At 35.9% G+C, this 144,179-nt stretch overlaps 1 protein-coding gene and 1 pseudogene across 2 annotated transcripts; one reads left to right on the top strand and one right to left on the bottom strand.

Annotated features, from left to right (window-relative positions):
- Nucleotides 1-40,224: 40,224 nt before the first annotated feature.
- On the top strand, nt 40,225-119,674 carry BCHE (butyrylcholinesterase). Of its 2 annotated transcripts, XM_086317918.1 has the most exons (4): nt 40,225-40,389; nt 46,744-48,268; nt 106,388-106,554; nt 119,071-119,674. In XM_086317918.1, exons 1-4 carry the CDS (start codon nt 40,275-40,277, stop codon nt 119,193-119,195), a joined length of 1,932 nt encoding a protein of 643 aa, XP_086174044.1. In that variant the 5' UTR covers nt 40,225-40,274; the 3' UTR covers nt 119,196-119,674. The 2 variants fall into 2 exon arrangements, with proteins under 2 accessions (XP_086174044.1, XP_086174055.1); XM_086317929.1 differs by lacking the exons at nt 106,388-106,554; nt 119,071-119,674 and adding an exon at nt 90,924-92,724 and having other exon boundaries at nt 40,239-40,389.
- A 23,326-nt stretch (nt 119,675-143,000) lies between these two features.
- Nucleotides 143,001-144,179, bottom strand: part of LOC147379471 (phosphomannomutase 2 pseudogene) — a 1,887-nt pseudogene continuing 708 nt past the window's right edge.

Raw genomic sequence — 144,179 nt, 5'->3', positions numbered from 1 at the left:
TTTTCTACTTTCTTTGGTACAAACTTCAGAATGAGGTACAAACTAAAATAAAAAAAAGTAAAAGCCTATATTTAATAAATAAACAGTTCATATGAACCCATGGCTAAAAGGAAAATCCATTCCTCAGTATGGTTCAATAAAAAAGAAAAAAAAAGAGGAAACATAAGTATGATCTCTAGGAAGGCATTCCTCTCTCTGTATACTTCTTAACACTTTTTTCCTAGATGACACCTAGAAGCCAAAACTCCCTCTTGTACTCCTTTTGTATCCAAGAAGTAACTTGTCAAATCCTTACCTTTCTGTCTTTATGGCTCACTGATCTATTCATCCAAGGAGACCACTCGTTCTGCTACTTAGTCCTGAAAGTTTATTAGGGTGGAAAAAAAGCAGTTGAACCAGTGTTTGTTAATGTGAAAACTATAAGCTAGCATACACTTTTGAGCTCAGAATGTCTATTCTACAGAATGGTTGCAGGGTGCAAACATAATTCAATATAGAGAACAAAACATTGATCACTACTACAAGATGTGGCCAATGACACTGCATGACATATTCAATGTGTTATCTTTTATTATCAATGCATAATACAACACACTGTGTAAAACTCCTGCAAACACAGTGCACTAATTCCCCTCAGTGCCTGGGTTCCCTCAGATGATTTGTGTCTCTGATTTTCATTTTTAATAATTATATATCTTTAGTAAACCACTGTAGGAATTTGACCTGTAAAAAACAAAATACAAATGATAACTATATATTCAGGCTTCATGTGTGTGTGTGTGTGTTGTGTGTGTGCACGCGCACATGTGTGTTTAGTTGCTCAGTCATGTCTGACCCCATGGAATATAGCTTGCCAGGCTCCTCTTGTCCATGCGATTTTCCAGGCAAGAACAAGCAAGTATCCTGGAGTGTGTTGCCATTCCCTTCTCCAGGGGATCTTCCCAGACCAAGAATTGAACCTTTGTCTCCTGCATTAGCAGGCAGATTCTTAACCATTGAACCACCAGGGAAGCCCTTAGGCTTTATGACTAGCTGTATAATTAATTTTGAATTGATTAAAACTTATCCTAAGCACTGAAATGCAGTTAGAGTAGGTTAGAGAGGGTGACTGTCTTCATGGAGCACATTAACTACACAGAATAAGTGTCTGTGCGGTGTACATAGAGGAACATTGTGATATAAGAGCATATATTAGGGGGAATTTAACCTAGTTTATGGATTTAGGGAAGATTTTCTGATAAAGTGATATTATGCTCAGGTTATAAGAAAAAGTAGATTACTGAAGTTAAACTACAGAATTGAAAGGGCCAGCTCAATCTAAACAGAGAATATGGCATATGAAAAACCCTGGACTTAGAATGTGGCATATTTGAAGCAGTGTTAAAAAAAAAAAGTCCATAATACCTGGATGCAGAGTATGATAAAATGTGTCTGAAAAGTTAAGACTACGTGTGGGGATGCTTATAAATCCTGTTAAATGTTTCAGGTTCTATGACAAGAGCAATAGTAATTCATTAAAAATTTTCAAGCAGAATTGACACAGTTGGATTTTATTTGAAAATAAAGATTTAGCAGGACAAGAGAAAGGATGGAAACCAAGAGAATTTTGCAGTAGTAAGGACCAGGATGCAGTGACCCATGCTACTGGCAGGATGCTGAGATACCAGTATATGTTTTAATTCTATCTGGAAGAGGTAGAATCAATCAACTGAATTTATTGATTGACAAATGTAGTGGGGACCAAAATGAAAAATCAAAGACATTTTCAAGGTTGAGTAATTGTAGATTACTTAATAAGATAGGTAAACCTGGAGAAGGGAAAAAATTGTGAGATAAATAAAATTGATAAATCCTCATTCTGAACTTGAGGTTTATGAGCTGTCCATTAGGCATATAGAGGACAGGATTAGGAAATTACCTGTTCACAGATGGTAATTGAGACTTCAGATTGGATTCATGTTTGGATTCGATGTTTGATGGCTTATTTTATACTTTAAAATGAAAGCAGTTTAAGCATGTTTAAATGTGACTAGGATAGAACCAATGTGGGGGGAAACTTTCATACAGGACTGAAAAGGAATTATTTGTAGCTGAACAAACATATTTTGGATGTTTTTACTGTCTATTCCTCCTAAGGAGGAGGTTTTAGTAAGTGGAGGGTCTTTTATCTTTTGAGTACAAGTTGTTATGGTCAATAGAATGGCTTTTCAGATAGATGAGAAGAGTTTTAAGAGATGAAGCAAGTATGCGTTTAAGAGAAATCTGACAGCTCAATTTACCCACATGGGAAAAGAAGGGGGAGATATAAATTGACACCCAATAGGAATTGCATGGAAGTGTGAAATGTAGGACAAGTACTGCTGAGCTCTATTTGTAAAAATGAAAGAAAAAGAACACAATGCCGGCAACAACCTAAAGAGACCAAGGAACAAGCAATAAACACTTTAAATTGGGTCTTTGAGTGAAATTCTACCCAAAATTTGACATAAAGCTATTCTTCCATTTCCATAAACATCCACAGTAAAATCATCATTTCTTATGTAATGATAGTTTGTTTATTATTTTAAATGTAAAGAACCATGCCAGACACTACTTAGCAACTAAACAACAACAAAGACCCACATGTCCTCTGTCAAAGACATCCTTGGGCCGGTCAACATGTACATCAGCATTTGTTACACAAGGTCTTTTATATGACGATAGATGGGAGTTTGTACACAGAGGTAAGAATAGGTGAACCACACCTTTCCACTATAACAGGTGAAAAATATTAAAAAAAAGATAGGTGAGGACAAGGAAGCCAATCTCATAGCAAGGCCCATTGCTGAAATGGATGGGTAAGATGCAATTACTGCCAGTTTAAGAATAATTCTGAGTTTCTCAAAAAGCTAAAAATAGAACTCCTATATGACCCAACAAAATTCCACTCCTGAATATATATCCAAAAACAAAATAAAAACACTAATTAGAAAAGATATATGCACACCAGTGTTCATAGCAGCATTATTTACAATTGCCAAGATATGGAAAACTGTCCATCAACAGAGGAATGAATAAAGAAGATGTGGTTAAATATATTAAATGGAATACTAATAAATCACAAAAAAGAAGAAAATTTTTTGTCACTTGCAGCAACATGATGGACTTGGAGGGCACTACGCTAAGTGAAATAAGTCAGAGAAAGACAAATACTGTATGATATCACTGATATATGAAATCTAAAAACTAAAACAACCTAGTGAATATATATATTTGAAAAAAACACACTCACAAATATAGAGAACAAACTAGTGGCTACCAGTTGGGGGGCAATATAGGGTTGGGGGAGTGGGAGGTATAAACTATTGGGCATAAGATATGCTCAAGAATATATTGTACATCATGAAGAATATAGGCAATATTTTGTAATGACTATAAATGGAAATTAACCTTTAAAAATGGGTTTCCCTGGTAGCTCAGCTAGTAAAGAATCAGCCTGCAATGCAGGAGACCCCAGTTCAAAACCTGAGTTGGGAAGATCCATTGGAGAAGGGTCACTCCAATATTCTTGGGCTTCCCTGGAGGCTCATCTGGTAAAGAATCCTCCTGCAATGCAGGAAACCTAGGTTTGACCCCTGGGTTGGGATGATCCCACAGAGAAGGGAATGGCTACCCACTCCAGTATTCTGGCCTGGAATTCTTCACGGAATTCTTTCTGACGTGTCACTAAGAGGCAGACACAACTGAGCGACTTTCACTCACAACCTTTTAATTGTATAAAATAATAATAAAACATTAAAAAAACACAAATAAAGAATAATGGGTAAACATTGACCTACTTGTAAAGGTTGAGCATGTGAGCTTACAATGAGATATCAAATGTAAAATTGACAAAAAGCATCAGTGAGTGCTAATCTGCTCTCTTCTGAGACAGGAACTATAAAACAGGGCACAGTTGTGAATCAGGAGGTTGGTTGAATCCCACCTAAAAACTGCTATTTTTCCATGATGGTGTGATGAAAGGCCAAGGAAATGAGAGCACTCACCTACTGATTTGACAATTTTTATTTCTAAGGGTACCTCACCCAGAAGACGAAATTCTTAAGATGTTTCATCTTAGGTATGTTTTAAAGTACTGTTTTCGTTATATAGAAAAGCAAATTTAAAAAACACTAGCTTTCTAATTCCTATTTTATGTGGCATCAAAACCAAACAAGTATAGATGGATCCCTATGAACATCACATATAACTCACGAAATGTACTCTTATTTACCCAGCATAACTAGCAAAAACATTTGTTTTCCAGCTTCATTTATTTGAAACAAAACAAAACATTATCTTGCTTTATTTCCTGATGTAATAGATGGTAGTCCTAAACTTGGAATGACAATTTATTTGATCATGTATTACCCATCTAAGTGTATTATCTACAAAACCTAGTAAATTTCAAATACAAACCACATATTTGGAAACAATGGCCCGTGGAAGGAACCATATACAGGTTGCAATGTCTTAAGTGTTTGTAGGTTTTTACAAAGGTCTGTTAGCAGTATAATGTTAACATTTAAATTACAATTCAAAAACCCAAGTGAACACTCTTTAGAAGGAACCTGTCCAAGAACACTCATGTCATTTTGGGCTTTCCCTTTGTCTATTTATTTAACAGGATAAGTAATAACATTTTGAGAAGCCTAGAAGGAGCACATAAAATTATAAAGCCATCTTAGAAAATACAATCCAAACATGACACTTCCATAATTATAATTCATGATATCAAAGGCCTATTTCCCTCAGGCCTCTCACCTATTAACAAACGGCTAGCCAGATACAATGTAATCAGTGTTGCCCATTTGGAAAGTTGTGATCTGGAAAGATTGCAAATCTACTGGCACTAAGAACAAAGCAAAATTTAAAAATAAATATTTGTGGAATGAAAACACATATTGTTTAAGTGACAGTTCTGTCTATGGCCTCCCCCCAAAATATTCATGCTTATGTTGTTATTGTATGACTCCAGAGCTTTCTTCTGGATGAAGTAAGAAATTCTCATGTTCTAAAATGCATAACATGGCTACTGTCCAATGAAGAATTCATTCCTAACTTAATAATTTACTGTACCAGCAATAACTATTGTGGCCAGGCAGAGAGAAGCATTATTTTCTTGCTTTTAATATAGTTCTTATTAAAATAAAATTTAATAAATAAATTTATTATTACATGTGCAAAGATGTGCATTCATATATGTATATAAATGACAGGATGTTCCATAATTTCAATGTTTAAAGTTGAACAAATATGTATATTCTCATTGACTTCCTTGTTAAAATATCTAACCAGTTAGTGCTTCACTAAGAATTTTAGTTTTAAAGTGTCCATGTTATTTAAAGATATGCACTTTATGAGCTTTTCCTGTAGAAGAATCTATCCCTAATTAAGCTTACGTTTTGTCTTATTGTCATATTTCTTCTAAACTAATGCAACATGTTGAAACGCTATAGAAAGCTACATGATAACATTGATATAAATATGACATTTTTATCCTATATTTTTAATTCATTTTCTATGAAGTCCATTCTCTATTACTTTCACTTTCACTAGTAAATAACTGAGAAGATTTGCCTAGACAAAGAATATAGCATTCAATTCTAGTTTAATTTATATGTTTAAATATGTTTTGTTAATAAAAGAGAAGCAAATTCCAAGACAAATTAAGATTTATTCTTTGCCATGGAAAATTTTATGGAACACACTGGAGAAAAATAGCCTGCTTTACAATAGACATGTTTTATATATATACATAACAAAATGTAGATTTTTGTCTACCAAATTACATTTTTTTCCCCAGAAAAGGAGCATTATTTCACATAAAGCTCTCAAATTATGACTGTCTTACTATGGAAGTCTTCAGTAATTATGTTTTTCTATTATTGTTTATTAAGAATGTGACTTTCCTCTTGTAGAACTCAAATACCAATATTGAAAGATGTATTTTATAATAGTATCCATCTCTTCTTTCTTGGCAGGAGATTCTTCCTGAAAGGGATTTAGTTACCTTGTTATGAATATTTCTTTTCAGTATTATGCTGTCATTTCATAAATAATTAATTAGGATATATTAGATGACTCTTTTTTAATGCATAGAGACTGGAAATATTTCATCAGCTTTAAAGTGAACTGGATGAGGCACTAATTTCCATAATATATCTTCAAGTAGGGAGTACACAGGGCAGGAAGTGAAGTCAGTAGTGCTCTCACTACTGCACATGAAACACTATTTTTTTTTTAATGTGATTGGTCCCTATCATGAACTTCCTTCTAGCTATCATTTAAACAATAAGAATAAACAGGCCATAAAAAAGGAAAGCTAGAGAGCAAAAAGCATTCTGAAAATAAGATATAGTGAGTCATTCGGGAGCAAATTTTTCTCCAAGTCCCTTTGTTCCTTTTTTTCAGATACCAGGTACACGGATAAGGGACTCAAAGTGAGAAATTGATAATGAGTAATAAAGAAGGACCCTAGACTTGTTGTAACATCCTCTTGATTACTCCCTTCAGCTTCTGTGTTTGTTGACTCCCGTACTCACTGGTCACTCATTCCATAAACATATAGGCATCATGCACTAAGTCTCTGTGCTTACAGCTTATTATGCACTTTTCCTTAAGGAATGATTATTTTAGTAAATTATCAAAATTTTTAACCACTTAAAGTCAAAATCTTGAGTTTCAATAAAATTGCTTGTTTACTTTGTCAAGATTAATCCAAATCAAAACAAAATTAATCACTTTTTTAATCTATCTACCTTACAAAAAATGCATTGCTTAAATTCTAATAGTATTGTAATAACCTGTGGCTACAACTAGGAATAGAACAACAAAAGCTTTTGTGAATAGCTCTGACTGTTCAAATGATTGAGTAATCAATTTTAATAATAATATGAAGGGCTGTTAGTATTTAATTAGAATTTATTAAGAATCATAATAGTAAATATTTACATGTGTCTGGCTCCCCCACTTCCTTTGGCCAACTTTTGCTCATCCTTCACACATTAGCATGAATATTAACTCCTAAGAGTGGTTTCCTATCATATAAGACTAAAGTAGAACACTGTTATTCTAACTCACTTTGCCTTCTGGTATCTACATACATACATAACTACATATAGGAATATAGTATTATATATTATATATATATATTTATATGTATATGCTTATTTTATGAATACATTTGTTTACTAAATACTTGTTTATTTATTGCTGTAGTCTCAAAAACTAGCACAGACTTTGTGTATTAATATGTGTATTAATCAACATGTAGAATATGTATATTAATCAATTAATTTTCTTTGGCATATTCTGTTCTTCCTTTAGTAACCACCTTCCACTTCATTCTTTATTTAAAGAGTTTAATCTGGTCAATCAGACTTTGACACAACTGTCCCCTTTAAGATGATTCATTATACTTCTGCTTTGATCTCGTATATTGAGTCTGCCACTTGATTCTGGGGTTTTCTAGTGGCTCAGTGGATAAAGAATCCACCAGCTATCCAAGAGATGCAAGAGATGAGGGTTTGATCCCTGGATGGGGAAGATCCCTTGGAGAAGGAAATGGCAACCCACTCCAGTATTCTTGCTTGGAGAATCCCAAGGACAGAGAAACCTCATGATCTATAGTCCATGGGGTCACAAATAGTTGGACACTACTGAGTGACTGAGCATGCATGCACAAACTTTATTAGAAGATAATTTTGTATTCAACATCCAGATTTATGTTAATAGCCATACCAGTCATTTGGAAAGTAGATACCTAATGCAAGATGATTCTATCATTTAAATTTTAAAGAGATATTTTTCAATGTGACTAAAAACCTGAATACATTTTTTTTCACTCTAGCCTTTTTGAGGTATATTGCTGTAATTCGTGGTGAATGAATACATCTATAATATAAATATTTTAAAATAGTCCAAAGCATGACTAAATCTTTATTGGGAAAATTGCCTAATTCACCACTTGAGTCACAGTGACTTTTCTCTAATGTAACCCTGCTGATTAATCCAAGATTAAAAGAATTAGGAGGTTCTGTTTAGTTCATTCTAATGCTCTATATCTGGATAAAGAGAAAGTTATAGTCAATTTCTTTTTATAGGTGGCTATTTTATTCCTAAATTCTTTGAAAATTAAAGATCATTTCAGATAATGATAATATTCAAAGCATGAGAATATTTTATCTCTCACACTTGTCCTCACACTTGCCAACTATTGGGAATTCATTTGATTAGTGTTAACAGTTATATAGTCTCTGTGAGCCCAAAATAAGTTATGTAGGAAACATGAAGGAATAAGATAGATTTTCAAATCTGACTTTTATATGCTATATCGATGATTATATTTAGGTACTAATATAGATAAGAAAAGGGGGCATATGACGATCACAGTATCACAATAGAAGGCAGAAAGTGTTAAAGTGTTGACTGCACTAAATGGGAGGGAAAAAATAAGATGAATCGTAGTTAAGATGTATGGAAACTTTAACAATGATTATTTTATTTAGCAATTCCATAGTATAACTCTCTTGTATTTGGAAAGAATGTATGTATATGATAACAGATAGAGAATACTATAGTACAGATGAGGTGAATGCCCACTTAAGAATCAGCATTAGAAAATCTTCTAAATTGTTTTTCTTAATGAAAGAAATAATCCATGTTTTTCTCTCTGGAAACATTATCTTAAAACAGAATTTTTCTTTGTTATTTCATTGAACATATTTCTAAATTCTCTCAAACTCTATTTACATCTTTGTACCTAAAAGTCAATAAAATTTATTTGAATATTATAATTCATGTTATATAAGTGTCTTAGGTTCACATTTTTGAACAACTGGTAAGGGTCACACTCTGTAATGTTTGACAGTGAAAATGTTAGTCCCTCAGTCGCGTTCAGCTCTTTACCATCCCATGAATTGTGGCTGCCAGGCTGGAATCCACGGAATTCTCCAGGCAAAAATACTGGCTTGTGTAGCCATTCCCTTCTCTAGGGGATCTTCCTGATACAGGAATCAAATCCAGGTCTCTTGCATTTAAGTTGAATTCTTTATCATCTGAGCCACCAGGGTAGAGTGGTTAAATGCAAAAGTACTCTGTAGATTGGAATTAAAAATTAGTTAGTTTCCTTGACAGCTTCTTTTGAGTGCAAAAAATAAAAGAAAAACTCGATATGACTAAATGGTCTAGCTGTTGGGGTTTAATAAATCAAAATATTAATGCTAACACAATGTAAGATATAATTTGATTCACAATTTTCAATTGATATAAGAAGATATTATTTGTGTTATCAATTATTTTCATAGAAGTATAATTTGCAATCACTAATATATAAAGTCTTAGTTTTATTTGAGTTTGATAAGTGAACTAATAAAGTTTAATACTATTTGAAGGTTTTTAGTTAATTTTGGTGATTTACTAAGTCCATCTTTGTAGTCTATATTTTTTGTCTCTGACCTAGATTTAGGGATTTGAATCCTCCCCAGATTTCCTGACTTTCACTTCGTAACCTGATTCCAGACACAGAGAAGCAGGGTCAGGTGCAATATCAGAAACTTTACTACATGAACTTCCTTTCGCTTCCCATCCCACATAACCTCAACATAAACATTAGTACTTTATCATAAAACCTCCTCTATGAGATCCTTAATTTTAAAAAATCCCATTCAGGCTTTCTTTGAAAATGTTCTAGAAGGAGAGCTGACTTCACAGCAAAATGCATGACCCACAATCTTCTGTTAACAATATACTTTCACACAATGCACTTAGAACACAGGGCAGCACAATGCACTGCCTTGCCCAGTGCAGGGTACACAATGCACTACCCTGATGGGGTACACAGAATGAGGTCCAATATTCCTGGACTCCACCTCTTCCTCCTTCTATCCTAAATTGCAATGCTTCCTTCCTACTTGGTAACCTAAGACTGAATCCTGTTTGCTGTAGTTCTGGGATGTTTATTCAGCTAGGCGTGTGGAGAGCTGAAGGGGACTTATATTTCCTTCTCAAGTTTCTTCTCCTTCTCTTAATTAATAATTATGTTAAATTATTATGACAATGTATTGGAGAAAAGACTTGGAAAATCTTATTGCAGTTATATCCACATGGAAAATGCTTTAAAATATCTTTCTGTCATTGAGATGAATGTTTATGACAACTATAATAGCCTAGTTCTGTGACAAAGGCTTGTAGAAACCACAGGGCCTGGCTCTCCCATGGTTTATGTTAAGGAAATGGAACACCTGTTTTCATAACCTCTCTACTTAGGCCTTTATGGGAATACCAGACACAGGAAAGTACATTTTTTTTTTACTCAGAATCTACCACTGTCAAGTCTCCATGCTACAAGTGGAGATGCAAAGAAGAACACCATGATTCTACCTTCAAAGAGCTTATAGTTCAGTAGGATTGATAAAAGATGCTTGCAGAGAGCTGCAATACAGACAAAATTTCAAGAGGCAATAAACTGTACAAAAATTACAAAGAAAATGATGGTTTCTGACACTCTATTGTGACAATCTTGCACTCCCATGGATATGAAGAGCTATGATTATAGAGACATGTCTACAGTGCATCCATTTGCAATAAATTCTCTTTTGTAAATTCAAAACATGCTTCAATTTGGTAAGAAAAAATAGTTTTTTCCTTCTATATCACTATTTTCTTTAGATAAAAAAGAATAGTCATTATATCAATGATGTATTTATGAACATATAAAGCTCAAGTTCCTAAGTAATGGTTCAGTCTTCCTTCACAATTATGCTTTTTTAACATATGGATCATTACTGATTTCATCTTAATTGATATGACAACTTCCTATACACTTTGTAGTAACATTTGGCATTGTGATTTTATTCATAATGAATAGCTCAAATATCTGACATTCTAATTTGGGAACATCTGTCAGTCTAAACTAGATCTGATCATTGATTTTTCAGCATCAAAATATTTAGAACTTATAGCAATGGAATTTAAAATATTCTCAGAAATAATTGAACCATTTTCTGAAAACTGAAGAGTCAGACATGACTGAGTGACTAAGCACAGCACATATCAAAAAGAATATTCTATGTCAACATGGGCAATATACTATAAATCCCTTTTGCTTATAAATATCAACTACAAACTGTATTAATCAAAATGTTGTGTTGAAAGAATATGTCTTCCCCTCATTGAATAGCAAGCAATTTTTGATTCCCCCTTTAATAAAAAAAGATTAACAGAACCCTCCTTTGACTAGTTTCTGAAAGTTTTGTGGTTCAGTTACTATAATATGTGATTTTTGATCTACAACTATTTTGTGAATATTGTCAGTAATTTATTCCATGATTTTTTTTACCAAGATTCAAAATTGCACATTATTGAGATTTGCAGTAGAAATGGTTTACAAAAATGGCATCAAGAATTCTCAAATAAACTAGAGGTTATAGCTTCTAGTTATAAAATTAAGTTGCAAGGATGTAACATACAGCATAAGAATATAATCAACAGTATTATAAGAGTTTTATATGCGACAGTTGCCAGACTTGGTGATTATTTCCTAACGTGTATAAATGTTGAGCCACTATGTAGTCCACCTAAAACCAATATTGTATGTCAAGTATATTCAACTATATTCAAAAGAAAAAAAAATAATAAGAGTTATAACAGAATGATCTGGAGAGATCATACTCCCCTACCAACAGTGTTTTGCTTTGTTTTTTCACACACTATCTTTTCATTCCTCCTTTTCAAACACTTTAGTCACCACTCTTAGTGACAGGAGCACATTTGACTACTTAGGTGTGTGAAGGGACAGCCAAATATTTGAGAACCATTTGCATATAATACATTAAAACATTTCCTGTTTAGCAAAAAAAGAAAAAAAAAATCCTCCTTTTGGATATTATGATATTTAGGCAATTTTCATAGACAATGAAAGTAGACAAAAACTGTTTCTACCTCATTCCAAGGCTTGATTTTATAGATAAAGTGGTTTCTTGTGTTTATCCTTTGTCTTTGTAGATACATTGACTGTTAGAAGACATGCACTGAAATTGTATTAAGAATTACTGTGAGCTTGGTCAATTTTAATCATTATGGTTGGACATAGGACTTAGGAGGGTTTGTGTGAAGTCAAAGACCTGGAATTTTCCACTGACACTGATGTAAATGTTTCATGGCTTATACTTGGAGAAACATTGCCATGAGAGTTGAGTTCAAGGTTTTCAGAGTCATACCATTTAATTTTGACCCTTGGATTTGCCACTTTTCAGTTAGGCCACCTCAGACATTGCTCATTTAATGTAGCTAGGTCTCCATTTATTTGCCTGCAAATGAGGGGTAATAGTGATGTCTGTTTCTTGGAACTGTGGTAAAGATGTTAACAGGTGACCCTATAGCTCAGAGGCTGACACGAGGAGACAGCAATTAAGCTCTGCAATCACCTTCATCATCATCATCATCTCATAGACACAATGTAGCACTCTAAGTATTAAAAACTTAGAGGAAGTTTCCTTTACTATTTCCTTTGATAATATATAATTTAAATGCCATTTTATTTACTTTCTTGTCATTTAACTTTTGTTTTGGTTTGGTTGATTGGATTGCAAAGTCTTAATATATTTAGAGATATTTTACTAAAGTAATTTGCATCTTTTTAAATCTTTCTTACTTTTTTTTTCCGAAAAATGAAATCGCTAAGCCATTTTAGGTGGGCAAAAATTAAAATATCAAATTATACCTAGCTGAAAAATCCAGTTGATGTCTAGAAAGAGTAATTTGTTAGTTTTAAGGAGTAAATTTTTATTTTGTTTCTTATGAAAAAAGAAAGCATTTCAACATTAGACTAAGTGACAAGTCAAGAAATGACAAATACTATGTGATATCACTTATATATGGTGTCTAAGTAAACACTAAGGATTAGATCTGATAGACAGAGTGCCTGAGGAATTAGGGATGGAGGTTTGTGGCATTGATCAGAGAAAGCAGTGATCAAGATCATGCCCAAGAAAAACAAATGCAAAAAAGCAAAATGGTTGTCTGACAAGACTTTACAAATAGCTGTGAAAAGAAGAGAAGCCAAAAGCAAAGGAGAAAAGGATAGATATACCCATTTGAAAGTAGACTCCCAAAGAACAGCAAGGAGAAATAAGAAAGCCTTCCTCCATGATCATTGCAAAGAAATAGAGGAAAACAATAGAAAGGGAAAGGGAACATTTCATGCAAAGATGGGCTCAATAAATGACAGAAATGGTATGGTCCTAACAGAAGCAGAAGATATTACGAAGAGGTGGCAAGAATACACAGAAGAACTGTGCAAAAAAGATCTTCATGACCCAGATAATCACGACGGTGTGATCATTCACCTAGAGCCAGACGTTCTGGAAGGCAAAGTCAAGTTGGCCTTAGGAACCATCACTAGGAACAAAGCTAGTGGAGGTGATGGAATTCTAGTTGAGCTATTTCAAATCCTAAAAGACGATGCTGTGAAAGGGCTGCACTCAATATGCCAGTAAATTTGGAAAACTCAGCAGTGGCCATAGGACTGGAAAAGGTCAGTTTTCATTCCAATCCCAAAGAAAGGCAATGCCAAAGAATGCTTAAACTACCACACAATGTACTCACCTCACACGTTAGCAAAGTGACACTCAAAAGTTTCCAAGCCAGGCTTCGACAGTATGTGAACTGTGAACTTCAGATGTTCAAGCTGGATTTAGAAAAGGCAGAGGAACCAGAGATCAATTTGCCAACATCTTCTGGATCATCAAAAATCAAGAGAGTTTCAGAAAAACATCTATTTCTGCTTTATTGACTATTCCAAAGCCTTTGACTGTGTGGATCACAATAAACTGTGGAAAATTCTGAAAGAGATGGGAACCACTTGATGTGCCTCCTGAGAAATCTCTATGCAACTCAATAAGCTACAGTTAGAACTGGACATGGAACAACAAACTGGGTTCCAAATTAGAAAAGGAGTACATCAAAGCTGTATATTTTCACCCTGCTTATTTAACTTCTATGCAAAGGACATCATGAGAAATGACAGACTGGAAGCAGCACAAGCTGGAATCAAGATTGCCAGGAGAAATATAAATAACCTCGGATATGCAGATGACACCACACTTATGGCAGAAAGCATAGAAGAACTAAAGAGCCTCTTGATGAAAGTGAAAGAGAAGACTGAAAAAATTGGCTTAAAACCCAACATTAAGAAAACTAAGCTCATGGCATCTGGTCCCATCACTTCATGGCAAATAAATGGGGAAACAATGGAAACAGTGACAGACTTTATTTTTGGGGTCTCCAAAATCACTGCAGATGGTGACTGCAATATGAAATTAAGATACGTTTGCTCCTTGGAAGAAAAGTTATACCCAAACTAGATAGCATATTAAAAAGCAGAGACATTACTTTGCCAATAAAAGTCCATCTAGTCAAAGTTGTGTTTTTTCCAGTGGTCATGTATGGATGTGAGAGTTGGACTATAAAGAAAGCTGAGCATCAAAGAATTCATGTTTTTGAACTGTGGTGTTGGAGAAGCCTCTTGAGAGTTCCTTGGACAGCAAAGAAATCCAAACAATCCATCCTAAAGGAAACTGGTCCTGAATATTCATTGGAAGTTCTGATGCTGAAGCTGAAGCTCAAATCCTTTGGCCACCTGTTATAAAGAACAGACTAATTGGAAAAGATTCTGATGTGGGAAAGATTGAAGGTGGGAGCAGAAGTGGATGACAGAGGATGAGATGGTTGGATGGCATCACTGATTCAATGGACATGAGTTTGAGTAAGCTCCAGGATTATTAGTACTTGGAGATAGGGAAGAGTAGAGATAAAAATCAGCCACAGGTGAGAACAGGAAAGCCTCCTTGCAGATATAACATGGGGCTAATGAAACCCCAGGGTTTTCTGGTGTCTGTCTATACTTGCCAATGGCTTCTCATTTCACTCAGGGTAAAAACCAGACCCTGTTAAAGTCCTACACAGTTCTATGTGATAAAACTCCCATGGAACCTGTCTGTCATCATCTATAACTACCTACACTTTTGCTTAGTCCACTTGAGATGCACTTTCCTCTTTGTTATTCCACAGGCACAATACATAGGATCTCATCTCAGTGTTTTTCAGTTCAGTTCAATTCAGTCATTCAGTCGTGTCTGACTCTTTGTGACCCCATGAATTGCAGCATGCCAGACCTCCCTGTCCATCACCAACTCCCAGAGTCTACCCAAACCCATGTCTGTTGAGTCATTGATGCCATCCAACCATCTCATCCTTTGTCGTCTCCTTCTTCTCCTGCCCTCAATCTTTCCCAGCATCAGGATCTTTTCAAATGAGTCAGCTCTTCTCATGAGGTGGCCAAAGGATTGGAGTTTCAGCTTCAGCATCAGTCCTTCCAAAGAATATTCAGGACTGATCTCCTTTAGGATGGACTGGTTGGATCTCCTTGCAGTCCAAGGGACTCTCAAGAGTCTTCTCCAACACCACAATTCTAAAGCATCAATTCTTCTGTGCTCGGCTTTCTTTAGAGTCCAACTCTCACATCCATACATGACCACTGGAAAAACCATAGCTTTGACTAGACAGACCTTTGTTGACAAAGTAATGTCTCTGCTTTTTAATATGCTGTCTAGGTTGGTCATAACTTTCCTTCCAAGGAGTAAGTGTCTTAATTTCATGGCTGCAGTCACCATCTGCAAAGATTTTGGAGCCCAGAAAAATAAAGTCTGACACTGTTTCCACTGTTTCCCCATCTATTTCCCATGAAGTGATGGGACTGGATGCCATGATCTTCGTTTTCTGAATGTTGAGCTTTAAGCCAATTTTTTCACTCTCCTCTTTCACTTTCATCAAGAGTCTCTTTAGTTCTTCACTTCTGTCAAAAGGGTGGTGTCATCTGCATATCTGAGGTTATTGATATTTCTTCCGGCAATCTTGATCCCAGCTTGTGCTTCATCCAGCCCAGTATTTCTCATGATGTACTCTGCATATAAGTTAAATAAGCAGGGTGACAATATACAGCCTTGACATACTCCTTTTCCTATTTGGAACCATTTTGTTGTTCCATGTCCAGTTCTAACTGTTGCTTCCTGACCTGCATACAGGTTTCTCAAGAGGCAGATCAGGTGGTCTGGTATTCCCATCTCTTTCAGAATTTTCCACAGTTTATTGTGATCCACACAGTCAAAGGCTTTGGCATAGTCAATAAAGCAGAATCAGACTGTTTAGCTTATACTTTTACTTCCTTCAAGAGTTTTTAAAATGTTACCTTGTCTCAGTTACGACTATTCAATAATTAACTCTTCTGGACCCCTTGTTTGCTTTTGGTTTTCTATGGTCCTTTTCACTTACCACTGTATAATATAAATGCTTATTATGTTAGAGTTTGGTTCCCCTGACTGGAATATAAGTCTATGAGAGAGGGTATTTTTTTCTCTTTTAGTCCCTGCTGTAGATGATGAATGAATGAGTAGCCTTACAGAAGATGACTAAAGCAAAGAAGTTTCAAGATTTCCTGATGTTGCAAGATATGTATTTCTTTCTGCCACAGTCTACTCTCCTTGTGACACAGGCTCCAGCTAGATGAGCAGCAAGGAATTATCCTTAAGTGCAACCTAGCTGTTAGGTGTTTTCCCAGAATAACATTCCGAAGGTCTTCCTGCTTAGCTGTCTCTCTGATCCTGTCTCTCTGGTCCCTGGCCTTATACCTCAAGCCTCTACCTCAGATTCTTGTCCCTTCATGTTGATGAGTGCTTTGGGCTTTGTTGAACTTCTTGCGTTTTCATCCAAGTCTCTGTATTATATTCTTGCTCACTTTCCATTCAGGATCACGTCTGTCATACTGCCCAAAGGAGAGGAAATAGCTGCCTGCTTCACTTCTACATCATTAAAATATGCAGCACTCAGGATAGTAATTTGCCACCTACAATTTGTATCTATAGCTATGGCTGTAATTTAAAAAATTCCAGATATAACATGCAAAGTGTAAGAAAGAGAGGTTTTTTGTTTGCTTGTTTGTTTTCTTTCATTTCAATCATATTATTTCCTCTGTTCTTCAGTCCATTTTCCTCTAGTCTTTATTGAGTTATTTTATTTTCTGCTTTCTTTGGGGTATCTCTTTTTAGACTACATCTTAGGGTCCTATTTCTCCTGCCTGGCCTCTGCATGTTAAATTTCAGAAGAGAGTGTGAAGTGCAGGCATCTAAAGCACATCATCTTCCAACAAGGGCCACGGTGAATACTGAGGGGAGGCACAGAGCAAAAAAAAAAATATATATATATATATATATATATATATAAATATTTCATCATATTGAGGTTTTAAATCTGAGAATAAGAAAGATTTATTTTTAAGCCTTAGCATCATCATTTTGCTAGTGGTGACTTAAGAGAAAGTTTTGTTTCTGCAGTTTTCATCTGGGACTGATAAAATCTGTCTATACTGAATAAGGCTGACAGACTCTAAGGTTCCTCTGCTGCTGTGTGGTGATCCCAGCAAACGGAGGTTAACGCCTTTGTATAGGGCTCTCCCACGTGTGTGTGAATAGGACCAGTGACTGGCTTCTAATCAATAGAATTTGGAAAAGGTGATGAATGTCATTCCTGTTGCTCTGTTACATTGAATAAATCTCCATCTTGCTGGCAGACTTGCTCTAGAGATGCTGCAGGCTTTGTCACAATGAAGTACAGTGACATGTTGGGAAAGCTAACCCTTACTAGGAGGTGCAACAGCCTCCAGGAACTTAGGCAGCCTCTAAGAGCTGAGAACGATCCTGGATTTCAAGTCAATCAGAATCTGGGGCCCTTGATCCTCCAGCTACAAAGAGATAAATTCTGCCAAAAATCCAAGTGGACTTGAAAGCAGATTGTTTCTCAATCAAGCCACCAGATAAGAGCCCCAACTCACCTTTACTGTAGCTTTAAGTTCAGTTCAGTTCAGTTGCTCAGTCGAGTTCAACTCTTTGTGACACCATGGACTGCAGCACACCAGGCTTCCCTGTCCATCACTGACTCCCAAAGCTTACTCAAATTCTTGTCCAGTGATGTCATCCAGCCATCTCATCCTCTGTCATCCCCTTCTCCTCCCACCTTCAATCTTTCCCAGCATCAGGGTCTTTTCCAGTGAGTCAGTTCTTCACATCAGGTGGACAAAGTATTGGAGTTTCAGCTTCAGCATCAGTCCTTCCAATGAATATTCAGGACTGATTTCCTTTAGAATGGACTGAAAGACCCCAATATTTTTTATTTTTATTGGAGTATGGTTGATTTACAACATTGTCCTACTTTCTGCTGTACAGCAAAGTGACCAGTCATACACACACACACACACACACATACCCACTCTTTTTTAGAGCTTCCTAAGTGACTCAAGAGGTAAAGATCTACTTGCCAATGCAGGAGCCACAGGAGACTCAGTTTTACCCCCTGGCTGGGGAAGATCCCTTGGAAGAGAAAATAACAACCCACTCCAGCATTTTTGCTGGGATAAAGAAACCCATGGGACAGAGGAACCAGGTGTGCTGCAGTCCATGGAGTGGCAAAAGAGTCAGACATGACTAAACGACTGAACAATAATGAAATGTCAAAATAGCAGTTTACAATGAATATAAACTTACTACATTCACTCCTACCAAGATGTATTGCTATTTCTATGCTCTGTATATTTAAAAAATTATTGGTAATGAATTTATTTATGTAATACAACATTCTCTCAGTTCAGTTTGGTTCAGTTCAGCCACTCAGTCGTGTCTGACTCTTTGTGGCCACATGGACTGCAGCACGCCAGGATTCCCTGTCCATCACCAACTAACAGAGCTAACTCAGGTCAGTGATGCCATCCAACCATCTCATCCTCTGTCATCCCCTTCTCCTTTCACCGTCAATCTTTCCCAGCAACAGTGTCTTTTCCAGTGAGTCAGTTCTTCGCATCAGGTGGCCAAAGTATTGGAGTTTAAGCTTCAGCATCAGTCCTTCCAATGAATATTCAGGACTAATTTCCTTTAGGATGGACTGGTTGAATCTCCTTGCAGTCCAAGGGACTCTCAAGAGTCTTCTCCAACACCACAGTTCAAAAGCATCAATTCATCTGCACTTAGCTTTCTTTCCTTCTCCAGTGTTCTTGCCTGGAGAATCCCAGGGATGGCTGAGCCTGGCAGGCTGCCATCTATGGGGTTGCACAGAGTCGGACACGACTGAAGCGACTTAGCAGCAGCAGCTTTCTTTATAGCCCAACTCTCACATCCATTGGAGAAGGCAATGGCACCCCACTCCAGTACTCTTGCCTGGAAAATCCCATGGACAGAGGAGCCTGGTAGGTGGCAGTCCATGGGGTCACTAAGAGTCGGACACGACTGAGCGACTTCACTTTCACTTTTCTCTTTCATGCATTAGAGAAGGAAATGGCAACCCACTCCAGTATTCTTGCCTGGAGAATCCTAGGGATTGGGGAGCTTGGTGGGCTGCCGTCTATGAGGTAGCACAGAGTCGGACACGACTGAAGCGACTTAGCAGCAGCAGCAGCAGCTGACATCCATACATGACTACTGGGAAAGCCATAGATTTGACTAGACAGAACTTTGTTGGCAAAGTAGTGTTTCTACTTTTTAATATGCTGTCTAGGTTGGTCGTAACTCTCTTCCAAGGAGCATGTGTGTTTTACTTTCATGGCTGCAGTCACCATCTGCAGTGATTTTGGAGCCCCCAAAAAAAGTCTGTCACTGTTTCCATTGTTTCCCCATCTATTTGCCATGAACTGATGGGATCAGATACCATGACCTTAGTTTTCTGAATGTTGAGTTTTAAGCCAATTTTTTCACTCTCCTCTTTCACTTTCACCAAGAAGCTCTTTAGTTCTTCTCTGCTTTCTGCTATAAGGGTGGTGTCACGTGCATAATGAGGTTATTTGTATTTCTCCCGGTAATCTTCATTCAAGCTTGTGTTTCATCCAGCCCAGCATTTCTCATGATGTACTCTGCATATAAGTTAAATAAGCAAGGAGACAATATACAGCCTTGATGAACTCCTTTCCCGATTTGGAACCAGTCTGTTGTTCCATGTCCAGTTCTAACTGTAGCTTATTGAGTTGTATAGAGATTTCTCTGGAGGCAGGTCAAATGGTCTGGTATTCCCACCTCTTTAAGAATTTTCCACAGTTTGTTGTGATCCACACAGTCAAAGGCTTTGGCATACTCAATAAAGCAAAAGTAGATGTTTTTCTGAAACTGTCTTGTTTTTTGATGATTCAGCGGATGTTGGCTATTTGATCTCTGCTTCCTCTGCCTTTTCTAAATCCACCTTGAGCATCTGAAGTTCATGGTTCACGAACTGTTGAAGCCTGGCTTGGAGAATTTTGAGCGTTACTTTACTAGTGTGTGAGAGGAGTATATTGTGTGATAGTTTGAACATTATTTGGGATTGTCTTTCTTGGGATTGGAATGAAAACTGACCTTTTCCAGTCCTGTGGCTACTGCTGAGTTTTGTAAATTTGCTGGCATATTGAGTGCAGCACTTTCACAGCATCATCTTTTAGAACCTGAAATAGCTTAACTGGAATTCCATCACCTCCACTAGTTTTGTTCATAGTGATGGTTCCTAAGGCCTTTTGTTGACTATGATGCCTATTCCATTTCTTCTAAGGGATTCTTGCCAAGAATAGTAGATATAATGGTCATCTGAGTTAAATTCACCCATTCCAGTCCATTTTAGTTCACTGATTCCTCAAATGTCCATATTCACTCTTGCCATTTCTTTTCTGACCACTTCCAATTTACAACATTCTCTAGTGTAAGATATTTTAATCAGAACTGTTTCTAATGGGAAGAAATAAAGACAGCATAAGGTTCCTGAATTTGTTGAAGTATAAAAAAATTGTTAATAGCAAATAAATGTTTGCAAATTGTGTTAAAAGCATAGAAAAATAACGTGCAATTTTATGAATATAATCCTAGGTAGAAATTCAAAATCAAGTTTCCATAATATAAGTCACATAGTCATGTTTTTAAAATAAGAAGTATTGGGTAATGCCTCTATTGGATGACATATACTGCTCATATAGAGGTAAATAAGACACATTAATATCTTTTATCAAACATTTTATAACTGGAAGAAAAATGTTATATAGCCCAAATGTATTTTATTCATTCCTGATAAAAATTAATGTTGAAATCAGTAGCTACATCCTTCAACTATTAAAGTGAGAAAATTTTAAAAGAGCTTTTTACATTACATCTTAAAATGTAACATTGAGCAGACATAACTTTTTTTAGTAAAGAAAGGAAATATTGACAAATATAATTGTCATAGTGAAATCTATACTTATTCTCATCAGAAAATTGAATTCCGTTTCTTTCAATTAGTGAAATTTTCAAGGATTGTCCTAAAGGGTTGAAAGGTTTTCTTTCATAGTTTCAGTTAGAATTTTGGTTAGAATATTTGTTATAGAAAATAAATATTGATTCACTTAAACTTGAAAAATATGTCACAGGAGATTGACAAGATTGAAATAGACTTTTTTTTTTCTTTTTTCTGCTCTGGGAATGAAGAAGGAACTGCCAGAAAATAATTAGAAGAGCTAGAGATGGTTTTGTTTTGGAGAATAAGCATCAGTTGAAAATCAGAAAAGGGATGGAAGAAATAAAGCCACATGAATGCAAAAGAGTAGGAGATTTGCATCTCCAAAATCACACAAGCTCAGTTCTTATAATAAATCCCCCCCCCCATTTCTTTCTTCATATATGTGCCTATCTTCTAATGGTCCTATTTCTCTGGAAAACCTTGATGTAACAACTCTCTTACCCATGAATATTTATCCATTTTGAATAATAATTTTTCCAGGCACAAAATAAAGGAACTGGATCAACTGACTTTAAATTCCTTTGTAGCCAGAATTTCTGTGAGTTACAATTTAAGGTCATTTTTTCAGAGATATGAGAGCTTGAATGAGCTGCCTTCTATTTCCATTGTTGATCACTTATGATATAATCTTTAGTAAGTGCTAAGAGGAAATAGCTGTAATTATATACTAAGTAATAACCATGTAAACACAGTCTGTTTATAAGGAAATAGGTTTTAAGCCCATATTTTACTAGCAAAATTGGGGAGAGAAAAAAATCCAGAAGTACAGATTTGTCCTCCCAAATGACCACTTTTTTTTTTTCATGAACTGACTGAAACACCTAATACTTTGTTAACATTTTAGTAAAGCTATTGCTTTGCTTGAAATTATATTTATTTTCAATGGTTAGTCCATCTTTGCAATGTTATTTTGCCTTAAAAGCTAATGATCTATGCAGAATTCACATACATATATCATCAAAAGCATTTACATAAAGACACAAAATAATTTATTTTCTTGATAATCCATCCATGTTGGCAACTATGTTTTTTAAACAGATGGCACTATGATAAATTATCCAATGCAAAGAAATTATGGTATGAATCTGGAAACTTTGCACAGATGCTTATAATGAGACATTCATGATCACATACCACTTGCACATTCAGAGAATGACAAAGCCTTCTGTTGTAAAGACATTTACATGGTGAGGTTTCCTTTAGTAATGTTTAGGAATGCTGCTTTGCTTAAGGGTGATGTATTCCCTAGGAAATAAATTTACTTATATTTATTTAAGGTAAAATATTTCTAAGAAAAATTTGGATTGGAAAGATCAAGTTAATACACTTTCATAAAAAGAGTTGAAAATAATCTGATTAAAGGTATTTGCAAAACTAGGTTTCCAGATCTCAATAAGATTTTAAATTTCAACCACAAATCTCTCCAAGCTGTCAGGAGAAAATCTTCATCTTATTATTCAAAGATAATATCGTTAAAGTAAAAAAAAAAGCTTTTATTTAGATATAGGAACTGTACTGCTATGTTAATTCTCCTTGAAATTCAGGCTATAGAGCAGCAGATAAAATGGACCATTCAGGAAAAATATTTTCTTACAAAGGCACAAAGCTAATCAACTTGAGTTGCAAAGGACTTTAAGATGATATTAATATGGAACTAGTGATTTGAAGTGTTGAGCAATGATTCCCAAGGAAGGCAGATAAACCACTTGCCTTAAAGGAAAATCCCATGGAGAGAGGAGCCTGTTGAGCTACAGTCCATGCATGGGGTCACAAAAGAGTGAGACATGACTGAAGTGACTAAACAACAACAAAAAAGAGAAAGATCAGTTTTTCCCTGTATTTTCTTAATTTTTCTCTGTGCACTCTTTACTTTTACTTTTTTTTTTTTTTAAATGTTGAGGTGCTGTAACAGCTATAACAAAACAAGGAAACTATCAAGAAACACCCAAGTCAACAGTTTTCAAAATATGAATTAGGGATCGCTGAATTTCTATGAAATCTTTTAGGGGCTCAGTAAAGTGAACATTATCTTCGTAACACAGATACCTCGTTTGTATTTTTCACACTCATTATCTCACGAGCATACAGTGGAGTTTTCCAGAGGCTACATGACATGTGATATCACAATGGATTGAATGTGCAAGCAGTTATAAGAATCCAAGTGTTTGCTATTGACAGACATTAACTTTTTTTATGTTAATATCCCTCTTCTGACTAAAACTATTTTGTGATTTCAAAAATCAAGTTATTTTGCTTAAAAATGTATTTAACTTAACATGTAGTAGATTACTATTTGGGGCTTCCCTCGTAGTTCAGTTGGTAAAGAATGTGCCTGCAGTGCAGGAAACCCAGTTTCCATCCTTGGGTCAGGAAGATCCCCTGGAGAAAGAAATGGCAATCCATTCCAGTATTCTTGCTTGGAAAATCCTATGGATAGAGAAGTCTGGGGGCTACAGTCCATGGGGTCACAAGAGTCAGACATGACTTAGTGACTAAACCACAACCAAAGATCACTATTTTAAGTAAATTAAAACAAATTCTGCTCTAAGTTCTAACACTGTAAATATTAATATATATAGCTCATTAAAAAGCTATTTGAACCTTCAATAATTTTTAAGTGTATAAAGAATTCAAAGTTTCTAAACTTTAAGATGTTCTGCCATAAATTAGGGCTTCCCTGGTGGGGAATAGCTGGGATTATTGCCACTTTCCATATAAATATAAAAACCTAAACTGACCAGGATGCCTTAATATGTACATCTCCCTCTTCTGTTAACCTATTCAATTAAAATAAAGATTTTTTTTTTCATATTCAAATCACTGTGCTAAGTGCTAGGGTTGGAATTACCAGTGAACCCCTATGTCTATCATGGAAAGATGCAGTGTTCTAGATTATCGTGTTTTTACAACTGTGAGGGAGCTATCTGCTTGGAAAATTGCACCCTATATCTGATATGGAGCTCTGTTTACCAAATACTGCTTTTGCATTTTATGCTAATTATTATGCCTTAGTTATTCTTTATCTGCAATTACAGCAATGAATTAAGTTACCTGCTTCCTATACCTAATGTGGTGGTGCCCTTTTTTTACACAAGGCTCAGAGTTTACCTGGGCTATGCACATTGCCTCAAAAGTTTTTCAGTTTACATGATAAGAATGCAAAAAATAATATCCTTACAATGTCCTTACAGTGTTCTGAGAGTCTATTTTAATGTCAAAGCACTTGATTGGTTAAAGTAAGGCTTTGTTAAGAGAATAAAATATCATGGAAAAGCAAATGTTTAAGGCACTTATAGCAAAACATAAGCTTATGTCATAACAAGAATTAGATGATAGAGTCACTTGACCCACAGAAGATGTAGTTCATCTGACAAGGAATGGAATTTAGAAGAAGATACTGAAAACTGCAGGCAGAGGTGAGATTTATGGAGGCCATGCAAGGAGAAGCAAAGACAGCATCACAAGTCTGCCCGGTCTGGGTCACGCTATCACAGAGCTATGTGGGATCCAGACCAATACATGAGTCTTATCAGTTCCCAAGTGAGCATGTGCCTCATGTGTGCTGGGCTAAAGAGTCTTGTAGGTTATACATCTCATCATTTCTAGTAAAAGTCTTCATCAACAATTTCCTACAGGTTGCTCATGAATAGTCACACAGAAGTGAGTCTCCTCAATGCTACAAGATTTTGCAGATCACCAATCAAAAGGATTAATGTGGATACTCCAATTTTTATATCAAGACCTCTTGTAAACCTTTTGAATAACATCAGAGAATTTACAAAATTATAATTGTACACAAGACATAGACCTTAGCTGCTGGGCTATAAAGGTATAAATCAGACAGATCTGTTACTCATGAAGATTTATATCCATACCACAGAGTCAATACCAGTATTTGGGGAAAAAAAAAAAAAAGAGAGAGAGAGAGAGAATTCTAGTCATTTGAACCCAAGGTCATGACTGACCCTTTAGGGAAAAAAATATACCAAGAAAGAAAGCTTTTTCAAGAAAATAAAAAGTGAAAGATACAGAAAATAACCTTTAAAGCTTCCTTCTTGGATTTTAAACTTTCAAAATATGGAAACTTTTTTCAAGTACAGAATAGGAATCTTCACAGCAAAATCCTAAATGTTATAGCCAAAAGAATATTTGAAGAGGTTAGAATTTGTAGAAAAAGACTTGTCTGTATATCTAGGACAGAAAGAATATATGTAGCTCGTAATGTGAACACTAAGTCACTTTGAAGATGCTGTGAGCAGGCAGAAAAGAGTCTTGTCATTATTTAGGGGGTGAGAATGCCTGCATCCCTCTTGAATTAGATGCAGCTGTAATGCCACTGGAGAATGATGCACAACTGCTCAAAGAAAGCCTTGCCTATGCTAGTGGCAAAATTATCAATGGAGGACACGAGCATTCTTGGACCCACTGCAGACCTTCTGAATTGAAAACTCTGGGTGCAGAGATTTAACAAGCTCCTCTGGTGATTCTGATGCAGTTATTGTGAGAATCACTATTCCAGGTTGAAGAAGGAACTGGCAACCCACTCTAATATTCCATGGGAAAATCCCATGGACAGAGGAGCTTGGTAGGCTACAGTCCATAGGCTCACAAAGAGTTGGACATGACTGATCATCTGAGCACTTTCTGGGATAAGGGGCTTCCTAGGTGGCGCTGAAGAAGTGACGTGATAGTCTCTCAGTCTCATCCTACATGCCAGTGCAGAAGACATGAGACTTGGGTTCTAGCCGTAGGTTGGGAAGATCCGTGGGAAGAGGGCATAGCAATCCACTCCAGTATTCTTGCTTGGAGAATCCCCACAGACAGAAGAGCCTGGCCACAGGGTCACAGGAGTCAGATACGACTGAAATGACGTAGCATGCAAACATTCTAGCATGCAAACCTTAAGACATAGTATCCTCTAGTACTCAATTTCTGGAGTGATGGCAAGTCATAGAAAAATCAAGTTTGAGAATATTTGGCTTTCAACTCTAGGACACAATGGCATCCTTGCCTAAGAGTAAGTGTCTTTTTCAGGAAACAGTGGTGTACTTGGATAGAATGAAATTAAGGTAATATTTTCCAGATGAAAGTAATGGAATTCCATTTCTGATAATCTCAGCTGTATGCTGGCTTCCACACCCATTAAAATAATGACATACATTGTATCAGAGGAAGTTCAAATATAGCCTAAATATTTATTGATCAATTTTGAGTTTCAAATTAGATAATCTTTTAATCTAATGAGCATAATTGACTTTGGTATTCCTTTTCCCTCACATTTTAGATGCTTCTTATCAAATATCAAGATAAAATGAAAAATCTAAGCACAGCTTTTTGCCAAAGCCAAGTGTAGGGTGAATATAGTATATAAATGACATAAGGACAGTTTTCTGTGACTTAGAAAAGATATAAACATGTGAGTATTGACCGGAACATAAATATAGAGAATAGAAGACTTGTTAAGATATTGATTAAGGCCTCAATAGGGCTTCCCCATTGGGTCAGCAGTAAAGAATCCATCTGCCATGCAGGAGACACAGGACATGCGGTTCAATCCCTGGATTGGAAAGAACCCCTGGAGGAGGGCATGGCAACCCACTTCAGTATTCTTGCCTGGGAGGATTCCATGGACTGAGGAGCCTGGCAGGTTACAGTCCATTGGGTTGCAAAGAGTTGTACATGACTGAGGTACATGCAGGGTTCTGATAAGGAACAAAAGCCACTCCACCACCACTTAGGATGGGGGCAGAGAAAATAATTGCAAGACAGGGCAAAGAGCAAACTGAAAGAAAAGACTTGCTCTCCACGGCACATTATCATCATGGAAGAGGAGAAGTAGCAGTTGGACATTCATAGACATTTCTAGTCAGAAGAAGAGCTGGAGATGGTGCACAGGGATCTAACTGAGAGCTTGCCTGAAGCAGGCATAAGCTACAGAGGGTCTTTGTCACTACTAGAGTGTGTGGCCAGGCTGAGGATCTGAGATCTGCAAGGGACCCCAAGTTAGAATAAAGGAGCAGAAGAATCCAAGAATCTTATGATCTGAGTCAGTCATCATGAATGAGGACCACGCTGATAGTCTAAAACCAGGATGGACCAGGTGTTCCTGAGAGGATCCATTCAGGAGTGACTGCCAGGGCAGTGTTTAGTGAGGACAAGAAGATGCTTATGGATGATGCCTTCCGCAGAGATTAGAAAACTTCACTTTGAACCAAAAGATCAAACTGGAAAGTCATAGTAAGACCATTTGAAGCACATAGTAGCCCTGATAATGTGCTCAAACTTTATATTGATAGAATATTTAAGTAAAAGGAACTATTGTCAACCAGAAGAAATCAAATTTTATAAACAAATGCAGAGGCCAGTCCTCTATCTCTACCATCAGCAGGTATGTGTGTTCTAAGAGGCAACGAGGTCAGCTATAGATAATCGAGTTATATTGTCAGAGTTAAAATACATATCCATCTTCATTGCAGGAGACCCAGCTTTAATTTCTGGGTTAGGAAGTTCCCCTGGAGAAGGGATCAGCTACCTACTCCAGTATTCTTGGGCTTCCCTGGTGGTTCAGATGGTAAAGAATCTGTTTGCAATTAGGGAGACCTGGATTTTATCCCTGGGTTGGGAAGACCCCCTGGAAGATGACAACCCACTCCAGCATTCTTGCCTGGAGAATCCCCACGGACAGAGGAGCCTGGGGACAATAGTCCATGGGGTCGCAAGGAGTCAGACAGGATTGAACAACTAAACACAAAATGCATAACCAAACACAGAAGGAGTCAGAATCCATGGGCTTCTCTTTTCCAGAAATCTCAGATCTTCCAAGTAAGCTGCCTCTTACAGCAAGTGAGGCACTTTTGCAACATCTTAGATAAGTAGGTCAATTTTGTGTCCAAAGAGACGTTATACTGGCACTTAAGTAAATGCAGACTATCTGAAACAACAGTTATAGGCAATCTATGTGTATATAAAAGCAGCAATAAACTGCGTTTGTTGAAGTAGGATTTTCACTATCCGACCAGCATCTCTTCAGATAAATTTGAGAGGAAGGCTACAGCAGTCAAGAAGTTTCCCAGGAAAAATTTTGAAAAATCAGTATGACTTATTTACCAAAACTAAGCTGAGTAACCTGGTTGTGTGTTTTTCAAATAGTCGCATCTATTTCCAAGGCCAATGCAGTATGTAGCCAAGGTTTGAGTGCAAACAGGTTAGGATATGCTACATAAAATTATGCCAAATGAGATAATAAATGCCTTCTATAAAAACAAACTTACTCATAAAAAACATTCTTTGTGAACAGATAACTCATGCTGACAGCTTGTGAATTCCAGAATTCTTCAGGCAGTTTTTCTATTGGTCATTCTTTCTGGCCCTAGTTTAAAATGTTCACTGATTATCACAAAAAGGTGGCTAAGGATGCATTTTAAAAAGAGAGTTTGGATAATTTTGGATTTGCAATGGCAGACAACAGAGAGCTTTAATATGTTATATATTATCTTTCTAGATGTGTAGACCAGTAAAAAGGATAAAGCACCAAAGAAAAGATCCCAGCAAAATATGCGTGGTTATATAATTAAGATTGCAGCCTTATCCTACAATGACAAACTTCCAAATTGCACACATTTTTAAAATGCAGCCAAAAATCTATTTAAAGTGCTTCTTCATTCAGGCCTGCAAACATAGCATTGTCTTTGTCAATTTGTCTGTAGCCTGTTCTGGTAGGTGACATTGTTCTTGAGCAATAATCAATTGATGTCTCCGTGCCATCTGGCATTCTGTTGCTAAGCACAGCAGCAACACTGTAAAGTGAAGTATGAGTGGCAAGTAGCAGGGTTTGTGTTCATCACGATGTCACCGTCCAGACTATACAGTCAATAAATCCTTCACATACCGGTCTTATCCTAATGGTGAAGAAATGCCTTGGCAACACATGGGAGAAAATAGGATGAAAAGTAATCACTCCAATGAGACTTTGAAGATCTTGCTTTATTTACAGAGTGATCTTGTAAAAAAAGGATACTGTTCTTTACTTGGATAGGATATATATGTCATTACTAGCTATGTCATTACATAAAATGACATTACTGAAAACTCTGAGCTCATATTTGTTCTTTCTCACTTATATATATGTGCAATGTTTCTTATGGATTCAGTTTCATCTCTCAGTGGAGCCCTCTATAACTTGTCTTCAAATTTCTGAACATAAAAGACAGCACTATTAATAATTATGCAGAGAAAGCAAGCTGATACCAAGAATGTCCCAGGCAAAGCACAAGTCTGCAATTTGAGAAACCTGTCCCAATTAAATATTGTAAGATTCAAGAAAAAAAAAAGGTTCTTACTAAAATGTTCTCAAAATACTGCTAATAGTTTACTTTCAAAATATCACAGATACTTGGCTGTTGTTAAGCTTGGATGTAGTGAAACTGTACACAATTTTCCTTGATGTAAGAATAGTAAGGTGTTGATTTCAATTATAATCACTAAAACATATGAACTATACTCATGATGTACAGCACAGGAAGTCTCTGTTACTGTGTTTCATGGTTACCACGATCAGAATAATCTGATGTGGGAATGTGTGTGATTAGTTCAAGTTACATATTCCTGAATATGACATTCCAGATTTTCTATTCCTTAGACAAAAGATATATGCCTAACTTTCAAATAAATCACTCCATTGGCTATATCTGGCTGGAAAACAACTGGTTCAGAAAATACCATGGGGAAAGGTACTGGCAAATCCCTGTAAGAGGTAACCATCAATAATCGATGAATGGCTTCAAAAATTATTCCCAAATATACAAAAAATTTCTTCTTTTTAAAGCAGTGTACTTTCTGACTGTAACAATGAAACTTTTAGAGTAACAGGCACACTGTACATTTAAAATGTTTTTTGAGAAAAAATAGTCTACATATTTTGTACATTTATACATTTAATTATACATTAAAACAACTACCAAATTTTTATAAAGTATATAATAATAATACTATGTGCCAAGGGATTTACAAAGTACTGCCAATACAAACATATACAAATGACTATGCATTTTAGAAACAAATATAGGAGGAGAGTGACACAATAAAATTAACACTGAAAGAACAAGAATAAGGTATTTACTCTAAAAGCACTCCCTCTCTTTTTTCTCTGACCACTTACCTTGGCTTATTCAGATCAATTTAACTGAAGTAATCACTGAGTATAATAGTCACTTTAAAATGACTATTTGAGTGATATAGATCAAAAGACAGAGGAATAGGAAGAGGACTAATCATCCATCCTTCCATACACATTGTCACTTCAAAAGTAATAGATTCTTGGAATACGGCCAACCTTCCTCATGACTGTTGTGATTGACCATAAATGTACTTATGTTTGCTTTTATAGTTTGATGTTTTTGAAAATCCTCCACCGATAGGCTGTGATAACAGAGATTGGGGCATTTCTTATTTCTCTCAGACCAAGTAAGAAGATCCAGACTTTGATACTGTTGGTGAGACAATGTTATTATGCTTTAGGGAACAAAGAATGAGTAAAACAGAAATCAAAATGTTTTCTGGTTATTTATATTTATAAACTATAAAATAGAGCTATGCAATGATATAATTTATTATGTGATTTCCCATACATTTCTTTATGATTTTCCCCCAAATTTAATGAAATACACAAGGCAGGAATATATAGTCTCTCTTGAAAGTTCTTACTGTCTTTACTGTATCCACCTATATGGCTTATAAAAGCTTATCAGTTCCGTTCAGTCACTCAGTCATGTCCAACTCTTTGCGACCCCATGGGCTGCATCACACCAGGCTTCCCTGTCCATCACCAACTCCTGGAGCATGCCCAGACTCATGTCCATTGAGTTGGTGATGTCATCCAACCATCTCATCCTCTGGTATAAAAGATTATACACCCACAATTTTAACAATTACTGGATAAAAATAATTTAGATGTGTGTATATATTTGTAAAAGAATACTCTGTAAGGGCTACAAACAGGTTGTCCTTTCAAGTCATGTTTCGACTTGTGTCATGTTGATTGTTTAAACAGAGTCAGAAATTTGACATTAGAATAATTATACAGAGGACTAAAGTGCTGTATGATGGATTTAAGGAGAATGCCAAAGGTAGAACCATTACTTGAAGGCAACAAATTATTTTAATATAAGCTTTCTACTGGCCAGCAAAACAACATTCTCTATACTTAGGCATATACTCTGAATAAAATTCCTTTGTATGATAAAATCATTCTGTGAATGTGATCACCAAATATGAACAGACCGAAAAGCAATATTAAGATACAGATTGTACTGATGTAGCAAGATTTATTACTAGTTGCCTGATTAAATTTAGTAACTGTAGTAATGCACTGGCAATCCAGTGCTTTGCTAATTAGTCAGACAATTTGGCATTACATTTGTTGAAAACCAGAGGTGAATGTCAGCAGTTGAAAAACAGAGGTGAATCTTAGCAGTCCAGAGATTTTGCCTTCTGGCTTTTGATTCTATTTCTCTGTAAATACAAGACGAATTTTGGCATTTGCAATGTCATCCTAGAGAAATAAGTTTCAAAAAAAAAAAAAAAAAGGCAGAAAAGGAGGTATCATAGAAGACAGAAGATTTTCAGAAAAAATACAAGACTGAGGAGAGATTACCTTGGAGATGAAGGGAAGACCATTCTGGGGAAGATGCCACTCATTTCTCTTCTTTTAACTCTTGTTGCAGAGGTCTTGGCTCCAAAATGTGCTACTAGAATGATCAAAATTGTTTAATAAAAAGCTTATTTTTATTTAAGCATGTTACATGCAGTTTAGGAAGCTTTTCAAGCTATAGAAATAGAGAAAGAGAGCAAAGTGTCACTGTTTCCAACTTCACAGATACCACAGCATAACTGTTTTATATACTATATAAATCTCTCTCTTTTGTCCTGTCTAAAGTCCAGCTCTGCATAATCTTGTAGCCAGTATTTCTCTTATTCTACACACACATATATTTGCTCCAGAATCATTAAAAAAAAATCAATGTTAGTCCCTAATAACAATTTGAGGGTTCTCAGGAGGGATTTACACTTCACAAATATCTACCTTCCTAAAAGTCTTTCCTACGTGCATAACTCCCCCACCTTTCTACTCTTTAAGGTGACTCCCAAAATCTCTCGCTTTTCTTTACCGTTCATCTGCCTCTCATCTTATTTAACCAACCTCAACATAAATCTCTTTGCTCCAGCTTCTTCAAACTACAACTTGTCTTTTTTTTATTACCCTTAACTTGTTTTTCATAAAGTTTATATCTTTTCAATATTTCAGTATCACATGGCTGGCTTTGCCTCTTCCCAGTACTCTAAAACAATTAGTACAAAATAAAGTATATTGTTAGATCACCTGAAATGAGGTGCTAAGTGAAAATTTTGACTGCTATTTATTTAAATTTGATTTTTTATTTATATATATATATATACACATGATGATAATAGGAACTACTAGTACACTTGCACTATTGAAAACTGGAAAATAGAGCAATGAAACGTTTAGAAATATCCTATACATTCACTAGGCAGTAATAACCACCATTAATATTCTAATACTTATCCTTCCAAATCTTTCTCTCTGTGTATATTTGTGTGTACACACCACAATGGAGTTGATTTTTTCATAGTATACTACTACCTACTTCTTTTAATCAAGATATTTTGCCACAGTTATTCTCATCTAATCTAATAGGCAGAATTATTTAGATTTCCAAAATTGACCCCCCAAATACCCTTTCTGATATTCAAACCCATTCCTAGCCTGAAATATGCTCTTTGCATCTGCCAATGTCCCTTATGTGTGGTCCAGTCTTACATAGAAATTTTCTTTATTATTTTCTTGAAATAATTAGGATAGACTGTCCCACTTTCAGGAGTTACTGGATTATTTATTATGATATAATTAACTTTGCTCATTTATTTTCTTTATTTCATACAAAGTTTGTCAGATCTTCAAGCTTAATGATAAAAAATGCAATTCAATTAAAAAAAATTAGATGAACTAGGTCCTGTTTTGTTCCCAATATTCCTTAAATTTGGCCCTCTGCTTAGGTCATGAAATTCTAAATGTAATGTATGTGATTTTTAAGGAATATCAAATATGTAGTTCTCCATCAATCATATACTTAATAATTTTAATAACAGTTGTTAATTCTTGGCTGACCCAATTTCACCAAAGATTGTTATATCTTTTTTTTCTAACATATTATTCCTTCTACATATATTAGTTGTCCTTCTCTAAATTGGATTTGTCCCTCAATAGCAGGGCTATTTAGTTTTGTATTATATTTATCATACTGCTGATTGAATTCACTTGTATCTACAGCAGGTGAATTTCCATATATCTTAAAGGAGTCAGTTCAGTTCAGTCACTCAGTCATGTCTGACTCTTTGCAACCCCATGAACTGCAGCACACCAGGCCTCACTGTCCACCACGAACTCCCGAAGTTCACTCAGACTCACGTCCATCGAGTCAGTGATGCCATCCAGACATCTCATCCTCTGTCGTCCCCTTCTCTTCCTGCTCCCAATCCCTCCCAGCATCAGAGTCTTTTCCAATGAGTCAGCTCTTTGCAAGAGGTGGCCAAAGTACTGGAGTTTCAGCTTTAGCATCATTCCTTCCAAAGAAATCCCAGAGCTGATCTCCTTCAGAATGGACTGGTTGGATCTCCTTGCAGTCCAAGGGACTCTCAAGAGTCTTCTCCAACTCCACAGTTCAAAAGCATCAATTCTTTGGCACTCAGCCTTCTTCACAGTCCAACTCTCACATCCATACATCACCACAGGAAAAACCATAGCCTTGACTTGACGAACCTTTGTTGGCAAAGTAATGTCTCTGCCCTTGAATATGCTATCTAGGTTGGTCATAACTTTCCTTCCAAGGAGTAAGCGTCTTTTAATTTCATGGCTGCAGTCACCATCTGTAGTGATTTTGGAGCCCAGAAAAATAGTCTGACACTGTTTCCACTGTTTCCCCATCTATTTCCCATGAAGTGATGGGACTGGATGCCATGATCTTCGTTTTCTGAATGTTGAGCTTTAAGCCAACTTTTTCACTCTCCACTTTCACTTTCATCAAGAGGCTTTTTAGTTCCTCTTCACTTTCTGCCATAAGGGTGGTGTCATCTGCATATCTGAGGTTATTGATATGTCTCCCGGCAATCTTGATTCCAGCTTGTGCTTCTTCCAGTCCAGCATTTCTCATGATGCACTCTGCATAGAAGTTAAATAATCAGGGTGACAATATACAGCCTTGACGTACTCCTTTTCCTATTTGGAACCAGTCTGTTGTTCCATGTCCAGTTCTAACTGTTGCTTCCTGGCCTGCATACAGGTTTCTCAAGAGGCAGGTCAGGTGGTCTGGTATTCCCATCTCTTTCAGAATTTTCCACAGTTTATTGTGATCCACACAATCAAAGGCTTTGGCATAGTCAATAAAGCAGAAATAGATGTTTTTCTGGAACTCTCTTGCTTTTTCCATGATCCAGCGGATGTTGGCAATTTGGTCTCTGGTTCCTCTGTCTTTCCTAAAACCAGCTTGAACAACTGGAAGTTCACGGTTCACGTATTGCTGAAGCCTGGCTTGGAGAATTTTGAGCATGACTTTACTAGCGTGTGAGATGAGTGCAATTGTGTGGTAGTTTGAGCATTCTTTGGCATTGCCTTTCTTTGGGATTGGAATGAAAACTGACCTTTTCCAGTCCTGTGGCTACTGCTGAGTTTTCCAAATTTGCTGGCATATTCAAAGATAAAGGAGCATTATGCCTGCAAATAACACTGAAATAACTTAGGAAAAATAATATTCAATATATGCACATACATATATATTTCAGATGAAGAAAGAGATCATGTTATTGAAAATATGTGAAAATAGTAGCATGCAGTGAATCTGGGGGCTTCCCAGTGGCTTTAGCGGTAAAGAACTTGCCTGCCAATTCGGCAGATGTAAGAGACAAGGATTAGATCCCACAGTCAGGAAGATCCCCTGGAGGAGGGCGTGGCAATTCACTCCAGTACTCTTGCCTGTAGAATCCTATGGACGCAGGAGCCTGGCAGGCTGCAGTTCATAAGGTCGCAGGGTGTTGGACGTGACTGAAGCGACTTAGTATGTATGCATGTGAATCTGGGTAAATGTATATGAGAGTTCTTTACAGTGTTTTGAAATTATGTCTAAATTAAAATACTATATTTCAGGAAACTGATAAACACATGATTGATCACAGTAACACCAAAATAGTTAAATATAAAGTCTAGTTTATCAAGTGAAATGGAGAAACAGGAAAATACATAATCAGTTGTCTTTTAAACATAAAGCAGATACATTAGATCGCCAGTGGAAATATAAATTGATTTTATATATTTATAAAAATATAAATATAAAAAATATAAATTTTTCTCAAGAAAAATAAGAAATGTATAAAAATATCTATAATTGTTATGCCTATTTTTATGTTACTATTTCATGATAAGTTTAAAGAAATTTAACTTTACAAGAACAAAAAAAATGAGTTAGGTAAATTATAGTACATTGTAAAAACAATACACAGGCAATGAAATTAAGGTGAAGAGTATTTATTTGATAGACTTTCAAATAGTATTTCCAATAGATATATTTCAAATAGTACTTATTTGAAAATAGACTATACAATATTACATTTGATGCTTTTCCAAATTAGCTAAAGTAAAAGATGTAATTACATATGAGTAGATAGAAAAAGATAAACCATAAATATGAGAAGATAACAATTTCCTAAGGAGTCAGGAACCTGGCCTCTGCCACTTGGTGTGGTCTTTGAACTTTCTGAGTCTGTCTCACATAGGAGGCTAGTTTAAATATCTGAACCCAGGATTTTTAAAGAGCACCAAGATTGATCCTGTGGCATGCTAATGTACGCTTTTTTTGTCTGAGCATAGAACCAAGATTAATCAAGGGCTTGGTAAGACTAAATTTAGGTCTATTCAATAAATAAGATTATAAGCCAAGAAAGGTACTGCTTTTCTCTCTTTTTTCATGTTAAAAAAATTAATTTCTCCTTTCTTTGCTCAAGCCCTGTGTAATTTAGTTTTAGAGCTTATTTCTTTACTTTGATCCTTTTTGTTTGCAAATTCCATGAAATTGGGCTTCGTATTTCCTCAGAAGCTGTGGCTTATTATTGATCTTCTAAGAGTCTAGCCTTCTAGACTGTAATCAAATTTTGGGGGCTTATAAGCCTCTTTCCATAGCATTTTACACGAACTACCCATATCCTGGGCTTCCCTGGTGGCTCAGATGGTAAAGTGTCTGTCTGCAATGCAGGAGACCTGGGTTTGATCCCTGGGTTGGGAAGATCTCCTGGAGAAGGAAATGGCAGCCCACTCCAGTATCCTGGAGTAAATAGCATAGAGCTAGTTTAGACTTCCCATTATTCACCCTCCCTTAATTCCAAGAGATCTTTGCTTTATCATTCAGGATAAAAGAGGAACTGCCTGCAGGCACTTCCAATATTAGGTGTCACCAAACTCTTAAAGAATTATATTGCTTGTAGGACTGGAAACTTTTAAAATCTGTCAAGAAATTTACCTTTAAATACCTCACCTTGCCACATCCAGAGATGAATGTCTAGTGTCCTAACTTCAGAGACTTGTTCAGACTTATTCCTATCAAGAATATTTCTCCTTTTGCCAGAATTGTTAGAAGCCTATTCTTATTCAACAGTCTATTGAGGACCTCAGAAAATTCCAAAAACAAAATAAAACAAAAAACAAAAAAAATCTAACTACATTCTACTAGTTATGTTCACTTATTCCACTTCTGGGAAAATAGATTAAGAAAATAAACAAAAGTTGCAAAAATGCCAATTGTGAGTGTTTACATTTAAAAAATTAGAAAATACTTTCATTACCTGTATAACGTTTGGTAAGTTACTAAAACGCTTTCTGACTAAATTTCTTTAACCAAAAAATAGGGATAATAATAGTATTTACTTAAAAGGGGGTTTCAAGTTTTGAATGAGTTAATATATTCAAAGTCCTTAGAACAATGTCTGCAAGTAGTAGTGCTTGCAAATTATTTTATCATCATATAAGAAACAAATGGTGCAAGAAATTGTAGTATAATCATTGATAATGTATCGCTAGGTCATTAAAACATTTTAATAAAAATTAAGATTATGAAATAAATTTTGAAAATAAGGAAAATTTTAATAACCTAATTATTGTTTTATATATGTCTGATTATAACTATGTACATAGTTTTTTTTTTTTTTAAGTAGAATGGAATATATCAAATGACCTTTTCCATCTCTGTGATACATAAAACATTGGGTATTTTTTGGTAACCCATATTTTTTTAGAGAAGGCATTGTTCTTGTAAAAAAGAAAGTATTAATGAAAGATTAGGGCATTTTCATAGCATGAGTATGCCTAATAAAGACTAATGTATAATGTGATATTACTATTTCCCACACTGTGTCAAATCTCCTTCAGAGCTGCTATCTAGAAAACAACCAGATAAGTGGTAATTAAGTAACAATAAAATCTTAAAAGTAAAAACTCTGTGTGATAGACTAACTGAAAATGTTCATTCAAGACCATAAGCCTTGCCAGACCTTTAGCATACATGGTTGTAAAACCTGAGCGGTATTAACACCATTTCAACACTCTTGTGGTATTTGAGCAGTATTACTTAGGAGGCAGTCTCAACATTTAACAATATGATCATGAACCCTCAAGGGTTCTGTCAGGTAATAGAACAACCCTTGCCAAATAAGCTTGAAACAAAATTCATTTTGTGTGACTAAGTCCTCTTGCTGGATAAGTGTGAAAAAATATTGGCATCACAGAAGTAGCTGCTATATGTTGAGCCACAAATGAATAAAACCTCCAATAAGACAGGCAAAAGAAATGCACTGAAATAATGCATTAAATAGGATGGCATGTCTGAGGAATGGTGAGGGTAAATGAAATAGAAAGAGAAAAAATTGCCAGATTTTATCAGTTGACACTGCTAGTCAGCCAGTTTAAACATGTGTTAAAGATATAAGGATAAAAGATTTTATTGTTTACTTTCCTGTTTAAAGATGAAAATGAAATATATTAATATCTGATATATTTTCATTGTGATGTGTTGATATTACATGCAGAATGTTCTCCTGCATTTGCTAACATCAAAAACATCACTCAATAACTGCAGGAGAATAAGATCAACCACATGCTAACCCAGAACAATGCAGTGCAGCTGTGTTGGAGAGAAGAAATTTGGCATTTCAATGAAAAAAAAGGCACATATATTAAACTAATGAACTCTGTTCCACATGGATTACTAGAATGACTATATTTTAAACAAAAATGCCATCACGTTACTATTCACTGTGTTGTCAGTGTACTGTTTTTGAAAAAAATCTTTTTTCCTTTAGATAAACCATTTACTCTGTAACTTTTGTGTTACTAGATTGTCATTACTTAAACTATATTCTAAATACAATATAAATCACTGTGACTGTGAAATTCATTGTCTAATAAATACCTCCTAAGGAGCAAATTTCCCAGACAAGATTATTTAAAAAGGCCAAAGTGGTTGGTATCTTGGGAACAGTTGACATGGAATGACATCAGAAAAATCTAGGTTAAAATTCTGATGCCAATTCCTACTAGTGGCAAAAAATATATATAGCCAAGTTTCTGATCTTTAAGAGCCTCAGTGTCCTCATCTGAAAATGCAATTAGTAATATTTAACATATATTTGTTGAAATAAAATAAAACAAGTTATGTAAGTTGTCAATTATAATGACTGACACAAGACAGTATTAATAACAAATGACAGTTCTTACATTTGCATTTTTGAAATCTTAAACATGTTTTAAAAACAAAACATAGGCTTATCCACAATTACATGCCTACTGGTTAGTCCATGACAAGCCCCAAAGCGAGAGACTTAAAAGTGAAAGTGATCGTTTGTGGGAGATAAAGACTATAACTGCAATGAGAAGTCAGGCATTAAATGGTTCATAAAAAAATTTTTTTTTATGTGTTTTTTCATTTGCCCGAAAAGCCAAGTCAGGGAAGATAAGGTTGAAAGATGCATATACATCCTTGAGAGTTCACGCAGTTTCAGCTGACAAGTGTGTTTTTCTATAAAGTATAGTGATGAATGTTCATTCTATTTTATTTTCCTCGTCTCAAGCAGAAATTTTGTGGCTTCTTACAACACTTGACTGACTGCAGGGTCCCCAATTAGGAAATTATCAAAGCTGATATCTGTATGATTTACCACATTCATTCATTGATAAAACTAGTCTTTTGATTTTCATAGTTTTACCAGAATAGTTTCCTATTTAATTTTTTACACTTCTTTATAACTATATGTGAAGAAGGAAATGGCAACCAACTCCAGAACTCTTGCTTGGAGAATCCCATAGACAGAGGGGCCTGGCAGCCTACAGTCCATGGGGTGGCAAAAGTGAGTGGGACGCAACTGAGGGACTAAACAATAGTAACACAGCTAAGTGCTTGACACAGATTGAAGGTACAACAATTTCAACAACATTTCTTTAAAGCAACATATATATATTTAAATCAAAATCAGCATGAGAAAAATGTAGATTCCATAAAGGAGAATAAAACCTTAAAAGTTCTGGAGGTGTTTAAAAAGAAAATGAAAACAAACGATTAAAAAAGAAAAAAAAAACCCTGTGTATTTTCTGTTCAATTTCAGTATCTGCTCTGTAGCTTTCTTTTTCTTCACTCTAGATGAGTGCCTGCAATCTTAAAACACGACTCCGGTAATACTTTTGTAAATGAATCACTACAGCATTCATACAATTAGCCTCTGAACAGATGTCAGAAAGTAAAGATTGGCTGCTTCTAGATCAAGTTGCCGCTGCCAACTCTCGCGAGCTTTGTCAGTAACTGTTGATTGTAATGTCAGTGCAGTCCAATTTACAGGCTGGAGCAGCAGCTGCATACTGCATTTCCCTGAAGTATTATATGATTTCCACTCCTTGCAAACTTTATCATCTTTGTTGCAGTGAGTCGGGTAAGTTGCTCTGAATTTACGTCTTCCTGTAGAGATGGAAGTTACCCTGAAGCTCATTCTGTAAGAGGAATGTGATCCCTTCACGTGTTTGTTATGCCCCGTTGGTGCTCTGTGGGAGGCAGTCATTGGAAATGGGACAGATGAAGGGAGCAGCCACATACATCAAACCTTCTGATTATTCAGGGAACACAGACTGAGTCCACTTAACTGCTTAGGAAACAATGAATTTGTTCAACTTTGTATAAAGGACCATAGCACTTAATGGGATCACTGCAATGTATGTTCCTAATCCACCCTCTAAGGGAAAACATTTTATGCTGTGTTTTACATTTAAATGCTCTGTTTGGTGAATGTCTCCTTAAAAGAGTAACAAAAGTGTTTATTGACCAATCTTACTGTCTATTTTTTTCTTTTTTTAAAGTGGTTTGAAATGAATAGTTCTCTTATTGTCTGGTTTTACAGAGTACTTAGCATTTTGCCATTTGAAACTTTAGCAAAATCAATTTGCAAAAGAAAGGTCTAAGTTTGTTTTGTATAAAAGGAAATATCTACTTCTTGATTTGATTTACAAACTTTTGTCTAGTTTGCCCTGTTTATTCTTTTTCTAATATGTGTATTTACAGAAAAGTGTTTTACATTTGCTGTTATTTAGAAATAATAGCAAATGCACACTTTCTGCTCATCCTATAATTTTGTAAATCTACCTTTATTTTGATATCAATTCTTATTTCACCAGAGGATTTAGCATTGAGTTTTTATAAAACAATATGAATGATTAAAAGTGAACTGAAATGTGAACAAAATTATTTCACTATTTATGATTTCTATTTGTAATTTAAAAGAAAATAAAGTTATTCCTTCCAACTTTTTATGAATATATTGAATAATAATAAACTCAGGAGTTACTGTTACTAGTCTGTATAATGCCTTCCATAATATGAGCTATCTCATAGCTATGATAAATATAATTATATGTCACTTATGTAGTTATTAAGGATAAGCATTAGGTTTTAAAGAATTATTTTTACTTTAAATGACAACCTTTGGAATTCTCTGTGTGTTTGAAATAGAGTGGTCTTTTGGATGCAAATTCAATTTCTAATTGAATTTGCAAGGTTCTGTTTTGTTCTCCTAGACATATTATTGTCCTTAGTTTTTTAATTATAAGAAAATATTTGGTGAAACTCCAACTAAAAATCTTAATATATTTATTTGAAACAAAAATTTGTAATATATAGTGGAACTATACATAACATTGTTCTGTAATTTCCAAGTCTCCTGTAAATGTGTTAGCATATTTTCAGAATTAAAAAAAATAAAAAAGAAAGCTAAAAAAAGAAAATATAGGGATCTACTCCATATTTCAGCTTTTCAAATATAAGCAAATGATATCTTATTTACAGATTTAATTTATGCTTTGATTTATTTCTTGGTAACAATGAATAATGCATGCTTAAATTATATGTCTTCATTTTAATGCTTTCTTGCCAAAATCTGCTCATTCTTATCAAAACTGAACGGTTCCAAATGGAGAATTATAAATGAATAGATGTCAACCTAAGAACAGATTGAACTTTGTAAGAAGACCCAAGATATCTAATATTAAATGTTCAAATTATTCACACAATAAAAAGTTTGTAAAATGTTTTCCTCCTTGAGGAGAGTTATAGATCTGTGTTTCATACCTAATATAGTGTCTTCTATCTATACATCCTTTTAGTGTCTATTGGGTATCTGAAGGATCCCTGGAAGACAATGCTGTAGTTTATAAACAGACTTCCTCAATTCCCCGCTTCACTTAGCCTACAACAAAACAAGCTTTTTAGGTTTGATATAAAGGCTCAGTTGTTTTAATTGGACTATCTACATTTTAGTGGCCCTTGTTCTAGATCATATTATCTAGATGGCTCTTTTCCTACCATTTTAACAGTCTTTATTTTTATATAGAAGTATACATTCTACTAAAACTTTCTTAAAAAGACAAGAAAACTACATTCAGCGAAAACTATTAACAGGTTTTGCTTGACCATTCTTTAATAAGTCCTTGACTGCCCCATTATTTAGAAAATTTGGTTGATATCCAATTATGACAAATATATGGCAAATAAACAGCTTTTTATACCAATAATTTTATTATACTCATATCTTATACCATTGAATATTTTTAAAACTAGTCAAGGAATTTTGATACTACTTTCAAAATTGAATTAAAAATGCAAAAAGAAGAAAATACATTTTTAATTTTGAAAGTTTTTTTTTTTCTTAAGTTGAGAATAATTTCCCCAAATTGCCAGTAGATTTTGATATCCTGGAGCATTTGATAAACTTGGAACACTATAGTATTCATTATTTTCCAGGTTTGTCTCCCTCCTCACTCCCATCAATTTTCTTTTGCAATTCCAAACAAAACTAATGCCTTTAATCAAGTATTAAATATTATTACAATAAATTAGTTGATTTAAACTGAGTATTTCTAAATTCATTTACTCAGTTGTCCTTGGTATGAAAATTTACCCCATTCTTTGTGATAAACATGTTATGTGTTCTCAGAATTTAAATTGTTTAATGTACCAGTAGTCAATTTGCAACAGAATTTATAGGATGAAATAAATGAAATTTTGTTGAATAATTATTAATAAACACTTAGAGATACAGAGCAATAACATTTTTTAATCTCCTTTGTCTACTTTTTGATTGCTTATCATGTGATAATGTATATTAAAAACATAAACATCTCTTAATGGTAAAACTACAGTGCAGCATTTAGACTAGAAAATACTAGATTATGAAAAAAAAATTATTCTTACTTAAATAAAGGACTGCAGTGGCTCAGCAGTAAAAAATCCTCCTGCAATGCAGGAGACCCAGAGTTCAGTCCCTGGGTTGGGAAGATCCCCTGGAGGACGGCATGGCAACCCACTCTAGTATTCTTGTCTGGAGAACCCCATGGACTGAGGAGCCTGGCAGGCTACAGTTCATAGGGTCACAAAGAGTTGGACATGACTGAAGTGACTTAGCATGCATGCAAATAAATATAAACATATTAGCCTACACTAATAATGAGTATGCAAATAGAAGCATATGTTCATGCTAAAACCTAGATTTAATAATATAGTATTTAAAATTATTCCAACAGGTTAACACCAAGGTGAATTAGAATTATATTACCATTCTTGCTACAAACACAAGCTTATATGATTGAATGTTACTAATTACATTATTTACAATTACAAGGTGTAAGTACTTATATTAGTAATACCAAGGTGGTGACTCATAGATATCACTGTTGAAAAAGAAAGATTATTACTCATATAAATCATATTATATAACATTAAGTTCTACTTAGCACAAAATATAAATAAAAGCATGCAAGTACTTATATAAATCAATTAAGTGACATGGAATGTTATTACAACCTTTTAGATGTTATAGCAGCCTTTCATAATACATGCAATGAATATTATTACATTTATTAATTACATACAAAAACAAAATATGTTGGTAGTAATTTTATATTCGCTATGGAATAAAATTAATAAACAATAGAATGAAAGTTTGAAAACTGTCAGGAACCAAAAATTATCAGGATCTGTTATATGGTTTATGTAAAACCAAACAAAAAGAATACAATCTTTATTAGACTTAGTAGAGATTGATTGAGCTAGGCCAAATGCCTACCTCCAATTTAGAAGAAATGTCTTAGGATTTATCAGAAGGGGGAAAAAATAAAACTGTAGTATGTGTTAGCAGTATCTCTAAAACTCCTAACTCTCTGAAATATAAAATTTTATTAGAGTCAAATTTGCTACTGCTGCTGCTATTTAGTCATTAAGTTGTGTCCAACTCTTTGTGACCCAATGGACTGTAGCCTCCCAGGTTCCTCTGTCCATGGGATTTCCCAGGTGATAATATTGGAATAGGTTGCCATTTCCTTCTACAGGGGATATTCCTGACCCAGGGATTGAACCAAGGCTCCTGAATTGGCGGGCAAATTCTTTACCACTGAGCCATCAGAGAAGCCTCAAGTGTCAAATTTACAGGCATCTTTATATTACCATGCTGTTGCTGCTGCTGCTGCTAAGTCGCTTCAGTCGTGTCTGACTCTGTGCGACCCCATAGATGGAGCCCACCAGGCTCCCCCATCCCTGGGATTCTCCAGGCAAGAACACTGGAGTGGATTGCCGTTTCTTTCTCCAATGCATGAAAGTGAAAAGTGAAAGTGAAGTCGCTCAGTTGTGTCCGACTCGGCGACCCCATGGACCGTAGCCTACCAGGCTCCTCTGTCCATGGTATTTTACAGGCAAAAGTATATACCATGACATTATATTTATTATTTTTATAAAAATTATATTTAATTTGATTATAATATCTAAATTTCATAATAGAATATATATAGTGTTAAAATATTATATACTTCAGAATATTTTATTGGTAATAACAGAGTCATTTATTTCAAAATTGAGAGCATAAAAAATCTCATGGCTTAATTTTTTAAAGCCTTACTATTATAGCAATCATTATGTATAAATATATATGTGTATGTAGGCATAAACATGCAGATATAAGTAGAATTAGAGATAAATATATTTATAGACATAGCCATAATCATAGACAAAGAGACAGAGATAGCAGTAGAAATGGATATACATCTATAAGTACTGTACATTGAACAAAGTAGTGTATACAGTGGATTAGTTTATTCATATATTTTGGGGGATCAAAAAATACCTGTTGGTTACTAGCTGTCCTGTGAGCAGTGGTGAATGAGGCTCATTAACTGTGAGGATCATAGATCTAAGACAGTTATCTTAATAGGTAGTGCCTAAATCACTGCCTTCTAAGACAATCTAAAATTTAAGAAAAAAAATAAAAAATCTAATACAAATTCTCAGTGCTCACAGGATTAGTTTCATGGACACATAGTTTGGATTTATTATTACACTCTCAAAACATAATGAAGAAAACATTTTGTACATGTATGGAACTTTGCTATTGTTTTATGGATGAGAATCAGTGTTTGTATTTGACAATTTTAATCAGATTTTCTTTTTTTTCTCAGTTGTATAAAGATATTAGTTCTTTCAGATGATATCTGCATTACATTTTTCTATCCTTTGTCACTTAGAGTTTCAGAATGTGATTTAAATTTTTTTATTGAAAAGAAACTCAACTGTGCATTATGAATTTTAAATAAAACTTTGATTTCCCCAAATGTTCTTTTCATATTATTAAATAAATATTATTTCATGAAATGTCAAATAGTGATGATTTGGTAGGTATCAAAGATTACTTTTGCTTCCCCCACTTTTTCCAGTAATTCCTTAATTTTAATCTTCTGATTTTACTGTCCACTACCAAAATATAAGCAAATCTGACCATGCTAACACATTTAACCTCCCTAGTTGCATATGCTTTAATAAATTAACAGATTAAGACATGTATTGAGTCATCTCTGAGTGTAAAATTTCTTCTAAATTGATTTCTTCATCCACACATTACATTATCAGTCAGTCTCTTCATTGACAATATAATTTAGGTAGAAAAACCCTTCATGGTTATTCAGTTCCAAAGGACTGGTATATATCCAGTCTTCTCTATCTATTTCTGGTAGACCTTTATAGTGGTAGAAGATTTGTTTGTTTTCACAATTTGTAGGATTAATGGCAGCTACTGCATTTTTTTTGTTACTTAACATTTTATGAATTGCTTGTCCAAATTCTCTTCTGACCTTACATTATCCTTATGCTTGTACAGAGGAAAAAACCACTAAGGCAAAAAGGACCCCAGATGGGACTGTGGAAACAGAAAAAGACAGTAATAGGTCTGAAGATCCTTAGAGTTTCTTCACCTACTTCACAGCTCTGTCAAGAGCCAGTCAGCCATGATTAGAACTGTATATATATTCCAGAGAATATGTGAGCTTGTATTTCTTCCTCTAACCAAGGTAGAAATTTAATCTACTATATCTGTCATTAATAGACTGCCACTTAATGCCTGGTAAAATTGTATATATATATATATATACACACACATATATATACACACACACACACGTATGCCTTGGATGAATTTTCTCCTTAAAATACTAAATCTCTCTTTCTTACAGAGGTTTGTAAATTAATCTCTTCAAATTGAAATCATTTCTTTTTCCATTTCCATTTCACTCATTTCTTTCCTAAATTGAAAACTGAAATATGTCCAACCATTTTCTATTGTTTGTAGCAGTAACAGATTAATTAGTTTTCATAATTTACAGGATTAATAAGAACTGCTAAATTTTAGTTAATTATCATCAATAAAATATAACATTAGATGCATGAAGCTGTTAAAACTTCCTGCTTACCTCTCTTGCAGAAACCAATATGCAGAGCCGGAGTACAGTCATATACATCAGATTTGTCTTGTGGTTCCTTCTGCTCTGGGTACTCTTTGAGAAGTCACACACTGAAGAAGACATCATAATTACCACCAAGAATGGAAAAGTCAGGGGGATGCACTTGCCAGTACTTGGTGGCACAGTAACAGCCTTTCTTGGAATCCCGTATGCACAGCCACCTCTTGGTAGACTACGATTCAAAAAGCCACAATCTTTGACCAAGTGGCCTGATATTTGGAATGCCACAAAATATGCAAATTCTTGTTATCAGAACACAGATCAAAGTTTTCCAGGCTTCCTTGGTTCAGAGATGTGGAACCCAAACACTGACCTCAGTGAAGACTGTTTATATCTAAATGTGTGGATTCCAACACCTAAACCAAAAAATGCTACTGTAATGATATGGATCTACGGTGGTAGTTTTCAGACTGGAACATCATCTTTGCATGTTTATGATGGCAAGTTTCTGGCACGGGTTGAAAGAGTTATTGTGGTTTCAATGAACTATAGAGTGGGTGCCCTCGGATTCTTAGCTTTACCAGGAAATCCTGAGGCACCAGGGAATGTTGGTCTATTTGATCAACAGTTGGCTCTTCAGTGGGTCCAAAAAAACATAGCAGCCTTTGGTGGAAATCCTAAAAGTGTAACTCTCTTTGGAGAAAGTGCAGGAGCAGCTTCAGTTAGCCTTCATTTACTTTCTCCTGAAAGCCACCCATTGTTTACCAGAGCTATTCTGCAAAGTGGATCCTCTAATGCTCCTTGGGCAGTGACATCTCGTTATGAAGCTAGGAACAGAACATTGACTTTAGCTAAATTTATTGGTTGCTCTAGAGAAAATGACACTGAGATAATCAAATGCCTTCGAAATAAAGATCCCCAGGAGATTCTTCGTCATGAAGTGTTTGTTGTCCCCTATGGTACACTCTTATCAGTAAATTTTGGTCCCACTGTGGATGGTGATTTTCTCACTGACATGCCAGACACACTACTCCAACTTGGACAGTTCAAAAAAACCCAGATCTTGGTGGGTGTTAATAAAGATGAAGGGACAGCATTTTTAGTATATGGTGCTCCTGGCTTCAGCAAAGATAACAATAGTATTATAACCAGAAAAGAATTTCAAGAAGGTTTAAAAATATTTTTTCCAGGAGTGAGTGAGTTTGGAAAGGAATCGATCCTTTTCCACTACATGGACTGGTTAGATGATCAGAGAGCTGAAAAGTACCGTGAGGCCTTGGATGATGTTGTTGGGGATTATAATATTATATGTCCTGCTTTGGAGTTCACCAAAAAGTTCTCAGATATGGGAAACAATGCCTTTTTCTACTACTTCGAGCACCGATCCTCCAAACTCCCTTGGCCAGAATGGATGGGAGTGATGCATGGTTATGAGATCGAATTTGTTTTTGGTTTGCCACTGGAAAGAAGAGTTAATTACACAAAAGCTGAGGAAATTTTTAGTAGATCCATTATGAAACGTTGGGCAAATTTTGCAAAATATGGGTAAGTGCCAATTTTTGTAATTGTTCTTGTTTGTTTTGTTTTGCTTAGCTTTGCATGTTCCCCAGTGTAGACTTCATTCAAGGTACAGAAACATTTTGATTATTTATTCTCTTCACACCTTAAGCTGGTTTTGTTTTTCATTATTTAGTACATTTCATTTCCTTGCATCAGAGTGCTTAAAAGAAATAATCAAAGGACTTTTATGAAAAATATTTTCTGATTTCATTTCCAAAGCAGCATAAAGTACTTTAACAACGTTCCCCAAAGTTTGTATGGAACTAGATGTCCACCTTGCGAACAAGATGTCCACCTTGTCAAGTGCTTTTCAGCCTAAAAGTTCACAGTGTTCACATGTTTAAGAAGGAGCAGGAATATCTCTCTTTTGCTCATGCTCTTCAGCAGTGGTACACTGTTACCTGATACACAAAGAAAGACATACCATCACAGGAAAATCAAAGGGCAGGATGGTATTAAGGTTGGTCCTCACATTACTCAAAATACAGAATTTGACATTTTATCAACGTTTTTTATTCCCTAATATGTTTGTTCAGAGGTTTTAGGTAACCTTGGTTGAACAAGAGCTGCAAGGCTCATCTTGTTTAGCTAAGCTGCTTTCCACTTGAGTAGTCACAAGGGTGACATTACATAATAAGAGATGCTACAAAAGAACATATTTTCCCTCATATGTTATAAATATTGTGATATTATCTCTTCAATAGTCAGAGAAAAAATGCTCTTTTAATATCAATATATTTTCTATTTTTTAATACTTCATGTGTATAAAAAATAAGGATTTTGTAATAATATGTAACCTCAAATTGAATTTTCTACACCGAAAATTTGTATCAGTGCGAATAACCAAAAAAATAAAAATTGGGGCATCTCTTTTTCTGAAAAATGCTTACAGAAACTCACAAACTGATTGATGCATTAATCCAATTTGTCATCCTATCTTTATAATCAAAAAGAATTTGGGGAATGATTTTCTTTCTGGTTTTATTTTCCATCCTCCATTTGGTTTGTTTTTCATGTTATTTTTTAACTTTACAATATTGTATTGGTTTTGCCATATATCAAAATGAATCCACCACAGGTATGCATGTGTTCCCCATCCTGAACCCTCCTCCCTCCTTCCTCCCCATACCATCCCTCTGGGTCGTCCCAGTGCACCAGCCCCAAGCGTCCAGTATCGTGCATCGAACCTTGGAATTTATTGTGTTGATGCTTCATGTTATTGTAGGTATCTTTCTACAAAGTATCTGTATTTTATAACTCCTCTCAAAATGTTTAGACACTTATTCACTGTATATAAGGCTAAAACTCTTCCATCTGGCATTAAGATGCTTCTCTAACCTTGCTACAACCCATTCTCCTCAGTACCTGTTTCTTTGGTAGAGGAATTATCACAAGAATATCAAAGATTTCAAGTTTAACTATACCTTAGAACCTGTTCTTGCTGTGTGCCCTGTTTAGAAAATTTACCTCTCTCCTTTTTAATGACACAAGTCCTACTATTCTGTTGTTTTGACTAATTACATGTTTCCTACAGGGTAACTTTAATTCTAAGAGTTGTAATTGCTTCAGACCTGTTTTACACTCCCAGAGAAACCATTGACAGTCATATATCTAAATGCTATCTTTCATTTTATTCTGAGCCTCCTAAACTAGACTAAGAACTAACTTCTTGATAGAGAAGTTATGGTTTTATTGAATACTTATTGAAGTACTGACATTGGTATATGTCCCACTTTACAAATATTTAGATTCAGTAAGAACAAGTTAAACTTTTTTTTAAGATATGTAAGCTATTATCTGTAGCTCTACAATATATTACACCTTCTCAACATCAGCCTAAATTTCTGCTTAACAAGGAACATCTTATTTCTAGAGCTGCTTTAGAATTATGTATATTTCATTCTGTTCTCTCCCTCAAGGCTTTAATCCACATTAAATCACTTGAATATGTTTTTAATTCTGTCTGACAATTCTAGAGATTATAAATAATTTAGGGGAACTATTAAGGTAATTTAAGGGAAACATCAACATTTCTTCAAAATATTGATGCCTATAATTTTTAAAAGACTTATATCTTACATGTTTAAATCATCAAGAAATATATATTTTCTTATTTCACAATGGAGAACACTGAGAACGAGGTGAAGTATCTATGGCAAATGAGTGCAACAGGTCAAAGAAGAGAATATTTGATAATTAATGGAATAAAAGATTGTTTAATCCTAATTTACTTCTATGATTAGCATATTTTAATAGGGAATAAATGAATATTGAAAAAATTTTATTGTAATAGTAAATTCACATGAACAAGATTAAAACCATAAAGATTAAAGTAAACTTTTTAGTGTAGTTCAGTCATAGATACCATTCAGCAAGATACCAATTTAACCAGTGAGTTTCTTTATAGTCCATGCTTGCACAATTGGACAGAGATGATAATATGTCATATGCATTGAGATTTGACTTGATGGAAAACATAATGTTAATCTCCTGGTGTGCACTATATTTTTTCAAAGTATACCTATGTAATAAATACAGAAGCTTAGAATGATTAAATAAACTCCATGGTAACAAAGTTGGTTTAAGTGTCAGGTTGGGAAATCTACTCACATTCATTTGCCCACAAACATGATGTTTGATGTTCTCTTCCCAGGGAGATGCTCCCCCTTGGTTTGCCTCCACTCCCCATACCAAGGACATTTAACAGTATCTGGAGTTACTTTTTATTTTTTTAAATTTTATTTTATTTTTAAACTTTACGTAATTGTATTAGTTTTGCCAAATATCAAAATGAATTCGCCACAGGTATACATGTGTTCCCCATCCTGAACCCTCCTCCCTCCTCCCTCCCCATACCATCCCTCTGGGTCATCCCAGTGCTCTAGCCCCAAGCATCCAGTATCGTGCATCGATCCTGGACCGGCATCTCGTTTCATACATATTTTACTTGTTTCAATGCCATTCTCCCAAATCTTCCCACCCTCTCCCTCTCCCACAGAGTCCATAAGACTGTTCTACACATCAGTGTCTCTTTTGCTGTCTCGTACACAGGGTTATTGTTACCATCTTTCTAAATTCCATATATATGCGTTAGTATACTATATTGGTGTTTTTCCTTCTGGCTTACTTCACTCTGTATAATAGGCTCCAGTTTCATCCACCTCATTAGAACTGATTCAAATGTGTTCTTTTTAATGGCTGAGTAATACTCCACTGTGTATATGTACCACTGCTTTCTTATCCATTCATCTGCTGATGGACATCTAGGTTGCTTCCATGTCCTGGCTATTATAAACAGTGCTGAGATGAACATTGGGGTACACGTGTCTCTTTCCCTTCTGGTTTCCTCAGTGTGTATGCCCAGCAGTGGGATTGCTGGATCATAAGGCAGTTCTATTTCCAGTTTTTTAAGGAATCTCCACACTGTTCTCCATAGTGGCTGTACTAGTTTGCATTCCCACCAAGAGTGTAAGAGGGTTCCATTTTCTCCACACCCTCTCCAGCATTTATTATTTGTAGACTTTTGGATCGCAGCCATTCTGACTGATGTGAAATGGAGTTATTTTTGAGTATCACTTCTGGAACTGGGGTGGGCTACTAGCTATATAGAGGCCAGGGATGCTGCTAAACTTCTTACAATGCTCAGGATAGTCCCCCAGCAACAAATTATGCATTCCAAATGTCAGTAATGCCTAGATTGGGAAACTGCAGATTTTTACTCCCATATAACCCCAAAATCACATACAAAGAAAGTAAAAAGTAGAAATAAGAGTTGTAATTATCATTCAGGAAAGTGAATTTTCAAGTACATGGTTCATAAAATGTTTTGATGCTTTTTTCTCCTTAAAGAATGTTTAGTATATGTTCTATTTCTTATTAGGACTAAGTTCAAAATAATTTTGAACTTTTCTTTGTGGTATTTTATTTTCCCAATGGGTTGTTTAGTAGTCTTTTATTTAACTTTCAGCTATTTGTATGATTTCTAGATAGTTTGTTGTGGATTTCTAATTTAATTCAGTTCTAGTTAGAGACTCTACTCAAGATTTCCGTTTTGAAATATATTGAGAATTATTTTATGACCCAGGTATGATTCATATGGGTGATTATTTTATGTGCTCTTGAAAAGAATGCCTGTTATTACTTGGTATGATTAATTAATTAGTAAATTAATTAATTCATGGTTTCTCAGGTCTTCTAATGTTTTTGTCTACTTATTTTAAATACTGAGAGAAGGGTACTAACATCTTTCACTATAATTGTGATTCTGTTTATTTCTCCACTTAATTCTACTAATTTTTCTTTTACTATTTTAAATTTATACTATTAACTCCGTGCACATTTAGGATTATGTATTCCTGATTAGTTGACTTTTATCATTTTGAAATGTCTCTGTCCTGAAATTGACTTTGCCTAATATTAAGATAGATACATCAAGTTTCTCACGCTATGTTTGCACAATATATTTTGTTCCATCCTTTTACTCTAACTCATCTAATTAAAAAAAAAAAAAGAAACCTTTCTTAGATTTAGCATGATTAACCCAATTGGCATTTAGTATAATTATCAATGTGTTTTGTTTAAATCTACCATCTTGCTATTTTTAATCCATCCTTCTTATTGCTCCTTTGCAACTCTTTCCTCTTTAATGTTTATGCTGTTGTATTTTTTATGGATGTTTAGTTTGTCTTTAATTTTTTCCCCAGTGTTTGTTTTAACACTAAAATTGTTTCACTTATAACTATCTACTTAGAGTTAATACTGACCTACTTTGCTGACATTTCCCACTTTCTAAACAATTCATGCTTCCTATTTTCCATTTCACTCTTAACTACTTCACAACTGTAAGAAATTAGCAATAAAGTTTCATGTATTCTCCTCATTTTTTATATTGTCCTATGTTTATGGAATATATAATATAAAATATCTCTTAAAATTGTATTTGTTTCTTACAAGTTATATTCATGTAAATTCATAAAATAAAAAGCATAGTCTTTTATGTTTACTTGTGTGTTTAGTGGGGTTTCCCTGGTGGCTCAGATGGTAAAGAATCTACCTGCAATTTAGAAGACCTGTATTCCATCACTGGGTTGAGGAGATTTGGAGAATGAAATGGCAGTCCACTCCAGGATTCTTGCCTGGAAATTTCTGTGGGCATATATCATTTCCAGTGTTCTTGACCCTTCCTATGGATTCTAATTGTCATCTGGAATTTTTTTCCTTTGTGCTAAAAAACATCCTTTAGAATTTCTCATTGGCAGTTTGAATAGTTACAAATTCTCTCAACATTTTTTTTTTTAATCTGAAGATACCTTTATTTTCCTTCGATTGAATGAATTTTTTTTTAAAGATAGATTTCTGGTTTAATCTTTTTTTTTTCTTTTTTTTTCCATCAGTTTAAAGATATGTCCCATTATCTTCTTGTCTCTACAGTTCTGATGTAAAGTGGACCTTTATTTGTATGATTGCCCTCTCTATACAATGTAAAAAATTTTTTTCTCTGGTTGATTTCAAAGTTTCCTCTTTATCTTTGGTTTCAATTGTTTATCCATGGTATTTCCAAGAATGATTTCTTTGTCTAGGGATTTTGTCTTGTTTTGTTTTTGTCTGATGTTTGCTAAGCTTAGTAATTTTTAATATCACATTTGAGAAACTTTGTATCAGTATTCCATCATATATTATTTCTGCCCCAGTCTCACTCTCATCTCCTTCTAGAACTCCGATTATACATGCACTAGATTATTAAATTTTGTCCCTCAGGTCACTAAGCTTCTGTTGCCTTTTCTTCAGATTTGCAAATTAGATACATTTTAAAATTTTCTTTACAAGCTCAATGACTCTTTTTGTATCATCTCCAATCTGTGATTGAAGGTAACCAATGAATTTTTTATTTCACTTATTTTAGTTTTCAGATTGAATTTTTTTCAGTAGTTTCATTATTTTGCTGAGTTCCTCCCTGTTTTCTATTTAGTTATTATTCTTTAAGTTCCTGAACATATTTAAAATAGCTGCTTTAAGTTGCTCATTCAATATCTAGTTGATGGGTTCATGTACTGTTTTCCTGTTTCTTTGCATGTCTAGAAATTTTCACATTTGTACTAGACTTTGTGGATGATGCAGCAGAAATTCTATATTATTTTAGTCTTCTCTGAAGAATATATATTTCCACTGAATGATGGTTGTTTGTTTTTAATTTTACCAGACAGTTCAATTAAGAGATGTGTATATACTTCAATTTGTCTGAAGTATGTGTAGACTTGGTTTTATATTTTGAGTGAATCCATGAAAGGTCCAAAATATTTTATAGACTCTTTAAGTTGGCAGAACTTAAACTAATGTCTTTTTTCACTGAAGATGTAATAGTTACTTGTTTTGTGTCTATTAGAGTGGAGTTAGTGCTTCCCATTGGTGCAGTGGTAAAGAATACGCCTGCCAATGCAGGAGATGCGAGATACGCAGGTTCAATCTTCTGGGTCAGGAAGATCCCTTGGAATAAGAAACGGCAACCCATTCCAGTCTTGCTGCCTGGAGAATCCCATGGACAGAGGAGCCTGGCAGGCTACAGTGCATGGGGTTGCAAAGAGCCGGACATGACTGAGCACACACATACACCATGGTAGAGATAGACTGGGTCTCCTTAATCTGAAGTTATGGCCTTCCACTCAGCTGGCCTGCATATTAATGAGATGAAAGCAAAGTGTTGACAACATTATACTAGTTATTCACTCTCCAGCTGTCCCATCTCTTCTGCTTTCAGCCATGCAGTCTCTTCTCTCTTTTCCCAGTCTCTCATGTACTTGCTCTGAATATATTCAGCCCAGGCCTCAGCCAAAGACGTGCAGGGAGACCTGTCCCACAGATTCTAGCTACTTCAATACCCCAGAATTCTTATTTCTGTTTTTTAGCCTCAGTGAAGCTACTGTACTCTGCTTAGGTTCAAGCTCCCTGCATCTTCGATAGCCAGTTATCTTCATGTGAGTAACCACAGTAAACATGGCCTCACCTTGAAGTACCTCTTCTCTCAAATAACATAGACTTGTGTTGCCTGTTATCCAGTTCCTGAAACTCGTCATTTTATTGTTTTGTTTTTTGCTTTTGGCCCAGTATATACTTGTTTATGGTGGGACAGTTAATCCAGTTTCAATTATTCCATCATGGGTGACAATGAAAGCCCAACCCGATTTGTATTTTAAGAGAATCTTAACCTTTATGTACTTCATTCAGTTCCATGAAATTCATTTTTCCAGTTACTTTAAAAACACTTGTCAATTTCCATGATATAAGTTAAAAAAACAACTTTTAAAATTTCATTTCTTTGCAAAAATAAAGAAAACGTTATCCTGTGAAAGCACTAAATAGTATTTGAATTTGGTATCTTTAGTTGCATGGTTTGAAATTCCTTATAAAATATATACAATATAACTTAAGCCTTAGCTAATTGGAATTAACTACCTATATGCATTTTGCCTGCTTTTGCTTTTCCCTCAATCCCATCTCTAAAATGAATTTAAATCTAGATCCAAATAGCAGGCATGTGCATCACACCCAGTATCCTATAATAGGAGATATTAAAATATCAATATAACATATATATATATCCATCAGTTATTCAGCTAGTCAATACCTTGATGACCAATAGATTAGATTAACCAGCACTTAATGATGTATCTTCAGCACTACCTCAGTGATACAAGAAATTGGTGAAATCAAACTTGATTTGTCAAACAGACCAGAACAGCTGAAGGAGGAAAATAAGCCAAAATACAATTAGTATAACGTCAGACAGAGGATGGTTATTCCTGGACCCCTCCAATTGCCTCCTGCTGCTGCAGAGCATCATTTGTTTACTGTGTTCTCTCTGGGTGCTATTTTCAGAATTCCTTCAGGGCACCGCCTCCAGTTGAGCTATTCACAGTGCAGTTACATAGCCTTCCCCATCATAAGTGATAGCCCTGATGTGTCCAGTGTTAATCTTACTAGGGATCCTTTGTGTATAATCTCAGCCAAGTGACTTAGCATCCCTTACTGTGTTTTCCTATCTGAAAAAATGAGGCTATAAATATACCTCCCTTACTGACATGTTGAAATAAACCTTATCATTGACAGGAAACTGCATTCCTCTATTTCATTAAAAAATTCTGTTTTTCCCCTACCAAGCATAAACTACTTCAATCTATTCTTATCTAAGTTTAAACTTGGCTTCTTCCTCCAAATGTGCAATTGTTTAACTTCCTGGCTCAGCATTAGTCAAGTTTTCAAACAAATAAAGGTAAACTACAAAATTGAGGCAATTAACTTTCTTCTGTCTCTTTGGTGAGAATTCATTTATTCAGGATCCTCTAAATTGGTTAATGTTCCCTAATACTTTTTTTTTTTTTTTTTGGCCAGAAATAAATGGTATGACACAAATACTTTTTGTCCTATTTTGATGTCATGAAACCAAAATGTTACTTAGCAAAGTATTTTTAGTAATCTCACAGCAGTATACCTGCTGTTATCCTCATGTGTCTTATTTATTTACTATTTATTCCCTTGGAGTGTGAGGAACAACTTTTTTACATAGGAATGAAACTATATTACTAAACTTTCAGTCCCCTAGTTTACTGATCTGTATAAAATAAATATGAACAGTTCATGACATTTGTCCTGGAAAGTAGGTGCTATTAAATGAATGCTGAGTCATAATTTCTTAGTGCACAAGATTATTTTGAATAATTGTCGGCATTTAAAATAGGCTTGCTTCTATGTACTAAATTGTAATTACAACCATCAGAAATTTACAGATTTGCCAGATTTCTAAAATAATGAACTTTATAGCTATATTCCAGATATATATAAGATGGGTATTACACATGTACTTCCATAACTTCATTATACTAGTAGGAATATGCTTATTTTCTAATATTTATATAAAGTTTATTTAATAATATTTAGTTTTTAATAGGTGTATTTCTCTTGTGTTTATGTATATATGACACAAGAAATAAAGTAATTGAAACAACACTTCAATTCCAGTTAATTTTCAAACAAATCTGTTTTCTTTGTATGTTCTTTTTCATCTCCTGGAATCATTTTATATTTTTAAAAGGTAATAGAAAACTGAAGAAAAGTTAAAAAGAAAATGTTAGTGGAGAACTGGTGCTCCTTTATTCTAATTCTCTGTATAGGGATGTAGCGTGCATCTGTTCTCATTTGATTGAGTTCATATCCTGTTACCAAGAAATTAATTTTAAAATTACACTTGAGTTTATTTTTATTATATTTTTCAACCTGAAATATATATTCTAGGACTTAATTACAATATACCTCTTAAGAAGCAATTTTTTAAATATACTAAAATGGTAGCAGTTGAAGATAGTTTTAAAGTGAACAGTATGATTAAACTGACAAGGTATGAAATATATGTATGGTATTATTAGACTGAAAATTTGCTGAAATGATGACACTATCTAACATTTCTGATGAGAAGAGTGTGGTCCATAGAAGAATAGTGAATTGGAGCTAAGAGGTGACAGAACAAAGATTAACTATGACTCAAGACTATTAACTTTCATTTCCTTCTATTATCCATTCACCAGGCTGCCTTCACCATGAATTATTGAAAGCAGTCATTAAATATGCTTACGAAATGCATTTGGTTACAAACTTATAATTTTAACATGTTAGCATGCTGATACTTGCCTGGATAATGTTACAGAGGTAAGGACAGAGAATAAACTAAAATTAAACATCATGACATACACAGACAAGTTTAAGTTTGTGAAAGACTCATCTGGCCATCTAATCCAATTATTGTCAGGCTTGTAATTAGATTTTTTGACAGATAATAGTTCATGTGGCTTTAAGAGTGAGACAAAAAGTCCTTGCCCTCCAATTCTATAATTATTTGTGGTGCCTTATCGTAATTAACTTAACTGAAACATTTTGATGACTTTACAAAGAGGTCAGGGTTCAGATCCTCTGGGATTTATTTTATTGTTATCATGAATGCATCAATGTTGTATCACTTCAAATACTTTTCTCCGCCTTAGGAATTAGTTGAGGAATTAGTTGGAAATAAAACAATAAATGTTGCCTGCAATATTCCTAAAAATACCTTAGTTTAACAAATATATATGTAGGTGAAATATATATACATATATATGCATTAGGTGAAGGTCGCTCAACCGTGTCTGCCTCTTTGTAACACATGGACTATGCATTCCATGTAATTCTCCAGGCCAGAATACTGGAGTGGGTAGCCTTTCCCTTCTCCAGATGATCTTCCCTACCCAGGGATTGAACCCAGGTCTGCCACATTGCAGGCAAATTCTTTACCAGCTGAGCCACAAGGGAAGCCCATTTTTGCGTTAGTGTAACCTATTTGAAAAGGAAGAATTATGTTACATGACAACTTAAAATGTACATAAGATGATTTGCAAACCGTTTCAGAGTGCAGTCATATTTTACCATCAGTGACAGTGGAATGAAAAGGAGAAACCAGATTCCCCAAAGAGCTACTACATCTACAAAAATGTTTGACTAAGGGTTTTGAAGTACTGTGGTATTAAGGGAGCTCATTAAAACATGGAAAATCATATCTATATTATAGGATCAATTTACTTAGATTAATGTGATTTGTTCTCTGAGTTTGCCCAAAATTTTTGTGTATTTGGAAAAATTATAACATTCAATCTGCCTGTAAATCCTAAATTCAATCTGAAATTAGAGTTAATCATTTTTTAAAAATCAAAGTCATATTTTCAAGAATGTACATATAAATACAGTACTTCAAAGGATGTGTCAGATAGAAAATAACAGCTTCAAAAAAAACAAAATGTGGCTTTAAATATTTTGTTGTTTAAAATACTATATTTTTCTGATTGTTCCAAAATCAGAAAATATTAAAATGTGTTTGGTTAGATTGATAAGTTCCAAGAAATTATTCTTGCTACAGTTTTTCTCCCAAGTCAATAACACTCAAGATCAGAGTTAACAAGCATAACTCCACTCTCTTAAATTTTCTGCATGTTAATATCTCTGCTGGACACTTTCACATTAGCATGATAAATACTATTAACCTGATGGGATAGTCTGTAAATTTTTTTATACATGAAATGTTAATATTAAATTTTCCACAGACCTCTGTTATGTAAAAGCAATTGAATCTTTATCTTATGCAAATTAAATTTAATTACTTTTGATGTATTATTCTTTATGAATTGATACATAATAATATCTGTCTTATGACTAGATTTTAAAATAGTAGTTATAAAAGTATATAACTACTATAAAAAAGTAGTTATAAAAGATGCTCAACATCACTCATTATCAGAGAAATGCAAATCAAAACCACTATGAGGTACCATTTCACACCAGTCAGAATGGCTGCGATCCAAAAGTCTACAAATAATAAATGCTGGAGAGGGTGTGGAGAAAATGGAACCCTCTTACACTGTTGGTGGGAATGCAAACTAGTACAGCCACTATGGAGAACAGTGTGGAGATTCCTTAAAAAACTGGAAATAGAACTGCCTTATGATCCAGCAATCCCACTGCTGGGCATACACACTGAGGAAACCAGAAGGGAAAGAGACACGTGTACCCCAATGTTCATCACAGCACTGTTTATAATAGCCAGGACATGGAAGCAACCTAGATGTCCATCAGCAGATGAATGGATAAGAAAGCAGTGGTACATATACACAGTGGAGTATTACTCAGCCATTAAAAAGAATACATTTGAATCAGTTCTAATGAGGTGGATGAAACTGGAGCCTATTATACAGAGTGAAGAAAGCCAGAAGGAAAAACATAAATACAGTATACTAACGCATATATATGGAATTTATAAAGATGGTAACAATAACCCTGTGTACAAGACAGCAAAAGAGACACTGATGTGTAGAACAGTCTTATGGACTCTGTGGGAGAGGGAGAGGGTGGGAAGATTTGGGAGAATGACATTGAAACATAAAAAAATAAATAAATAAATAAAATAAAATAGTAGTTATAAGTTATATATTATCTGATAAACCATTATAAAACAATAACACAATTATATCAAAAGTGTTAGAATTACATATTTTTCTTAAAAGCCATAATCCCAAACATGCTTTTTCTGGTTTGGTATTTATGGAAATAGGAAAAATTACACATTTTATGAAACTCCTTATAATAAAAGTTTGCATCTTTTATAGACCTACTAATCACAAGTTAATATTGTTTGTTTAGATAGGTCATTATGTTGATTGGTTTATTCATTCTTCCACTTAGTCATTCAACAAATATTAACATATTTGAAAGCTTATATGAACCAAGTATTACTTAGGTGATATGAATACAGTAGTCATCAAAATATACCCAAGGAAAGAAAGAAAGGAAAAGCAAAACATTGGAGGGGAAAAAAAAATCCCAGAGAAAGTTTCTACCTTCAGGGGCCAAACAATTTAATAGAAGGAAAAAGACAACTAACAAATATATAATAAAATTTTATATTGACCAGAGTTCTGAAAAAATACTAAGCATAATTAGGGACCTAGAGCCTGAAGTGAGTGGAATGTGACGATATTTGTAGGATTGCCATGAAAAGTCTCTCAAAAGTTATATTAGAGTGAAATGACAGAGTTAATCATGTGGATTTCCAGGAGAAAAATGTGATGTCAGTATCTTGGGAATAAGTTTTCTCCAGAGAAAAAGCAGCAAGGACATGCCCTAAGACTGAAATATTTAGGATGTTGCAGTTCCCAGGCGGTACAGTAATGAATCTGCTGGCCCACTGAAGGAGATTCCAGAGACACAGCTTCAGTCTCTGGGTTGGGAAGATCCCCTGGAGTAGGAAATGGCAACCCACTCCATATTCTTGCCTAGAAAATTCCACAGACAAAGGAGCCTGGTGGGCTACAGTCCATGGGGTCACAAAGAGACATGGCTGAATAACTGAACACAGACACAAGCTAACATACGGAAAGCTGGAAAGCAAGTGTATGTGAAGGTAAGTGGTGAAAGGCAAAGTCTGAGAAGTATAGAGGGTCAAGATATATAAGAATTGGTGCTTAGATTGATTTTCTGGAATCTACTCTGAATGAAATGATAAGCCATGGGACATTTGGGGCAATTGAGTGGCATAATTTGACTCAAACTTTATAATCATCTCTCTGACTCGTAGGTAAATAAGGGTGAAGCAGGAAGAGGAGCTAGGAGACTCCTATTTTAACAATCCAGGTGATGTCTTGAATTAAGTATTACTGGGAAGGACTGTCAGGACGTATTTTGAAAGATCTGATAGGATTTGCTGACTGGATGTGCATATGAGATAACAAGTGGAATAGAGGATGAACCAAGGTTTTTGATCTGAGTCACTAGAAGAACAGAGCTGCTGTTTTGTGAGATAGGGATGACTGCGTAGGATAGTGGTTGAGATTGTGTGATCAAAACTGCTGATTTAAACATTTTAAATTTAAGGTGCCTATTCTGTAGACAAGCTATTCTGAAACTGAAGTCTGGGATTCAGGGGAGCGGTAGAAGTTAGAGATCTAAACTTTGTATATAATAACATGAAAATGATATTTAGAGCCACAGAATTATATCATTTATGGAGGCAGATATCTGAACTCTTCAGAGATTTGGAGGAAAAGAGTAACCATCAGAGGGAATGAGTAGCCAGTGAGTCAGACTGACAACTAGGAGAACAAGATATCTCCCAAGACCAATGAAGAAAGAATTACAAGGAGGGTGTAGATACCTGCATCAAATATAGGATACGTATAAGGGAAACTATATGAAACTGTATATATAGGTTTGTGGGTTTAGAATTATGGAAGTTATTGGTGAGTGACAAAGATACCTGATGTTTTGATGAAAACATAGAAACTAAAATCTTAGTGGAAAGCCAAAAAACAATGAGAGGAAAATGATTAGACATTGCAACTCGACTCATCTTTTTTAAGAACTTTACTCTTAAGGGGAACTGAATCTGGGGATATGAGAATAAGAGCAAACAGGAGGGTTTTTGATTGTTTTTGCTTTTTTTGTGGTAGATATTGCAACATGTTTGTGTGTTGATGGCAATGGTATAGTGATTAATGTGACTAATTTTGTTTTATGTCAGCATCATAACCATCTACCTAATTTTACACTTTTACTTATTTTCTTTTGAGAAAATAATGCAGTTAAATACAACATGCACCCTTTGTATAGAAATCAGGCTGTCAGTAACTTGGATTTTGCAGAACACAAATTAAGGGACTCAAGAGATGGGAAGCAAAGGGAAAATAAAACCACAACCCAAATATTCTGAACATCCAGAAAAAAGGCTGTCATGAAATACTTCTTTGATATTTATTCCACAGAAAAGATTGTATTTCATTCTTTAGAACCTATGGACTTATAATGTGCCCTAAATTCTGGAAGAATTATTTCTTCATCTTTTAAGATGAGAGACAAATCAAAAGCAGCAGATTTCTGAGAGCTAAGGCAGGAAGCAAGCAACTTTACAACAAAACTAAGAGGTCACAGACTAAGTCAGACCAACAGCTGTCGGGGTGGGGAGCCTATAACCTCCGGTATGTAAGTGCCTGTAACTAGTGACAAAATATAAGCCTTTAGACAAAAAAAAAAAAAAAAAAAAATTGTGTAATGCTTTCATTAATGTGTCCTTTAACATCCAGGGAAGAATTATACAATATCCATTAGGAAAATTTTCTTTGTTAAAATTAATGTGGTTACAATAAAAGCAACTTAGCCCTTAAGGAATATGCCTCACACATGACCTATACATAATAATAATTTAGCCTAGTGTTGTACTCTGGATATTCTTAAGAAGATACAGTAGTTATTTGGATTAATAAATTTAAATCTATTGTAATATTTATGTTAATAACAACATTAGTTAAAAATTTATTAACTGCTAATGATAAGGACAGAGAGAAGGGACGAAGTAAGTGATTAAATAGTTAATACCACTAGGGTATTTTAAACAGAAAATATATAGGAGACCCCTGAAAGTTAATGATTACTCAAGAAAGTGGATTTGCTTAACCACAAAACCAAGCAAACATGCTTAGCAAAAAAACCATTCAACAAAAGCATGAGACATGCCCCCAGACCATAAAACAAGGTGGCATGAGACCCACGTTCTGCCCAGGGAACTCAGTTCAGTTCAGTTCAGTAACTCAGTCGTGTCCGACGCTCTGAGACTCCATGGACTGCAGCACACCAGGCCTCCCTGTCCATCACCAACTCCCGGAGTTTACTCAAACTCATGTCCATTGGGTTGCTGATGCCATCCAACCATCTCTGTCATCCCCTTCTCCTCCCACCTTTAATCTTTCCCAGCGTCAGGGTCTTTTCAAATGAGTCAGTTCTTTGCATCAAGGTGCCAAAGTATTGAGAGTTTCAGCTTCAGCATCAGTCCTCCCAATGAATATTCAGGACTAATTTTCTTTAGGAGGGACTGGTTGGATCTCCTTGCAGTCAAGGGACTCTCAAGAGTCTTCTCCAACACCACAGTTCAAAAGCGTCAATTCTTCGGCACTTAGTTTTCTTTATAGTCCAACTCTCACATCCATACATGACCACTGGAAAAAACATAGCTTTAATTAGACAGACTTTTGTTGGCAAAGTAATGTCTCTGCTTTTTAATATGCTATCTAGGTTGGTCATAACTTTTCTTCCAAGGAGCAAATGTCTTTTAATTTCATGGCTGCAGTCACCATCTGCAGTGATTTTGGAGACCCCAAAAATAAAGTCTGTCACTGTTTCCATTGTTTCCCCATCTATTTGCCATGAACTGATGGGACCAGATGCCATGATCTTAGTTTTCTGAATGTTGAGTTTTAAGCAAACTTTTTCACTCTCCTCTTTCACTTTCATCAAGAGGCTCTTTAGTTCCTCTTCACTTTCTGCCATAAGGGTGGTGTCATCTGCATATCTGAGGTTATTGATATTTCTCTTGGCAATCTTGATTCCAGCTTGTGCTTCATCCAGTCCAGCATTTCTCATGTACTTTGCACATAAGTTTAATAAGCAGAGTGACAGTATACAGCCTTGACGTACTCCTTTCCCCATGTGGAACCAGTCTGTTGTTCCATGTCCAGTTCTTACTGTTGCTTCCTGACCTGCATACAGATTTCTCAAGAGGCAGGTGAGGTCATCTGGTATTCCCATCTCTTGAAGAATTTTCCAGTTTGCTGTGATTCACACAGTCAAAGGCTTTGGCATAGTCATAAAGCAGAAATAGACGTTTTTCTGGAATGCTCTTGTTTTTATTTTGTTGATCCAACAGATGTTGGCAATTCGATCTCTGGTTCCTCTGCCTTATCTAAATCCAGCTTGAACATCTGGACGTTTCTGGTTCATATATTGCTGAAGCCTGGCTTGGAGAATTTTGAGCATTACTTTACTAGAATGTGAGATGAGTGCAATTATGCAGTAGTTTTAGCATTCTTTGGCATTACATTTCTTTGGGATTGAAATGAAAACTGACCTTTCCAGTCCTTGGCCACTGCTGAGTTTTCCAAATTTGCTGACACATTGAGCACAGCACTTTCACAGCATGATCTTTTAGATATTGAAATAGTTCAACTGCAATTCCATCACCTCCCCTAGCTTTGCTCACAGTGATGCTTCCTAAGGCCCACTCACACTCCAGATGTCTGGCTCTAGGTGAGTGATTATACCATCATGGTTATCTGGGTCATGAAGATCTTTTTTGTATACTTCTTCTGTGTTCTTGCCACCTCTTCTTAATATCTTCTTTCTGTTAGGTCCATACTATTTCTGTCCTTTATTGTGCCTATCTTTGCATGAAATGTCCCCTTGGTATCTCTAATTTTCTTGAAGAGATCTCTAGTCCTTCCCATTCTATTGTTTTCCTCTGTTTCTCTGCATTGATCACTGAGGAAGGCTTTCTTATCTCTCCTTGATATTCTTTGGAACTCTGCATTCAAATGGGTATATCTTTCCTTTTCTCCTTTGCCTTTTGCTTCTCTTCTTTTCTTAGCTATTTGTAAGGCCTTCTCAGACAACCCTTTTGGCTTTTGCATTTGTTTTTCTTGGGGATGGCCTCAATCCTTGCCTCCTGTACAATGTCACGAACCTCTGTGTATAGTTCTTCAGGCACTCTGTCTATCAGATATAATCCCTTGAATCTATTTCTCACTTCCACTGTGTAATCATAAGGGATTTGATTTAGATCATACCTGAATGGTCTAGTGGTTTTCCCTACTTTCTCAATTTAAGTCTGAATTTGGCAGTAAGGAGTTCATGATCTGAGCCATGGTCAGCTCGCAGCCTTGTTTTTGCTGACTGTGTAGTGTTTCTCCACCTTTCGCTGCAAAAAGTATAAAATATAATCAATTCGATTTTGGTGTTGAGCATCTGGTGATGTCCATGGATAGCATCTTATAGTGTGTTGTTGGAAGAGGGTGTTGGCTATGACCAGTGCATTCTCTTGGCAAATCTCTATTAGCCTTTGCCCTGCTTCGTTCTGTACTCCAAGGCCAAATTTGCCTGTTACTCCAGGTATCTCTTGGCTTCCTACTTTTGCATTCCAGTCCCCTATAGTGAAAAGGACATCTTTTTGGGTGTTAGTTCTAGAAGGTCTTATAGATCTTCATAGAACTATTCAACTTCTGCTTCTTCAGCATTACTCATTGGGGCATAGACTTGGATTACTGTGTTATTGAATGGTTTGCCTTGGAAATGAACCGAAATCATTCTGTTGTTTTTGAGATTGCATCCAAGTACTGCATTTTGGACTCTTTTATTCACTATGATGGCTACTCCATTTCTTCTAAGGGATTCTTGCCCACAATAGTAGATATAATGGTTATCTGAGTTAAATTCACCCATTCCAGTCCATTTTATTTTGCTGATTCCTAAAATGACTTCGGTGAACTAAGTAAGTTAATAATCCACCAAAAAACACATAAAAAACCATAATTTATAAACTTAGCTTGACCATGCAGAAACAGGAAAATTCTCCTGCTCATCCTGGAGGAGTAACTGATGATGGAAACATGACATCTACTTAAGAAAGACAAATAAACTCTTCTCCCCCCACCTGACTTTTCTTTGATTTTAAAACTTTTGCCCTCTAAGTTCTGTGGTATGGCATTTCTTGCCTACTTACTATTAAGCCTCACAAACATCCTATTCTAATAAATCACTTCTTACCTATCACTTGGCTCTTACTGAATTCTCTGCATTGAGACATAAAGGACTATGGTGCTGGAGCTATCCAGAACCCCCGAAATGACACCAAATTGTTTCTCTGACATGTGTCAGTTCTCTGCATGGGACTTCACTTTCATTAGGACAGACAGCTTTCTAAGAAAGTATGATCATCATCAACAGGTGGTGACAAGGATACTGAGAGTATTTAAAGAACTTAAGCTGCTCAAAATTCCACAGGTATTAGTAAAAACCAGAGCTCTAGTTTGAGCCCTGTGGTCTGATAGAAGAACCCAGGTCCATCTTTTCCACACTTTGCTTCTTTTGTATTAGAATTTTTATGGATCAGTGCGAAAGGGAAAGAGCAAATAACTGAATCTTTTCTGCCCTTAGTTTCCTTATCTTTGATATGGGAATGCTGATAATATCTCCTAGCTGTCATGGAAATCTGAGAAACTATATGTAAAATATCTAACATATTTCTAGACACATAGTAGTCTTGCCTAGAAAATCCCATGGATGGAGGAGCCTGGTAGGCTGCAGACCATGAGGTTGCTAAGAGTCGGACCCGACTGAGCGACTTCGCTTTGACTTTTCACTTTCATGCATTGGAGAGGGAAATGGCAACCCACTCCAGTGTTCTTACCTGGAGATTCCCAGGGACGGGGGTGCCTGGTGGGCTGCCGTCTGTGGGGTCGCACAGAGTCGGACACGACTGAAGCGACTTAGCAGCAGCAGTGCAAGTAGGATTAATGGATAAGAAACAGGATAACCAGTTAAGTTAGTACATATTATTTAGTTCAGCTAAACAAGAAATATTTTTTTTAAATAAGATTTCTCATAAATCCTCATGGGGCATACTTATACTAAAATAAAGTGATTACTTATTTAGCTAAAATTCACAATTAATTTGGTGTTCTGTTTTGTTTAGTTTTGTTTGTGCTGACTCTGGTAATCCTAACAGGAAGTCAGATAGCTTAACAAGAATGTGAAGTAACCGCAAGGAGCAAAGTTTGGTAAAGCTGAGAAAGGTGTCAGAAATTCAGTGAAAGTTCTGAAGCCAAATCTAGCCTCTGTATCCCGATACCAAATTGATTCTCAGAGACAGAGTTTTGGGTCAAGTGGAAAAGAATAGCTTTATTGCTTTGCCAGGCAAAAGGGGACACAATAGGCTCTAGCCCTCAAAACTGTTATCCTAACCTGGAGGGGTAGTGAGAAGTTTTATAGTAATGGTTCAAAGAGGGTATTATCAGTTTGTGGACATTCTTCTGGTTGGTTGGTGGTGAGGCAAGTAGGGTTAGCATTATCAACTTCCTGGTTCTGACAGGTCTGGAGTCTACATTCTGGTGCGCAACATACTTTAACGGGGATTTCAGCATCTGCAAACAGCTCAAAGATATTGCTATGTGTATCCCTTGAGGGGGAACCAGGACCCTGCCCCAAGACTGCTATATTGTTTCTTTTGACTATTCCCCCTCTGTTTCCACATCCCCTCCCTTCAGTAGTTAGCAACTGTTTCACCCTGCTCATTGGAACTTAGGGAAGGCCAAGGAGGCTGAGTGAAGCCTATTTCCTATAACCAAGAAATGGCGGGAAACAGAAAGGCTTTGGTGCCCAGCAGCCCCACAGGGCGTTTTACTTGGTATCAGGCCCACAGGTTGGTGAGAAGATGAACAAAATAAAAAACCAGATACTGAATTCTGTTGTGAGAATTCATTCTCACAACTGGCTCAGACTAGCAGGATTAGGGAATATGGGCTCTGAAGGGACTCATTATATTTCTGTCCTGGCTATATTTCTCAAGGTTGGCTCTGGGGTTAGAGAGGCCTCAGTCTGCATGTTTAGGGTTTCCATTATAAGTGAGCTGAGGAAAGTAAAGATCAACATCATAAAGGAAATAGTTGGTCTAAATATTAAGTTTATAATAGAAGCAAGACTTTCTTTCCCCTTAACCTAAATCTCTAAAGCTCTGAATATGCATTTGCTGCTGCTAAGTCACTTCAGTCGTTTCCGACTCTGTGTGACCCCATAGATGGCAGCCCACCAGGCTCCCCTGTCCCTGGGATTCTCCAGGCAAGAACACTGGAGTGGGTTGCCATTTCCTTCTCCAATGCATGAAAGTGAAAAATGAAAGTGAAGTCACTCAGTCGTGTCCGACTCTTCGCACCCCCACGGGTTGCAGCCCACCAGGCTCCTCTGCCCATGGGATTTTCCAGGCAAGAGTACTGGAGTGGGGTGCCATTTCCTTCTCCAGAATATGCATTTACTTGTGTTTATTTCATTGTTTATTTTTGGATTTTTGTTTTCTTTTCTTTTCTACTTTAAGAAAAGATAAACTTTGGGGAATGAATGTTTCATAAAATATATTCATAAAGACTTTTAAATAGTATTAATGAAACCTGTAATAAAGAATGAGGGGGAAATGGCATAAACTAGAAAATATGTTATTTGTAGTTTCTTCAAACTAATTCTATTTATAACACTAGACTGCAATCTCAGATTTCATTTTTATTACCTCCAGGAATTATTTACAGTGCTCTATATACTCATAAATGTGTGTTATTAGAAAATAAACTACTCAGACCTTGTAATATAAGAGGTTTTCTTACAAAGTAATCATTGTGGAAGTTAAAGAAACCCAATAATTATAAAAATAATTAAAATTCAAGGATGTAGAAGTCCAAATCTTATCTCCTCCATCAATTTGGGAGTAGAGATATTCTATTAGTTATCCAGGCTTCTACTATGTATAATGTAAGTAGATTTTTTGATCTCTACTTAAATTATAGAGCCATACTGTATGGTTTATCCCTTTCCTTTATTACATTCTTTTTCTACCATTAGTACATTGGAGATCATTATTTATATGTGCCTGCATGCTCAGTAACTCAGTTGTGTCTGACTCTTTGTGACACCATGGACAGTAGCCCACCAGGTTACTTGGTCCATGGGATTTTTCCAGGCAAAAATACTGGAGTGGATTGCCATTTCCTCCTCCAGGGGTTCCTCCAAACCCAGAGATTGAGCCTGTGTCTCCTGCATTGGTAGGCGGATTCTTTACCACTGAGCCACCTGGGAAGCCCTATTTATATGCAACGACTAAGCAACTTTAAAATGAGAAAAGTTAACTTCTAAATATGAAGTTGAACCTCATCTTTGCAGTTGCCCTTTCTTATGTGGAAACTTTTACATAAATTTTGCTTAAACCTGTTTATATTCATTTTTGTCAAATGACAAAAATAAAACAATTTAGTAATGAGTTTGGTGTTCAAGGGGAAATAATATATAGACTATATATAGATTCAAGGGGAAATAATCTATAGACTGGGGGAGTACAGTGCCTTACAAGCAGTGGAGACTTCTTTCCAAGGGATGTTTGGACAAGAGCAAGTTTTATAGACTCTAGAAGCAGTAAGGAAGGGATAGAACATGACTGACTGGGGTTACATATATAAACTTACTTAGAAAGATCAAGGATCAAGGCAATAAATATGGAGCCCAGAACTGACTTGATGTTTGGAGATTGGCTACCTGGATGTACAGTTGACACTTGAACAATGCTGGGCTTACTGGGACTCAACTTCCTGTGAAATTGAAAAGCCAGTATAATTTATCGGTATCCTCTGTATACATGGTCTACAGCCTTGGATTCAAATAATGGAGGATCTTATAGTACTGCAGTATTTATTATTAGGAAAAATTATTCCTGTAAGTGGAGCTGTGCATTTCAAACCCATGTTGTTTAAAGGTCTAAGAAATCTTTGAACAAGGATATTACAGTATATTTTTGTCTCTTCAAACAGATTATTGATAAAATTGTGTATTCCAGAGTTAGTACCAAAATGTTAAGAATGTATAAAGACTAAAAATATTTACTCATATAAATTTGTTTGTTCCTGATAGAATGATGTGGTCCTTTATCTGTTCTTGAAAGTCTCTATTCATAGAATCTTCAGGATCCACCTTGCAGATATTTTGAACTCTTGAACTGAGCTTCAATAAAAAAAAAAAAAATCTCTAGAGAATGACAGGTGAGATGAAGAGAAAAGAAAGAAAGGAAAAAAAAAATAGGAAGCTTAAGTTTATCCAGTTTCTATCTTTGGACTAATGTGTTCACATATATTAACACATTTAATTTAATTTTCATAGTAAATTCATTTAGAAGGTATTATCTCTCCTAGTTAGATGAAGAGAGATGATGAATTAAACTGGGCAAAATCAAATGCTAGATATGATATGAAGTGGGCTTCGGACAAAATTATCTCTGAAACCAAAGCTGTTTTTTCCCACCTGGTCACATGGCCAAATTGCCACTCTATATTTTACTGTTTACTATTATTTTTAAATCCCTATTGCCTATAGTGTCCAGTACTTACAGTTCTGTGTTTAAGCTGAAATTCCACGCACTAGGAAGATAACAATGGTTATTCATGTATCCTACTATATTGTTGAGGGAATAAGAATTCTAAGTTATCAGATTAAATTGTCTTTATTTCAAATTTAGAAATTGAATTTTTAATACTGAAAAGAGTAACAGAATTTTTGAAGAGCAAATCAAAATGATGTCTTTTGTGATTTGTGTTTTCTGTTTCTTGGCAGATGCAGATAATTTATTTATCCCCAGAAATTACCATTGTTTTTTCATTTTATTTTAAACCTCTCTTGTTTTTAAAATAACTTTATTACTTTTCAGTTTATCCTTTATTCATGAATTCCCTCTCCACATTTACACTCCTCTATTTACACATATGTGGGGCATTTGTTCATGAATATATAGGTGTTGTTGCTGGCCAAAAGCGTGGCTTTCTCTGCTCACTCAAGTCAAATAAAAATTATGGAGACAGAGTATGGAGGAAATAGAAAGGTGGCTTTAATTCTCAGTTTGCAGAGAGGGGAATATAGTAGGCTCATGCCTCAATAACTGTGCCTGATGAGGAGTCTAGGGATTTACATAAGATAAGAGCTCACAGTCAGGAGTCTATGAGGAAAAAGGTGTTAGGATCTTTATTTCTTCCTCCTGATTGTTTCAAAGACAGTTATAGGCTGGCATCAGTAACCCAGTAATTGAGTCTGGCAGTCCGATGGCCCTGAGGCCTTCTTTCTGATATGTAAAAAGAACTATAAGGGGAAGAGTGTTGTAAGGGTAAACACCAGATAAAGGATATATTTTGCATAGAGTCAAAGGAAAATAGGTGCAAAGTGTAGTTCCTATAGAGTTAGGGGGCAGAAAAAAGCAAACTTAGTTACAGACCCTTAACAAAAAAAAAAAAAAAAAAAGCTAGGAATGTTGAGGCCTGCTCACTGTTCTCAGGAGAAAAAAAAATACCCTTTTTTTCCCACTATCAATGTAACAGTGTGTCTTCACTTTTATCTCAGACTCATGTCCTTTGATATTAAATAAGAAGAAGAATTAGACCTCCACTGGCATGGGCAGAATAATTTCTGATGTCAATTCTTCTGTGAGGTTTGTAACTGCCTCTTAAATGGAGAGATCTAAATCCCTCCTCTTTAGATTCTTTAGCAGTTTGAGTCTTTGAGCCAGATTGTTTCATTTCTCAGTGGTTATATTATACTAGTTAAATTCAACATTGCTGCTGTTTTCATGTGTGTGCTAAGTTGCTTCAGTCCTGTCTGGCTCTTTGCAACCCCATGGATGGTAGCCCACCAGGCTCCTCTGTCTGTGGGATTCTCTAGGCATGAATACTGGAGTGGGTTGCCATTTTCTTACTCCAGGGGATCTTCCTGACACAGGGATTGAACCTGTGTCTCCATCCTGAACTCTCCTCCCTCCTCCTCCCTCCAGGATGGGGAACACATGTATACCTGTGGTGGATTCATTTTGATATTTATTAAATTAATAAAAAAAAAAAAAAAAGAACCTGTGTCTCTTATGTTTTCTGCACTGGGAGGTGAGTTCTTTACCACTAATGCCACGTTGGAAGCTGTATTGGCCCACATTGGGCTTAAATTCAAAGTGTTTTCAAGGCTGCATCCCTTCTGGAGGCCCTAAGGAAGAATCAGTTCCTTGCCTTTTCCAGATTCCAGAAGCCACACCGATTTCTTGGCCTGTGGGCCTCAGTCTATCTTCAAAGCCAGCAACATTGGGTTGAGTCTTTTTTAAAATGCCATCTCTCCAGTTCCCCACAGCCAGGATTTTGTTGTTGTTCAGTCACTAAGTCGTGTCTAACTCTTTGTGACCTCATGAACTGTAGCCCACTAGGCTCTTCTGTCCATGGAATTCTCTAGGAAACAATACTGGTGTGGGTTGCCATGCCCTCCTCCAGGGCATCCTCCCAACCCAGGGATCGAACCTGTGTTTCCTTCAATGGCAGACAGGTTCTTTATCACTAGTATCATTCATGGCTGATATTAAAAATTAAACATTTATTGTATCTACTTTGGCTATCAGTTGTGTTCAGTTCAGGTCACTCAGCTGTGTCCAACTCTGCGGCCCCATGGACTGCAGCACACCAGGCCTCCCTGTCCATCACCAACTTCCAGAGTTTTTTCAACTCATGTCCATTGAGTCAGTGATGCCATGCAACCATCTCATCCTCTGTCATCCCCTTCTCCTCCTGCCTTCATTCTTTCCCAGCATCAGGTTCTTTTCAAATTAGTCAGTTCTTTGCATCAGGGTGCCAAAGCAGTAGAGTTTCAGCTTCAGCATCAGTCCTCCCAATGAATATTCAGGACTGATTTCCTTTTAGGATGGACTGGTTGGATCTCCTTGCAGTCCAAGGGACTCTCAAGAGTCTTCTCCAACACCACAGTTCAAAAGCATCAATTCTTCAGTACTCAATTTTCTTTATAGGCCAACTCTCACATCTATACATGACCACTGGAAAAAACATAGCTTTGATTAGACGGACTTTTGTTGGCAAAGTAATGTCTCTGCTTTTTAATATGCTCTCTAGGTTGGTCATAACTTTTCTTCCAAGGAGCAAATGTCTTTTAATTTCATGGCTGCAGTCACCATCTGCAGTGATTTTGGAGACCCCAAAATAAAGTCTGTCACTGTTTCCATTGTTTCCCCATCTATTTGCCATGAACTGATGGGACTGGATGCCATGATCTTAGTTTTCTGAATGTTGAGTTTTAAGCCAATTTTTTCACTCTCCTCTTTCACTTTCATCAAGAGGCTCTTTAGTTCTTCTTCGCTTTCTGCCATAAGGGTGGTGTCATCTGCATGTCTGAGGTTATTGATATTTCTCCTGGCAATCTTGATTCCAGCTTGTGCTTCATCCAGTCCAGCGTTTCTCATGATGTACTCTGCATATAAATTAAATAAGCAGGGTGACAATATACAGCCTTGACTTACTTCTTTCCTTATTTGGAATCAGTCTGTTGTTCCATGTCCAGTTCTTACTATTGCTTCCTGACCTGCATTCAGATTTCTCAAGAGGCAGGTGAGGTGGTCTGGTATTCCTATCTCTGGAATAATTTTCCACAGTTTGTTGTGATTCACACAGTCAAAGGCTTTGGCATACCCATAAAGCAGAAGCAGATACTCTCTTGTCTTTTCGATGGTCCAGCAGATGTTGGCAGTTTGATCTCTGGTTCCTCTGCCTTTTCTAAATCCAGCTTGATCATCTGGAAATTCATGGTTCACGTACTCTTGAAGCCTGGCTTGGAGAATTTTGATCATTACTTTACTAACATGTGAGATGAGTACAATTGTGCAGTAGTTTGAACAGTCTTTGGAATTGCCTTTCTTTGGGATTGGAATGAAAACTAACTACAGCTTATTTTTATCATTGCTGTGAAATAAATTTCAGTCAATTTATCTTATAACTCTTGAGTAAAATGTAAAACAAAAAAATGCAGTTAATTCAACTGGTGTTTTAGTCAGAGGTTTAATATTAATCATGAATGAGATGTCTCTGCTTGTCCAGAAGTTTCCCTCAGTCTTATATTGACCTTGGCACAGGTTGCCCTTTGAGATGAAAGCACCATACAAGTTCTTCATTTAATGTTATACTGAAGAACAAAAAATTTGAAAGAGATAACAGCTTACATAAAAATCTGCTAAGAAAGCCAATGTCTAATAGCTTGCTCTTAATTTCAAGTGGAGAAACTTGATTCTCCAAATGGCCACCAAAACAGAGCTGATGAACATAATGCATCGTTATTCCCAATGGCATTGTGACTAGTCCTGTTTGTCCTAGTGTCACAACCTAGCTTCTAAGCCATAAACTGGTGACAAAATAATACCCCAAGGACAAAATGGGAACAAATGTTATGAAGTGATAAAGCTATGCAGATATTCAGCGAATCCCTTAAAATACAACATTAGCCCACAAATGAAGAAATATATATCCTGGAAAACCCACACTTTTCCAGGAAAAACTATATAGTGTATATCAAGATATTTTGATATGGTTTTTCCGGTAGTCAGGTACAGATGTGAGAGTTGGACCATAAAGAAGGCTGAACACTGAAGAATTGATGCTTTTGAATTGTGGGGCTGGAGAAGACTCTTGAGAATCTCTTGGACTTCAAGGAGATCAAACCAGTCAATCCTAAAGAAAATAAACCCTGAATATTCATTGAAAGGACTGATCCTGAAGCTGAATCTTCAGTACTCTGGCCACCTGAAGCGAAGAGTTGACTCATTTGAAAAGACCCTGATGCTGGGAAAGATTGAGGGCAGGATTAGAAACAAGTGATAGAGGATAAGATGGTTTGATAGCATCACCAACTCAATAGGCATGAGTTTGCACCAACTCAGAGATAGTGAAGGACAGGGAAGCCTGGCATACTGCAGTCTATGGAGTTGCAAAGAGTTGGATATGACTTAGTGACTGAACAAATAACAGCAAAGATATTTGGCATGGGCATAATCCTCCTGGTAGAGACAATATGGAAAAAATTCATAAACTTTTTGCCTATGAATTTGAATTTGCTGCTAGAAAATCACAAATTGAACATAAAAAAAGCTTATCTATAGCTCATATTGATTATAAGAATAAATAAAAAACCTAATTCTTTTCCCCCAGTTTTATTGAGGAAAAATTAACATATATCACTGTATAGGTTTAAGATATACAGCGTGATGGTTTTCTTTATATATTTTGTGAAATTTTTACCACAATAAATTTAGTCAACTTCCATCATCTCACATAGATACAATAAAAAGAAAAGAAAATATCTCATTGTAATGAGAAATCTTGGGATCTATTCTCTTCACTTTCCTATGTATAATATCATACAGCAGTTGTAATGTTTTACTAATATATCTTATAACTAGAAATTTGTTCCTTTTAACCTCTTTGCTCCAATTCTCCCTCCCCATTCTCTGCCTCTGATAACCACAAATCTGATCTCTTTTTATCTGAGTTTGGTATGTTTTTGTTTTTGGATTCCAAGTATAAGTGACCTCATACAGTATTTTTCTTTCTCTAACTTATTTTATTTTGTATAATGCATTCAAGGTCCATCCATATCATTGCATATAGTAAGATTTTCTCTTATTTTATGACTGACTGATATCTTATTGTGTATATATATGTGTGTGTATATGTAGGTGTGTGTGAGTGTGTATATATATATATATATGCATATATGTGATGGTGGTGGTTTACTTGCTAAACCATGTTTGACTCATAACCCTATGGCAAAGTAGCCCAGCAGGCTCTTCTGTCAGTGAGATTTCACAGGCAAGAATACTGGAGTGGATTGCCATTTCCTTCTCCAGGGGATCTTCCTGACCCAGGGATCTAACCTGTGTCTCCTGAATTGCAGGTGGATTCTTCTACCTACTGAGTCTCCAGTGAAGCCCGTGTGTGTGTGTGTATGTATATATGTGTGTATATATGTATACACACATATGTATATATACTTCTTTATCCATACATCCATTAATGGATATATGTTTTTAAAAATTTAGTTAGCAAGAATATAGCCTACCTAAAACTCATTATTTTTGTCTCCAAAATAAATCTCAATTTCTACAATTAGTGTGAAAGTACAGAATGAATTTAAATCACCTAATACAATGTCTATCATAGCGTAAGCATGACTAATAATGGAACATTTTAATATTACTAATAATCATAAACATTAAAAATCTTCTTAAGAACGCCCAGTACTATTGACCACTGTAAAATGCTAAACAAATAGGAGTATTTCCAATAAACTATGTTAACAACATAATTTTTATCTAGACAACACCATTTTTTTTTAAAGTTTGACTATGAAGATATTTAATTAAGGGCCAAGCTCTACTAAACATGCTAAAGTCAGATTTTACTATAATAAGTTTAATCATAAAAGCCATACCAGTTCTCTTAGGTAATTTATGTATATTTTTATATTATGTGCTTTACATTGGCAGATACTGTAAATATGAAAATATGCTACTCTTAGATTATAAAAATGCAGTTGTATAAGTGAAATTAGTTGTAGGGGAATTTACTTAACACATAATTGTCTTAAGGTATCACTGATAAACTTATGCTAAATATGAGCAATGGATTTAAACAGTTATGCATTTGCAATTGTATAGATATATACAAAACGGCAAGTGACATATTTTAATACACCTTGAATGTCAAAAAAATCTTTAAAATCTACTCATTCATCCTAATTTTTTATTGAAGAAGTGAAAGTGTTAATCAGTCAGTCACGTCCAACTCTTTTCAACTCCATGACTGTAGCCCACCAGGCTCCTCTTGTCCATGGAATTCTCCAGGCAAGAATACTGGAGCGGGTTACCATTCCCTTCTCCAAGGAATCTTCCCAACCCAGAGGTCAAAACCAGGTCTTCTGCATTGCAGGTAGATTGTTTACTGCCTGAGCCACCAGGGAAGCCCAAATTCTTATTATATAACAATAAACTAAAAGTACTATGTATTTAAGTTGTTATGTCACACAAGAGACCTACAAACATTCAAATTTGATGATAGTTTGATGTCTTGACATAAAAGTTGAAAAATTCTCATAAAATTTTTAAACTGAAACCACATGGAAATTGGTTAAGGAATTTTTTAACCTGGACGTCAGTATTTTAATTGATTGACAATTTTATCCTAGTCCACAGATAAATAAAGGATAAACATTTTTATAATACAGAAAAATTAAAGTTCATAACAGTTTTGTCTTCTAAAATCTAAATACTAAATAATATTATGGACACCCATTTATCATAATAACAAATGATTTCATTATCAACTTGAGAAAACTTGTGAATTATATGTTCTTTAATATTAAAGGTAAAAATAGTCTTTAGCTTTCTTAGTGATGAAATAATAAATAATACATGTAAAGTCGAGAGGAATAAATAACTGTAATTCACCTCTCCATAATTGATGATAGTTTTCTTTTTTTCCTACATTTTACTCTCTTAACCACAGATAAGTTTATAGTCAAGATTTTTCTGCAGTATACATGTCTGTTTTGTAGATATAAATGGCATTTTGGAAGAATATTCATAGCAGTCTAAGTGCTTTCAAAATGGCCTTCTTGAGTTGTAGCAGAAATAAACTACAATATTGTCATAGTCTTTGAAATTAAATATTTATTATGTTTATACAATAAGAAAAAATGGTATTTGTTTAATATAGAATGTATTTCCTAATGACAATCTTATCATAATGGATTGATTACATAGCATTTGTTCACAAAATATCACTGGTATATTAGAAATTCAACAAACCAAAGATTACTTTAAAAATTACAAATGTCTTTCACTGTTTCCTTATACTGTATGTAACTAGAATAGAGAGATTAGGTATATATTTGACAGTCTAAAAATTTTCTTGAAATCGATTTTTCATCAGCATTTATGAATTCTTAAAGGGCACCTGACATATCTATCATTCCTTTTCCAATAGTTGGTGTCAGAATACTTAATGTTGTTTAAAATAGGTAGGACTATATTACTTGGTAGTCAGTTTTTCTTAATGAAATACAACTCAAAAAAAACCCCTTAAATCGTAAAAATTTTTCTCTGAGTAACATACTTTTAAAAATCTAATCAAATTTAATATTGATAGGAGTCATTTTTAAAATTAATATCTCAGTGTCTTCTGCAGTGATAACTGGTTATTGAAAGCAATTGTAGCTATTTTATGAAAATATTATAATGTTCCAGTCAGGGAGAATTTCAACTCTATTTCCTAAGGAAACTTATTGGGCAAATAAGCTTCTAAAAAATATTACTTTGCTTTAAAGGTAGCCTTTATCATGAGAAATTAGAGCAAAAAATTTTTTAAAGGTCTTATATTATGTCAGAAAAGTAGACAAACATTGTAATTCAACTATAATTTACCTTAATCCATAGGACTTTCATTCTGACTTTATTTGTAAAAAAAAAAAAAAAATTACTGGAAATTTTTAATAAATTAATGTGAGGAACCTAATGAAACATTTTAGTTCCACTGTAGTATTTACCTCAAAAAATAAGTAGAAATGAAATTTATATGCTATTTGAGTTTCTGTATCCATTCCACCAACCACAAATATAGTAATGCTTTCTTCAGGAAAATATGATAGATCATAGTTGCTTAAAGTTTTGATAATATCTATTCAGAGACATAGGATCATTCTTTATTTATAAAGTGAAGTCGCTCGGTCGTTTACGACTCTTTGCGACCTGGTGGACTGTAGCCCACCAGGCTCCTCCGTCCATGGGATTCTCCAGGCAAGAATACTGGAGTGGGTTGCCATTTCCTTCTCCAGGGGATCTTCCCAACCCAGGAATCGAACCTGAGTCTCCAGCATTGCAGGCAGATGCTTTAACCGCTGAGCTACCAGAGAAGCCCATGTTCCCCAAACGTTATAGTATTCTATCAAGCTATTTTTTCTAACAACTGAATTTTTCAGAATCAATCAACACACCCAATTTGGTCATTAAAATAATCAGAACAATATTTCATGTACTTTGACTACTATTTAGGCAGATTAAAATAAATTACATAATCATTATGCTAAAGATATGATTATACCATTATTTCAGCATCTGGTTCTGGTCCCTTTTTGTTGTATCCAATGTTATGAACTTAAGTGATGATTTAAAAAAAAAATCAAATGGTTTATGTTAAATTTTATCTCACTTCTCTTTTAATATTTTATACTCTCATTCATTGAACAAATATTTATTGAGCAACAGTTACAAACCAGGCAATATGATAAATACTGTGGAGTCAGTAGGAATATAGTGTAGAAGAAATTGCAGACTTACTAGCAGGAGGTTACCACCTTCTTCTGGAAGACAGCAGCAAATAAGTAATGTACCATAAGGACTATACCATGCTTGACTGCAGACTTCTCAGACCAATCCTAGAAACCTTCCTGAAGGAGACAAACAAGCCTTTGGGAAGGATAGTGGTTTTTTGTTTGTTTGTTTGTTTTTTCCCTTTAAGGCCATGCTGTATGATATGTGGACTACCACCAACCAGGGATTGAACTTGTGCTCCTTGCATTGGGAGCACAGAGCCTCAACCACTGGGATTCCAGGGAAGTCCCTGGGAATGTTAATTTGTATTTGCAAAGATCCAGAGGTGATAGAGGGCTTCCCCTAGTGGCTCAATGGTAAAGGATCACCTGCAATGCAGGAGACACAGGTTTGATCCTGGGTGAGGAAGATACCCTGGAGAAGGAAATGGCAGCCCACTCCAATATTCTTGTCTGGGAAATCACATGGACAGAGGAGTCTAGCAGGCTACAGAGTCCATGGGCTCGCAAACTGTCAGACGCAACTGAGCGACTAAACAGTGATAGAGTGAGAGAAAGTAAGAAAATGAGAGGGTGACAGGCAGGAAGGCCAGGCATCTCCAAGTGGAGGAAATGGGCTGCAAGTGTCAGACATTTCTTTTTGTCTCTCCCTTAAGCGGCTGCTGCTGCTGCTAAGTCGCTTCAGTCGTGTCCAACTCTGTGCGACGCCATGGACGGCAGCCCACCGGGCTCCCCCGTCCCTGGGATTCTCCAGGCAAGGACACTGGAGTGGGTTGCCATTTCCTTCTACAATGCATGAAATTGAAAAGTGAAAGGAAAGTCGCTCAGTCGTGTCCGACTCTTAGCAACCCCATGGACTGCAGCCTACCAGGCTCCTCTGTCCATGGGATTTTCCAGGCAAGAGTACTGGAGTGGGGTGCCATTGCAAGGGCAGGAGGAAACAAACTCTCTATGGAAATGTTTTTCTTAAGCTATGTTCATGAAACTATATATTTGCTTTGGAATTTTCCTTTCTTTGAAATGGTTCCACCTAAGACTAACTTTTTTTTTTTTCTTTTTCAAACCTTGGGCTGATAATAACTCAACAAACCAATATTCATATCAATTGTTTTATGGCTGGGGGATGATACACCTCATGCCATCCTATCTCAAAAATACATATTGTGGGAGAGGAGCCCGGTGAAACTCCTTCAGCCTTGAGGTGTCTCTCTTATCTGATTAATAGCTTTCTAACAGACATAAAATAGCTTGCTATAACTAGGAAGAGTGGGGCACTCTCTGTCCCCCTTCTGATGTCTCTGTCAGAAGCATCTCTGTCACTGTTCTTACTTAAATAAAACTGCTACCCAAAAGGTCTTCAGTGATCAAGCCTGGTCCCTGATCCCGAAGCTAAATCTTCAGAGATCACAAATCCGACATCATTCACAGTAAGCTATCAAAAGGAGGTGCAGAAAGATATGATTCTAGAGAGGTATGGATGAACCAGGTTATACTTTTGCAAATTCCACCAGTTATGGATTATATTCTAAGATTACCATGTGGAAACATTTTGTTTGTTTAAATCAGGGAATAATGCTTATCGACTTTGAATTTTAGTAAGATCATTTTGTTTGCAAAGGAGAGAATGATCTAATGAGTCAGAAAGGTGAAAGGGAGAATAATTTGGAAACATGGAACAATCACTCAGAGCAGAGGCAGCATAGTAATGGTCTCAATTAGCAGGGTTTCATTGGAAATGAAAAGACTTGGTAGAAGATGGCTTTGAGGGCTTCAGTGGACATCAGTCAAATTGTTTGGTGATTACTTAGGTATGGAGAGAGAAGTAAAGTAAATCAAGGAATGTTACCTGGTTTTCTGACTTGACTAGCCAGGGTCTTTTACTGAATTTGAAGCATGTGGAAGATAGGGTTAGATTGATGAGTTCAGTCATTTGTACACTGAATTAGTGCTCAGGACACATCTATGGGGATATGTTGAGTAGGCACTTGGATATAAATAATAATTTAATTAATCAAACTGGATGTGATCACTAAGATATTTTATGTAGAATGAGAAGCCTATTAGGTGTAGGACCTGACAATCTCCAATGTTAGGGAGGAAGAAAAGGTAAAGATGCCTACAATTCAGAGTAAGAAGGAATGACTAGAAAATTAGAAGGAAAAAATAAGAAATTTGTGGTGTTTATAAAGGCAATGAAAATTAGTTTTCAAAGAGAAATGTGAACAATTGTTGAGCAGGGGCTAAAAATATGACCTTTATAGTTAATAATTTAGGTCATTGGGGTCATCTGTGCTGTATTTTAGATCTTCCAGAATCATATGAAGATAGAATATCTCCCATCTGCCTATATACATATGACTGTGCAAGCATCGAGTTAAATATTCAAAACACATGACAAGCCATATTATGTCACTAAGGAATGTAACCTTGTTTAATAATCTCTTTGAAAATATATTTTTGTTCCTTTAATAATCTATACTGACAAATATACTAATCATATTACTACTTTTCCCAAACCTTCAAACCCCATAAACTGTTCTTTCTGGGATTCCAAAATTCACTACCATTTCAACTTCTTGAATATTTCCTTAACTCCGGCTTTGAATGATGTCTGGCAGATTCTAAAGATTCTATTTCACCTTCAGTCTGTTCAACTGATGGCTGTTTTTATTTCACTATTCTTGTACCACAGAGTTGTATTTATATCCACCTGACTAGTAGTTACCATTTTTAAAACACTACTTCTCCCTCCTCTCTCACAATATTTCAATTTACTTGAAGCAGATTCTGTCAGACTATATTGTACTATGCTATCCACTCCCCGTTTTTGCTGTATCATCCTCTTAAATTCTGGTGAATCCTATTCATTCACTGGAGATTTTTAGCATCTAGCTTACCTTCCTTCTGTCTACTGTAAGTCATATAGGCACTTTTAATCATTTTAGTGTTCATACTAATAACCTATCCAATGTTTTGACTCCTTTATCTCAATATTTCTCATTATCAAGAATCAAAACTTTATGTCTAAATATATAATTGTGGGCTTCTCTGGTGGCTCAGTGGTAAAGAATCTGCCTACAATGCAGGAGACATGGGTTTGATCCCTTGGTCAGGAAGATCCCCTGGAGAAGGGAATGACAACCCACTCCGATATTCTTGACTGGGAAATATGTACAGAAGAGCCTTGCGGGCTACAGTTCACGGGGTCTCAAAGAGTAGAACACGACCAAGCAACTAACACTTTCACTTTCATCTCATCTCTAAACGTTAGTGATTCAAAACTCAGCTCTTGACATGTTGTCTTTTCTCTACGTATTTATTCCATAGATGATACCACGCAGTTTCGTACCCACCATCTACATGTGAATGGCTTTCAAAGTTATATCTGCAGCCCAGATCTTTGCCTGAACCCCTGGACATAATGTACCTATCCACTTAAATATATAGTATTATAAACTTTTTATAGCCATAGTTTTCTTTTAATATTTCCTTCCAAGGTTTTCCCATTTCAGGTAAAAACCACTCCATTATTCTACTTTCTTATGCCCCAAACTTCAAGAACTATGTTGCTGTCTCCCTCATCATTCCCCACATCCAGTTTGGTGAATTCTGCTAACTTGACCTTTAAAAAAGTAACCAATCACGCATTTCCCTGGTTGCCCAGGGCTTAAGAATCCACCTTGCAATGCAAGGGACACTGGTTTGATCCTTGGTCTGGGAAAATTCCACATGCTGTGGAGCAACTAAACCTGTGTGCCACAACTACTGAACCCTCACTCTAGAGCTCACGCTGTGCAACAAGAGAATCCACAGCAATGGGAAAACCTTGCACCTCAAGGAAAAGTATCCCTCGCTCACTCCAACTAGAGAAAGCCTATGCATAGCAACAAGGACCCACCACAGTCAAAAAATAAAAATAAATAAATAAATCTTTTTTTTTTAATGTAGCCAATCAGAATTCTCATCAAGAGTGCACACTGTTTACAATTACTAATGTCCATTCAGTTCAGTTCAGTTCAGTCTCTCAGTCGTGTCCGACTCTTTGTGACCCCATGAATTGCAGCACGCCAGGCCTCCCTGTCCATCACCAACTCCCGGAGTTCACTCAGACTCACGTCCATCGAGTCAGTGATGCCATCCAGCCATCTCATCCTCTGTCGTCCCCTTCTCCTCTTGCCCCCAGTCCCTCCCAGCATCAGAGTCTTTTCCAATGAGTCAACTCTTTGCATGAGGTGGCCAAAGTACTGGAGTTTCAGCTTTAGCATCATTCCTTCCAAAGAAATCCCAGGGCTGATCTCCTTCAGAATGGACTGGTTGGATTTCCTTGCAGTCCAAAGGACTCTCAAGAGTCTTCTCCAACACCACAGTTCAAAAGCATCAATTCTTCGGCGCTCAGCCTTCTTCACAGTCCAACTCTCACATCCATACATGACCACAGGAAAAACCATAGACTTAACTAGATGGACTTTTGTTGGCAAAGTAATGTCTCTGTTTTTGAATATGCTATCTAGGTTGGTCATAACTTTTCTTCCAAGGAGTAAGCGCCTTTTAATTTCATGGCTGTAGTCACCATCTGCAGTGATTTTGGAGCCCAGAAAAATAAAGTCTGACACTGTTTCCACTGTATCCCCATCTATTTCCCATGAAGTGATGGGACCAGATGCCATGATCTTCGTTTTCTAATGTTGAGCTTTAAGCCAATTTTTCACTCTCCACTTTCACTTTCATCAAGAGGCTTTTTAGTTCCTCTTTAGTTTCTGCCATAAGGGTGGTGTCATCTGCATATCTGAGGTTATTGATATGTCTTCCAGCAATCTTGATTCCAGCTTGTGTTTCTTCTAGTCCAGCGTTTCTCATGGTGTACTCTGCATATAAGTTAATGTCTATTACATATCTTTTAATCTAAAATAGTCTTAAATATAGTCTGGCATTTGTGTGTGTTAGTACTCGTCATGTCCAACTCGTTGTGACCCCCTGGACTGTGGCCCACCAATCCCTTCTGTCTATGGGATTTCCCTGGCAAGAATACTGGAGTGGGTTGCCATTTCCTTATCCTGGGGATCTTCCCAACCCAGGGATTAAACCCAGGTCTACTTCTTTGCAGGCAGATGCTCTAATGTCTGAGCTATGAGGAATAGCAGTCTGGCTGGCTATTAGGTGATTAAAAAATCGTTGTTAAATTTATTAGGTATTACAGTGTTTTGGATAAATAGAAACAATGTCTTTTTTGAGAGGAGGAAGATGCATCCTGAATTGATTAGGTAAAGAATGTGATGTCTCTACTATAGCATAAAACAAACAAATAAATAGAAAGAATTAGAATATATGCAGAAATTAACCAGTCTTGGCTACTTCCACTGCTACTACTTAGGCTCAAACCAACCTCATCCCATAGCTGTGAAAAGAAGGGAAGTGAAAAGCAAAGGAGGAAAGGAAAGATATAAGCATCTGAATGCAGAGTTCCAAAGAATAGCAAGGAGAGATAAGAAAGCCTTCCTCAGAGATCAATGCAAGAAATAGAGGAAAACAATAAAATGGGAAAGACTAGAGATCTCTTCAAGAAAATTAGAGATACCAAGGGAACATTTCATGCAAAGATGGGCTCAATAAAGGACAGAAATGGTAGGGACCTAACAGAAGCAGAAGATACTAAGAAGAGGTGGCAAGAATAAACAGAAGAACTGTACAAAGATCTTTATGACCCAGATAATCATTATGGTGTGATCACTCACCTAGAGCCAGACGTCTTGGAATGTGAAGTGAAGTGGGCCTTAGAAAGCATCACTACGAACAAAGCTAGTGGAGGTGATGGAATTCCAGTTGAGCTATTTCAAATCCTGAAAGATGACGCTGTGAAAGTGCTTCACTCAATATGCCAGCAAATTGGGAAAACTCAGCAGTGGCCACAGGACTGGAAGAGATCAGTTTTCATTCCAATCCCAAAGAAAGGCAATGCCAAAGAATGCTCGAACTACTGCACAATTGCACTCATCTCACACGCTAGTAAAGTCATGCTCAAAATTCTCCAAGCCAGGCTTCAGCAATACGTGAACCGTGAACTTCCAGATGTTCAAGCTGGTTTTAGAGAAGGCAGAAGAACCAGAGATCAAATTGCCAACATCCACCGGATCATTGAAAAAGCAAGAGAGTTCCAGAAAAACATCTATTTCTGCTTTATTGACCATGCCAAAGCCTTTGACTATGTGGATCACAATAAACTGTGGAAAATTCTGAAAGAGATGGGAATACCAGACCACCTGACCTGCCTCTTGAGAAACCTGTATGCAGGTCAGGAAGCAACAGTTAGAACTGGACATGGAACAACAGACTGATTCCAAATAGGAAAAGGAGTACGTCAAGGCTGTATATTGTCACCCTGCTTATTTAATTTATATGCAGAGTACATCATGACAAATGCTGGGCTGGAAGAAGCACAAGCTGGAATCAAGATTGCTGGGAGAAATATCAATAACCTCAGATATGCACATGACACCACCCTTATGGCAGAAAGTGAAGAAGAACTAAAGAGCCTCTTGATGAAGGTGAAAGAGGAGAGTGAAAAAGTTGGCTTAAAGCTCAACATTCAGAAAACCAAAATCATGGCATCTGGTCCCATCACTTCATGGCAAATAGATGTGGAAACAGTGGCTAACTTTATTTTTCTGGGCTCCAAAATCACGGCAGATGGTGATTGCAGCCATGAAATTAAAAGACACTTGCTCCTTTGAAAGAAAGTTATGACCAACCTACACAGCATATTAAAAAGCAGAGACATTACTTTGCCAACAAAGGTCCATCTAGTCAAGGCTATGGTTTCCAGTGGTCATGTATGGATGTGAGAGTTGGACTATAAAGAAGACTGAGTGCCAAAGAATTGATGTTATTGAACTGTGGTGTTGGAGAAAACTCTTGAGAGTCCCTTGCACTGCAAGGAGATCCAACCAGTCCATCCTAAAGGAGATCAGTCCTGGGTGTTCATTGGTAGGACTGATGTTGAAGCTGAAACTCCAATCCTTTGGCCACCTGATGTGAAGAGTTGACTCATTTGAAAAGACCCTCATGCTGGGAAAAATTGAGGACAGGAGGAGAAGGAGACGACAGAGGATGAGCTAGTTGGCATCACCAACTCGATGGACATAGGTTTGGCTGGACTCCGGGAGTTGGTGATGGACAGGGAGGCCTGGTGTGCTGTGGTTCATGGGTTTGCAAAGAGTCAGACATGACTGAGTGACTGAACTGAACTGAACTGAACATGTATTTTTGCACTAGCCTCCTGTCTGGTATCTATTTTCTGTGTTTGTTCAACTCCTATCTGTTCTCAATGTAGCAGCCAAAAGAAGCTATTATCAGGACATGTCAAGTCTTTTGTTCAAAGTGCTTCATTTATTTTCATCTTACTCAGAATAAAATGAAGTATTTTACACTGGTTTATAGGCCCCTTGAATAATCTCTTCTCCAACTTCATCTCCCCTACCTTTACCACCTCCATTCCACACCAGCCACACTGATTTCCCTTCTGTTTTGAACTTCCAGGGTAAACTCCCATTCTAGATATAGTCAGAAGATTTGCACGGAGTTTCCTTCAGTGGTCTCTTTTCCTCCTTCTCTAGAGAAGCATGTGAATATAGCTTTCATTTTCTTCAGTTCAATCCAAAATCACCTTTTCAATAGAGACTTTCCTGGTCACCTTACCATATTTTCAACTTTCTGCATACTAAATATCTCCTTCTTAGTTTCTTTTTTCCCCTTAGTTTGTACTATTTAACTGGTTGATCTTATATACCCTCTCTTTATTTCTCTCACCAAAATACTAGCTCCAGAAGAAAAAGGAGTTTTATTTATTTTGTTCAGAACTGTATAATCCAGTACCTGGAACATACTTACACACATAATAAGCAATAAATAATTGCTCAATAAGTGAATAATTGAATAATTAAGTGGATTCTTTTTATCTTCCCTATAGTTATAGCTTTCCAGAGCTTTAAATCTCTTCCTTCCTCCTTTCCTATGTGCTTCCCTAAGTAAGATTATCTTATCTCTATGATGTTAAACATCATATATACACTCTTGTGATTTTTCTTTATATCTCCGTAAATATCTCCTATATTTACAAAAGTTACTTAAAACCAAAACCTTTGCTCACTAGGAATCCTTACATTTTCCATTGCATATCAGCAAATTCTATAAGCTCAACCTTCAAAATATATCAGAAGCTAACTCAGATAATACTATTCTCAGTTAAAAACCTAATCTATGTCAGGAGTGTGACTGGGTTTCCTACAATAGCCAGCCTCCCTGGTTCCACCACTGCCTCTCTATAGTTTATTCTCCTCAATGTGGTTGCAATTATCTTTCCAAGATGTAAGTTAGATTTTATCACTGCCTAGATAATAACTCTCCAGTGACTTCTTATTTTATATAGAATAAGATCCAAATTTCTTATTGTCTAAAACAGCCTATATGACATGTTCTTTGTCTACCTTGGTTAAAATTTTCTCCCTGCTCACTATACTTGTCAATGTAGTCTCCTTGATACAAGTTATTTGTATGGATAACTAGTCTCTGAGAAGTTGAAGAATTCCATGTAAGTTTAACCCATTTTAGTAGTAGATTCTGGTCACAAAACCTGTGGTTACAAATCAAATATTATGTGTTCCCTTGGATTGTAATGTCACACTGGGACCAGGTTGAGGACATCCACTGAATTAGATAAAGCGAAAAGTATGTACTTTTGTGGAGGTTAAACATAGTGTGGCCTCACTGAGTTGAAGGGAGAGGTAGAATGCTAAATATAGGTTTATACACAGTGGCTGAGATTTCATCACTAGGGTCAAACAAAGTGCTTTGGATGAAGAATGTGGAGACAGGCAGGTGAGTTCACTACATACTGGAACAATTAAAACAGAGTGGGTAAATTTGTTAAGAAGTGAATAGAGGCAGAAAGGAAATTTAAGCTTGGAACCATGAACCTTATAAAAGGCTATACCTGGGGAACCCAGAATCTGAATGGCAATTTGATTTCTTACTTACTACAAACCTTTGAGTAGCAAGGTCTTATTTGCCTTTGGAATATTGAGTCACAGTGATAGCGCTTTTAATGATAGAGAATAGGACATCCATCTTCATCAAAGTTTCTAGATAGGTACATGCAATTTTAAAAAGTCCTGCAAATAAGTCTGGCATGATTCCAGATGGATGTGTCTCCTAATTACCACTATTTCCTTCTACCCTTATTTCCCTTTCCATTGAGAATCGCTGATTTATGTTATAAGAAGCAGAAATATTTTAAATTATTTTTCAAACTACATCAATCAGGAAAGGTTAAAAATATAACAGAAAATGATGGCAGTAGCTAAAGAGACACAGAGTAAAAAATAAATATATATTTAAATTAAAAGCTATATTATGGATAATTGTCATCATTGCACAGATAATGTAAATTACTGATATGTGAGTGTCTGAAAGAATGTACCTTCCAAAAAAGAGTTGTGTTGACAATATTTAAAAGTACAAATACATTTAAAAGATGCAGTGCTTTTAATTACTTTTCAATCCTGAACATATTGAAATAAATGATGCTGAAAATCTAAACACATACTTTAGTATGAACTTATTTTACCTCCACAAAAAATTTTTATAGAGGCCTTTTTTTTAGGCCTCTAACAAACAATGATGCATCAGAAATAGCATGACCTTTAGACAAACACATAGTTGAATTTTGAAAACCATGTTTACCACAGAGTTGCCAAGGTAATTAATTCTGTGTCTCTGTTTCCTGAATAAAACCTATCTCACATCTTAATTGGCAAATCTTGTCCAATAACTTGTGGATCCTACCATGAGAAGTTGCAAACAGCAGCCAGAATGACTCCGGTGGTTACAGGATAGTGTGGGTTTTGCCTTCGCCACTGCCGCCATCTTCCTCTTCATCATCATAGATTCAATTCATTAAATATTTTATTCAGATTCAAATATTTCTGTGAAATAATGTATAAATATTTCATATTTAATTTACAACTACTCTACATAAAATGCATTAATATCCCTATATTACAAATCAACTAACAATTGAAGAATTTAGGCAAATTGCTCAAGATCGTGAGCTTCCCAGATGGCGCTACTAGTAAAGAATCTGCCTGCCAAAGCAGGGGACATAAGAGATCCAGGTTGGATCCCTGGGTCCTGAAGACCCCCTAGAGAAAGGAATGGTAACCCATTCCAGCATTCTTGCCTGGAAAATCCCATGGACAGGGGCGCCTGGTGGGCTACAGTCCTAGGGTTGCAAAGAGTCAGACAGTGAAGCCACTTACCATTCATGCATGTCATGAACCACACAACCAGTAAAATTTTAAACAAATACTTTCCCACCTCATTTTATGATATTAAAATTCTCTTTAAATTATGACACCTGCAATAACACTTTAATACTAGTATCAAAGCAAAAACAAAAACACCTTTGAAACATAAGATTATATTGTTGGCAGAAATATTTGTCTTCTTTAAAAATCTACCATTTTCTATGCAGAAAATAAACATTTATCTCACCTCTCAGATTAAGGATATTTTAATAACTTTAATTTCAAAAATCATATTTATATTGCTAAGTCACTTCAGTCGTGTCTGACTCTATGCGACCCCATAGACAGCAGCCCACCAGGCTCCCCTGTCCCTGGGATTCTCCAGGCAAGAACACTGGAGTGGGTTGCCATTTCCTTCTCCAATACATGAAGGTGAAAAGTGAAAGTAGAGTCGCTCAGTCCTGTCTGACTCTGAGCGACCCCATGGACTTCAGCCTACCGGGCTCCTCCATCCATGGGATTTTCCAGGCAAGAGTATTGGAGTGGGGTGCCATCACCTTCTCCAATATTATATAGGTTTCATAATTTATATTTCAGGTTTCATAGTTCTGTAGTCATGTAAATTGTTGACAATATGTCTCATCATAACAAGATAAAGATAACTGTAGCTCTAATCATAAAACAATACAATTTAATAGGAAAGGTATTTTTAATCTTTCATTACCTTAATATTTTTGCATAAAATTCATGAAATAGTGTCCAAGGAAACCTGTATTAAATTAACAAATTATTACATCATACTTCCATAGTGAAATAATTATCTTTGTAGTTTTTGTTATTGTCCATCTGCCACGGACATAAGAAATAGAATCTTGTGAGTGACTTAACTGTAATTCTCAAGTCATTCGGAAGTCATATTCATCACTGTCACTGAGAAGAGTCCAGAAGGTATTGCCTGGGCTGTATTTAGCATCTATGAGAATTGCACAATCCATTGCTTCTCATGTTTGTCTTTCTAGGTAAAAGCCAGAAAGCTGTAGCCAAGAACCAGTGCTGGAAAGAAGGTTCACTTTCATTACCCGTCCTCAATTTGTTTCACTTCTCCTTTCCATGACGCAGTAGCCAGTTCTGAATTATTGCATGCTCTTTAAAGACATTTGGCCATACTGCTTATCTTTTCTTCATAGTAAATATAAGTACCTGAATTTTTATTTTATTTTAGTACCTGAATTTTTAATAATGTTACTTTACTTCTAGTCCATCTTCACTCATTAAATTGATAAATCTCTGTGATCAGGAACTTTATCAGTCTTGTCACTGCTATATCCATTGCCCATGGAGTTCCTGCTGCACATTGGGCAATAAAATTCAGTAAGTGAATGACAAACAACTTCCTTAAAAAAAATAGATTTGATATTTTATTGTGGATTAAGGAAAATTCAACAGAACATTGGCTATCATGTGACACATCTCCAGATAAGAAAACCTCATTGTCTCAGGAAGGAAGAGATTATCTTTAGTCTGGAGGACAAAAAGAGGTGTTTGGGTGAGGAGATGAATGTATCTGGCTTCAAGTAAAACAAAGATGTGTCAAATTGTCATAAAGAGAATTTGGATATATTCTTTGTGGACATAAACCAGGGAATCTTTGGGTAAAATTCATAGATATGTCAATTTAGCTTAGCATTAAAAAAAGCCCCAAACTACTCTTTGATAAAAAGTGAAAAATAGCTGCAGTGCCTGGAATTCTGGAAGGGCTTTAATACAAATATGTTTTATCAACTAGAGTTAATAATGAATAAAGTTGTCAGGATTTGGAATGAACTTTTCCAGAATCTGACACACACCCCATGATATAAAACAAACAAACAAGAAGACCTTTAAGCAGGTATTTTATGCAGAATGAAATACTGAATAGGAGATGAAACAACATTACCTCACGGAAATTTCAACTTTATTTAAAGATCATAATATTTATCTCTGAGTAAAAAAAAAAGTTAAAATTATTTAATTAATAAAAAAGCTAGGAAAAGTATCCAGAAAAGAGCCAAAACAATCTAAGAATAGAAAATCTTTGATTATAAAATATTTCCAACTTCATGCCAATAAAATACAAGGCTTTCAAGAGAAATAATTGAGATAAGGATATCATAAAGAGCTTTCCTCATGGCTCAGACAGTAAAGAATCTGCCTTCAATGTGGGAGATCCAGGTTTGATCCTGGGTCATGAAGATACCCTGGAGAAGGGAATGGCTACCCACTCCAGTATTCTTGCCTAGAGAATTCCATAGACAGAGGAGCCTGTTGGGCTACAGTCCATGGTGTCGCAAAGAGACAGATACAACTGAAGTGACTTAGTATGCATGCTTGCATGGGACATCATAAAAGTTTTAAATAATTGAAAATTATGAAAATGATTATTTTAATTTACTAATTAATCAATTAATATGATAAAAGAAGTATTAAAATAGCATTGTTTTTTATATTGTAGATAGCAAACATAGATTTAATATCAGTTGGATCAAAGGATTTTACCTATTAATTGGATTATACAAAATTGATATTAAATAAGATTATTTTATTTATATAATCATGTTAATAATTAGAAATTCAGTATGCTTTGGTGCTCAGTTTGAAAAATTCATTAATCATGATTTGGGTCTATTGTGTACATATGTGTATTACAATAAAGCTTACTTAAAATATTTATTTCTCCAAAAATAATGTCACTGCTATCACTGAAGCTTAACTTGCCATATTTTTTCCTTCATCTTACTTTCCTTAGAATCAATGTCCTGTAAATAAAATCAAATATACATGGATATTTTAATTTTAGTTTGCAATGTATCATTCATCATATTACCTAAATGTGTGTGTGTGTGTTTGTGCTTTGTACTCAAAATTACATTGGGTTTTGGTACAATCAATCTAATGGTTTACTTACTTAAGCAAGTCCTCTGGTAGGAAAAATCTTCAGCAAGCCGCTTTTATTGAGTACAGACTGTGCTAGGCTACAGGAATGAACAAAACAGGCATGTTTATCTACTCTCATGGAGTTTTCCAACCTAATGGAGTTGATTATTCAAACAAAGGAACCTCAAGTGAACGGTGATACAATGAAAAATGTTTGAATTCAAGAAGAAGTATTTTATATACTCAAAGTCTCCCATAAATAAAAAAAATTTGCAATTAAGTTTTTATGTAAATTTCTTAGAGTATTTGATTTCCCAAGTCCCTTCTAATGTTCAAATGTTCCCTTAAAATCAACCTATTTTAAGGATTGCATATGCTACTACAAAACTCAGTTTCCAGGACTTTTTCTTGGCATTTCCTAGGTTTATTCTTGAAACTGTGGGCTTGTTGCCATCAACTTTATGGCACAGATTAGAGCAAACCGACATGAAGAACAAAAATGGTAAAATTTGGAAGACTCAAAAGAGAAGCCAGTGTGTTTCAATTTTGGGGTTATTTTCTCATCCATGATTAATACTAAGTCTGAACTCATTAAAAGAAATATACTCTGTTGACGCTTTGTAAAAGTGCATTTGAACTTAATACAGACTATTGCCCTTCTGGGATTAATATGATTGCATCCAAATGATAGCAGTTGCTCTGATGTCACTGGAAGACAGATATAGGTACAAATATAATGCATTTTCACATTAGAAATTTGGCAGATTATCTGGATGCACTTGCAAAGCTAATAAAGAAAAGAAAGAAGGCAGGAGGAAGGGAGGAAGAGAAGGAGAGAGGGAAGAAAGAAGGAAGGAGAGAGGGAAGAAAGAAGGAAGGAGGGAGGGAAGGAAGGGAGAGAGGAAACATTTTTGCTTCTCTTTAAATCAATCTAGTATTCAGTCCAGTTCATTTTTCTAGAGAGCTGGAAGAGGCTAAACATTGCCTGGTGTTTCTCTGTAACTCTCTAGCTAATTAAGCCAACCCTTCTGTTGAAACAATGCAGAGGAAAGAAGAAAGAATAATCCTCTAAACCATGAAAGCTTTGTTCATCCATCATATCAACCATCTAGTGAGAATCTTAAGAGATCTTTTGTCTGGCAACCTTTTTCCCTTTCAGCTGACAAACAACTGAAGCTGTGCTGTGCAACCTAATTGCTAAATGCAAACTGTGTTCTGGGAATCAATTTGTTTGCATGATTCTATCCAAGTACTTTAGTCAAGCATTTAGGAGACTGGGTTAAGTACAAAAATCTCTCTTAAATACTAATTACAATCTAAATTTTCCTATAAAATAATAGAAAATGTGCTTTTAAATGGGCACCTGACTTTTAGTTATATATTTAGAGGGAAAAAAAAGAAACGATGTCTCAGCAAAGGTGAAAATGTGTTGGAACATACAGATTTGGATTAAGAAGAGTAGCATGTTTGTGTGTTTTTAAGATATTTTGAACTTTTTATTTTCCCCTTCAATATGATCGAGTTGAACAACACTGATTGAAAATCTGTGGCAATTTCTTTATTCAGTTCAGTTCAGTCGCTCAGTCATGTCCAACTCTTCATGACCCCATGAATTGCAGCACACCAGGCCCCCCTGTCCATCACCAACTCCCGGAGTTCACTCAAACTCACATCCATCGTGTCGGTGATGCCATCCAGCCATTTCATCCTCTGTCGTCCCCTTCTCCTCCTGCCCCCAATCCCTCCCACCATCAGAGTCTTTTCCAATGAGTCAACTTTTCACATGAGGTGGCCAAAGGATTGGAGTTTCAGCTTTAGCATCAGTCCTTCCAAAGAAATCCCAGGGCTGATCTCCTTTAGAATGGACTGGTTGGATCTCCTTGCAGTCCAAAGGACTCTCAAGAGTCTTCTCCAACACCACAGTTCAAAAGCATCAATTCTTTGGTGCTCAGCTTTCTTCACAGTCCAACTCTCACATCCATACATGACCACAGGAAAAACCATAGCCTTGACTAGACGGACCTTTGTTGGCAAAGTAATGTCTCTGCTCTTGAATATGCTATCTAGGTTGGTCATAACTTTCCTTCTAAGGAGTAAGCGTCTTTTAATTTCATGGCTGCAATCACCATCTGCAGTGATTTTGGAGCCCAAAAAAATAAAGTCTGAGACTGTTTCCACTGTTTCCCCATCTATTTCTTTATTAAGTGCTAGTAAAAAATAAAAATGAAAAGATCAGACAAGGTTCTAACAGTCAAGAAGTCTTACCTTTTATGAAATGTTCAGCTTTTAGACCAAAGGTTTTTTCTTACTTCCCAGGCATCCATTTCATAGTGCCTATCTATCTATATTATATAATAATTGGCCTCTGCTTATTGCTAGAGCTGAAACCTCATCCCATGTTCTGAATGCCTCCAGTTACTACAGTTACTAATTATTTTTAAAGTTAGAAGATGATGTGCAGCTAAATATATCTCATCTTCCTAATGGCATTTTTTTAACTGAAATGTAATTTGCTCCTTTTTATTAGTGCTGACTGAAAATAAATCTTCCTCTTTTTTTCCTTCCCCAGAAAGTTTAGATTATTGGTGGATTTTGCCTTTTGATCAAATTTGGTAGCAGGATTATTTAATTTATATATTTCTATGGGACTCTTCTCTTTAGTTCCCTCTTTTATCTTGCCTTCTCTTTTCTCTTCTCTTTCTCTCATAAAAATTCTGAATTCCTATTTCCCTGTGAAGTTGAGAATATATCCCAATTCACTAGTTAAGAATAATGAGATAATATAATTTAAGAACCAAGTTGACCATGGATCCTGTTTACGTAGTATATTCAGATGGAAGAAATAATTTTTAGAGAATTGCTGAATTATTGCAAACTTTTACAGTGTAGTAGTTCAATCCTGCCACCCTGGGTACCCATATTCCTGCCTTGAAAAACAAACCTGTCGAAGTAAGGAGGAAACTTAAATTCATGAAGCTAGGGAATGGTTCTTCAGTAATTACTTCTTTCATTTCCACAGTTTTCAATGAAAATGTCAGGAGATGGGGGAAACAAGTACCAAAAGTGAACTAAATTAAGACATTTGCATTAAAATATAATCCAAATTGCAAGTGATCCACTTATAAAAAATGCTGTATGCCCAAGTAAATTGTTATAAACTCTATATTGCTTTAGTAACATTTTTTTTTTGACCTTATTACCTCCAGGGAGAAAACAGTACAGTCATAAAAACCTTTCTGATAATGTATAGTGCATCTGGATGGAAGAAATAAGACTTGAAAGAGTTGAGATTCAGTCTGTGAACAGGCTCAAGAGTAACTCATACACATTGCGACCTTCCATTAGCTCATGTAGGACTTTGAAGTGAAATGTATTATTGCTTTAGGCACTTGAAGAATCAATGTACATTTTGGGGTTTTTATTCTTGAAAGAGTAATGTTTACCATACATTTTTATTCATCTTAACCCAAGAGAATAAAGTGAATTTCTCTTTTCATATAGTACTGTGAAAAATATTTAATAGCTCATATTGAATTAATTCAAAATATATCCAAAGTAATGAAGGTTATTCACTTAGTTCTCATTTCAACAAGCATTTATTGAGCATATACTTTTTGCTCAGGATTATTTCAGGTACTGAGCATACAAAAATAAATAAGATATGATTTATTTCAGAGCTCAATATATAATTGTTATTATGTAATTTGGCACTGTTACAGTGAATTGCAATAATATGCTACTATGATATATTTTAATCTTTACGTAAATGATATTTGCTCAATTGGTTTTGGCTTCCTTAATATTTGGGCTTTCCAAGTGGCTCAGCAGTAAAGAATCTGCCTGCAGGCCAGGAGACCTGGGTTCCATCCATGGGTCAGGAAGATCCCCTGGAGAAGGACATGGCAACTTGTCTGGAGAATCCCATGGACAGAGGATCCTGATGGGCTACAGTCCATAGGGTCACAAAGAGTTAGACATGACTGAAGAGACTTCGCATACACACAGGTACATCCTAAATATTTAAGTTGTGTAATACACACACACACACACACACATATATATATGTAATATATAATAATCAGAAGACAGATTAACCAGAATGTATACATTTGCATGTATATTTTTGAAGAAAACTAGTTTACATTATTTCATTCATCATTGGAGCTTCATCATGGAAGCTTGTAGAAAATCATGAGATTCAGGATAAGAAGTTTTATAAAACTAATTAGCCTAGGCTATAACCTTATAAATTAAAATGCAATCAGTATCCTTAAATTACTGGAATGCATTTATGAATTAATAGTTGTTTTAATATAATTCAGTGGTTATTAGACAATTTTATTTGGTTATATAATTAAGAATAATTGTTATAATTTATTTAATTTAAGAAAGCTATCTTTGGGTCAGTTTTTAAATTGTTCAGATTTTCAAACACTTAAACACAATTAGTAGTGCAACCTGATCAATTTTACAAATGTTACAGTCACAGAAATTCTTCTGGAAGGAATCAAAAAACTACTTCAAAATATATTTAATGCTTATTTTTATCCTAAGAAGTTTACCATATGCAAGATGATATGGAGAATATGACCTTGCAATAAACAAGATGGTATTTACCCTTTTCTGTTTGTTATCCTTTTCTGTTTCACCTGTGTCTCCATATTTACTTAAAATAATAGATTCTGTTGGGAATACACATTCCTTTTTATATGCTTAAATATGAAGAGTAAATTTGTTTACTATATGAAAATTGCTTTGTCTGTTCTTTATATAAATATGTCAGTATAATAGAAGCAACATGTGAACTGTTTCAAGTACTGCTCCCACTACTAATCATGATACTCACTGAATGTCTCCTTTTTTGAGCTCAATTTTGCTCAGTTGCTTCCTGATTTTTTTTCTAAGGGTCCTAAATCTGAACATCTCACTTTTAAAATATAGATCCTTTAGGCACAGGCTATATGCTATATTATCAATTGTTTTTATTAAATGCTGAATTGCTATGGTAAAAAAAGAATAGTGTACATGTAAGGGGCATGTAAAAACTGTTGCATGGTGTCTTACAGCCATAGTGAAAATTTATTTGATGCAGAGTTTCACATTATTTAGCTTAGCATGTAGGACACTCAGCTGGTGTCAAAGACTTTCTTATTGTTGTGAAAGGGTGGGGGAGTCTTGTGGGACTGAGTCCTTTTCTGTTGGATCTGATGCTCTGTCCAGGTAGTATCAGAATTGAATTAAATTGTAGAACACTCAGGTGGTGTCAGACTAGCTTATTGTCTTGAGAAAAGTGTTCACACAGTTAATATCTAAAAGGGTCAGTAGTGAAGTGTTCTATGTGATAGAAAAGGAGACTAACAGGAAAGAAATATACAGTAAGGAAAAGCTGCATTTTTCCCCCTGCATAGGAAGGGAAAAATCTGACATTCTTCCTAAAGACCTGGGAAGAGTTGAACTCATGTTATTTTCCTCCAAGTATGCTCTTCTGGATGAGTTATAAGCTGGAATTAAGATAGGCATGAGAAACATCAACAATCTTAGATATGCAGATGATATCACTCTGATGGCAGAAAGCCAAGAGGTACTAAAGACCCTCTTGATAAGGGTGAAGGAGGAGAGTGAAAGGACTGGCATAAGACTAAATATTAAAAAACCAAGATCATGGCATCCCAGCCTCATTACTGCATGGCAAATAAAAGGGGAAAAGGTGGAAGTAGTGACAGATTTCTTCTCAGGCTCCAAAATCACTGTGGACGGTGATTGCAGCCATGAAATCAGAAGACGATTCCTTCTTGGCAGGAAAGGGATGACAAACCTGTTTAAAAGCAGAGACATTACTCCTCTGACAAAGGTCTATATAGTTAAGGCTATGGTCTTCCCAGTGGTCATGTACAGTTGTAAGAGCTGGACTGTAAAGAAGGCAGAATGCCAAATAATTGATGCCTTTGGACTGTGCTGCTGGAGAAGACTCTTAAAAGTTCCTTAATCAGCAAGGAGATCAAACCAGTCTATCTTAAGGGAGATCAACCCTGAATATTCCCTGGAAGGACTGATGCTGAAGCTGAAGCTGAAGCTTAAGCTCAAGTATTCTGGTCATCTGATGTGAACAGATGACTCATTGGAAAGTCCCTGATGCTGGGAAAGACTGAGAGCAAAAGAAGAGGGTGTCAGAGGATGAGATGGCTGGATGGCATCACCAATGCAATGAACATGAACTTGGGAAAGCTTCAGGAGTTGGTGAGGGACAGGGAGGCCTGGTTTGCTACAGTCCAAGGGGTCACAAACAATCCGACAAAACTGGGCGACTGAACAGCAGTAGCAACAACATGCTCTTCTTACAGGATTTCCTATTTGAATGATGGCAGCTCTGTTAATCCTCCCAGTTCCTCAGGCCAGAATTCTTGGAGTCATCTTTGACTGTTCTCATTTCTCTCCACTTCTAATTCATGGCCAGTTATAAGGACTCACCCTTCAAAATATTTGCAAGCTTTGAGCACTTCTCTCTATTTCTGCTACTATTTCTGTGGTTCACACAACCATCATCTCTCACATAAATTATTCCTGTGGTCTCCTAACTGATCTCCCTGCTTTTACCTGTGGATTCTCTGCAGTCAATACTCAGAGATAATCTTTTTAAAAAGAATAAGTGAGATCTTGTCCTTTATTTGTGCAAACCTTCCAATTGCTTCTTCTCTCCCTCACAGCAGATGTAAAAAGATTATAATGTCCTACAAGTAAATAAATAATATCACCTTCTACTCCTTCCTCCCTGACTGGCTTCACTTGAGTCACACCCTCCTACTAAGGTTCTTGGAAAACTCCAGGCACACACCTGTCTCACTAGCCTTTGCTTTCTGCTTTTGTTAAAATACTCTTCCCTCAAATAAATTGCATGGCTCACTCTTATCCTCTGTCAACTCTTCACTTAAGTTTCTTTGTTTTCAAATATCGCAGAGTTTCCCTACCCAGAGTCTTCCAAAGTCAAGGTTAAGGCACAGCCCTTCAGACTGTCAACGTGTCCCAAGATTTCAGATCTAACTTGCGAGTTCAGAGTCCACATGCATTCCCTCAGATTTGATAATTCACTAGAATGACTCATAGGACTTATAAAAATGCCATAAATTACAAATAACAGTTTTAATATAGCAAAGGTCTTCCCTGGTGGCTCAGATGATAAAGAAAATCTGCCTGTAATGTGGAATACCTGGGTTATGAAGATCCCCTAGAGAAGGACAAGGCAACTAACTCTAGTATTCTTTTCTGGAGAATTCCATGGACAGAGGAGACTGGTGAGCTACAATCCGTGGAGTCACAGAGTTAGACACAACTGAGTGAGTGACACACACACGATATAGCAAGAGCACATAGTTCAGAACCAAAGTAAAGGATACAGAGAGCAAGATCTACAACTAACAAGCTTCCAGATAGAAATCTTCAACATCCTCAGAGACACTTCATCTTCATGGCATCAATTGTGGTAATGTGCACATGGAGAACTGCCAACCCAGAAAACTCACCTGACCTTGAGGTTTAGTTTTATTTGGGTTGCATTAGAAAGTCATGGCACAGTCAATTATTGGCCAAGTGGTTCAATTCAATCTTTAGGCCCTTCCTCTTCCTGGAGCTCAGGCTGATATCAGTTGGCTCAAAGTCTTACCCTCTAATCACTGGTTAGTTTTTCAGGGGAGGTCAGTTCCTTCCCTAAGATTATCAGTGTGTGCAGCCCCACCCTGAGTCATTGCATTAGCAAAAGCCATCATGTGCACAACATGAATCACCCTGTTAGTATAAACTATCAGGTATGGTGCAAAATCCCAAGACTTAGAGGTTGTCTCACGAGGAAATTTGGACAAAGTCAATCAAATTCCTTATTATACACTCCCTACCTCTGCCCTCCAAACACACACACATACTTAACATACTCATGATTTCCTATCATCCCCACTTTCCGCTTTATTATTTCTAGGAGCTATTACTATCCAACATACTATATATTTTTCTTTTATTATTATCATTATTGTCTATCTTTCTCAAGAATGAAAACTATATGAGGTAGGAATTTTTTTCTGTTTTTGCTGTTGTTGAATCTTCTGTGATTCAAACAAGTTTGACAAAGTATGCTCTCAATTGATATTTGTTTAATGAAAGAATAGGTTTAATCTCTAAATTCAGATTCTTTTATAACCCTTCTATTCTTTAAATTGAAATATAGTTATTTAAGCATGACACGACAGAATATAAATCCATGAATATTTGCATATAAGATATTATCCACTATATAGTATATCCTCGTGCCCTGCTTATGATTGAGGAATATTTCAGGTGGCCTTTCAGTTTACAACTACTAATCATGACTTCATTTTACTAGATTGTAAAGCACACTAAAATATATTCACTTTAAAATAACTGTATAGCACAGGGAACTCTGCTCAGTGTTATGTGGCAGCCTGGATGGGTTTGAGGGAGAATGGATCCATGAATACGTATGACTGAGTCCATTCAGTGTTCACCTGAAACTACCGCAACATTGTTAATTGGTTACACTCCAATATAAAATAAATGCTTAAAAAGGAACCATATATCTTAGTTAGAAATAACCATCTCTGAATTCTTAAAGGAATCTTAATTCCTGTGTTAGGATTGGGTAAGCAGTATTGGAATTTGTATTTCTAAGAAAATTTGATACATGAAGTTGAGTATATCCTAGCTCTTCATACCAGGCACCCTGAGTCAGTTAATTTCTTTTTAAAGATTCTACATAAAATGAATAGAAAATGTTCCAATACCCATGATAACCAAGCAATTTTCTGTAATACAATTGTTCAAACGATATTCTGCATTTTTGGTTAAATAAACCATGTTTTAAAACTTTTCAATCTTACATTAGAGGAAAAGTGCAATGAATGATCTTTAGACTACTTTTGTATAACACATATTAGGAAAAAAACCTGATAACAAAAAGAGAAGAGATTTCTTTATATGATGGAAAGTATTGCATATTTTCACTTTGAGGTCTGAATTTTGTAATCGGAATATAAAATATTTTTTTAAAAAATAGCAAAGTCAGATCAGATCAGATCAGTCGCTCAGTCATGTCCGAATCTTTGTAACCCCATGAATCACAGCACGCCAGGCCTCCCTGTCCCTCACCAACTCCCGGAGTTCACTCAGACTCACGTCCATCGAGTCAGTGATGCCATCCAGCCATCTCATCCTCTGTCGTCCCCTTCTCCTCCTGCCCCCAATCCCTCCCAGCATCAGAGTCTATTCCAACGAGTCAACTCTTTGCATGAGATGGCCAAAGTACTGGAGTTTCAGCTTTAGCATCAGTCCTTCCAAAGAAATCCCAGGGCTGATCTCCTTCAGAATAGACTGGTTGGATCTCCTTGCAGTCCAAGGGACTCTCAAGAGTCTTCTCCAACACCACAGTTCAAAAGCATCAATTCTTTGGCGCTCAGCCTTCTTCACAGTCCAACTCTCACATCCATACATGACCACAGGAAAAACCATAGCCTTGATTAGATGAACCTTTGTTGGCAAAGTAATGTCTCCGCTTTTGAATATGCTATCTAGGTTGGACATAACTTTCCTTCCAAGGAGTAAGCATCTTTTAATTTCATGGCTGCAGTCACCATCTGTAGTGATTTTGGAGCCCAGAAAAATAAAGTCAGCCACTGTTTCCACTGTTTCCCCATCGATTTCCCATGAAGTGATGGGACCGGATGCCGTGATCTTTGTTGTCTGAATGTTGAGCTTTAAGCCAACTTTTTCACTCTCCACTTTCACTTTCATCAAGAGGCTTTTGAGTTCCTCTTCACTTTCTGCCATAAGGGTGGTGTCATCTGCATATCTGAGGTTATTGATATTTCTCCCGGCAATCTTGATTCCAGCTTGTGTTTCTTTCAGTCCAGTGTTTCTCATGATGTCCTCTGCATATAAGTTAAATAAGCAGGGTGACAATATACAGCCTTGACGTACTCCTTTTCCTATTTGGAACCAGTCTGTTGTTCCATGTCCAGTTCTAACTGTTGCTTCCTGACCTGCATACACGTTTCTCAAGAGGCAGATCAGGTGGTCTGGTATTCCCATCTCTTTCAGAATTTTCCACAGTTTATTGTGATCCACACAGTCAAAGGCTTTGTCATAGTCAGTAAAGCAGAAATAACTGTTTTTCTGGAACTCTCTTGCTTTTTCCATGATCCAGCAGATGTTGGCAATTTGATCTCTGGTTCCTCTGCCTTTTCTAAAACCAGCTTGAACATCAGGTGTTCACGGTTCACGTATTGCTGAAGCCTGGCTTGGAGAATTTTGACCATTACTTTACTAGCGTGTAAGATGAGTGCAATTGTGCAGTAGTTTGAGCATTCTTTGGCATTGTCTTTCTTTCAGATTGGAATGAAAACTGACCTTTTCCAGCCCTGTGGCCACTGCTGAGTTTTCCCAATTTGCTGGCATATTGAGTGCAGCACTTTCACAGCATCATCTTTCAGGATTTGGAATAGCTCAACTGGAATTCCATCACCTCCACTAGCTTTGTTCATAGTGATGCTTTCTAAGGCAGGATGTTTACATTTATCTTATAATTTTGAAATGAAAATTATATAGTGTTTCAGAGGGTTTCGCAGTTGTCTCAGTGGTAAAAACATCTGCCTGCCAATGCAGGAGATGCAAGAAATGTGGATTCAGTCCCTGGGTTGGGAAGATGGAGGAGGAAATGGCAACCCACTTCATTATTCTTGCTGGGAAAATTCCTTGGACAGAGGAGTCTGGTGTGCTACAGGTCATGGGTCACAAAGTCAGACACAGCTGAGGGACTGAACATGCACAGCACAGTGTTTCCGAATTTTGTACCTGGAAAATATATTGCATTTTACAAAGTTTTTAATTTATACAAATAAGAGAATTGTTTCTCTGGTTAAGTTTTAGTCTTTGGAGGTTTTTTCAAATTATAGAATAAAATGTTTCATCACTTCAATAGCTATTTCAATCACTTTTTGAAAACAATATCTGCATCCATAGGCAAAGGAATTTTATTATCTCTGAACTACAATTTGGAATGTCATGAGTTATTTCATAGGACAAAGTTTGTTAAATGAACACTGGCAGTGCCATTAGTGCTTCGCTCTTGAACTCAAATACAAGTCAGCTCTGTTTAAGTCACCATTTGCAGAAGCCAGAAATGAATGTGCAGTTAAAATGGTGCCATAAGTTAATTAGAATAGAATTAGAAGGAAAGTGGGCTATTTAGGAACATAAGAATTGCTGTACCGAATCACACCAGTGGTTCTCCTGGTTTAATATCCAGCCTCCAGCAGCTGTACTTGTTAGTTTCTAAAGCTTTAAAATAAAAGAAAAAGACTACATAATTCACCTAGACAAGTGTGCCATCTGTGATCTGGAGAAATTTTCTTCCTGACCTCTTTCAAATAATACCCTAAAGCAAGAGGGTTCAATCCTGTTATGATATTGGTTTAGCTTGAATAGCTCTGGTTTTTAATAATTCTTATTAAATCATCCAGTTCTTACATAAAATCAACCCGTTCATCACGAAGCTATTTATCTCTATAGCTCTTGACTCATGGTTGAATATGTCTGCATCTGTGATAAAATAGGAACTTGTGGTACTTATTCAACACAAGTTCTTGATGGCAAAATCTGCCTCAGATAACCATGCTGATGAATGCCTGCTTTTCTTTCCAAATTCTAGGGGTTCACAGGCTTTTGGCAAGAAAAAAAAAAGAGCTGACTAGTACTTGACTTCAAGAGCGAAGCACTAATGGCACTGCCAGTGTCCATTTAACAAACTTTGTCCTATGAAATAACTCACGACACTCCAAATTGTAGTTCAGGGATAATAAAATTCCTTTGCCTATGGATGCAGATATGTTCTATCAGTACTCCCAAGTTTCTGTCAATAATATATTGAAGTTGTGTCATTAATGGTGAAGAATTTTGTGTGGTATACTTTTAGAAAAGTTCAGCTGGAGATTTTCTTATATGGTTGTGCTTAAGTTAGAAAGGGATGAACTGCATTTGCCTGTCACTTGAATCTTTTTTTTTGTTTGTTTGTTTGATATCAGTCTCAGTGACTACTTTCTAGGTTTCTTGGTTATTCTAGATACCACCTCTAGGTTAGTAATTCTAAACTATTATGTTTATACTAAACCGTCAGGCCAAGAATCCCTCAAGAATCCTAAATGCCTACAAACTAAAGTCTAAACCATTTTCCTAGATTGTCAGAGCTTATTGCTATAACACTAATATCTTAAAGCTATTATTCTAATAGAATCTCCTCTTAGAGTCCAAGAAAATAACTTTTATTTTTCATTGCTATTTGAACTAGGAGGAACACAATTTTGTACCTATTTTGTTTTAGTTCCCTTTCTTTAGTTTTCCAAAATTTTCTTTCTGGTTCAGTTTCTTTTTTTTTTTCTCCTTACCTCAGGTAAAATTGCATTTCTTTAGGTAATTTCCTTTTCTGACAAGTCATGTTTATGCTTGATTTAGGCTACCAGATATTGTTGGTTCTTTGTTTTCATGGATGTCTTTTCTTGTAATTTTCTGAGGGAAACTATGTTTTCCATATGTATTTGTATTTCTAAAGCCTAGAGCAGTGTCAGACTCATAAAAGTTGCATACAAATATATTAAAGAAAAATCTTTAGAATCACCAGTAACTATCCAGATAGTCACTTCCAGAATGTTTATTCTTTGAGTTTCTGTTTGTGTGACCTAGGCAATAATATATTATTGAATCCTACAAGGTGTAAATGAACCAAAAATTATAAATTTCTGAAAAATTGAGTCAAGCACTATTGATTTAAAAATCACAATTGAAAATATGGGAAGCATCAGCATGAAAACAGTATCTAAAGGTTCTGAATTGGTTTTTACACCTGATGTTAAGAAATAAAGCAAATTCCAGGCAAAAGTAATACCTAGGCAAAGACAGGAGGTGAAATAGAGAAAGAAATCACTAAGAAAGTGTTCCTAATTCGTGTTGGCTGGCTTGCAAAGAGAATACCCGAAAGTAAGCTTGGAAATGTGGGTGGCATGTTCACTAATCTTTATCTGATCTCACAGGGGAATTATTGAAGGATTTTTAAGTAGTGAACAAATTTATATGAATGAAAGAACAATTTAAAAGTTAGACCTAGAGTAATACAGTTATTACATACCAAGGAAATAAGCAATCAGTCCCAAATTTAGATATATATGTTCAAATGTAAAGAAAATATTATTATTTTAAAATAGAATATATTTTTCTTCCTATATGTTAAGCATAAATATGTGTAAAAATTTCATCTTTAAATTTTAATTCCTACAATTTTAACTAACATAGTGCTTCAAGGTACTGAAAACATTCAACTAGTTCTTTTATGCTTGATATTATCAAGCAAATCCACATTTTTCTGACTTTTTAGAAGCTCTTATTGATTTCTGAGAACATTATATATGTGCGTGTGTATACACACACCCACACCCACACACACACACACACACACACATATATATATATATTAATCTATCAGTGACTTCAAAAGAACTATAATGCCTCTCTATTTTTTTAGAAATCCGAATGGGACCCAGAACAATAGTACAAGATGGCCTGTCTTCAAAAGCAATGAACAGAAGTATTTCACCTTAAATACAGAGTCACCAAAAGTAAATATCAAACTACGTGCTCAACAATGCCGATTCTGGACACTATTTTTTCCCAAAGTTTTGGAAATTACAGGTATTTATTACTTTTTTGTTTTGTTAGTATTTGGTTAAATAATTAGTTGTGGGCTATGTAAAAGAGGAAAATGTTACACAATCCAGGGCAGGGTGATAATGTTCATCTGCGAATTTACAGTTAATTGATTCCACTGTGTACATTATTTAAAGAAAGTAAAACCAAACATTTTCTCTAGAAGAAAATGAAACCTAATACTGGAACTAAGATAGGGTGATCTTTCTATTCAGCAAATTTTTGTGGAATTATTTAATAGAAATTGAAAAAGTAAATATATAAAATAAACAACTTATAAAACTGAAAAATTGAACTGATATAAAACTAAATACAATTGATAATCCAAAAGAGCCGAAAACAAATTTAGTAATACATTGATTGATTTTTAAGGGGAAAAAAATCTCTAACATTTATATATTTAAAAACATTATCCAAATATTTCTAAATATTCTGAGCTTGGAAATATTTAAGACCAGAGACATACATTATATAACATAATAAACAAGTAGTAATTTAGTTAGCTATGCTTCAGAAAGTGATTACTTAGATTTATATAGGGAAATACTAAGAAAATGGTTCAGATCATCATTTATTTCAAAATTCACGAGTAAAATATTTAACTAAGCTCAAACAGTCAACTTGAGTGATTGCATATTCTCTAAGAAAAAAGACATACATATACAATCCATTGTTGTTTGTTTGTTTTGTTTTGTATTTTTAATGCCCAGCTCTTTATAACTGATGTGGCTCCTCAAGTCTATTTTCTGTATTTTTCAAATAAAAGTAATTTACTTTCAACCACTAGACATACTGCTAACCAGTTCCTTTATTTATTTATTTTTTTAACAGTTCCTTTAGACTTTACCCTTCTGTTTCTCATAATATGCCACAATTTTCAAGCTATATTTTAGCTATCACTATATAGTAGCTGTTTTAGTTTCTTTAGAGAGGTTAAGGGTTAGTTTCAGGCAAATAAGGACATTTCAGAGTTGTATTTGATTGTTTAATATGCTTTTTTATTTTCTCAGACATTACTCACCAAAATTATAATTACAGACTCCACCTGTTTGGGAAGCATTACTTATAGACCAGTTCTCTGTGTACTCCTAAATGTTCTGTGACACAATATACAGCAGAGATGGGCTTCTGCATCCCTTGGCAGAGCTACAGTGCTGCCCTTGTGTCCTCTGGGTGTGAATAGCAATGAGGTAACATGCATAATCTGCCAGGAGACTAGAAGAGGTACCATTTAACATATCACAGATTATATAGTCTCAATCTTTACTTAAAATATCAGTATTTTGAAATGGGAGGATCATAATTTGAAGCAAAATAAGCTGAGAGTAGGGGAAATTTTTAAATGACTACTTTATTATAAAATCAACTTAGTCGTTCAGGTTCAAGCACATGTGGTCTATTGCAGTGTGTGTGCATGTGTGCTAAGTCATTTCAGTTGTGTCCAACTCCTTGCAACCCTGTGGATGTAGCCTGCCAAGCTCCTCTGTCCATGGGATTCTCCAGGCAAGAATACTGGAGTGGGTTGCCATGTCCTTCTCCAGGGGATCTTCCCAAACTACGTATCAGACCTGTGTCTCTTAAATCTCCAGCCTCCATTGGCTCTTTACCACTAGCGCCACCTGGGAAGCCCCTACTTTAGTTTATTTGTGTATAAAATAAAATTTCAATATCAGCAAATTTTGAAGATGTACTTCAAAATCTCTATCTCTAAATACCCAACTTCTATAAAGCAGTTGAATAAATCAATTCCTATGTTTTTGGCTAGATGCTGCTCTATCCTACACAGGGATGAACAACTTCCTAATGAAAAGAACACTGAGCTGTATGGAAATACATATCTCACTCTGGGATACTTCCAATGTGCCTTGAAAACATATTTTATATTTATCACTATTTTTTCAGATAATCACCCAAAAGGAGTTTTATGAAATATATTTAATAAATTTTAAAATAAATGTATGACATAATTGTTATAATATCAACAAATTATTCATTAGTAATAACAATATTTATACTTAAATAAACATAGTTAGTTTGAAATGTCATGTCTTTGAGTTTTATAAGCAAATAATGTCAGAGAAGGCAATGGCACCCCACTCCAGTACTCTTGCCTGGTAAATCCCATGGATGGAGGAGCCTGGAAGGCTGCAGTCCATGGGGTTGCTCCAGGTCAGACAAGATTGAGCAACTTCACTTTCACTTTTCACTTTAATGCATTGGAGAAGGAAATGGCAACCCACTCCAGTGTTCTTGCCTGGAGAATCCCAGGGATGGGAAAGCCTGGTGGGCTGCCGTCTATGAGGTCGCACAGAGTCGGACACGACTGAAGTGACTTAGCAATAGCAAGCAAATAATGTTGAGGGATTTAAATATTAAGAAGATATGTTCTTACCATACTTTATAATTTTCAAGTCATAAAACTTTAAACATTTTACTCTTCAATATTCTGAAAATAGGGTTCTTCAGATGGCTTAGGCTGACGATTTTATGGAAATACTCCTTTTGGTTTTTTAAAAGCAAGTAAACTTCATAAGCAAAGGAAGATTTCAAAAAATAAATACTGAACAGGACTTCTTAAAAGGAGAAATGTTTACTTCACTCACAATGGAAGTACAATAAGCATAAGTACCTTCTGAGCAGTTATTTACATCTGAGTAGTAAATATGCTCAAACAAATAATCCTTAAGATTTCTTTAACACACAAATTCTAACACTTAACTTCAGACTATATTTCAGCACACACCTATGGTCTTATTGCAAGTACCTGCAAGAAATAAAATACACTATTTGTTTCAACTGTTAACAAATTCAGATTTTTGTTGCTAAGAATATAACTACAATATTTCATAATCACAAGAAACGGAAGTAGATAAATGACCCAATGTTGATGAAATATCAATATTTTTCAATAAAATTGAGGAAGTAAATTCATATAAAGGGAAAAAATTGACCTTCGCATCTTCTCAGATTAAAAAAAAAAAACAGATCCGATTATTCCTCCTTTGGCCTTTGAATAAATCATGAAATACTGCTTGATACAACTAAAGAAGACTAATATAAATTTAAGAGCTGAGATATTATTCTGATTGGTCACATTGGAATCTCATATTCTGCTACTGGCTAATTAGTTAGCAAGAATGCAAAAAAAAAAATGGTATAGTGAAAAGGTAGTTTGAAGGAAAAATATCAAGCAATTTTCCATATTTGACTTTTCCATGCCTTGTTAAAAGCAAAACAAAGCAAGTTCAGTTCAGTTCAGTCACTCAGATGTGTTCAACTCTTTGCAACCCCATGAACCGCATCACGCCAGGCCTCCCTGTCCATCACCAACTCCCAGAGTCTACCGAAACCCATGTCCATCAAATTGGTGATGCCATCCAACCAGCTCATCCTCTGTCATCCCCTTCTCCTCCTGTCCTCAATCTTTCCCAGCATTAGGGTCTTTTCAAATGAGTCAGCTCTTCTCATCAGGTGGCCAAAGGATTGGAATTTCAGCTTTAACATCAGTCCTTCCAATGAACACCCAGAACTGATCTCCTTTAGGATGGACTGGTTGGATCTCCCTGCAGTACAAGGGACTCTCAAGAGTCTTCTCCAACACCACAGTTTAAAGGCATCAATTCTTCTGCGCTCAGCTTTCTTTATAGTCCAACTCTCACATTCATACATGACCACTGGAAAAAGCATAGTCTTGACTAGACAGACCTTTGCTGACAAAGTAATGTCTCTGCTTTTTAATATGCTGTCTAGGTTGGTCATAATTTTCCTTTCAAAAGCAAGCGTCTTTTAATTTCATGGCTGCAATCATCATCTGCAGTGATTTTGGAGCCTAGAAAAATAAAGTCAACCACTATTTCCACAGTTTCCCCATCTATTTGGCATGAAGTGATGGGACCAGATGCCATGGTCTTCGTTTTCTGAATGTTGAGCTTTAAGCCAACTTTTTCACTCTCCTCTTTCACTTTCATCAAGATGCTCTTTAGTTCTTCGCTTTCTGTCATAAGGGTGGTGTCATCTGCCTATCTGAGATTATTGATATTGCTCCCAGCACTCTTGATTCCAAATTGTGCTTCCTCCAGCCCAGTGTTTCTCATGATGTACTCTGCATATAAGGTAAATAAGTAGGGTTATAATATACAGTCTTGACATACTCCTTTACCTAATTGGAACTAGTCTGTTCTTTCGTGTTCAGTGTAACTGTTGCTTCCTGACCTACATACAGGTTTCTCAAGAGGTGGGTCAGATGGTCTGGTATTCCCATCTCTTTCATAATTTTCCACAGTTTATTGTGATCCACACAGTCAAAGGCTTTGGCATAGTCAATAAAGCAGAAATAGATGTTTTTCTAGAACTCTCTTGCTTTTTCGATCATCCAGTGGATATTGGCAGTTTGATCTCTGGTTCCTCTGCCTTTTTTAAAACCAGCTTGAACATCAGGAAGTTCACAGTTCACGTACTGCTGAAGACTGGCTTGGAGAATTTTGAGCATTACCTTGGTAGTGTGTGAGATGAGTGCAACTGTGTGGTAGTTTGTGCATTCTTTGGCATTGCCTTTCTTTGGGATTGGAATGAAAACTGACCTTTTCCTGTCCTGTGGCCACTGCTGAGTTTTCCAAATTTGTTGGCATATTGAGTGCAGCACTTTCACAGCATCATCTTTCAGGATTTGAAATAGCTCAACTGGAATTCCATCATCTCCACTAGCTTTGTTCATAGTGATGCTTTCTAAGGCCCACTTGACTTTACATTCCAGGATGTTTGGCTCTAGGTGAGTGATCACACCATAATGATTGTCTGGGTCATGAAGATCTTTTTTATACAGTTCTGTGTATTCTTTTCACCTCTTCTTAATATCTTCTGCTTCTGTTAGGTCTCTACCATTTCTGCCTTTTATTGAGCCCATATTTTCATGAAATGTTCCCTTGGTATCTCTAATTTTCTCGTAGAGATCTCTAGTCTTTCCCATTCTATTGTTTTCCTCTATTTCTTTGCATTGATTGCTGAGGAAGGCTTTCTTATCTCTCCTTGCTATTTTTTGAAACTCTGCTTTCAAATGGGTATATCTTTCATTTTCTCCTTTGCTTTTCACTTCTCTTCTTTTCACAGCTATTTGTAAGCCCTCCTCAGACAGCCATTTTGCTTTTTTGCATTTCTTTTTCTTATGGATGGTCTTGATTCCTGTCTCCTGTATAATGTCATGTACCTCCATCCACAGTTCATCAGGCACTCTGTCTCTCAGATCTAGTCCCTTAAATCTATTTCTCACTTCCACTGTATAATCATAAGGGATTTGATTTAGGTCATACCTGAATGGTCTAGTGGGTTTCTCCACTTTCTTCAGTTTAAGTCTGAATTTTGCGATAAGGAGTTCATGATCCAAGCCACAGTCAACTCCTGGTCTTGTTTTTGCTGACTGTATAGAGCTTCTCCATCTTTAGCTACAAAGAATATAATCAATCTGATTTCGGTGTCGACCATCTGGTGATGTCCATGTGTAGAGTCTTCTCTTAAGACTTGAGTTATTTAATGATCAAAGTAACTGTTCTATTTATCTCACTGTAAAAGCATATGGAGACTTCACAAAACCCAGCCTGAGTTATCATGAAAGTGAAAGTTGCTCAGTGTGTCCGACTCTTAGCGACTCCATGGACTATACATTCCACATGGAATTCTCCAGGCCACAATAGCCTTTCCAACCCACAGATCAAACCCGTCTCCCCCATTGCACACAAATTCTTTACCAGCTGAGACACCAGGGATGTCCAAGAATACCAGAGTGGGTAACCTCTCCCTTCTCCAGTAGATCTTCCTGACAAGTTTATCATAGTTCACTCTATCTCACCACACACCTCAAATTATAACAGGGAAATTATTGTTTATGATTTACTCCATAAAGAATTATTAATCCCTTTGCAATTTTAATAACTGATTGAAGAACTGGAAGATAAGCAAGTAAAGGGAACAGAAGATATTTTTATGATCTCTTAAAGCACAGGAAATATGTTATTTTTTATTGTAATGTTCAGTACCATTCAGTATCAATATAATTAATGTCTTCTACCTTCATCTTGATTAACAATAACAGTAACTTCTCTTATGTTCTGTCCTAACTCCTCAGACTTGGCTAGTTAGACTTAGCTCACTCTTTTTTAACTGACAAGACAAAAAATTGTTTAATTATTATCCTTCTTTCTGTAGGGAAGCCTGCTGACTTTTCCCCAAATGAAACAAATGTGGGCAAAACAAAGATCATAAAAATCCTGCAAAAGTTGTATCAGTGTGTTATTAAATTACTGGTATTGATCTAGGTCTACAATGATTCAATAAAGAGCAAAGTTAGGAAATAATTTTTGTAACAAAGGCAGTAAGTTCATTTCCAGAGCTCCCCAAAGATGCATATAGTTTAATTCCAAAATGTACACATCATCTCAATTATCCCTCATGGCAACACTGCAAAATAGGGATTACCAACTCCATTTACAGTTGGAAAATTAATTTGAAAAGCTAGTTTCTTTTATACTAATATCATAATTGGTCAACTGGAATTTCAACACATGTCACTCCAAAGCCTATACTGAGGTTTTTTTCTTTATTTCACAATGCAGCACCCTGTTAACTACAAAACAAATAGAACTACATCACAATGATGATGATAAATCTATAGCCACTTAAGTATAACAGTATCCCAGTTTGGGAGGAAAAAGAAGGAGGGGAGGAGAAAAAAAATTCTAATTTTGGTTATGATTTATGACATAGGACTAAGGTTTTTTTTTTATTGTCTTTTCATTAGAGTGTATTCAGTTGCTTTAGATTCTGTTAGAAAATAATTAAATGTTTTGTACTATATTGTCTCAATCAATATTCAGTAATTCTAAAGGGAAAATGTAATCAGATTTACAGAGCATTTTGACATTAGAAAGTAAACTTTGAGTAAGTAAATTGTATAGATATTTGATTATGACACAAGAAGAAATAAATTTATCTTTATATGAATCAATGGATTTTATATAATTCCATGAAGAAAATCAGATATAAGACCTTTTCTATAAATATTAAAATTCATCATCTAAATGCTAAATTACTAGTCATTTATTTGTTATACCAAAAGTTTTATCGTTTCTAAACCAGTCATTTATTTGTTATAGAAAAAGTTTTGTCATTTCTAACCTTATTTTGTGTAAATAATTTTAAAACAGCATTTAATTATCATAAAAAAGAACAGAAGAGTGAATCATTTGGTAGGATATTTAATATGTTTCTTCCACATTTACTGTTTTTTGATTCTTTAGAAAAGTTCTTTTATTCACTTAAAAAAATAGTATAGCCATTGACCTTTTCAAAGGCATTTTACATAAAAATAGGACATTTTTGTCCTATAAACTCAAATATAAATGCACAAATATTTGTCCAGTGTCCAAGCACTGTGAACATTTCAAACCTAAATATATCTTAAATTACAGGGGAATCTCTTAATGACATTAAATATTTTGATTTTCATTTAACAAAAAACAAATCACTGAATGTGCTCCATTTTTAATAATATGAAGACATTTTTATGTATACATTATAATGTAGTATGAGATCACATGAACATTCTTCTCCTAATTAGCACCTTACAAAGTTATAATTAATTTCAAAAATTCCTAACTAGAAAGTATATAATAAAAATTGTCAGTTTTTATTTTCACAATAGTAAAAATAACTTAAAATTTTGTTTTTAATTTAATGACTGTAGCTCAGCATCCTAAAGACTTAAAAAGTGACAGAACTACAAATATATAAAAGACCTATAGATTTAAATAAACCATCTTCTAGCTTTACTCAGTTCAGTTCAGTCGCTCAGTCATGTCCAGCTCTTTGTGACCCCATGGACTGCAGTACGCCAGGCTTCTCTGTCCATCACCAACTGCTAGAGCTTGCTCAAACTCATGTCCATTGAGTCGGTGATGCCATCCAACCATCTCATCCTCTGTCGTCCCCTTCTACTCCTGCCTTCAATCTTTTCCAGCATCAGTGCCTTTTCCAATGAGTCAGTTCTTCATATCAGGTGCCCAAAGTATTGGAGTTTCAGCTTCAGCATCAGTCCTTCTAATGAACGTTCAGGACTGATTTCCTTTAGGATGGACTGGTTGGATATCCTTGCAGTTCAAGGGACTCTCAAGGGTCTTCTCCAACACCACAGTTCAAAAGCATCAATTCTTTTGCACTCAGCTTTCTGTATAGTCCAATTCTCACATCCATACATGACTACTGGAAAACCATAGCTTTGACTGGATGGACCTATGACAGCAAAGTAATGTCTTCTCTTTTTAATATGCTGTCTGGGTTGGTCACAGCTTTTCTTCTAAGGAATAAGCATCTTTTCCTTTCATGGCTACAGTCACCATCTGCAGTGATTTTGGAGCCCAAGAAAATCAAGTCTGTCACTGTTTGCATTGTTTCTCCATCTATTTGCCATAGATCCAGATGCCATGATCTTAGTTTTCTGAATGTTGAATTTTAAGCCAGCTTCTAAATTCTCCTCTTTCACTTTCATCAAGAGGCTCTTTAGTCACTCTTCACTTTCTGCTCTAAGGGTAGTGTCATCTGCATATCTGAGGTTATTGATATTTCTCCTGGTAGTCTTGATTCCAGTTAGTGCTTCATCCAGCCTGGTATTTCTCATGATGTGCATATAAGTTAAATAAGCAAGATGACAATATTCAATCTTGACATACTCCTTTCCCTATTTGGAACCAGACTGTTGTTCCATGTCCAGTTCTAACTGTTGCTTCTTGATTTGCATACAGATTTCTCAGGAGGCAGGTCAGGTGGTCTTGTATTCCCATCTCTTTCAGAATTTTCCACAGTTTATTGTGATCCACACAGTCAAAGGCTTTGGCATAGTCAATAAAGCAGAAGTTGATGTTTTTCTGGAACTCTCTTGCTTTTTCAATGATCCAAAAGATGTTGGCAATTTGATATTGGTTCCTCTGCCTTTTCAAAATCCAGCTAGAAAATCTGGAATATTGCCGGAGTCCAGCTCCGGCAGCCAGGGAATCAGCCTGAAGGGGTGAGCAGTGTCGGCGGATGATGATATAGCCTCTGACTCATAGTGTGGAACTACATGTTTATTTCAAGCTTCAGGTTTTCTTTTATACTTTGAGAAAAGCATTAGGTCAGTGGTTTGACATTTTTAGATTTCCCCCACCCAGATTTATTGTCTCCAGAAATCATTGTTGTTCTACAGAGTTCCAGCTTCAGGGATTCTCTCAGAATCGGCTTTACTATCTATTATCTACTTTCTCTTATGTGTTCTATACTTAACTTGTGATTACATTGTAACTCATGCTACATTCCTCAGTTTATTTCTTATTTTTCTAAATCCTGTTTGCCCCTAGCATCTTAACATCACTATCTCCTAAAAAGGCTTCTAGCTATTCTTAATTATTCCTAAACCCAAACTAAGCAAACTTCTTTTGCCATAAATATTTCCCTTACAAACAGGTCTCAGATAACAGTCCTTCCCCTGGCCTCAAGCTGCGGCCTATGTGCTCATCCTGGGACATTCTTTGTAAAGATCCTTGAACAAATGTCAACGGTTATTTTATAGATTATTTTCCGGGCACAACTGCAGAAGGCTTTGTGCTTTCTCATGCTTCTCTCAAGCACCTTAACATTCTTTCCAGCCAACTCAACCGAAGAAAGGAAAAAACAAATCAGAATCACAAGGCCTAACTCCTTCATCCCGGGGCCGTGCCTGCAAGATGAGGAGAGGGGGTTGGGGCCATGCCTCCATTTGGTCAGTAATGCCTAATGCAGATCCTGACAGAACATCACAGTTCACATACAGTTGAATTCTGGCTTAAAGAATTTTGAGAATTACTTTGGTAGCATGTGAGAAGAGTGCAATTGTGTGATAGTTTGAACATTCTTTGGCATTGCCTTTCTTTGGGATTGGAATGAAACCTGACCTTTTCTAGTCCTGTGACTACTGCTGAGTTTTCCAATTTGCTGACATATTTAGTATAGCCCTTTCATAGCATCATCTTTTAGGATTTGAAATAGCTCAACTGGAATTCCATCACCTTCACTAGCTTTGCTCATAATGATGTTTTCTAAAGCCCACTTGACTTCGCATTCCAGGATGTCTGGCTCTAGGTGAGTGATCACACCACCATGGTTATCTGGGTCATGAAGATAACTTTTATATAGTTCTTCTGTGTATTCTTGCCACCCTTTCTTAATATGTTCTGCTTTTTTGAGGTCCATACCATTTCTGTCCTTTTTTTGTGCCTATCTTTGCATGAAATGTTCTATTGGTATCTCTAGTTTTATTGAAAAGATTTCTAGCCTTTCTCATTCTATTGTTTTCCTCTAGTTCTTTGCATTGATCACTGAGGAAGGCTTTCTTGTCTCTCCTTGCTATTCTTTGGAACTCTGCTTTCAAATGGGTGTACCTTTCCTTTTCTCTTTTGCTTTTCACTTCTCTACTTTTCTCACCTATTTGTAAGCCTTCCTCAGACAAAGCCTTTTGCGTTTCTTTTTCTTGGGGATGGTCTTGATCACTGCCTCCTATACAATGTCATGAACCTCTGTCCATAGTTCTTCAGGCACTCTGTCTATCAGATCTAATCCCTTGAATCTTTTTGTCACTTCCACTGTATAATCATAAGGTATTTGATTTAAGTCATACCTGAATGGTCCCATCACTTCATGGGAAATCGATGGGGAAACAGTGGAAACAGTGTCAGACTTTATTTTTGGGGGCTCCAAAATCACTGCAGATGGTGACTGCAGCCATGAAATTAAAAGACACTTACTCCTTGGGAGAAAAGTTATGACCAACCTAGATAGCATATTGAAAAGCAGAGACATTACTTTGCCAACAAAGGTCCGTCTAGTCAAGGGTATGGTTTTTCCAGTGGTCATGTATGGATGTGAGAGTTGGACTGTGAAGAAAGCTGAGTGCCGAAGAATTGATGCTTTTGAACTGTGGTGTTGGAGAAGACTCTTAAGAGTCCCTTGAACTGCAAGGAGATACAACCAGTGCATTCTGAAGGAGATCAGCCCTGGGATTTCTTTGGAAGGACTGATGCTGAAGCTGAGACTCCAGTACTTTGGCCACCTCATACAAAGAGTTGACTCATTGGAAAAGACTCTGATGCTAGGAAGGATTGGGGGCAGGAGGAGAAGGGGACAACAGAGGATGAGATGGCTGGATGGCATCACTGACTCGATGGACATGAGTCTGAGTGAACTCCAGAAGTTGGTGATGGACAGGGAGGCCTGGCGTGCTGCAATTCATGGGGTTGCAAAGAGTCGGACACGAATGAATAACTGAAGTGAGCTGAACTGAAATTAATGGTTTAGTGGTTTCCCCTACTTTCTTCAATTTAAGTCTTAATTTGGTAATAAGGAGTTCATGGTCTAAGCCCCAGTCAGCTCACAGTCTTGTTTTTGCTGATTGTGTGGAGCTTCTCCATTTGTGGCTACAAAGAAAATAATCAATCTGATTTTGGTATTGACTGGTGATGTCCATTTGTAGAGTGTTCTCTTGTGTTGTTGGAAGAGGTTGTTTGCTATGACCAGTGCTATCTCTTGACAAAACCTCCTAAAACCTTAAACCATGAGAGTACTACAAATATATTAAATACCTATAGATTTGAATAAACCATCTTCTGGCTTTATTACATCTATTTATATTAGGAACTTAAATATATGATTTTAAAAGCCTGTAATTTAAGAGCTTCTGTTGTTTACAATCTTTATTCTTTAATATAATACACTTCAAATAAATCAAAATTTCAAGTTTTTTTTGTATTACATAAACCCTTTTTGGTTCCTTGTCTCATATTATTTCTGGTAGAAACACTCCTTTCCCCTGACACATACATACACTTTGCAAACTGCTGAAAAACAGAGATTTTCTTGGTCATCTTTCTAATTTTCAAAGCAGTTAATAAACTTCTATATTACACTATTTTTAATAAACTCTTTTCAATGACCAGGCTTTGTGTGTAATGAAAATATATTCATACAGAAAGAATGTAAGATCTATGTAGAATGCCAATTACACAGTTCTCCTAAAGCATTAATAATACATATTTATATATGAATATTTTCATCAGAAATAATACTCTGCTATATAATTAGATATGTAAAATATATGTATTAAATGAGATTTTTGCTATGCTTAGGGGAGTCTAGAAAACAATATTTATGTATCTTCTCAGAAACTATAGCAAAAATATTTAATATAATTTTACATAATATACAAACTGATGTGTGTTGCATTTTATGTTGAATACATCTTGTATGTATATATAATTTTCAATTTCATATAGTATATTTAAAATTTATTAGTTTTTTCATGTAGTGAAGGAAGTTGATAATAAATAATGAATTAAAAGATCACTGTGCAGTGTGCTAGGAGAAAATGGTATCTGAAATCAAAATTATTTTTTAATTAACCAACAGATATGAAATGTAGATTAACACAACTCACTCCGTGTTTTACAGGAAATATTGATGAAGTAGAACGAGAATGGAAAGCAGGATTCCATCGCTGGAACAATTACATGATGGATTGGAAAAATCAATTTAACGATTACACTAGCAAGAAAGAAAGCTGTGCAGGTCTCTAATTAATAGATTTACCTTTTATAGAATGTTCGTTTTCCTGTAGATCAAGGCAAAACTATCATTGGCTCTCTTACACTCCTGGTAAGAAAGCTATTATGTATAAAACAAAAATGTCAAAAGGATAAAATCGATTCCTCTCTTCTTTCACTTAGTATTGTACCTAGCATTCCAAAACCCAAATGGCTAGAACAAGTTTAATTAAATTTCACATTATAAAGTATGACAATTAATTATATGCATATTAAAACAGTTTGCAGCTTCAAACTCTCTCTTTCCTGAATAACTTTAAGAAAGTATTTCCCTAAAATGTATCTGAGTTGTTTCCAATCTCCAACTGATTTTTATTACCACTGATAAAAGATATTTTTAAAAAATGGGTGGGAGGTCTTGAAACATTACATACTGTGATTTACAATATTATTTCCTTTTAATTAATTTATGCATTTAATGTTAATATGATATATTAAAACAAACAAAGTAATTGGCTTCTTTGGTTTTTCTTTTATATGAAGGCAAGAGAATTTATTTAAGAGAATCTTAAAATAAGAGACTTGGTCACTTGAAATTACCTAATGATAGAAACAAAATGTCACAACCAAAAGACAAAATGTAAAAGAATATAATTACTTGTATTTTGAATTTTTTAAAGATGTGTATGCTTATAGTCTTAAAATTATACTCCTGTTTCTTCAATTTTTTTCTTTCTCACTTCCTCACTCGTCAACTGTCCCAAACATGTCCACATGTAAATTACTCTTCCTGTAATTCAAAAACTATGTACTATCTGAAATATCCCTTGACTGGACCCAGATATATCAGGATTTTAGTAAAGAAATTGTTCAATTTCAAAAAAAGAAATGATTATATTTTTTCAAATAAATTATATTGTTTTAATAATATTAAAAATTACAAATTTGCACTTACTAACTTTCATGACAAGGGAATGCATCCCATGAATAAATTCATTGTCTTTCATTAAAGGGGAGATGTCAGGGGATTTTAAATCCCAGGAAAAAGCAGCACTGTTTTTGTTTTGTTTTGCTGTTTTTCTTGTCATTTCTTTTATTCTTTTTTCTTTACAATTTTATTTGTTTTTCAGGCTGTGCTGGGTCTTCGTTGTTGTGCAGGCTTTCCTCTAGTTGTGGGCATATGGGGGCTACTCTTCTTTGCAGTGCCCAGGCTTCTCATTGGCGTGGCTTCTCCTGTGGAACACAGGCTCTAGGGCACATGCACTTCAGTAGTTGTGGGACAGGGGCTCAGTAGTTGTGGTTCCCAGGCTCTGGAGCATAGGCTCAGTAGTCATGGTACAGAGGCTTAGTTGCTCTTAGGCATGTGAATTATTCCTGGATCAGGCCCGTGTCTCCTGCATTGGCAGGTGGATTCTTTACCACTGAACTACCAGGGAAGCCCAGGGCAGTGTTGTTGATTATGCTAATTAAGCACTGAAAACTAGTACTCAGTATAAAGTGAGTCTATCAGTCTGCAGACTGTCAGCAGAAGCAAATCTCATTATTCATTGGTCATAATTATCTCTATGCTGCTGCTAAGTCGCTTCAGTCGTGTCCTACTCTATGCGACCCCACAGACGGCAGCCCACCAGGCTCCGCTGTCCCTGGGATTCTCCAGGCAAGAACACTGGAGTGGGTTGCCATTTCCTTCTCCAACGCATGAAAGTGAAAAGTGAAAGTGAAGTCGCTGAGTTTTGTCCGACTCTTAGCGACCCCATGGACTGCGGCCCACCAGGCTCCTCAATCCATGGGATTTTTCCAGGCAAGAGTACTGGAGTGGGATGCCATTGCCTTCTCCGAAGTATCTCTATAGTTAGATCCAATAAATATAGATCTGCAGTCCTCAGTGTGTCAAAGATCATGGTATTTTATCAACTTCAGCTGATCAAAAAGAGTTGTTATACATGTCAAGTTAATTCATTTCAGTGGTGCTATAAATGGACATTTTATTTTATATTTCTTCCCTCATCTTGAGATGAATAAAAAAGCCACACATAAGATAGCCAAATATCCTGGTTTTCTATTATATAACCACCATCTTGGTTTCAGGTGCCATTCTCCTAGGATCTATTATGTTTTTCTGAATCAGTTGAGTGTCATTTTGATGTAGAACACTCTTATTTATAAAACAACTAAATGATGCCTATTCAACAGCATTGAGGACCCTTTAAAAGTTCTCTTGATGAGAGTAATAATGAATAAAACATAACCAATGTTTGTAGAATACCTATAAATTTTCTTATATGATTAGTCCCAGTCATAAGAAAAGATACCATGGTCCACTTTGTCCTACCTTGGACAACCAACTGCTTCATTCTTGAATTTTACCTAGAATACCACTTGACTTATTCTGAAGCTTTTATCCGTGAGTTTAGTTTGCCTTGCTCTGTCTTATACCTGATGCAAAATCTCATCATTAGAGTCACCAACTGATGAGATAATAAAGCAGCAGGAGTGAAAGAATGATTTGAGAAGTGAATGTTAACACAAGTAACCATGTACACACCACATAAAACCTGCCCCAAAAAGACTGGTTTATTTTCCAGACAATTTCTTAGCCTAGTTTAATTCTTTATGGTTACCCTGAAAGGTGAAAAAATCCAAATTCCCATGGCAATTAACTGCCAGTGCCTTGATATTATCAGATCCATCTCTAGATTCCCAACTGGGAACTGTTTGCCAAGTACCATTACACTGGTTAGATGCTTGCTGACTGAGTGATTGGATGGGAGGATGAGATACAGCCGAGCTCAGTTCCATTGTGTAGCAGGAAAATTACATTGTGAGTCCTCCGAGAACCAGGAAGAAACATGACAAAAGTAGAAGAAAAAGATTGAGGGAGGTGTGTGTAGGAGGAGAGCCTTCACTGAATTTGTCCAAATAGACTATCCTATGTATGCAGGTCAAGAAGCATCAGTTAAAACTGGACATGGGACAACAGACTGGTTCCAAATAGGAAAAGGAATATGTCAAGGCTGTATATTGTCATCCTGTTGACAATATACATCATGAAAAATGTACATGATGAGAGTACATCATGAGAAATGCTGGGCTGGAGGAAGCACAGGCTGGAATCAAGATTGCCGGGAGAAATATCAATAATCTCAGATATGCAGATGACACCACCCTTATGGCAGAAACTAAAGAGGAACTAAAGAGCCTCTTGATGAAAGTGAAAGAGGAGAATGAAGAAGTTGGCTTAAAACTCAACATTCAAAAAAGTAAGATCATGGCATCCGGTCCCATCACTTCATGGGAAATAGATGGGAAAACAGTTGAAACAGTGGCTGACTTTATTTTGGGGGGCTCAAAAATCACTGCAGATGGTGACTGCAGCCATGAAATTAAAAGATGCTTACTCCTTGGAAGGAAAGTTATGACCAACCTAGACAGCATATTAAAAAGTAGAAACATTACTTTGTCAACAAAGGTCCATCTAGTCAAGGCTATGGTTTTTCCAGTGGTCATGTATGGATGTGAGAGTTGGACTATAAAGAAACCTGAGCTCAGAAGAATTGATGCTTTTGAAGTGTGGTGTTGGAGAAGACTCTTGAGAGTCCCTTGGACTGCAAGGAGATCCAACCTGTCCATCCCAATGGAGATCAGTTCTGGGTGTTCACTGGAAGGCCTGATGCTGAGGCTGAAACTCCAGTCTTTTGGCCACCTGATATGAAGAGCTGACTCATTTGAAAAGACGCTGATCATGGGAAAGATTGAGGGCAGGAGAAGGGGACAACAGAGGATGAGATGGTTGGATGGCATCACTGACTCAATGGACATGGGTTGAGGTGGACTCCAGAGGTTGGTGATGGACAGGTAGGCCTGGCGTGCTGCAGTTCATGGGGTCATAAGGAGTTGGACATGACTGAGCGACTGAATTGAACTGATGTACTTGAGAGTTTCAGCAAAGAAGAGGTGATGAGATAGAATTGTAGATATGTATAGTAGGTAATTTCACATTGACATTTGGGTATTTAATTCAATGATTCTCAACTTTAAACCTTGACTACATGTTAGAATCTTGGAGTGGAATCTAGACATCAGTATTTTTAAGTTTCTCAGGTAATTCTGATTTCAGCAAGTGGGGTGGGGGTGCAATATTCATACTGTTTTAGTACTCACAAGCAAATAACCATAAAACTTGCAATTTAACATGAGAAAGAAATGTACTTATTATTGATATCTGAGGACCTAATTGTTTTTCTCTGAACAAGGAACTGTAGCAGATATTACTGAATGCATAAAATAAATTTGGCACACACAGTTTTTTCAATGACCTCCACACTAGAAAGGTATCCTTTCAGGATGTCATTTTTATCATAAATATATACTCTGAGAGGATGTTTGAAAAATAAGAAAGAGTACATGAAATACATAGAATATTTTACAGTTGTTCATTAACTGCAGTTATTTCTGAAGATAATCTTTTTGTTTGAGCTAACCCAAAATTTGCTTCCGTTTCCCTGGTGGCTCAAATGGGTAAAGAATCTGCCTGCAATGCAGGAGACCCAGGTTCAATTCCTGGGTCGGGAAGATCCCCTGGAGAAGGGAATGGTGACCCATTCTAGTATTCTTACCTGGAGAATTCCATAGAGGAGTTTGGCAGGATACAGTCTGTGGCATCGCAAAGTTGGACATGACTGAGTGACTAACACAACACACAGAATTTGCTTACTTGACACTAAGTAACAATAGCAATTCAGATGCAAGATGACTAATCAGACTTTTAATTTTTGTTTCCCATCACACTTTTCATTTTATTTAAAAAAATTTTATTATTATTATTATTATTATTTTTTACTTTACGATATTGTATTGGTTTTGCCATACATCAGTATGCATCTGCCACAGGTGTACACGTGTTCCCCATCCTGAACCTCTCTCCCACCTCCCTCCCCATACCATCCTTCGTTTTAAAAGTACTGACTGTTTTGTGAACTCTCAAAAATATGGACAAGTAATCATTCTTACCAGGTTCAGAAAGATATGCTACTAGGATTAATTACATAATAATTATTAAACTAGGTAGGTGAATACAAAGACTTGCTTTTCTCCTCAGAAGCATTTGCAGACATCTTTTGCTTGAGGCAATTACTATATTACCTTGTTTTTCTGAGTTAGACATTCTAATTATTTTTTATATCCTTCAATGGTTAGGGAGAAAAAGCAGGAGCAGAGGGTATTTATCAAAGAAGTCTCTGGATAATAAACTATAAAAATGTATTTAACAGTGTAAAACACCATTCTAAAATGCTTGAAGTAAATATATCAAGAGAATGATCTAAAAATAAGAGAGATAGAATGATCTATCAATCTATCTATTATCTATCTATCATCTATTAAGGATAACCGCTCCCAGTTTTAGTCAAAGGGAGGGATAAAAGCCAGAGGAATGCTACTAGTATACCTAATACAACCTGGAATATAAATGCAAAGTCATTGCCTTGACCAAGACAGTCTTACTGTTCCCCTCAGGTTGACTAAGCTTTAGACAAATTTCTTCCTGGCTGTGGGCCTCTGACTTCCAGTTTCTTAAGAGAATTTGCTTCAGAAATCTTGCCATTGTAAATTCTTTCTCTATCCCTTTGAAATGTATATAAATCTTTCAGCCTCTTGTCAGTTTTACTACCCATGAAATGTCTTTCTCAAGGACCTGGGAACTATTACTTTGAAATTAAACATTAAAAGAGATAGTGCCTCCATCACTCAGTCTCAATGGGAAGATAGGAGCCTAACTTCTTTGGGAGCCAATTACCAAACACTGATGGCTTAATCCCAGAAGAAAACATTGCAAACTCAAGAATAACTCTATGTGCTCAACATATCCCTTTGGTCAACCCTCCCCCAAAGTCTGCCAGTACTTTTCTACTAGCTCACCTCAACACATAAAAACCTTCACATCTTTTATTTCAGAGAAGTTGAGTTCAGTCTCTCTCCCCATTTGAAACTGTTGTTATTGTTGTTCAGTTGCTCAGTCATGTCTGAGTCTTTGCAACACCATGGACTGCAGCAGGCCAGTCTTCCCTGTCCATCACCATCTCCTGAAGTTTGCTCAAGCTCATGTCCATTGAGCTGATGATGCCATCCAACCATCTCGTCCTCTGTTGCCCCCTTTTCCTACCTTAAATCATTCCCAGCATCAGGGTCTTCCTAATGGTTTGTCTCTTTGCATCAGATAGCCAAAGTGTGGAAGCTTCAGCTTCAGCATCAGTCCTTCCAATGAACATTCAGGACTGATTTCCTTTAGGATGGACTGGTTGGATCTCCTTGCAGTCCAAGGGACTCTCAAGAGTCTTCTCCAACACCACAGTTTAAAAGCATCAGTTCTTCAGTGCTCAGCTTTCTGTATAGTCCAACTCTCACATCCATACATGAATACTGGAAAAACCACAACTTTGCCTATACAGACCTTTGTTGACAAAGTGATGCCTCTGCTTTTTAATATGCTGTCTAGGTTAGTCATAACTTTTCTTCCAAGGAACAAGCATCTTTTAATTTCAAGGCTGCAGTCATCGTCCACAGTGATTCTGAAGCCCAAGAAAATAAAATTTGTCACTGTATCCATTCTTACCCCATATGTTTGTCATGAAGTGATGGGACAAGATGTCAGTGATCTTTGTTTTTTGAATGTTGAGTTTTAGGCCAGATTTTCCACTCTCCTCTTTGACCTTCATCAAGAAGCTCTTTAGTTCCTCTTTGCTTTCTGCCATAACCGTGGTGTTATCTGCATATCTGAGGTTATTGATATTTCTCCCAGCAATCTTAATTCCCCAATTGTAATAACCTTGAATGAAGTCTTTATTGACTGTTAAACTTTGTTCAGTGCAGTATTTACTTTCACAGTCTAAACTAAAATTCAACACTTCTTAAAGTGCCTAGGGCACATTCACATCTATATTCATATTCTACTACCATATTAGAAAATACAAGTATTTTCTTGCAGCAGATATTCTTCAGAAAGGGTGATTCCCTAGTGAAGAGGGGAGTAAAATTTTAACTTATGAGGTTTTGACTATATACTTTTTAGTAAACTTTTTCTGATATCTTTTAGACTTTAGTCACATATGATAATTTTCATTCTTAAGTTAATCTTGATATTTTGGCATTTTTTGTTTTTAGCATTTCTTAATGTTTCATGATAGATTCTTTTTTCTTCTTGACATCAAATTTAAGTTTTCTTGGTTATATTCTTCTCCTCATAGAATGGCTGAGGACAAATGAATTCACTCATTTTGCATGTGGACTTTGTTTTTTCTTCTTTATTCTCATCTTTTTTTTTTTTTTTTCTTTTCCATGAATGCAGAAAATACAGATTCTTGTGTTGTGGTCTAGGAATCACAGGTGACATAAAGGACTGTGTATATATTTTTAATGCAATTTTTCATTATACTGTTAGGCCTTTGGGATGAAAAATAATATTTTCCAAGAAAAAAGGTATCATGCAGAATAACAAACTTCAAGAATCACACTTGCAAGGACCCCTTTGAAGACACTGTGTGTAATTTTATTTTTGCTGAAGACAGTTTCCTGAAAGACAGGAGTTTCAGGAAGAGCAAAACTTAGTTTAGTTTCTGTTTTTCACTGCATCAATGGAAATGAGTCTTTAGTCTATAGCCTCAGGCACAAAACAACATTTTAATCCAAGAGGACTCTGCCTCCCTCCACTGCCTTTAAAGACATTCCACCAATTTTCTTTAGTTGAAATGTGCTATCATTGTTTTACAACATTGTAATATGCTAATTTTGAAGTTACTATCTTTGTGCAAGGTAATAAGTGAGTAAAAACTCAAATCCTAACATCTGCTGTGGCATTTCAATTTTAAACCAAATGTGTGTATAATATTCTCTTTGGTAAGTGAATTAACATTTTCACATAACCATGAAAGATAAAATTTTAATAATCTCCCTTGGAGTTTTCTCTTTGAAGTCATGTGCAAAATATTAAGTGAGAAGAAGAACAGAACACTAGTTCTTTCTTATAAGATTATTGAAGTCTTCAAAGACAGAGAGTGAATACCATGTCCTTCTTCTCAGCTCACCTGGAGTTACAGTTCTCAGGTGAGTCACCTCTCAGTCCTGAGAGGCAGCAATTTACTTAGAGTAGATTGAAGTCTACAAAAAATGCCTTAAATTCCAGAGCACCCATGGTTCTTGATCAGTGGTTGACACTGCTGTACAGAATTCTACCCTTTAATGCATATTTTTCAATGCCTGAAAAAACTTTTTCTAGGATGTCTTTCAATCATCTGTTCAATCTCTTTTTGACTGTCACTATACCTCAGGATAAAAAATATTCCAACTATTATATGCTAATGTCTTAATGAAAAATATTTTATTTATCATATTACATTATCACTCCAAGTCATGTCATTTTCAGTAAAGTAAGTCTGTCTTGGATCCCATCTACAGAAATGGAGTATTAGAATATTTGGGGACATCGTCCCATTAAAGTTCAGGCAGAGGGAACAAATGAGAAGGTCCTATGGAGATCTCCTCACATACTGTGTTTAGGGAGCAGGTAAGAGGTCTAAGCTGCTGGAAGAAATAAGGGAGGGTGATAGGAAATGAGGTGGGAACTGAAGAGAAAGGCAGATGGCAAGTCATCACAGGGCATTGAGCAGATTGAGTAACACAATCATGATCATGCTTTTTTTTAAGAAGGAGCACTCTCATTCTTTACAGGCTAAACTATAAAAAGGCAAGAGTGGGCATAAAGGAAGCTGTTTAATTATCCAGGTAAGAGAAAAGAATGGCTTGTAGTTAGTAGCTACTGAGAAGTAAGAGATATATTTATAATATTTGTAAGCAATAGCCAAAAGGATTCACCAAAAGACAGAGGGGAGTAAACAATAAATATAAGATTTTCTGCTTAAGTAACTGGTAGAATGAATTTATCATATTCTGAGACAGGGAAAGTTGTAGGTCCTACAGGTCTAAATAGAGAAACAACAGTTCATTTCAGGGTATGCTGGCTTTCAGATGCTTATGAGGTATCTAAGAAAGAAAAAGAGAAAACACCTCACTGAATGAGAGTAGAGGGAAGATTTCTAGGTTAGAGATATGAATAAAATTGTTTCCAGCATAAAGGTGGTATATAAAGCCATGGAACTCAAGATTACCTAGAAACTGAGTGCAACTATGAACTGAGCCAAGTCAGCACTCCAGCACTGAGACTTAATTTGATGTTCAAACCTGTCAATTTTATAAAGTTCCCTGCTTATTACCAGACCTTTCCCTATCCTTAAGTTTCTAACCTTGAGTCATCTCCCATTCATCTGTAGTTCAACAAATTTTTTTCTTCAGGAGAAGTAAACCAAGACTTTTTATAGATGAGAAAATCTTTTGGTGTCCTCAAAAATAAATGAATATTTGGTTCAATTTATAATATCACCATTTAAATATATTTTACTCAACTCCATAGAATTCTCTACAAAATGAAAGTCTATGAGCAACTAGATTCTTATTTTAATGCTTATAATCTGTATCTTCTCTTTGTGTATTTTGCAAGACTTGCATGTGCATGCAAGCATACATCTAATTCATAGGCTAAATAATGGACTCCCCAAATGACAGCCACTTCCTAATTCCTGAAATTTGTAAAAGTGGCCTTATATTTCATAAAATAATTTTGTAGAAGTGGTCAAGTTGAAGACCTTGAGAGAAGCAGGTAATATTGTATTATCTAGGTGAGCAATAAATGCAATCACATGTATTCTTACAAGAGAGATGCAGAGGGAGACTTGACACACAGAAGAGAAGGCAATACCACAGAGGCAGAGTTCTGAGTGACACAGCCACAAGCCACGGAATGCCAGCACCCACCAGAAGTAGAAGAGACAAAGAACAAATTCTTCCTTGGCACTTATGGAAGGAAGTGTGGCTCTGCCAACCACTTGGTTTTGATACAATGAAACCAATATCAAATTTCTAACCTCCAGAACTGTGAAAAAATTAATTTCCATAGTTTAAATCATCAAGTTTTTGTTAGTGTATTATGGCAGCCATAAGAAACTAATACATGAGATTAAATTTCACCAAGTTGAACCTAAGTATTGTTTATCTAACCTTACTTTCCCTAGATTTTCAAAGATATTTTCAAGCTGCAAGTTAATATGTATCTTAATTTGGTGAAAGTTCTTATGTGTATCTATTTGTTATTTCTGGTCTGGCTCCTTCATTCTCACCACCTGTAGTCCTACTATACACAGGTCATATTACCTGAATCTGTCTCACTTTAGCTTCATTTTAATCTTACTTTATTCTTTTCCTTAGAAATACTATAATTTGGGAAAATTTCCAAGTGTTTGTGCCTCCTCCAAGATTTGTCTTCTATAACTGATCCATTATTTTTATTACCACAATTATTATTAACTGTTACAATTTTTGCATCTCATATATTTTTACTTATTTAAAGTTTTTCTCTCATCATCCATTGTTATGATTTCATAAGTGTAAAAATTCCTTTAATCTTTAAAGATAATTTTTATATATTCATAAATATTCTAAAAATTTCCTTTATTTTTGCACTAGCAGAATTTCAAAAGCAGTATAGATTTAGATATAGTTATTCCTTTCAAATGAGTCATCTTTTCATAGGTCTAATATAATACTATGTGATATAAATATTGAAATAAATTTTGACAGAAGTAGGTGGGGATTCCTGGTCTATTCCTTCAGACACAGGCAAAGGAAAAGGAGACTTTATAGTTAATACTATTTTCATTTATCAGTGAGGAAATCCAATATCTGGCACCATCTAAGAGGTAATTCTAGTGGAGGGCCGTGCCACAGAAGGGATATTTCTTGAATTCTACTCCAAGATAAGTGTGATAGCAACTTAGCAGTGTCCTATTTTTTCATTTTTCTTGTTGGCTTTATTTCACATATTTTTCAGCTTTGCTTGGTAATGGGAAACACCAGAATTCACCTTTAGAGGTCCGTTTGGTCTTTGTCTGGCTCAGTCGTCAGTATGAGAAATATGATTAATTAAAATGTTAAGAGCCTAAATTCTGTTGACCTGTATTTTTAAAGTTTTTTAAGATCCTAAAAGAGTAAAGGTGTATAGTGAGTGTTAATTGTGTTCAGCATGTCCAACTCTTTGTGACCCCACGAACTGTAGCTTGCCAGGCTCCTCTATGGATGGGATTCTCCAGCCAAGAATACTGGAGAGGACAGCTATTCCCTTTTCCAGGGGATCTTCCCAAAGCATGGAGTGAACCTAGATCTCCCGAATTGCTGGCAGAGATTCTTTACCATTTGAGCCACCAGGAAAGCCTGTAAAAGGGCTGGAATTATGAGTGACATCTGTGCAGAAATTCATAGGCTAGAAAAAGAAGAAGAAGGAAAAAAACTTTATCCTTAAAATCTGTCAGTAAATCAGTATGTCAGAAATATTTCATTAGAAACTCAAAGAGATATATCACACAAGAACAAGTAACTCTGCTATAGTGATATCAACTGATGATCACAATATTGGGTATTAATTGTTCTGTACAAAAGACAACTGAAAATGTATCAAATAATAGTCGTAAGAACTAGAAAATTATTTTAACTGGATCAGAGTACTACAGTTTTCTTTTTGAGTAGCACTTCCATCAATAATTTTATTTGCTTGTAATAGAAGCTCAAAAACTGTCGGATATACCTTCTATAATATGCAGCAGCATTTGAAGACTCCTTTCATTTTTCACTGAGATATTTTCAATTAAAAGTCAAGAGGCATTGTGCTGCTAACTCGGAGTTGGAATAAATCAACTCAGGACTCAGGTATAGTAAATTCACCAAATGCTTCTTCCTTTTATTGCTTTAACGTAGCACTCAAGATGAACAAGTGGGGACCACAAAACTAAGAGATTGTAGGTGCCATAATTAAATATCAAAATGTATTTTAAATATAATAATATTTGTCAATAATAAATGAAGGAAATAATGACCTAATTTGGAAAAAAAATTCATGGAACAGATAAAAATTGTAAGCAAATATATTACCATTAAAAAAAAACAAGTAATTATAGATTCAATAATTCAAAGCACAGATAAAAGAATTCAGGAAAGAAATGATAGGTAACAGATTAAGAGTTAGCAAAGGACAAAACAGAAGGAGGAAAAAAATAAACTCTCAGGTGTAATGCTTACACTAAGAACATCATAAAAGAAAATGATCCTGTTTGAGAAGACACCGATGATATGACAGGATTGAAAAATAAGTAAAATAAGATAAAATAAAAGCAGGAGTAAAAGGAGAATAGAAGAGATTGCAAAAGAATATACAACACAATCAGCTTGCTAAGAGTGAAAACTGAAATAGATCAAAACAGAATTGATGATATAACTCAGGGAAAAAAGGATGTTAAATACAACTTTTCATTTGTAAATTGAAAAATGGCACTATTTCTCAGGGTGGAAAATATGTTAGAGTAGTACAGAATCTTAGGACTTCTCCAAGACTTTAAAAAAATTCTTTGTTAGAATGATACATAAATGTCCACTAATAGGGAGGTGTTAAAGCTAATTTGGTTTATTCAGAAGATAGAATACCGTGTAGCTGTTTGATGAGGTAACTAACTCCTTATGAGCTGATATGGAAAGATTGCCATGATTTTTTTTTCCACCAAATTTGAAAGAAAATAATGTGAATAATATTAAAGATGAGCTATGATTTCTATTTAAAAACATTATGTTTGGTACCTATACTATAGATGCTCTCTGAAAACATGTTTTAAAACTATAGCAGTGAATACCTCTGGGGAAGGAACTAGATGGCCTGTAATAGAAATGTCAAACTAAGAGTTATTGCTCATGTTCTGTCTTTAAGTGCCTTTTATACTCTGTAGCATGGGCATATATCACCTATTCAAAACAAATAATAACATGTAATTGTAAAAATGCAGGCAAACCTGTTTAATTATTTGCAAGGAAAAATTATACAATAACAACAATAAGAACTGAATACCCATACTATTGTTTTTGACAGGCATTGTTCTACAATACAATAGATGATGCTAAATAATTCCATCCAACGTGAATACTTTCAACTACTTAAACTGGTATTTTGCTGCCAGTTCATCCTGGAAGATCCATGAAAGCAGTGCTATTCAAAATTTTATGTTTGGCAAAGAGATTTACTAATGTCCTCCAATGTCTATGGATAACTGGAACATCTGCCCTTAACATTTCCAGGCCAAAATGGCTCTCCCATTCTCTGTGGTGTGGAACTCTGGGATCTCAACCAAGGCATTGATTCTTTTACAGGAAAAAAAAATAGTCAATATAACTCTTTAAAAGAAAATACAATTTACAGTTCTTAATTTCCACAATTAACTGTTAAAATGAGTACTTACTGTTTGCTTCAATCAGTATTAAATGTATGTATTAATATACCCCGGGTTTTTTGAACAGATGAAATGGATATGAGGACTTGCCCCAAACCCAGACCATTTTGTCTTCTTATACGATAAAGGAGAATAAGCCCTTAGATTTAAGTACCAACCACACCCACACAGAATTTCGTTGGATCTTCATATTACCCATACACATTCCCTTTGTCTCTTTGTCTGTTGATAAGGTACAAGAGGAGGTTAACAAAAGGCATAAAGTCACAATTCCATGCCCAGGTATGTTCTTTTTCATATATCATGTCTGTTTTCTGATCAAGATAAAGTCAATTTTCCTAGACTGTTCACCATACTGGTTTCTGTAGTTTCTGAAAAAAGCAATTATGACACTTACATATAAAATGCTATAGTTGACATTTTTTTGCTACATAGCAAAAGTTTCTCAAGAAAGCAGTGCATTAATTTACATTCTGTTGCAAGTTCCTTATTTACATTTCCAACTACTCAGAAGGTCTTATTTGAGAACCAGTGATAGTATATGCCTGGGATATGGTCGCAAATGGTCCCCCAAGTCCATGTTGTAAATCTGAGATGAAAATGACAAGAATGAGAACATTACATAGGTGTCTGAGGAAGAACATTCTATATTAGTGCAAAGACCCCAAGGTGAAAATAAGCTTTGTGTGTTTGAGGAAAAGACTAGAATTAGAAAGAATAGCATGAGCCATAGGAGATAAAGTTGAATCATAAGAGCTCTAGGATTTTGCATTTTATTATAAATTCAATAGAGAGTTATTAGAAGGTTAATAAGTGAAGGAATGACATGATCCAATTTAGAAATTGAAAGGTCACTCTGACATCTCTGTGGCAAAGATTCTTAGGATAGGTGGTCCAAGCAAAGCAGGGAGACCAATAAAGAAGCTGTTAAAATAGTGCAGATAAAAGCTTGAAAGGTTTGAATTTGGAATATGGAGGAGGTGGAATATGCTTGGAAGGTGAAATCATCAGAGCTTTTTAGTGGATTGAGTACGGGGTATGAATGAAAGAAAGACTTGAGAATGACTCCAAAATTTTTGATTTGATTAACTCAGTGTGTTGTGGTGCAGTGAGGTGGGGCAGCTGAGATCAGGAAACTCAGGAAGTGGAACAAGTTCATTAGCTGAAGGTGTAAATCAAGTGTTCCCTCAAATAGGATACACAATTCATATTGCCTATGCTTAGTAAGTCCCATACTCCTTAGGAAAAATTATTAGATCTTCATTTTAAACAAATTTTTCTTTTCATTTTTTAAATTAGGGGAAGGTATGATAACATATTTACAGGAGACTTGAAAAATACAGAACAAAGTTACATATAGTTCCACTATATATTACAAATATTTTTAAGTATATAAATTAAGATTTTTCATTGGAGTTTCAATATCAAACTCTCAAAAATTAATAACATAAATAGAAAAGTAGAAGGATACAGTGGACCTGAAAAGCACTATGAACCAATTCAACATAATTAAGCTTTATACGATTTTCACACAACAGTAGAATATAAATTCCATTTAAGTTCCCATAGACTATAAACTAGGAGACTCTAAAACATATCCAGGGATATAAAACAAGGTGCAAATTTTTCATGATTTAAAAGTACCAATATCATGCAGTCTGTTCTCTTATCACTGTGGAATTAGAAATCAGTATCGAAAGATATTTGAAAATAACCCACATATTTTCAAACTCAATGTGACATTTACCAAGAGAGATCCTTGATTTAGCTTTTTAAAGCCTAAAGTTAAAAGACTGAAGAAACACAGAATGTGATTGTAGAGAAGAAAGCATTTAAATGAAAAATTAATATCAAAATGAGAGATCAACATCAAACATATTTTAAAAACCCCATGTATTTGGAAAATAAATGTCCTCTTTTAAATGAGGGGTGGATATAAGAAGCCGTAATAAGGAAAATGAGAAAATACTTGTAGCAGAGCTTCATTTTTGATCCAAGACGATCTCTCCAACCACATCTCTAGTTGATCCTAACAAACATATGTAAATTCCACTTTCCAAAACAAACCTACTGTTCCATATTTCTTTGTCCAAACTACCTACATCCAGATACTTTCCTTATGAAGTATTACACATCTTATAAATCTCAAGTATATGTCAATTTCTTTCTATTGTTTTCCTTGATCCTCATCAGGCACACTGCCTCCCCTCCAATACTATCACTTCATTTTATTTGGACCTTTTAGGAGAAGGGATCACATTGGCATTTCCATCAGCTCTACTATGAGTTCCTCAATGGTGAATCTATCTCTAATTCATATTAAGATTCCTGGAAACTTGCCCAGTGCATAAATTCTCACTCCAGACAAATTTTCTTACACACTTAATGCTGAAAAATAGCTCACAATATTTTAGACCCACCCACATATCTAACTCTAGTATTTTTGGACTTCCATGGTGGCTCAGACAGTAAAGCATCTGCCTGCAGTGTGGAAGACCTGAGTACAATCCCTAGGTTGGGAAGATCCCCTGGAGGAGGGTGTGGCAACCCACTCCAGTATTCTTGCCTGGAGAATCCCCATGGACAGAGGGTCCGGGTGGGCCACTGTCCATGAGATCTCAAATAGTCAGACATGACTGAGCAACTAAGCACAGCACATATCTAAATAGCAATCCCTCTCTCTACATACATCTTCAAGTATGTACGTATGTTTGGAGCATCAAAGGTTTAATTTAAAAACTAATAGCAGATATAAGATCCTTTTTTTTATTAAAGAAAACCTCATCTTAAACAGTTTTATTATTATTGAAGAAACATTCTCTTCTGTACTAGGAAGAAAAATACTATTTTCAAGTTTCTCAATTCCTACTCCTTCGTTGGTAGTAAATATTACATGAAGGAACACATTATTTTCATATTAAATTTGTGCATTTGTAATTAAACCAAAATGGTTTCCTTGCAAGTCACAGATTTGAGTCAAGAATCTGACAGTGATTCAGGGGCTGAGAGGCAATGAAAGCAGTGAGTCTGGCTCAACTTTGGGCCCCAGTGCAGAAAAGGATGAGTGCCAGCTGAATGAGTATGTGCTCTCCCTCTGCTGCTTTTTACAAGTGTGGGGGCACAGCCAAAAATCTGTAGATTGCTGGCAGGCAAGCAGAGCCAATCCAAGCACCTGTGTTGCAAAACTCAGCAATTATGTGATTGCCATTACCAATCCATCTGTGAGGATGGTTATTTGCCACATGTCAGTTGACTCATATGAGGTGAGTTGGAAGGGAAATTCCATTAGATATGGAGGACAGCAAAACTAATAGATCATTTATTCTTTTTGATTGAAAAAATATAGTGAACATTGATGGAAGGTGAGAATTATGCAAATGATTGGAAGAGATTAGTAATGGCTATTTTGTGGCAAATGGAAAAACTTCAATTTGAAAGGCAAAAATAAATAATATTGTATCATTTGAGGAACAAAGCTTTTACTTTATGTGTTACATACCTTACATCACACACCTGGTGGCTCAGATGGTAAAGAATCTGCCTGCAATGCAGGACACTCGTGTTCAATCCCTGGGTCAACAAGATCCCCTGGAGAAGGGAATGGCAGCCCACTTCAGTATTCTTGCCTGGAGAGTTCCATGGACAGAGGAGCCTGGCAGGCCCCAGTCCATGGGGTCACGAAAGAGTGGAATATGACTGAGCGACTAACACAGACACACAAATGTGGACTTGCCTGTTGGCTCTGTGGCAAAGAATCAGCCTGACAGTGCAGGAGATGGGTGTTCCATCCCTGGATCAGGAAGATCTCCTAGGGCAGGACATGGCAACTCACTCCAGTATTCTTGCCTGGGAATTCTCATGGACAGAGGAGCCTGGCACGCTATAGTCCATGGAGTCTCAAAAGAGCAGGACACGACTTAGTGACTAAAGATCAACGACAACGAAAACACACAGATGAAGTAGCAGAGTCATAGTCCAGTATAGACATAAAAGAATGATGTCTTCCCAAAGAATCTAAAACATTTAGTGAAGTTCATTATCTTAGATTCTTAAATAACAAAATCTCAATGGCTGAGACTCAAAAAATTCAGACTTTGTGATAGTAGATCTTGTCTAAGCTGAAGTTGGGCTGCATTATGGGAAGTCTTACTAAAAATATCAATAATGCAAAAAATATCTATGGAAAAATATTGAAACCTCTTTTAAGTACAGACATGTTTAGCATATTTTGGTCTGTGAATATGTGAATAATATGCAAATTTAAAGTTACATACTAATATCAATTCATACTTATATACACTGAGCATGTGATGTGCCCTGGATGAAGTGCTACAAGCATCTTATTTTGCTTCTCTTGAATCTGTTAAAGGTCTATAACTGGGGCTTAGAGTAGTTACCCATTTTAACCATTAAACAAAATAACCTGTTTAATATTCTCTAAAATAGTTTTACTTCCTTTATATTATTTTGTGGCACAATTCATAGTGGTGCCTATTATGCAGTTCTTGATAAACATCTCAGTCCCTAAGCTATTGAGACAGTACAATCCGATAATACTGTATTATGAAGTACATGTAGAAGACTGTACTAGCTGAGAAAATCAATAGAACATAAAATACCCATGGGATAGGTCAATGAGAAATCTGAAGGATAAAAACAATATTTGTCATGATACGGTTCAGGTGGGAAATGATAAATTTGAATTTTAAGAAGCAGGGTTTCTGGCCAAATCTGTTAGATGACAAAGATAATATGTGCTTCCCATCTATTTGCTTTACTCACTCACTTTTAAAAGGGCATTTATTAAAGCAAATTCTAAAGAACACACACCAAGTATCTCTGAGTAGTAAGAATATACGTAATTTATATTTTCAGATTTTGCTCTTTTGTATTTAAAAATGGATAGCTATTCATTATGAAATTAAAAACTTCAGGAAATGTTTGAGATGACCCATTGCAATCAGTGAGAAAGGTGCATATTGAACTTAGAAGTTGAAAGGTAAATGAATTTAAAGCAATGTAAAATACCATCTGAAGTATACTAGGAATAGAGATTCTTCTAGACTCTCAAGTGCATAGAAATACTAACTGAGAATGCATGCTTAATGTGAGCAAGTTCTGTTTGATTTGGTTTTTATTTTTTCCCAGTATTTCATTGGGATAATTTTCAAACACACGAAAAAGTTGGAAGAATTTTTCTGTTAAAATACATATATGTACTATATCAGTGCAGAAATTAATATTTCACTCTATTTGTCTTATCACATATCTGTTTGTCCATATCCATCTACACATCCCTCTAACCATTGATTCATGTATATTATTTTTTGATGCATTTCAAGCAAAGTTACAGACACAGTACAGCCTCACAAAAACCTTAACATGCACATTATTAATCAGAGTTCAATATTTATTTACAATGCTTTTTTGTTATTGTTGTTGAGGTATATATTTATATACCTTTTTCAGCATGAGAAGAGGTTGTTTCAGCAGCAAGACTGAACCAGGAAACAGTCCAAGTGACTAATGACAAGAAAGCTCTAATGACAGTCATTTTGGTGGTTCCAGTTCTTTTTCTGAGCTTTGGACATATGAGGCCCTTGGTGACCTGTAAGTTACCCTTATATTCTATTCTGCTAGTATTTTTTTCTTTTTGATTAAATGATTTACAACAAGCTTGTTATTTGCCAGTAAGAGTTATAATTATCATATTAACTATAGGTAGACAATTTTGATCAGGAAACTCCTTTACACCCACATTGCAGTTATATGACAATTTATTAAATGTGGAACTCAACATTTCTAACTATAATCTTACATGTAATTAATACTGAATTTATTGCCTCCTTAATAAATGACATGATAGAATGACGAGTTTCTTTTAAAACAAGGAATTCCTTCTTGTACCCCTTAGAAGTAGCTGAGAGAGCAAAAGAATTGAGAAGTATTAAAGAACCATCTCATCTTCATTTAAATTACTATCCATTTTATCTTCTCCACCCCATTTCTATGAAACATAGAAGGCTGTATGTCTGAGCTCTTATGTCATTGTAACTAAATGTAGCTTTTGGACACTCCAAGAGATTGACTCCAAATATGGTATTTTCTTGCTACAAGTGATGTGCATATGAGAGGCAATAACTCATCTCTGCAAGCTCTAATTTCATAATAATTTATTCCAAGGCCTTGGCAGCTAATGCTTCAGTCACTATTAATAGAAAACTGTGCAAGTAGTGTAGGTGGTACTTTCAGTTTAGTGGTGCTGTAGTTAATTTCTTTAATTTATAAGGTATTTATAAATCTCATTTTTGCAAAGCTGCTGAAACTGTGTAGGCAGAAACCAGTTATCTCCTTATCTCATAGCCTTCCAAATTGTATCTTCTGTAGCCTACATAATCACTTGCACTCCTCTCACTAAATCTGTGTGACCCCCATCTGTTACTTTGTATCTTATGAAATAGCTAATTATTTGCATGGCTTATGACTAAGAATTGTTTTGTCATTCCAATTACTCTACAGCAGGTTTTTTTTTTTTTTTTTACAGAGGGTGTGGTACAATTTCAGATTTGTTGTTGTCATTGTTGATGTTTAGTCGTAAATCGCGTACAACTCTTTGTGACTTCAAGGACTATAGCCTTCCAGGCTTATCTGTCCATGGGATTTTCCAGGCAAGAATACTGGAGCAGGTTGCCATCCCCTTCTCCAGGGGATCTTCCCAACCCAGGGATCAAACAGCATTGGCAGTCGGATTCTTTACAGCTGAGCCATCAGGGAAGACAATTCAGATTCCTGAGCTCTATATCAGCCCAGTTAAAAATGTCTATTTCATCTTCATGAATTTGCCTCAGTTATATTTGGAAATCCCTGTACCCTCAAAGCCTCCTTTACATAATGCTAGTACCATATCAGTTTTATCACCCTCAGTGTTTGTATGGTATATCTTTTCTCATCTTTTTACCTTTCCATGTTATAATAAAACTTCATTTCTGCTTTCTAACATTGAATTTCATATCATTTTTTCACTTATATTTTCTTCTTTTGATCCAGTTACAATGGAAAACCCATTCCTAGCTTGAGGGCCATACAAAAATAGGCAGTGTGCCAAATTTAGCATCACTTGGCATTGCTCTGCAATACAGAATAAACTTAATCCTATCTACAATGCTGGATTCAAAATTCAGAGTTCATTTTTATTTGCTCACTTGGTATTTATTGATTATTCAAATTGGGAAAAGTGCTGCAAAGTTGCAAAAATAAATAAATAACACAAGTGAAAGTGAAAGCTCAGTAGTGTCAAACTGTTTGTGACCCCATGGACTATAGCCTGCCAGGCTTCCCTGTCCATGGAATTCTCCAGGGTAGAATATTGGATTGGGTAGCCTTTCCCTTCTCCAGGGTATCTTCCCAACCCAGTAATCAAACCAGGGTCTCCCGCATTGCAGGCAGATTCTTCTCCAGCTTACCTATGAGGGAAGCCCCCAAAATAACTCAAGCAGGACTCTATGTATTAGAAATATGTATTGGAAATATGTATTATTTCCAAAAGGAGAAATAATACATTTAAATGTGTAGAAAATCCAATATTAAATGTGGTAAGTGAAAAAGGGGTATTATGGTAAATACTGGGCACTGATTTGAAGTTTTTTTTGAAAAGGAATTTGCATGCAGTAAAAACCACAGGTGTATAGTTTGAGAAGTTTGACAAATGTGTACTCCTGTGTAACCACCATCCCAGTCAAGGAAAAAAGGTATCTCATTACCCTGAGAAAATATAATTTGCCCCTTTACAATCAAGCGTTCACCAAGATCAACCATTACTGAGATTTGCCTCAAATTAAATTAGTGTTTTGTGTATGTAAATAAAATCCTACTGTATGCCCAATAATAATGATGGATTTGTCTATTTCTCTCTTAGCTCCAACAGTTATTACTTATGATTTGCTGAGCTCTGTTATTAGGTACAAACCATTTAATATTTTTAGATCCTTTTGTTAAATTGATTCTCTTACAATTATAAATATTCATTATACCTGGAAATACCCTGTGTCCTGACATCTACTTTATCTGATATAAGTACGGTCATGTCAGTTTATTTTATTGTGCTTACATAGTATATCTTTTCTGATGCTTTCACTTTCAACTTTCCTATGTTTAAAATTCATCTCATGTATACTGCATATGAAGTCTTTGCAGGTGGCTCAGTGGTAAAGAATCTGCCTGCCAATGCAGGAGACCTGCTTTCAATCCCTGGTTTGGGAAGATCCCCTGGAGGAGAAAACAGCAATCCACTCCAGTATTCTTGCCTGGAAAATTCCATAGACAGAAGAACCTGGTGGGCTACAGTTCATAGGGTCATAAACAGTCGGACATGACTGAGAACGCAGACACACATACTGTATATAGACAGAATTTTGCTTATTTATCCAATTTGTCAATCTTTGGCTCTTAATAAGAGCACTAAGTACACTTATATTTTGTATAATTAGTGATATTTGGGGGTTCAATTGTACCTTTTTACTATTTTCCCTATTTTTTGTCATCTGTCCTTTGTCTACTGTTTAGCCATCACTGCCTTTAGTTTGCTGCTTTTCATTTCACTTTTTTTAATTTTGAAGGGTCACTGCAAATTCTCATAAATTCTATGAGAAAAGTTGCCTCTGGATGGTTGTGCCTAGGAATCACTGAGAAACAACAATCCCATGTAGAGCAAACAGAGTGGTTGAGCCAGGCAGACTACACAGGTCAATGTGTCTTCTTTCTTTCCCCCAACTCAATACAAGCTAAGAGAAGACTGAGTCGCAAATCCACGATAAAGCAACTGACTGGGGCCTGGGAGGCAGAAGATGCAGAGCACAGGCTCCCCCAGACCAGGATTCAGGTAGGTGATCCCCAGGAGAGTCCACTCCAAGGACTGAGGCTGGCCCTCAGTACCTATTTGTAGATAGTTAGTGGGTCTCAGTTGTTCCAAATACTGAAAATTGATGTGTGAACAATGACCTTGGGTGTTCTCTTCAGCTGTGTTCTAGACTGGGACCTTGTACGGCCTTCCATTTTCACAAAGAACTTGTAGAATGTGGAAGGGAAGAGAGAGGGTTCCAATCACAGCATCTCTCACCCCTTAAGGCAAAATCTAGTGAGGGCCTGCTGAAGCTGAAGCTCCAAAACTTTAGCCACCTGATGTGAAGAGCCAACTCACTGGAAAAGACCCTGATGCTGGGAAAGATTGAGGGCAAGAGGAGAAGGGGGTGACAGAGGATGAGATGGTTGGATACCATCAATGAACTCAATGAACTTGAGTTTGAGCAAACTCCAGGAGATAGTGAAGGACAGGGATGCCTGGTGTGTTGCAGTCCCCAGGGTTGCAAAGAGTCAGACACAGCTTAGGAACTGAACAACAACAACAACAAGGGCCTGGATGAACACCTTTTATTAAAAAATCTTCAGTGAGGTGAATGGCAGTTCCTATTGCTGTGGATTATCCAGACTCTTATCTGAGAAACCAGAGGTGAATAATGATATTGGGAAGCCAGCCAGGTCCAATAAGAAGACACTTTTGGTGAAATTTAACACCCCAAGGTAGTTTCTTCAGACCTGGGACCAGAATGTACATCCAAGGGAAAGACCATTCTGCTGGTGCCAGTTCTCTAGCAGAGGTTGTTGGTTTGGATTTCCTCCCATCCCCATGGTTACCGAGATCCAGATGGGCTATTCAAGGTGTGGTGAATATAGAACTGATCCACCTTCTAGGAGAGCTGAGTGCAGACTAGTTGGGGTCAGTGGTCACTTGGTGGGTCCTCTGTCAGCAGTCCATGCTGAGGTCTACATCTCACAAACAGGGTGCAGGATCAAAAAACAAAGACTGCATGCAGTCTTGAGCTTAATACTACCTCTGTGATCAGAGTGGTCTCAGTTTCAAAGCCTCATCTAGCTGACACTCGGGAGGATGTTCCATTTTAAAAAGTGCTTTTACACTTTTGTCCAAGGCTTAGATTGTTTTAAGTGTCCTGTCCTTTCCTTCTCATCTCACATCCCCCTTTCTGTTATTGATGTACAATGTCCAAACATAAACATCAGTTACATTTATCGTATGGCCTATGAAGAGGGAGGGTACAGGCATATTTCTTCTTTCTCCCTCTAGAAGGATAGGAAGTTTCTCCCAAACCCATGTGTACTGTGATTGAAACTATGGAATTGGGGGATAAAGTCTATGGGTGAGGTTATTCCTTTGCTCCATTCTTGACAAGTCTTTTCTTCTCTTGTCTTGCCTTGGAGATGGAGGGCATCATGTGTTTCAGGGTAGAGAGTGTTCTCCTGGCTGACTGGGGATACCACTGTCAGGACTCATGAAATGACTGACCCTGTGGAGAGCCTGGCCTGGACTGGGGCGCATGAGCATAAGAGGAAACCTCAGTTTTAGCCACTGAATGACCCTGTCAGCTTCCTTGTCTTCCCATGGGGAAAAGGATCATTAGGACAAGAACTCTTTAAGGATCTCGCATGTGTCCTCAGGCACAGACTTGGTGTGGCCTGTGGTTCTCAGATCTGTGACTATCTCATGGTATTTCCTACTTGCCATGGTTATGTCTCCAAAGAGAGAAACAGTCTTATAATCATGATTTTCTGCACATCCCAGGAAACATCTCTTGTTCTAGCTATCAGGAAAGACATGAAAGCTGATCTGGCCTCCTAACAGAAAATATGAGGTTTTTGTTTGCAAACTCTTTCTCCAGATCTGCTACATCTTTTTTGTCTTAACTTTTCTTCATTAGTAGTGTACAAAGAATTCCGTGTGTTCTTTGGGGCTGCAGCTTCTTTCAATAGAGAACACATTCACATCTCATTTAGAATTTCATTAAAAATACCCCTTTTCTTCAGGAGATTCATTTCTGCAATGTAGCTCAGACAATTGATTAAATCTTGGATTAGGGCCTCACCCAGGTGACCTTGAATATTCTGTTTGTATTAGAATTACCCATCTTTGTATGCCACCAAGCCATTTCCTGAAAACACATAATCATATCTTTTTTAACCACATCATTTTCCAGCTTCTCTTGCACTTTATCAAAAGTCAACCCACCTATTACTCAGATTTTGATCTTCTGCCTCAATTTGTGCAGAATGCCATTTATTTCTTTCATAATTTCCTGGCAAGAGGCCAGAAAGGTCAAGGAGGGATAAGATGGTGCCAGGAACCCTCAAACCCCTAGTTTCCATCTCTCCTCCCTTACTTTCTGTTAAATTAATGATATAGTAATAGATTGTTTTTACTATTCCACTCTACCTCCTATGCAGAATTTTGTTTTTCACTGTTTCAATTAGTTTTCTACTGGTTAATATAGAGATGACAATATGCTCCCTTAACTTTTCATCTCCCTGGAATTAATATCTAATTAATTCACACAAGGCAATAATTATTTTCAGTCTCATTTTCTTCTGTTGGATCCACTTCCTGTGATGACCCTTGCAACCCTGCTCTGTTAGTTCCCGATTCTCTTAAGTTTTGTTTTCCTTAAGTCTTGTTTTCTTTATTTTACCTTCTTTTTTGAAGAATATCTTCACTGTATATACCATTCCAGGCAAATGTACTTTATTTTTTTAAGCACTTTAAAGATACCATTTCATTGCTATCTCTCTTCCACCAGCTGTC

Source organism: Bos grunniens, chromosome 1, assembly GCF_055505025.1.
Source record: "Bos grunniens cultivar Pamir isolate PY7600 chromosome 1, Bosgru_T2T1.0, whole genome shotgun sequence".
NCBI lineage: Eukaryota > Metazoa > Chordata > Mammalia > Artiodactyla > Bovidae > Bos > Bos grunniens.
The sequence above is the reverse complement of the archived record's forward strand: the minus strand, read 5'-3'. Positions and strand labels throughout refer to the sequence as shown.

What these genes read in the sequence shown, in the direction of transcription:
- BCHE (XM_086317918.1), top strand. Translation starts at nt 40,275, where the DNA reads ATGTCAGTGCAGTCCAATTTACAGGCTGGAGCAGCAGCTGCATACTGC. An exon ending in TCTTTGTTGCAGTGAGTCGG is followed by an intron (nt 40,390 to 46,743) that starts GTAAGTTGCTCT and finishes CCTCTCTTGCAG; the next exon opens with AAACCAATATGCAGAGCCGG. An exon ending in GCAAATTTTGCAAAATATGG is followed by an intron (nt 48,269 to 106,387) that starts GTAAGTGCCAAT and finishes CTATTTTTTTAG; the next exon opens with AAATCCGAATGGGACCCAGA.